Source organism: Carassius auratus, unplaced genomic scaffold (genome assembly GCF_003368295.1).
Source record: "Carassius auratus strain Wakin unplaced genomic scaffold, ASM336829v1 scaf_tig00216865, whole genome shotgun sequence".
In the NCBI taxonomy this organism is placed as follows: Eukaryota; Metazoa; Chordata; class Actinopteri; order Cypriniformes; family Cyprinidae; genus Carassius; species Carassius auratus.
Window position 1 is genome coordinate 273,732 of NW_020528776.1, and position 144,179 is coordinate 417,910.

At 38.1% G+C, this 144,179-nt stretch overlaps 8 protein-coding genes across 9 annotated transcripts in view; 5 read left to right on the top strand and 3 right to left on the bottom strand.

Moving 5' to 3' along the window:
- The first annotated feature begins 23,921 nt into the window (after positions 1-23,921).
- On the top strand, positions 23,922-55,204 carry LOC113099123 (uncharacterized). The gene is made up of 5 exons (XM_026264209.1): positions 23,922-24,126; positions 39,010-39,336; positions 43,929-44,246; positions 45,716-45,841; positions 54,662-55,204. Exons 1-5 carry the CDS (start codon positions 24,081-24,083, stop codon positions 54,721-54,723), a joined length of 879 nt encoding a protein of 292 aa, XP_026119994.1. The 5' UTR covers positions 23,922-24,080; the 3' UTR covers positions 54,724-55,204.
- A 1,805-nt stretch (positions 55,205-57,009) lies between these two features.
- LOC113099134 (natural killer cell receptor 2B4) lies at positions 57,010-60,797 on the top strand. Its single transcript, XM_026264224.1, has 4 exons — positions 57,010-57,176; positions 57,277-57,588; positions 60,177-60,482; positions 60,619-60,797. The coding sequence occupies exons 1-4, from the start codon at positions 57,143-57,145 to the stop codon at positions 60,771-60,773; spliced, it is 807 nt and encodes a 268-aa protein (XP_026120009.1). The 5' UTR covers positions 57,010-57,142; the 3' UTR covers positions 60,774-60,797.
- A 4,374-nt stretch (positions 60,798-65,171) lies between these two features.
- LOC113099148 (uncharacterized) lies at positions 65,172-93,463 on the top strand. The gene is made up of 5 exons (XM_026264236.1): positions 65,172-65,464; positions 65,806-65,933; positions 92,403-92,729; positions 93,132-93,196; positions 93,242-93,463. Exons 1-5 carry the CDS (start codon positions 65,172-65,174, stop codon positions 93,461-93,463), a joined length of 1,035 nt encoding a protein of 344 aa, XP_026120021.1.
- Positions 93,464-105,751: 12,288 nt separating this feature from the next.
- On the top strand, positions 105,752-106,753 carry LOC113099138 (CD48 antigen-like). Of its 2 annotated transcripts, XM_026264229.1 has the most exons (4): positions 105,752-106,054; positions 106,153-106,247; positions 106,344-106,446; positions 106,524-106,753. In XM_026264229.1, the coding sequence occupies exons 1-4, from the start codon at positions 105,784-105,786 to the stop codon at positions 106,700-106,702; spliced, it is 648 nt and encodes a 215-aa protein (XP_026120014.1). In that variant the 5' UTR covers positions 105,752-105,783; the 3' UTR covers positions 106,703-106,753. The 2 variants fall into 2 exon arrangements, with proteins under 2 accessions (XP_026120014.1, XP_026120013.1); XM_026264228.1 differs by having other exon boundaries at positions 106,153-106,446.
- A 2,087-nt stretch (positions 106,754-108,840) lies between these two features.
- LOC113099137 (uncharacterized) lies at positions 108,841-119,208 on the bottom strand. Its single transcript, XM_026264227.1, has 4 exons — positions 119,062-119,208; positions 117,735-118,073; positions 110,387-110,695; positions 108,841-110,200 (listed from the first exon to the last, which is right to left on the bottom strand). The coding sequence occupies exons 1-4, from the start codon at positions 119,105-119,107 to the stop codon at positions 110,097-110,099; spliced, it is 798 nt and encodes a 265-aa protein (XP_026120012.1). The 5' UTR covers positions 119,108-119,208; the 3' UTR covers positions 108,841-110,096.
- A 7,495-nt stretch (positions 119,209-126,703) lies between these two features.
- On the bottom strand, positions 126,704-132,357 carry LOC113099136 (uncharacterized). Its single transcript, XM_026264226.1, has 7 exons — positions 132,254-132,357; positions 130,614-130,943; positions 129,938-130,062; positions 128,850-129,009; positions 127,682-128,011; positions 127,434-127,540; positions 126,704-127,229 (listed from the first exon to the last, which is right to left on the bottom strand). The coding sequence occupies exons 1-7, from the start codon at positions 132,297-132,299 to the stop codon at positions 127,209-127,211; spliced, it is 1,119 nt and encodes a 372-aa protein (XP_026120011.1). The 5' UTR covers positions 132,300-132,357; the 3' UTR covers positions 126,704-127,208.
- Positions 132,358-135,906: 3,549 nt separating this feature from the next.
- On the top strand, positions 135,907-141,902 carry LOC113099149 (CD48 antigen-like). Its single transcript, XM_026264237.1, has 4 exons — positions 135,907-136,048; positions 136,161-136,472; positions 136,593-136,684; positions 141,849-141,902. The coding sequence occupies exons 1-4, from the start codon at positions 135,907-135,909 to the stop codon at positions 141,900-141,902; spliced, it is 600 nt and encodes a 199-aa protein (XP_026120022.1).
- Positions 141,903-143,073: 1,171 nt separating this feature from the next.
- Positions 143,074-144,179, bottom strand: part of LOC113099150 (uncharacterized) — a 3,864-nt gene continuing 2,758 nt past the window's right edge. The window contains exons 3-4 of the mRNA XM_026264238.1: positions 143,407-143,724; positions 143,074-143,216 (exon numbers count right to left, since the gene is read on the bottom strand). Of these exons, the coding sequence (XP_026120023.1) occupies positions 143,074-143,216; positions 143,407-143,724 (461 nt within the window). The remainder of the gene's footprint in view (positions 143,217-143,406; positions 143,725-144,179) is intronic.

The window sequence follows — 144,179 nt, forward strand, 5'->3', positions numbered from 1 at the left end:
TGAAGTTCATGGGCACTCCAGCTGACAATCATGACACCATAAAGGAGATGACTGCAACAGCAGGTTTCCCACTGAGGCTAAGCAGGGCTGAGCCTGGTCAGTACCTGGATGGGAGACCTCCTGTGAAAACTAGGTTGCTGCTGGAAGAGGTGCTAGTGAGGCCAGCAGGGGGTGCTCACCCTGTGGTCTGTGTGGGTCCTAGCGCCCCAGTGTAGTGATGGGGACACTATACTGTCAACAAGCACCGTCCTTCGGATGAGATGTTAAACCGAGGTCCTGACTCTCTGTGGTCGGTAAAAATCCCAGGATGTCTTTCGTAAAGAGTAGAGGTGTGACCCCGGCATCCTGGCTCAATTCGCCCATTGGCCTCTGATCATCACGGCCTCCTAACAATCCCCATATCTGCTGATTGGCTTCATCACTCTGTCTCCTCTCCAACAGTGAGCTGGTGTGTGGAGGGCGTTCTGGCGCACTATGGCTGCCGTCTGGTGGTGGATGAGGAGATACCCCCTGACTATGTAAGCGCTTTGAGTGCCTAGAAAAGCGCTATATAAATGTAAGGAATTATTATTATTATTATTAACAAAGCACAAAACACAGATCAAGTGCAGCCATCACATGGGGTTTTATTAACAAAGTTCGGGAGGAGCACGATCAGATAATCATCCAGTTTGGCACAGGTGCATCTTGTTTAGCTAATCATCTTAACTAGCACACAAGCGTGTATATATATATATATATATCCAGTCTTCTAAATATGCCTACTATTCGCCTTCAGATTAGATGTAAGGGTGAACTCGTGAAGTGGTTAAAGGGTGAAACCTGTTTTCTCTATTGCTGCCATTTTATTATTAATAATATAATTATTATTTAGTCATAAAAAAATAAAGTATTCAAAGTGTACATATATGTTTATAATCAATTCGACTATTTAAATGTTCATCTGAAAGCTTTCCAACCCTCATCACTGTTTTAAACAATGAGGTGTGGGTGCTGATATTGATTCGTTTTCATGCCTCAGATCTGTTTTGTTCTTCACTTCACTTGTCGTGGAAAAATTTAAATCAACTCTCATCAGCATAAGCGACAGACTCATTCTGAGGTATAATTAAAAAGAAAGCTTTTATTCTTTGCAAAGAAGGTCAGAGTGCAGTGAAACCGACCCAGGAAGAGGGCAGTCCTCCACCTTATATCCCTTTGCTGGGTCAAGGTTACAGAGTCTTAGCAGCTGTAAATTTCCACACATAGCAAGGAACACTCTCTATGGGCGGTTTCTCACACATTTAGGACTTAGGTGACCCCCTCAGGTCATCCTCGGGCCTTGTTCCCCCACTATATGGCCCAATGACCCTCTCAGGTCATTCTCAGACATCTGTTTTCCCCCCATGTGTCATCCTTCTGAACCACACAGCAATTCTAAGAAAACACATGCTTATATAGGCATACAGAAGCAATGTTCAATGAATTTTTCCACCGCACACTGTAAACCCTAATATTGTATTGACTTAAAAAAATCAAGCAAGAGAACATAAGCACTGATTGGTGGATTACAAAATTTAGTCAGTTTGGTCAGTTTGGTTGCTGAACTACATTTCAAGAGAACGTTTTTCTTCGTGTACTATGTTCGGTGAGTAAAATTATGTAGATATAAAGTTGTTTTGCATGATTTCTACTAGTGAAATATGTTAATTTAAATCCTTATGGTACGTGATTTTGAGATGGTATGATTATTGAAACGACAACTTAAGTATTTGATGAAGTGGCCCAATCGTTTTCCTTTGAGAGAAAGAACATGGCAGCTAACATTACTGCTTAACTCGTTAGACCCACTGAAAAAGCTAATAAGTTGACTGAACTAAATTGATTGAGTAAACTCGTTGCCTCAATTTAATTGAGTAATGGAGTCTCCCAAAACTTACATAATTTTATTTAACTTGACGGTTTTGTAGATTGTACTTAAATCACTCAGTTCACCAAACTTGGTGCTTATTTAATGTACTTAAACGATTACGTTCACTTAACTTGGTATTAATTTCAAGTGTACTTATATATTTAAGTTAACTCAACATGTAAATTTAACTGAAAATTATGTTCTTATTTTTGACCGTGTGTGTATGTGTGTGTGTGTCTGTGTGTGTGTGTGTATGTGTATGTTTTAGGCCTGTCCAAAAAAAAAAAAAAAAAAAAACACACCCAAATTGCAATGACCTTGACCACTCTGGTATTCAAGGCTAAGTGTATCCCATCATGCATCATGTTATGGAAATAAATCAAGACTTTTGGCTGAGATCTCACGAGAGGAAACCTTTGCAGTGTACGTTAAAATTATTAATAATTATATTACTTAGAATTTGGTAGCAAAACATTAAGTGTTGCACTTTTATTGGTGCAAAGATAAGTGTTTATTTTGGCCATTTGCAACTGTCATCACTTCATTAGAAGCACCACAAGTGTTTCATCTGAACAGACATTTAGAAGTTTATTTTAAAATGCAAAGTATAGAAAATCAAAATAAAGCTCTGTTAACACTTGCATTCTTACAACACTATAACGTGTCTCATCAGATATAGTGAAAAGACCACACACACTTGTGGTCTTCACCCCCACTTGAACACTTGGGCCAAATACAGGAAATACGTCATGTAAGTAGACAAGTGGTCAAGTGCAAGGACCACAAGTGTGAATGTTTAGACAAGCCCATTAATGTCAACATCAGTGAATCACAAAATAATAACATAAAAAATGATCAAGTTTTCTTGTAAAATGTCACACCAAAATGTTCAAAGTAAGTTACTAACAGGGAGTGTATACAGGATCTGAACATTAAAATCATGTGTGCAGAACATTGAGGGTCAATTTTCTAATACTCTCTACAGGATGTGGTGTACTGGAACTCAACAAAAAACAAAGTGCAGTCAGTATGATATGAGAAGAGAAATAACTATACAAACCTAGAAACAAAGAATTAATGTGTTCTGTCTAGTCAGTTCTTCAGTGTTCTCTATTCAGCTTCTTTTGAGAAGTTTGGAAATGAAAGAGAGGTTTTTGTTAATGCCACAGTGAGCAGAAGATACTGAAGATAAACCACAAGAACCAAGACGATCTGCAGACATTGAAGTTAGATCAGAAGAAGGACTAGCCTTATCTTAATGATCTCCTCAGGTAATTGGATTTCTAAGTAAAAAAAAAAGTGAGAAATGAGAAGCAAAATGAAGAACCAAAAAATACCAAACCACCATGGTATGGAATACGCTGGTAGATTTATTATGAAAGAAAGGCTTCTATACCTGTTAACATGACATTCTCCTCAAAACCCCTTTATCCTCTTAACACCCTGCATCCTCATATGAGGACATTATATTTTAGTTGATTATTAATTTTGTTGATTATTACTCCCATTATAACTTATTTTTTCATTACATGTTTCCCCCAAAATACATGCAAATTAGATTAAGTTTATAGAGACATTGTATATAATGAGGGAACCTGTTTGGTCAGTTTAAATGCATTTTAAATAAGTTACACGCACAAGCAGAAAGAAAAATGGTATGAATCATTCTGATATAACATAGTTGAGAATTATCTTAAAAAAAAAAAAACCTTTAATTTGATAATTAAAAATAATTGATTTAATAAAACTATTGTTTAAGCCTATGCATATGAAATTGAGTTCCGATGTCCTCCACCAAGGACATAAGATAATTTATGAATGAAATACAGGTGCTGGTCATGTAATTAGAATATCGTCAAAAAGGTGATTTATTTCACTAATTCCATTCAAAAAGTTAAACTTGTATACAGTATTATATTTATTCATTACACACAGACTGATATATTTCAAATGTTTCTTTCTTTTAACGGACAACTAAGGGAAATCACAAATTCAGTATCTCAGAAAATTAGAATAATGTGAAAAGGTTCAATATTGAAGACACCCGGTGCCACACTCTAATCAGTTAATTAACTCAGAACACCTGCAAAGGCCTTTAAATTATTTCTCAGTCTAGTTCTGTAGGCTACATAATCATGGGGAAGACTGCTGACTTGACAGTTGTCAAAAGACAAGAGGCAAGAGACAAAAAGTCATTGCAAAAGAGGCTGGCTGTTCACAGAGCTCTGTGTCCAAGCACATTAATAGAGAGACGAAGGACAGGGAATGATGGGGTAGAAAAAAAGTGTAAAAGCAATAGGGATAAATGAACCCTGGAGAGGATTTTGAAACAAAACACATTCAAAAATGTGGGGGAGATTCACAAAGTGTGGACTGCAGCGGGATTCCTGCTGCTGACCAACTTTATGGAGATGCAGATTTTATTTTCCAACAGGACTTGACCCCTGCACACAGTGCCAAAGCTGGCAGTACCTGGTTTAAAGGGGGGGTGAAATGCTCATTTTCACTCAATATCCTGTTAATCTTGAGTACATATAGAGTAGTACTGCATCCTTCATAAATCCAAAAAGTCTTTAGTTTTATTATATTAATAAGAGAAAGATAGTCTGTACCGATTTTTCCCGGAAAAACACGAGTGCCTGGAGGCGTGACGTGTGGGCGGAGCTAAAGAATCCCGAGCGCGAATAGGCTTTTGCGTTGAGAGCGTTTGGAAGCTGTGACATTTCCGTGAGGGAAAACCCATCATCCAAAACAAACCATGGCTAACAGTCAGATTCAGCGTATATTTATGATCCAGAATCAGATCCAGAGGCTGAAACTGAACGAGAGCAGCAGCAGCAACGACTCGCTCCGAGCGGGGCTCGAACCCGGGTCTCTGGCATGGGAGGGGACGCACTAACAAGGAGGCAGAGATATTTGAAGCAGTTTTACTCACTGCCTGCGGTTCCAACACACGATCGTGACCCTTTTTCCTTGGGATTGCATTATCCTTAAGAAATAAACGATACGCAAATCCGTCGTCAAACTGGGCTTTGTTTGTAAAACAAGCATCTTCGAAATGCAGGGAACAAACACAAACACTTGCACAACTCCGTTGATGCTCTGTAAAAATAAACTCCATCCACTGGTCCCTTAATGCTGTTTTTTTTGGTAATCTGTGCAGGGTTGTCTTGCCCTGGCAACCAAAAACACACTTCCTTTCGCGACACTCTCGCTCTGATCAGTGAATGCCTCTGCTCTCAGTGCTCTGCTATATGGGAGCGTGCTCTCTTCCGGCAGACGTGTCCTCAGGACCCATATAAGGAAATTCCGCTCCATTTAACGTCACACAGACCCATACTCGAAAAAAACTTTACGAAACTTGTGGCAAACCGGAAGGAGTATTTTGGGAACAAAAATACTCCTTCAAACGTACAACTTAATTTTTGAAACTTTGTCCATGTTTAGCATGGGAATCCAACTCTTTAACAGTGTAAAAAACTCAGTATGCATGAAATAGCATTTCACCCCCCCCTTTAAGGACCATGGTATCCCAGTTCTTAATTGGCCAGCAAACTTCCCTGACCTTAACCCTATAGAAAATCTGTGGGGTATTGTGAAGAGGAAGATGCGATATGCCAGACCCAACAATGCAGAAGAGCTGAAGGCCACTATCAGAGCAACCTGGGCTCTCATAACACCTGAGCAAGTGCCACAGACTGATCGACTCCATGCTACGCTGCATAGCTGCAGTAATTCAGGCAAAAGGAGCACCAACTAAATATCGAGTGCTGTACATGCTCAAACTTTTAATTTTTATACTTTTCAGTTGGCCAAGATTTCTAAAAATCCTTTCTATTGGTTTTAAGTAATATTCTAATTTTCTGAGATACTGAATTTTGGATTTTCCTTGTTATACTCATCAAAATTAAAAGAAATAAACATTTGAAATCACTCTGCGTGTAATGAACGAAATACATGTTTCACTGTTTGAATGGAATTAGTGAATACATCAACTTTTTGATGATATCCTAATTATATGACCAGCACCTGTATGTATTTTTTGTAATGCTCTAAACAATGTAAATACTTTTTTTTATCTGGTCTTAAGAAGTTAAAGTTTATGATACATAAGTCCTCACTGTAGCATTAGCAATATTGTAAATCATTTGACATAATCGTTATTACGCTTTGATTTCAGTGACATCATTAAAATAGGCTACAAGTAGTTGTTAACCAGATGAGAAAAACACACACACAAAAAAATAAATAAATAAAAAATAAGGAGTGGGTCATTTTCTTTAGCCTTTTGAAATAAATTGATTAGTATGCATCCGTTATGGCAGGGATATTTCATCGGTAATACAGTTTGGAGTTAAACAGCAGGACCTCCAGACAGTGCGCATTCATCAATGTGCACGCGACTTTGTCTGAGAACTCGCTTCTTTTAACAACAGCTCGACTGGTTTCATACTGTAGTTCAGTTTCACATCCTGGTTAATTCTATTTCTTATGATATTGTGCTAAATTATTCTGTGTCTCTCATTATGTCATATTGTATTTACCAAACAGTCTTACTATTTTAGGCTCCATTTTTGTGGTAGCCTATTGTGTTAGGCTGAATGTACAGCAGTTGTTTCAATCATTCATTTTTTTAAAAAGGAAAATAATGTCTTTGGCCATTCACCCATCATTCAACCACACACATGCAATAGTAAACACATTGTTAGCACCAAGAGACGTTTTTCCACTCAACAGTAACCACCTTCATGTGGCTCATTCCGCCACTAAACTGGCCTGAGTTAAACTCAGACAGCTGCAGGATTCAGTTTGATTTTAACATTTTGGTGTGACATTTTTTATGTTATTATTTTGTGACCCACTGATGTTGCCATTAATGGGCTTGTCTAAACACACACACTTGCGGTCTTTGCACTTGACCACTTGTCTACTTACATGACGTATTTCCTGTTTTTGGCCCAAGTGTTCAAGTGGGGGTGAGGACCACAAGTGTGTGTGGTCTTTTCACTATATCTGATGGGACACGTTATAGTGTTGGTAAAATACAAGAGCTTTCGCTGATTGCGTGGAGCTGACCGTCTCCGAGATTAGCGAAACACATTTTTAAATAGGCGCTGTCTTTATAAATAAACCATAGATTTGAGTTTTAAACAACTACATTCTCACCTGGAATACTTTTACAATTACATTTCATGACACAATAACAGTAATATTTTGAAAATGTTGATCCGAATAAATGGTGGTTGAACTCAACCAATGTTGCTAGAACTCAACCAATCAGGATGTTTAGCGTCCAAGTCCCACCCCCCGAAAGTTCGAAAAAGTACCACCTCGCCAGCAGGGACTTTCTGAGGGGCATTTTTTTAACCGGAACTTTATTTAGTTCCTGGTTCCTGCGGTGGAAACACACTGAGTACCAGGCCAAAGTCCCTAGTTCCTGGGTAAAGTTCCAGCGGTGGAAACGCGGCATAAGACTACCTTTTATTTTTTTATAATATTATCACACACTATTATTTACTTTATTTACTATTATTATAATTTTTTTAAATTATAAATAATTAAATATTTAATATTGAATTAATAAATAATAAATAATTATAATTTTTTTTTATAGTTATATTTAATGGGTCACGCTACTGTATATGCAGTGTGAGGACCAAACCAAATCTACAGGTTCTCTTATGAGAACCAGGCTGAAAACAATTATCTGCATACACGTTCACCAGAGCAGAGAGGACTAATCAGAACACAGTACAAAACAGGTCTGAGGCATAAAAAAACAGTTTATCATTTATTTTTTTTAAATCACTTAATAATAATAATAATAATAATAATAATAGCCTAATAAAGGCGTCCAATTTTACCATGTAGTAACTGAGCGCAAAGGGCGTATATTGAGAATTGGCAGTATAGAGCAAACAGATTTAATCCTTTAACCACGTGATGGAGGCACTTGATCTGTGTTTTGTGCTGTGTTTCAGCTCTGGTTTCAGTCATCTCGTTCATGGCTGCTGGCTTGAGTCGGGAGAACACGGCACATTCGGTAAGTGACCAATGCTCACTGGGTTTGGGGTGCATTCAGGGGCGGACTGGCCATCTGTGTGATCTGGAGAATCACAGAACGGCCGGTACTCCAGGACGGCCGGCGGGCCGACACACCACCAGCCACGCACGCAGTCATCACCTGTTTTTTTTCCCCCGCTAATCTGTTTTACACTCCAGTACTGTAGGTGGCAGTAATACACCTTTAAGTTGTAGGCCAGCTGCACTGGCCGTGGCCGCCAAGTAAGAATAAGAAGTGGAAGAGTAGGAAGAAATTGCGTTAACGTTAGATAGAAGAAGCATAGAAACAAACAAACAATATGCATAACGCGGCCGGAGGTAAAAAAAAAAAAAAAAAAAAAAAACAAACAACGGAAAGAAAAGGGTGGGGCTGAGAAGGCGAGAGAGAAAAAAAGCGGAATTTAGATACTGAAGCCACTAAATTTCCCAAACTAACTGAAATATATAGCAATATTTTCCAGCAGCAGCGCCTCGCAGTTAAATATTAGCAGCAGTGAAGAAGTGAGTCAGACAGCTATGCAGCAACATCCCACCAGTGATGATGATGGACAGAAAGATGAGCTGGTTCCACAGGCAGATCCAGATCCAAGTATGGAACATGAGAGGAGAAAGAGAGGTACTTGCTAGAAATTATGTTAAGAAGTGATATTCAGGTTGCTACATTTTTAATGATTATAGTTAAAACAGGTAAACTTCAACATTTTAGCTGTAAAATGTCACATGCAGTAGCTAATATTAAGAAATATGTTGTGCTTTTACTTTTAAAAATGTTGGTAACATTACAGTTACAGTGCTTACAAACTCTGAAGATTTTGAATACAGAAGTTAAATTTGTAATGGTGTATTTTCATTTAGATGTGGTATTATTACCTGTGCGGTAAGATTAATTAATTAATAACTGCATAAATTAAGATTATTAAGTAGCAAATTCATTTTAAGACAGCATGGAATATATTGTAAAATATAATGTTATAACAGCATATTATATAAACTATTCCTTGCCATCTTGGAATAAAACCTGTTTAAAAAAAAAAAAATCAATTCCGTCATTGTTTATTCAGGTTGAGCTTAGACCAAGAGCAGAGAAAGACACCCACTCCAGCTCAACATCTAGTCAACATCAGTGCTATTGCAATCATTTGGATGGTATGGTATCATGAGCCACAATTAAAGTCTTGTGACACTCATGCCAGGAGTTATTGTTGTTGTTGTCGAGTTTACGCGCGCCGATTGCTTTGGGCCGGGCCTAGTCAAAGTCCAGGGCCGTTTTTTAGTTCCAGTCCGTCCCTGGGTGCATTAGAGGAATTTTTATAAACTAGTGTACTAATGCAGTTTTTAACTTATGACTCATTACATACACTGATTTAGAAACGCCATCTGTGCATCAGGCAGGCTACTAATTACAAACTGCAATGGAACACAACAATTGCCTAATAAAACGTTTATTTATTTACTTATTCATTGTTCGTTCATACATAGACACAAACAGGGTCATTGGTTAAGTCCGAATTTCCATTCAGTGATTCAAAAGAGTCGGTTCGCTTTAGAGAATCACAACATACCATTGTAGTCCGACTCCGGAACGAATGAATTTCATGAGTCGGTTCTTTCTAATAAATCATATACAGCTCACTGTGGGACTCGGTGTACTGTAGTTACTAACTTGTTCAAATTGCAAAAAAATAAATAAATAAGACAATCTTTTAATATAAAATAGTTTATATATATATATATATATATATATATATATATATATATATATATATATATATATATATATATATATATATAAATATATATATATATTATAAAAGGAACAAAAAATACAAAATGCAATACAATTGCAAAGACTATGACTGACCTGTATGAAGATGGATATGAAAATGTTCAAGCAAGAGCCACAAAAAGATCCCTTTATATTAGAAAATAAGTTATCACATAGCCTAGTCATTTTACATGAATTGACATTTAGCAGACTCCCTGCTGAAAAAAACAGCTAAAACCAGCCAAAGCTGGTCAGGCTGGTTTTAGCTGGTCTCCCAGCCTGGTCATAGCTGGTTTATCAAGCTGGTTTTAGAGGGGTTTTGTCCACTTTTTTACCTGGTTTTAGCTGGTCAGGATGACTGATCTTAGGCTGGTTTAAGCTGTTTTTTTCAGCAGGGCTATTATAAATTATTTAACAGTATATTGTATATATTTTAAGGAATAAGGCATACAGACAAAAGGGTGTTACTCAGCGATCTGCTTTAAAAAAAAAAAAAAAAAAAAACTGCACCATTTTATCAGCAGGAACAATGTATGACATAGCCTACCCTACAGTAGGCTACTGTGGGAAAAAATACAAATAAATGACCTGTAGTTGATGTGTAGAGGCAAATTGGGATTTCTTTTTATTTATTTTTTTTATATAGCACCAAGGCAAATGGTGAACTTTAAACTGATTTCCACAAAGATAGTTTGACCTTTACTCTTAAAATAAGGGAGCAGTTCTAGACATGGTCAATATGTTTTCTGTTGCTTATGTTTGACCTTTTTACCTTTAGTGAACCTCGTCAAAAACCACACAACACAAATAAAAGCATAAAGGCATAGTTAACATTACCAGAACATCATTCAAAAAGAAATGTATCACAAAAAATATTCAACGTCTTGTGACGACACATGCGTACACTACATCGTCCTCCTCTTTCTGAAAGAAATACAAAAGATACAAAATTGTTTTAGTATAATAGCAAGATTTTTACATGATTTTTAAGACGTTTGGATGTTTACCATCAAAGAAAACCAAATAAATCCTCCTCTTGTACCACAACACTCATCACTTTAGTTTTCACACATGCATGCGTTCAAGAAAGACAGACAGGCTGTAAATTCCTCTGTAAATTCTCCTAAAATAAAGGAACTAAATATTCTTAAAATTTTCACACATTAAAAATGTATATCTTTGGCTACCCTGATTTAAAAAAAAAAAGAAAAACTTACATAAAGCTTAAAGTGGTTAACTGGTTAAACGCTGAACACAATCTTAACATGAAACACACATTAATTAATTGACAATCAGAAAAACATCATGATTATTATTTGTATTTATTTATTCATTTCCAGCAGGGTGTAGGTCATTAGTTTAACATTAGTTTACCATGAGTCAAAAGAATAACTAATAATAACTAATAACTTGTCTTGCAATTTTGGTTATGTTTTTAATTCTGTTTATGTAGACAGTAAGGCAGCTTACAGTGTTTGGAACAAAAGTCCTAGTTTTTTTTTTTTTTTTTTCCTGCTGGAAATAAGGAGAGATATGCATTTAAAAATATTATTATATAACCTCTATCTCAATTATACAATGAATGTTTTATTTGTACAGTGTCATATAAACTGACTTACAGCTTTTTGTTTATCTCGTTTGTAGAATGTTGGATCAGCATAGGTGATTTTTTCATCACGGGTCTGGACTGTTTCAATAAAAATGACAGAAGTATTAAAACAGAAGAACTGTAACTATTTCTACAGATGTAACAGCAGTAGGTAACGCTTGCCCTGTTTGTCAGTTTTTCTATGTTTCCTGCAGATGCAGAAGATCCCGACTGCAGCTAAAATCAACAGAGATCCAGCAGCAGAAATCAGCACTATCACAGAGACTGAAGGAGTTTGTGGGTGCAATTCTGGAAAGATAAAGAGAGACAATTAGTCAGTCGACTTTAATTTTGGACTGGAATTCTCGCACACTGACCATCTGAAGCTAGTCCGTCCATGTTTGTTAAATGGCGCTTTGGCTTTGTCTGGAACTCTTTTAAATGGAGCAAAAAAACAGACAAAATAACAGGCCTTGTTATTCATAACATGACCCAGTATCAATTCGATGTTTACTGAATTGATGTGTACAAGCAATACAACACAGTTGTGCAATGATCTGAATATCAGTGTTATTACCTGCAGTACTAACACTTTCAGATGATGAAGGACTTTGTGGAGTGATGGTAGAAATGGGCTTATTACCTGGATAATATTAGAGAATCACAGAAATGTGAATAAATCACACATAAAACACATTATGACTCTCAGTTGCCAGGTAACTTAAGCACTATAGCTTTTTTCATAAAGGATTTGCTTATTTTATATCTGCATTAAACTCTCCCTGACAGAGCCTATAAGAGCACAGTGATCAGACATGCACTGGAACTTTATTTTATAATAAACTATTTCTGTTCTATTAAAGGTGTGGTCCTTTTTCCCTTGTGTGGGAGGTGATATGATGTGGATTGAAGGTCGGTGTTTCATAATTTTGATTATTTTGCTTGATGAATACACTGTAAATGTCAGAATAAGGCAAAAGAAAAAATGCATCAGTAAGATTAAAAATAAATCATCTTGAAATATCATTATGGGTTATGACAATAATTTAGTACTGTTTAAATTTTGATTATGACAATGATACAATCAATCACACTAACACTCAATATTACTCACCATCAACAGTAACACTGAATCTCCTCTCTGACTCCTTATTCTGAATAATGGTGCTTAGTTTATAAAGTCCAGAGTCTGTGGTTCTGGTGTTTATGATGGTCAGAGATCCATTTCTGTACATCTTCAGTCTGTTTGTGAATGTATCACCATAATAATTAGTCATGTGCAAGAGCACTCTAGCAATGCGAACCCCTCCAAACCTCCACTCGATCTCGTCATCACTCTGTATGTCTGTAAGTTTTGGGTCTAGAGTGACAGATTCTCCCTCCATCACTGACACTGACTTCACTTCATCCAGATCACCAAGCACACCTGATCAACAAAACAACCATTTACTCAAACATAGAGGAAGGCTCTTGGCTTACAGACATACAACATTTTCTGTTGTTTAACAATTAAACCATTGTTTAACTTTCTGTTGTTTATGTATTTAATTATAGTTTTATTTACAGTCATCACCCTCTAGTCTTCAAAAGTCAATCAAACATTGACATATGAGTCTTGTTAGCGGAATATAGAAAGTACAGCAGTATTTGTTTTGGTGAAATTAATAGATTTAGTGGCAAATTAATGGAGAAAATTATCCAATTAATAAGAACGATGACATCAAAATAAACCAAATCTAAGCAAATAAAATTATTTTCTATGCAAAGGTCTAGACACAAGAAATGTTTCTTCCATCATGCCATGTGCCTCGTAAATGTTCTTCCAACTCTGCAATCATATGTGCAATACCCAACTATCTTTACTTATATTTGTTATACGTATGTTATTTAACATCATCATCATACATCTATTTACATTCCCTTGCATAATTTGTATATAGCATATATGTACATACTTATACTGTCAATTGTCTATTGTGTATTGTTTGTTGTTGTTGTTGTTTGGTATATTTGTTTTTAATTACTTATTTTTATTTTGTCTTCTGTCACCAGGATAAATTCATTTGTGTAAAAAAAAAAAAAAAAAAAAAAACTCTTTCTGCTTCTGATATTATAAAAACTAACCATGTATGTATGAAAATGTATGTATGCATATTTTCCATTTTACTACAACCACTGCTATACACTTGTTGAACCATGAAGGGAACTAAATTTGTCAATCAAGCATTGATCAGCGATCTGAAATCCAACTACTTGTCATGGTAATATCAAAAAGTGCAGATTTCAAATGAACCTAATATAACATTAAATTTGTTTATAAATATTGAAAATTTTTACTTACCAACCAGATGCCCTAAACATAAAAGCCATTGCATTATGCAAACCATTTCCACTTGAGCAGCCCTCTTAATAATCTTAAATGAATACACTACAGATCTCTTAGAACCCTCTTTATCTAAACTTAGTTTAACAGGAGACAAAGAGATGTGTGGTTAAGTATAGATGTTGTATGATTGGGTGTGTACGTTACTTGTCCAGTTAAAACCATTTACAGTTTTAATAAAACACACCCACAATTCTTGCTTGAATGAAATTTACCAGACCAATCAGATGTTGTTAATAATAATAATTAAACATTTTGTAAAAAATATACAATTTATTTCTCTCATACATACTCAACATAATTTATTTTTGCTTTTGTAAAATATACTCACGTTAAAGGGGTCATATGATGCAATTTCAAGTTTTTCTTTCTCTTTGGAGTGTTACAAGCTCTTGGCAAAAAAAAAAAAAAAGATCTGTAAAGTTGCAAAGACTAAAGTCTCAAATCCAAAGAGTTTCCTTTTGAAAGGAAAACTACTTTGTTTGGCCTTCCAAAAGAGAAAATGACTAGAAATCAGTGGTTAAGTTGTGTTTACAACACTGTTCCAGAAAGAACAGTTTAACCCAAATATTCAGATGTTTGCTGCACATTTGATGGAGGACTGTTTTCTGAACCAGTAGCCTGCAATGCATCTGTGGCACAACTGTTTCTGTAAAGTTGGGCAGTTCAAACTTTGTAAGGACAGTCTGGTGCTTCTGATTCACAGCCTGTATTTTTTTTTTTTTTTTTTTTTGCCAATCACGATTCAAACGTGAGTTTTGAGCAGTAGAGTAGGCATGTTGTTTGTTGTTTCTCCAATCACAAATGCAGACATGGTTTTATGTTCACGCTAGGGTTGTGCCGATAGACAGTAGTATTGTGTATAGATGATAGTCAGAGATATCAATGATAGTAGATTTCTCTTTTGATATTCAAGATGATATTAGGCCCATTCACCTAATGTATGGAATTATAATGATAATAATTATAATTATTTTATTATTATTTTGCAGCCTATTATTCCTATTATTCGGTCCGGAGCGCTGTATGACTGATGCATCAGTTCAATTCAACTTTACTCCAAATATATCAACTTATATGTGTTGGATACTGAATATATTTAACACGTTCGTTTATATCCAATATTATTGTTAAACTGTTGGACTTTAAATTAAATATACTATTGATTTTCACCATTGAATAATTTTGCTGAACATTTAGACTGATAACTTCCGTGCGCAGATGCAGCAATTTTTTCACAGGACGCGCAATGTGTCCGACTATATATGACATAGTTATTATTTTTTTTATTATTATATTTTTAGATATTTTTTGATTATTGGTGATTCCATTGGCTCTCTCTCGTGCACCTGCGCAGGTTAAAACACTAAATAGTTATGATATGACAAGAACACAGAGTCTTGCTCCACCCATGCACAATATTATAGTGGATCGGCGATCTCACGGGCTGACGATATGACGATTTGAAAAATGACCATATCGCCCAACACTAGTTTACGCGGCGTCATTATAAGTCATTATAATCAGTAATTACGTCCCCACTGAATGCAACAAATGCCTCATTTGTAATGGGTTTGATTTGTTTTCTCTCATAAGGGCCGTAACATTTCCATCACACACTTAATGCATTCGGTCAATCCAATGAACTGGATAGCTGGCCCATTAGAGCACACCTCACTTTTGATAACAATAAGCTTTTTAAAAACTGTCGCGTTTCAGAGGGCGGGGCATAGAGGAGAAAAAAAAATATTTACATTTTATGGATTTTTCAATTAATTATATATATATTTTTATTACCTTAAACCACATAATACACAAAATAATGTTCTTAACAGCATCATATGACCCCTTTTACACTATTAAACCGCCAGGTGGGTTAGAATGGTACTGCAGGCAAGAAACTTTATTATGAAATTATTAACACCAGTTTACTACCGAATTTATTAACAAATATTAAACCATTTTAACATTATTAACAGGCTAATGTATGATATAATGTGTAATATAATTTATGATGTTTATATTTATATCAAGTTTTATTTTTTTTCTTTGAAAATATGTCAAAAATCACAGTGGCGCTACTAACATATAGATTTTTTGGCAGCTGTTCCAGAAACATTTTTACCTTAAGACCTTAAGATTAGATAGCTTAGAGACGGCCATCTTAAATACACATTTTTCCCACTCTTAGAAATTGGATCATGCTATATAGATACATATATATAAATACGGACAGTGACACTGAACCGAGCTCTCTTCTGCAAAGTATTTATTTGTACTATTTACACAATGTTTAAGTTTTTTCAAGTTTGTAGGTGTCAAGGTACAGAAACAAAATAATTACATGTAAAATAGCAATGGGTGGTCTTCAATGTAAAAATGAAATATACAATCAAACCTACATTTATCCATACACATTTTTTCACATTATTACAGTTTTGCTATATATATCAAAAATTATATCTGGTGTCTGGATAATTTTTGGTTTGACTGTTAAAACTACAAAGTAATTCAGTCAAGAGCAGTGAGTGATTTTCATTTTCATTTTCTTGGATTAACATTACAGCAGCCAGTAGCTAAATTAGGCGCGGTCACTTTAAGAGACGATGAACACATCCAATATAATCACATCCCATTTTTCCTCAACTGTTTACTTTCACTTAAAAAATAACTGACAGTTTTTTTTAGCATAATTTCCGAGGTGGATATTTTGACATTTTTTGTATGTATTTGTCGGCACAAGAGCAAAAATAAGCAAATTCGATGTTCAAGTGTTTTGAGATGCCTTTCTCTGCGTGAGCCCTGAACACCAGAACACCGTGAGTACTGAATTGAGCTCTTTCACATCTTTTTTTTTTCAGTTTGTTCAAACTGTGATTTGTATTTGTTCGTTCAGGTGCAGGAGCTCGGGACTTTGAGGAGAACTTTGCAGAAGAGAGCTCGGTTCAGTGTCACTGTCCGTGATACGCGTCTCTCTCTCTCTCTCTCTCTTGTACACACCGAACACAGCGCGAGTGACCAGTTACTCTGTTCAGCTTTTCTGCATCTTGTTTTTGGATGCTTTAATGTTTAAATCGACAAGTGGTACGTCTTAAAAACACGTGAAATTATAAGCTTTCGTGATGATGCACAGCAGTGGCCCGTCAACTGTATATATATATATATTTCTGAAATATATACATGTGTGTGTAAACAAGGAATAATTTGTAGGGGGAGATTCCCACCTTCTGGTCAATGGTCTATCTTGCCTCTACTAAATTATTTTTATCCTCGGTGCAGGGACGCTACTCTACCAACCACCAACAAAGCATATAAAATACCAAAAATAACAATATATTTTTTTTTTAAACATCAGCAAGTAAAATACTGCAACATGACAATACACACAACAATAAAATCAGAAATGGACTGTAACTGTATTGTGAGACAGAACGCAGAGGTTCACAGTTACCATAATGTGGGAATTATGATCACAATGTAAGAAACTTATGTGGAATCTACAGTAATTTACTGTTTGTGCACAGGAAATTACTGTATACTAGGTCACAGTAGAATACCGTAGATTTAGTCAAAATTGCAGAATGTGAGTAGTACTGTGAGAGTCACCACCGCTATCTCACGACCAATTCGTACGTATTTTACAAGGTGGCTTATTCGTACAAATTTGTACGACCTCACTCGTATGATTTTATACGACCCCAGTGACGGTTAGGTTTAGGGGCGGGGTTAGGTGTAGGTCATTTGTACAAATTCATACGAATTGTGCAAATCATAAAATACATACGATTTGGCAACAATCGTAAGAATTTGTACGAGTGTGGTCGTACGAATTCGTATGAATAAGCCACCTTGTGAAAAATGTACGAATTGCCGTGAGATCGGGTTGGTGTCACAGTAATCAGCAATATCTTTTAGAAATCACAACAACAATTTTCAACAGCAATGTGCTGTAAAAAAAATAAAAAAAATAAAAATAAAAAAGAACTAGAGGAAGAGGAAGAAGAATCACAGTAACCTATTATGTCCAGCTTAGTTTTCACGAGAGAGTGGGCACGACCATTTGTTACTTGAATGTGTTTGACTTCTGGTGTCATTAGCTTTTGTTTTATTAAAACTTTTAATCTTTTTTATATTATTTTAAATTCAGTAGGCTATCATATATAAAAAGCGATTTCGCCATACTGCCATCAGTGTTGGGTATAGTTACTTTGGAAAGTAGTTAGTTAGGTTACAACGTTACCATCAATTAAAAGTAATCAGTTATGATACAGCGTTACCTATTCATAAAAGTAACGCGTTAGAGTACTCATGCGTTACCAAAAATTAAAAGAAGTTCGCAGCGGCTCACACATGACAGACACAGCCCCCGGCCCCTTTAAATGCACCTAAAAGTCGTGACTCCCGACAATGAATAACGTCAGTCATCCGACTAAATTAACACTGGATAACAATAACAGGAAAGACAGTCAGCAATAGGCTATTCCACATGGCGTTTTATTTATTTATTATCACAGAACATATTATTAATCAAAATTCGCACCTACCCAGCCCGGGTAGCCTAGGCTACTGTATATTATGAGCACCACAAGATAACTCCAGATTTTTCTTTAACTTTAAATAATGCAGTTATCAAAGTACAAGTATGCTTACTTGTAAACACAACCTTAAACAGGCTTGCAGATTTAAATCCATTTAGAAATGATGAACAACCAGCCAGCCAACGATCTAACAGAAATTAACAGCTGCCTGTCAAACAAAAATGATAACAAACCGACCGAATTAAATCCTTCACTGCCACACAGGCAAATGACAAATCGCTTAATAGCCGAACTAATTATTATAAAAAGTGTCACTCACAGAGTGTGCATTTTACCGTTATGTTCTTTTCTTTTTCGTTGACAAATTGAAAATAATGTGCGTACTTCCATAAACCAAACGCTGTCCTCTGCCATCTTGCCGGGAGTTCGAAAAAAAAGCCACACACACACAGGGTCAGGCGCAGGGCACAGACGTATCACAGCCACTGACTTTACGATCACAGAGCTTCAGCTCCGCTGATACATCCGCAGGTGGCACAGTAGACCTAGGCCTACTGTCTGACAAAAAGCAGGCTGCAGTCGGGATTTTCCTTTCCTTAAAATAACGGATTACTTTTTTAAAAAAATAACGAAGTTACTGATTACTTCCGCACGAAACTAACGCGTTAAGTTACACATTTCAGGAAAAAAGTAATTAGAGTACTCTAACGCGTTACTTTGTAACGCGTTACCCACAACACTGACTGCCATACACTAGGGTTTTCTGAAATACTGCCACTGGGATAAAGAAAAATGCAGTACACTTGCATCTGGGTTTCCTGCCAATGACTGCATTTAATTTGACCTCACTGTAATTTAATTACTAAACAATTACCAATCAATTAATTGTTTCCAACACATATAGGCTCTCGATGGCGCCGCACACTGCTGCTTCAGTGCTTGGCTCTCCAGTGTTTGTACTGTTTTTGTTCATTTTTCCTGTTTTTTGTTTAATTTGAATCTGGACATGCCCTTTTCAGCTCTATACCCCCCAAAAGGGGGGGGGGGGGGGGGGGGGTGTTGGGGGGGTGACACTTAAGGGATTAAATGGATATCTGTTTTTTTTTTTATCTAAAGTTAAAATTAACATGATTCTCAGTTCTTGCTTTTACGTTCTTGGCATCAATGGATTCAAGGCCACTGACCAAGACAGCGGCAGCAACAGCCTGCAATGACATCACAGCAGACCAGTGGAGGTTTTTTCCAAGATGTTTGGCTAATGAAAACATCCATTGTGATGAGACTGAACCTGGGGCCGAATCCACAACACAGAGTTGATGACAATGTAGAAGCACAGTAATCACTCCTGTTTTGTTTCTTACAATACAAGCAAGCAAGTTGAGGAACACTGCATTTGATGTTTTACAGTACTGTCTTTTCTTTTCTATTTCATAGATAATTATTTTTGCTTTGATTCAAATAAACCTATGTTGTAATTGTACTGTAGTGTTTTGCATCAATATATTACAAACTTTGTTCAATGATTCCACTGTGTCTGTAGTATTCTCTCTACTACTGCAGTACTTTTACAGAGGTGTATTTACTGTACATGTAGTACCATAATGAAATCTGTATCACCTATTTTGTTCTTCAATATTTAATGATTGTACGAACAATGACACAGTGAAACTATCGGTTGCTTGTGTGTGGGTGATCTATAGTTATGTTTCAATGGTATTTCACAGTAAATTTCTGTTTTGAACCAATGATTTTGCAAGTGCAAGATTTCTTTAAAGATGTGAATGCGCAAGGCAATGTTTTGAACATTAGACAGCCTGTCTTAAAAGTGATAACCGTTTTGAGTTTTGTGTCTAGAGTTTTGAAAAATGACATCAAGGTTCTGAAAATAGTAGCAAAGTGATTGTAAAAAAAAACTGTATTAGGTCAATTGTTGCCAATTTAACTAAGAATCAAGTCAGGAATCTTGGTGTGATTCTGGAGACAGACCTTAGTTTCAGTAGTCATGACAAAACAGTTACTAAATCAGCATACTATCATCTAAAAAAAACATTGCAATAATTAGATGTTTTGTTTCCAGTCAAGACTTGGAGAAACTTGTTTATGCCTTTATCACCAGCAGGGTGGACTATTGTAATGGGCTCCTCACTGGCCTTCCCAAAAAGACCATTGGACAGCTGCAGCTCATCCAGAACGCTGCTGCCAGGATTCTGACTAGAACTACACAGGCTTCCAGTTACATTTAGGATTGATTTTAAAGTACTTTTACCCATTTATAAATCACTCAATGACCTAGGACCAAAATATATTGCAGATATGCTCACTGAATATAAACCTAACCGACCACTCAGATCATCAGGATCGACTCAGTTAGAAATACCAAGGGTTCACACAAAACAATGGGAGTACGCTTCTATTTTCTATGCCACGCGCAGTTGGAATCAGCTTACAGAAAAGTTCAGATGTGTTAAGACAGTAGTCACATTTAAATCTAGATTCAAAACTCATCTGTTTAGCTGTGCATTTATTGAATGAATACTGTGCTATGTCCAAACTGATTGCAATGTATTTTTTACGTATTCACTGTATTTTTTGTAAAATCATTTTGTATTTTTAACTGTTTTATATTCATTTGAAATAAGTTAATAATAATAAATAAATTCCAAAGTTCAAAATTTCTTTTTTATTTTTGTTATTATTTTTCTTCATGATTATTTTACTTTTAATTTATGTAAACCACTTTGAATTACCATTGTGTACAAAACGTGCTATATAAATAAACTTGCCTTGCCTTGGTGATATGAGTTTGACGGATTGTAGTGTGGAAAATTGTGCACTGATGTTTTTAATTGTATTAATGAAAAACGTGGCAAAGTCGTCAGCTATTAGAGATGAAGCAGGAGGGAGAGGAGGAGGACAAAGGAGAAAGGAACATGTTTTAAAAAGCATGCAAGAGTTGTTGAGATTATTTTTTTTTTATTTTGTTATGGTAGTATGGATCAAAAAAGTTAATCAAAGTTGTTCTAAGACAATATCGCATTTTGGTTTTAGGACAACTTTAAAGGGGTTAAAGGATTTGATCCACTTCAAATGTTGTCTACTTTATACACAAACATACACACACAAATAAAACAAGTAGTTAGAATATAAATATATAGAGTATTGAAAACAAGTTTTTTTTTTATGAAAAATGAGTAGTAAAATGAACACAGAGCAAGTAGAGGGTCAAGTAAACAAACCTCTAAAAAATAATGTACAGAATTATGTGAAGTTACATATTTACATTATTTTTACAGTTACATTGTGTGGCATAGGTAAGATGTAGACCCATTGTTATAGACAATTCAATGACCAATTATTAAAGACAGACACTTCAATTTATTGCTGAATTAATCAGAATATAGTAAGAATAGATTGAATAAAAGGCTTATTTTTAACACAATGACTTACCGACGTCTAGTGGCGATATTACTTTCCTAAGTAAAATAAAGTAGGCCTATCATTTCATTTTGTAATTACATACATTATATATATTATGTTAAGGGACTGGTAACAGTTTGCTACACACACACACACACACACACACACACACACACATTTATTTATGTATTTATAATGTCAATATATAAATCAAAGTACATCTACTTAACCATATTTCACATCATATTACCGTGTCACTTACAAAAACCAGCGAGTAATTTACCAAATGTGAAAATGAACCCATGTTTTGATGCTGCAAACACACAGTTGTAAATGTGAACAGGTGGATCGACAAGAAAATCAATTATAAAAATAAATGAAGACAAGTTATATTTATATTGTTAATTAATGTAATATTTGATTAATAATAACTGTTTAAATTATTATCATAATTAACACACCTCGTCCATTTACTTAAATTATATAAAACTTTGTTTTGTGAAAACCTGTAAATCATGCTTTTTACCATATACAGTAGAGGTGTGCGATACCGCTAGATTTGGTATCGATCCGATACCAAGTAAATACAGGGCCAGTATTGCCGATACCGATACCAATACCGATACTTTTTAATAATTAAGGTGGATGCGTCTTCAACCTAAATCTAAATGAATTTTCATGACTTTTAATTTGTTTTTGTGATTTGCATTTTGGGTTATTAATCAGTACTACAAAAGCTTTTGTTCAGAAACAACTTTTGGTTACTTCTGTTTTATTTAAATAAACAAAGTTACAAAATGATTACTTCACAAATATAAAAAATGTAAAAACAAATTCTCTTTTCAAGTAACATGTTAAGAAAAAATGTTTCTCCTCTTTAGTGCACTTCTTTTAAGGATTTTTTCTTAAATAAACAAAGTCACAAAGTTTTACTTCACAATAAATATAAAAAATGTAAAACAAATTCTCCTTGTAAAGTAACAAATGACCAGTTATTAATTATTATTAACTAATGCTAAAGATGACTAAAATATGTCTTTCATCACTCTTATCTACCTGGATATTCTCTGCCAAACTGAAATGCCTCTGGCAGTTACTTCTGCCTCTGAGTCGCGGATCTGTCGGGGCCAGGGGGTGGGGTAGGGGGATTTTTCTCCTTCTCTCTCCGTTTCTGCATAGGTTTGTACAAATTAGTTGTATTGCCACTGTATTTTAAAGACTTTCTACAAATGGTACAAGTCGCTGTTGTCTCATTTTCGGCCTGAAAATACAGCCATACAACGCTCCTCTTTCTCTCTGCTGCCATTCTCCGCCTCTGACTGACTGCTGTTAGAAATGCGCGGCTGAGCGGTGCGCGCGCCTGACTGCTGGTGGTAGCGCTAGTGTTGAGTCACGTGACGGTAAAACACAGGAGAGGGAGAGGAGAGCAGTGTCGAGCACGAGCAGCACTCCTGAGAGCTTGCTCTGCTCTGTGACACCAGCAGCGTTTTGACAAACACGGCCAGGTCGCAAAACGAGAGAAACTGAAACTTAAGTATCGATATTTTCACGTTGGTATCGATCAATACCGATACCAACGTTGGTATCGATATTATCGATATTAGTATCGATCTGTCCACCTCTAATATACAGGTCCTTCTAAAAAAATTAGCATATTGTGATAAAAGTTCATTATTTTCCATAATGTAATGATAAAAATTAAACTTTCATATATTTTAGATTCATTGCACACCAACTGAAATATTTCAGGTCTTTTATTGTTTAAATATTGATGATTTTGGCATACAGCTCATGAAAACCCAAAATCCCTATCTCAAAAAATTACAATATTTCATCCAACCAATAAAAGAAAAGTGTTTTTATTACAAAAAAAAGTCAACCTTCAAATAATTATGTTCAGTTATGCACTCAATACTTGGTCGGGAATCCTTTTGCAGAAATGACTGCTTCAATGCGGCGTGTCATGGAGGCAATCAGCCTGTGGCACTGCTGAGGTGTTATGGAGGCCCAGGATGCTTCGCTAGCGACCTTAAGCTCATCCAGAGTGTTGGGTCTTGCGTCTCTCAACTTTCTCTTTACAATATCCCACAGATTCTCTATGGGGTTCAGGTATTAAGGTGATACTAAGGATTTTGAAGCAACACTTAAGGGGACATTTAAATAGACTTAAAGGGAATAATTTGCATCAGTTGACCTTTTTTTCTTGCAACCCAGGTTTCACTAAGGGCTCCCTCAACCTTATAACTATGATTTCTTAGCTTAAGTGCTTTTATGCAACCTGGCTCTGTCTACGAGAGACTATGGATTGCTTTGATAAAATATGACGTAATCCCTTCGTTCGCAGAAATCACGTGACCTGGACGGTTAAACTCGAACCATAAACAAAACTCTGGATTACATCATTCAATTCGGATGCTTGCAGAAGCGACATCGATATGAGGAACCGTTCTTTCTTTTGGGGGGTTTTATTGCTCATAGAGGGTGAGTCAACATTCTTTGTATTTTCTATTTTCCCCCATTAATTCAACACTTTCGGTTTCAATATAAACAGAAAAACGAGCACGCGCTTGTATCCTTTAGTTTACTTGTATCTCCAGACCAGTGACCAAATACTGTTTTACAACAACTGAAATACAACATAAATCACCATAAAAATCACAAGTAAATCTCTTTAGATATAAAAATCTCTTTGTTGTTTTTAAATCAAGTTTGTTGAGTTGTCCATGTCAGTCTTTTAGGGCGCGGCGAAAAATCTACCAAGAGACGTACTGGACATATGAATAATTTATCATAATGTATTTTTTTCCTGAACTGTATAGTCTACTGTCAGCTATCTTTACTTTTTTTTCCTTCTTAATTTGAGGATTATGTGTAATAGTTCTGTTTACTGCTTTAAAAAAAAAATGTTTCATTCATCCAATTAAAAACATTTGGGGCAATAAGGACTAGTTATTTTATTTTTTAAAAATATATATAAAATATATATATATAATATAGATGTGAATCATTACCCCATTTTTATTTTTTATTGGGTAAATTAAACATTTTTTTTTTTTTTTCGGTGCACTTTTCTGTGTCATGTCAATACGTCTACACTAGAAGTAGAAAATACTTGCTAATAATAATTATAGCCATTTGAAGAAACACACGCAGTTGTTACAGTCTGCTTTTGTAACAGTAGCCTAGGTGGGGTTGTTTATTTATTATTGTGGTAATTTAGTTATTTTGGTAATCAGTTTTACGTCATAACGTAATTTTCCATCTAGACATTTCCGTTAACTCTGAAACAAAATGTATTTCTGCGCAAAATACAAACTACAACATCCATGTGTTATGTATAAAAAACAATTCACATTGTACGCAGTGTAGCTAGATGATTTTTAATAATAATAATAATAATAATAATTAATTACATTTATATAGCGCTTTTCTAGGCACTCAAAGCACTTACATAGTCAGGGGGTATCTCCTCATCCACCACCAGTGTGCAGCATCCACTTGGATGATGCGACGGCAGCCATAGTGCACCAGAACGCCCACAACACACCAGCTTACTGATGGAGAGGAGACAGAGTGATGAAGCCAATCAGCGGATATGGGGATTGTTAGGAGGCCATGATGGTCAGAGACTAATGGGCGAATTTAGCCAGGATGCCGAGGTCACACCTCTACTCTTTACTCATCCTGGGATTTTTAATGACCACAGAGAGTCATTTTTAGCAGTCATCTTAACAGAGGCTTTGAAACTGAAATAATAGCAATGCAGATGGCACTCTAAAGAGGGGGTAGAGGAAGGAATGCCTAAAGTTCTGATTCAATGGCATCACTTATTAGTCTTCAAACGTTTCAATCAGTGAGAAATGATATTTTCATAGAAATGCTGAATATATTATATAGACTAAGACAAGCAGGACTAGTGAATTGTGTGTGGGTACCAGCACGTTGAAATACCAGGAAATTAAAAAAAAGATGATAAAATGGCAAAAGAAGCACTTAAAATGAACTCTCCAAATCACAGTGTCATTAAGATGGAAGGAAAAAGTATAGTTAAAGAAGAATGCAGTCAAAAGTGGCAAAGAAAGTGGAATATTTGTATAACAGGAAGGCATATTTATAAAACACAAAACAGTATTCCAAAAAGTCAATGGCTATATCAGTAGAGTAGATCAGAGGTGGCGATAAGCACCCTTAAAGCTAGTATGCAACTCGCAGACAAAAATGTTTGAAGAAGAGGCCCTTAATGCACTTCTCCACTCCTTAAAAGGTTAGTTTGGCCAAAAATAAAACGTAAGCCATAAATTACTCACCCTGAATGAATTAAAATTGTATTTGATCTTTCAAGCTGTTTTATGCCACTCAGCGGGTGTTCCACTTCATCGGTCCTTGAAAAGTTTAATAAAAAGCTCATCCATAGCTCTAAGTGGTGAACAAAGGCCTCCTGCAGCGAATCGATGCGTTTCTGTATGAAAAAATATCCATATTCAAAACATAATAATCACTTTAATCGCTTGCGCTCACCGTTGTAAACAAAGCGGTTCTGGAGGACTTATGTATAAGGTCAGCTTTGCCATGGTGAGTAATTTATCGCTTAATTTTCATTTTTGACTGAACTAACCCTTTAAAGGGGGGGTGAAATGCTCGTCTTCACTCAATATCCTGTTAATCTTGAGTACCTATAGAGTAGTACTGCATCCTTCATAAGTCCAAAAAGTCTTTAGTTTTATTATATTTAAAAGAGAAAGATAGTCTGTACCGATTTTTCCCGCACTGTAAAAACTGTTACTTAAATTCAACTCAAAAAAATTAAGGCAACATTTTCCAACTACTTTTTGTAAGTTTAGTGAACTTCTTGGTATTTTTAGTTGGTAAAAATCAGTATTATGTATTTTACTGTATGCTAAAAAATCAAGTAGAGTCTACAAGATTAAGCAAAACATTTGAGTTTAACCATTGTGACAAAGAGCAGCATATTAACCAAATCATACTTAGTTAAAATAAGTAACATTTAAAATAAAAAATTAAACTTTTTGATTTTAATTCATTTAGTCTCATTAATTTAGAAAAATTATTTCTTCAATCCACTTGAAATAATTAGTTAGCATTGCCATAACTTTAATAAATAAGGAAAGAGAGGTATTTGTTTCCAATTCCAACGTTTATTACAAACTAATTTTCTGTAATCAACTTTAATGTTAATGTAACAATAATGGTAATGTAAACATTTTAACATTAAAAATTACAGAAACTTCTGACCTCATCTTTAAGTGCAGAATGGAACACCTTCAAAGTGCAATCTGTGTACTATTAACACTGACATTAAAATACAGTGACTCTTGACCTGAGCAATTTACATAAAAGGACTGACTTTAGTGCACAGTACAGTACCTTTTCATATGTATTAAAACATAAACTAATACAAGAACATGTTTTAAGTACAATCTGTGCCATATTCTACTAAAACATTTGACAATGAAATAAAGGGCCTCTGACCTCAGCATTTGACATAACAGAACTGAGTCAAGGGCTCAAGTGCCCAGCAGCTGGAGGCTTATCCAGGAACTGAAAAAGTCTGTGCTTGACTACCACATTTTTCTCAGTTAAACTGCCCACCGAGCAAGAGTGGTGAAGCAAAGAAAACAAAAATTAAACAACAATCTTACATATATCCTTACAAGGACATTAAAATAAAACACAGGGAAGCCGGATCACGGCATCTGACACAAAATAACTGACTTCAGCTTCAATCCGTAAGTGCACAGTACATCTTAGTATGTATTAAAACATTTTACCATAAACTGGTTTATATAACAGAACTTCTGAACTGCAGCCAATTAACAAATAAACATTCAGAACAATCTTCTGAAAAGCTCTCTGAAAAACACAATGAGATTGCCATTTATGAGTGCGAGGCTGGCATTTGACCAACTAACTCAGAAGTTTGTTTTTTAGTGTCATGAATCGGGAGGAAGGTTTTGGGCGCAGTGTGTCAAGTCCCACAAAAAGTCTTTGGAACACCTCAAATGTTTTGCAGAGTTGTGGTGGATACTGCAGGTTCAGAGCATATGTCATCCCCAGAAGCAGGCAACATGCCCTGGCCAGATTTCCAAGATCAGTAAGCACTGGGATTCCCTCAATGATGATGCCCACTGCATCTGGTTCACGGCAGACGTATATCTGCATATTGCTCATTTTCAAGTCCTCGTGGACACTGCTCTCTGTTTCCCTGTACGAGACATAAACAGCACAATAAGTGGCAACAGAGAACGATCTTCAAAAGCCTTTAATAAAATCACACATAAAAAGTTCAGAAAAGGTTTTAAGTTTGGTCAAGCCAGCTCTTGCACAGAAAGCCTAGCCTGTTGAACTGGCTTCATAGTACAACTTTCAGTACAGTCTCACTTGACACAACAAACCTGCTAGACTACATCACATACACAAGTCACCTCCAAGGCCTAAATCCTTAAAGGGCAGAGGGGTTCAGCTGGTAACACATAGGTGTGGTTAAGTAAAAGTATCTGAAAATGCCACTCTTACAGTTATATCATCAGATGATTATGACTCCTGCATTAATGTAAAACAAGGATTTTACTTCTGTGAAGCTGCAGTTGAAAAATATGACAGTATTTTTTAAATCAAGTCTACTAGTCACTGGAAGACCAAAAGGTTAATTTTGGACACTGGTTCCTGCACATACATTTGGGTGTTTGTAGGTGTGTTTTTGAACCTTTGACAGATCCAGACTAGCCAACTCTACCCAATTATAGTATATGTTCTATGTCCCCAACTCCAGCTCCGTACTAAACTCAGACAGACATAAGATTGATATCGGAGGAATAAGTGCCCCCCCCCCCCCCCAAAAAAAAACGAACTATGCTTTTTAAACAATACTTACATAGTAGTCAGAGATGAGCTCTTGCCCACTCTCTCCCATGTATTCAACGAGGCATCTCAGAGTCACGTCTCTCTTCTTCACCACAGAGGTACTTGGATCCTATAGTTGGTGAGTGAATAATGAAAAACTGAATCTTGCAGGCAATATAACAACAAATATACAATGCCATTATCAGTGTGGGTCTGTACTACTACCTATTCAACAGAGCTCAATTTACTATATATATATATATATATATATATATATATATATATATATATATATATATATAAACTTAAAATTAATTAGGATTCACCCAATTAGGCAAGACAAGAGAAAGTACTTATTGTATTAATATGCCCCTGCATTGTTACACTTTTGCCTCACCTGTATCAGTTCCATTAACAAGTTCTTGATGCGTTGACCAACCGCTCCACCCTTCGCACTAAACAGGTCAAGAAGTTTTGGAGTGTACTTGTCCAGCTGGGACATAAACACTGATTCTAGTGGAACTGCAGCACACCTTCGGAATTCTTCATTTATCTGTAATACATCAATTGTTTGACTGTTATTTGGAACACTCAAGATGTGTAAAGAATTGGCAACCTTTCATTTTTATGCAATCCAATACTCCATAAAATATGTTAGGTGGGTCTTCAGTATGTGTTCAGCAAAAAGTGCGTCTAGCATCACATAAACTACTTTGTTCACTATTATTTGCCTTTTTTTTTTAAAATGAGTGAGCAGCATGTCAGTAATAAATCATTTACCTGGGATGGTTCAAAGAGGGCAGGCCATCTTTCTTTAAATTTTGCCACATCTGGGGACTGGACAACCACTTCCATTCTTCTCCAGCTATATGTCCTGGCCATCATGTCATTTATGCTTTTGACATCCCTTTTCTTGCTGGCTTCTATTAGGTCAAGCCTCACATTCTCAAGGCTGCTGTCTGTTTCACCAGAAGGGTGCTGAGGCAGGTAATTTACTTCTGCCCTCTTTGGTTTCTTGATGTTTTTAGCAGGTTTTCTGTCATCTCCCATCTTGTATTTCATTGAGTTTATCAGGAGTTCAGGGCTTCCCAATGCTTTACGTTTGGTACGATAGTTTCCACATTTGTATTTCAGGCTTTGTTGCCACCCATAAATTCCATTAAAAGAGCCAGGCTCCTTCAAACAGGGATGCTTTTCTATTAGTGCCTGTGCTACTGCAGACCTCTGGGCATCATTGGGGTACGCTGTGTAGCTAAACATGGCCTCTGCCAGGCGCTCCAAGATATCCGCTTTGACACTGGGTGATGTCAGTAGGGTGCCATCTCTTAAATAAATCTCATTACCTTGACTCAAAGCCAGCTCAGTGTTGTGTGAGAAAGTTGGAATGGGAAATAGAGCAGGCCATGGTTTTTGCCTTTCAGAGGGTGAAGGAGACAGAATCACAGTATCATCTGAGCCGTCAGAGTGTGTCACAGACTCGGATAAAGAGTACACACTGGAGGTATCAGGGGTGCTTTCCTGGGGAACAAGGGTCAGTGTTATGTTTAGCGGTACACACACTACTTTCAGTGTGTCTTTATCTTTGAGTTCCTTTGTGGTCGTTAGGGTGAAAAAGTCATCAAACTCTTCATCTTTGTACTGAAGACTGATTTCTGTGGTCATGGCAAATTGTTTTTTGATGGCTGCAACCAATTCATCCACAGTTGAGGGTATGCCACTGTTGAGTGTAAGTTTTTTGACCTCGTGATCAATGAGGACCCGGAATCTGACTGTTGGTTCCATGTCTAGAAAGACATAAGAAACAAATATGTTATACAAAGTCATACTCAACACTGGAGACAGATGTGGCGCTTTAATGTCACCATGAGCTTTCCTGCAACAATATAGGCTGACAGGGGACAAACATCACTAAGGTTTTGTTGTTCAACAAGAGTTATGTGATCGGTCTTCTCAAGATGAAATCCACGATAGTGTTCATCATACCAGGACATGAGTGTTTTCACAATAAAATGCACCTTTTCCCCAAAAAGGGCAATTTGAACAATCTCTGCAAAATCAGGAAGACCAGCAGTACAACCATAGGCCACGATCATGCCTTTTGAGTACCTTGTTCCATGGAAGGTGACTGTATCAGCCAGCTGTACTTGAGACTGACAAGGAAACAGATGCTTGATTGATTCCTGAACATTTACATGCAGGACATCTAAAGGCACTGATGTGACTCTTACAACACTCAGAGCAGGCACAACTGTTGTGGAATGCAGGTGGTGACTTATCAAAAGCTGATGCTTTGTGGCCAGAGAAAGGAGAATGTTCTTAAAGTTGCCAGTATGTCTCACAATCTGCTTAAATTGGCTGTGTTTCGCTTCAAACCTCATTGTCCAGAAAGCAATCACAGGTCCAAAAGCATTTATTAATGCAGGATAGTGTTCTAAGAAGTGGTGCTTTGGGATTAACCCTTCATTAGGAAATACTTCTTGGAATCTGTGTCGGTGTTCAGAAATTTTTGAGTCAAGATAAGCAACACTTTCTTTGTTGTGGACTGGGGCAACGACAAGTTCAATAATGTCTTTTAAAGACATGAGTAGAAGCCAGGCTGGATCATTCAAAGGTATTCTGTGTCCAATAATGAATGGCAGCAGTCGTATGAGGGCCCAATTTTCATGTGCGTTTCCTCCAATCTTCTTTTTTGAGGAAAAGGTTGTAGGCAATGGCTGAGGACAATCAGTTTTGTCAGCCCATTTATACGGAAATTGTGTGATGGCACTGTTAAGTTCACTGAAAGTGAAATATTTCTTTGAGATAAAAACACTGAAGCACAGACCCAATTCCAAGGGAACGATGCCTTCAAAAGTGTCGTGCAATATATCGGGTGGATAGCCAGTCACACAGTGGAAATAGCTCAGATTTTCAGTAAGTGGGCAAGCATTTTTTACACCGTAACAGTGTGTCAAAGCAGGATTTTCTTTAACAGTCAATAAATGAGTGGCATGATTCTCTTTGGTCCGAGCAGGAAATGCACCTGACCTCACCTCCTTTCTTTGAAATTCTGATCGCTCTCCAAGGCAAAATCTACAAATGAATGGTCCACAAAAATTTTCCACAAGTCCACAAATTGAATGTGCCCCAAGATTATCAGCGACTACAGAAAACACAGAGCCTTTAACATGTTGTCCAACACTGGAAATGTAGACACCGTCACGCTCCAAAATAGCAATGTCTTTTAACAAAGGAGCAAGCACTTCAGCGTAGCCAAATCTTTTGATGTCAACTGCTTTGCATAAAAGGGCCAAGTATATGGAGTTAAGAGTGGATCGCGATGAATGAGGGATGTTGCCAAAGACCCAGTATATAGCTGTGATTTTATGTTTTTTTCTTGATGTTCCCAGTGGGTTACAAATTTCAAAGTCATCTACATACAGCACAAGTGCAATTCTTAGCTCTTCAGAATAAAAGGGATTCTCTTTATAGACTGTACCATCACAATATGATCCATATTGAATATTTGACAACTGGTCCTGTTCTTTACTCAGAACTTTTTCTCTAAGATTGTCTTTACCTAAAATCTGAACTAAGGACTGGAGAATTGGGATATACTGGAAACTTCTCTTTTCATTTGGTTCAAGGATGTATTCAACGGGCTCAACAACTGCAAATTTTTCTTTATAATACTGTCGCCTTCTAAATGATGATGAAAGAGGACCACCAGCACTAAGTGCTGTGCTTAGTGGATTTGATTTGCACAATTCTTCCACTAGAGATGTTACAAACGTGTCAGCAATAGAACAATTATTTTTCTTTAAGTGTGAAACAACAATATCTCTTATTGCAGTTATGGATGCAGAACTTGCTATGAAGTGAAGATCATCTACCAGTTCATCAATGCACCGAATTGAAACATTATGAACACTTTCTAATTTCAAAAGGAGGGATGCTATGTACTCTACAACCACATTGCTTCCATCATCCTCTTCATAGTGAGCATGTGAGCGAGAGACTTGATAATTGGAATCATTGTGATCATCATCCTCTTCAGAGGCTTCAAAAACAAGTGACTCCTCCTGTTCAGTTAACTGCCTTTCACAAATAATGCCTGGTTTGAAATCTTGTGAAGCATGTGGCGTATGCTTCCTGTGTTTGTGTGTCGCGAAAGTCCCATACACATTTGTTTGGTGATCGCACCCTGCAAAAACACACTTTACAGTCTCATTATTCTTCAGATGATGACCAATGTGTTCAAAAAACTCCTTTTCGCTAGGGAATCCAGATTTTTTACATAATAGGCAGGTAAAGAAAAGAGTTACTTGAGGTGAGTTAAGTGAGTCAACTGCTGGATGTTGTCGTGATAAGTGACAGCGGAAGCTACTCCAATTTTTAAAAGAGCATGGGCAGTCCATATGTATACAAGGCAAGGCATGGCTATGTCCAAAGGTCCCATGATGCAGTCTATAATGTTTTAGAATATCAGTCTTTGCTGGTACAACAGCACTGCATAATTTACAAGGCCATCCCATCTGTCATTAAAAATTAGAAAGGGATGATAATTTAGTTATTTTTTTTCTTTTTTCCCCGACTCTCAATAACTGACTCTTGGTTACCTTAATTCCCCTAAATGACAGATAACAACAAACCTCTGAAACATTTACCTAAATTCCACCTACTAAAGAGCTTACCTACTCACGTGAACTCCTCCTCCCAGTTGATCTGATGGTCTTCTAAAGAAGCAACACAAATGAAAGTAGAGTTTATTTATGAAAATATCAGGATCATTGATGTTATTGCAATGCAAAAGAAATATTTAATCTTTTAAATATTAAAAGATTAATATTTAATTATTAATCTCAATGATTAATTATTAATCTTGGCTCAATTTTTTTGTGATTTTAATATGCAAATGACAATTTGCTGTTGGTGTATTAGCCTGAAACAACACGCTCGCCAGATTGTTTATCTAAATAGCCCTATGTTGTTAGAAATGCATCCCATGCAACAAGAGATTAACACAGTTGCCAAATTGCTTTATGTTACACTTACTCTCGCATCAGCTATTGTGTAAACAGTAGGGTTGGGTACCGTTCATATTTTAATCGGTATCGGTACCTGCAATTCGGTACCGGTACCCAATGGTACCTTTTTTCGGTACTTAAGAGATACATCAATAACTGTAAAGAAACTGTAAGTTATTTATAGAAGTGTTATTGACATTATGCCAGAGCTGCCCTGGTCTGCCATTGTCTGTGATGTTTGTTCACTGTAATATTTACCTGTAAATATAGGCTATAGCTACTTAATTAATTGAATGAATAAAAACAACCATATTTTTATTTTTCTATTTTTAATTCAATTTCTATAAAAAGATTTCCCACAAATTCTGTGTTGTGTATTTTCTGGTAATCAAATGAAGATAATATTAATTTATACCTGAAACTTTTTTGTCAAACAAAGCTGCACAACTGAGCTTTATACTGTTAAAATCAAAACATGGAAGAAAATTTTTGATATATTACTTAAAAAATAAAGTGTTGATAGTTTATAATTATTACATTAGTGTTAGTATCATTATTACATTGAGACATCTCTAAACTCTACTGTACAATAATGACATATTTCTCAAGTTAAACCGAACTTTTATTTTGATGGGTTGCCCTGTATACCATCTCTGTTTCTGTGTGTGTATGACATAACGGTAGTTTTTCTCAAATGAAACGGTAAAATGCTGATGAAGTGACTTAACTCTCAGAGCTGCTCTGGAGATGACGGACATGCGTTTATGTCCTCGTATGAGACGGAAACACACGATTTTCACGCGAAATGTGGTACCGATTGATTTAATGTGAACTGGTACTCGGTAGTACCGACGTAATTCGGTCGGTGCCCTTAAAGGACCGAGTTTGGTACCCAACCCTAGTAAACAGTCACATTTAACTTCTTACCCACATCATGAATGACTGCCTAAAGCCTTGTTTATACTTTCGCCTGGCACCGCAGTGCAACCTCCGCTGACTGCGCGCGCATATCTCCAAACGGACGAGCCATTTACTTCAGACTGAAAACCAGATCATAACACTGATTTAGAGGCGCAAATTGGTTGTCTGTGTGATGATGAGATGTACTAATATCCGTCTGCTCGGGCAGATTCGGCTCCAAGTCTTGCATCTTTGGATTGTAACGTAGATGTTTTTGCCGCGCAACCACACCCCCCACCAAAAAAAAAAAAAAAAAAAAAATCCCGGTTGTACGCGATTCACGTAACGTTAAATGACCCAATTAACCAAGAAAACGGCTATTGTCGCCGAAAAGCGACAAGTTTGCAGGTCTGACTACAAACCTAGCAGTTAACGTAACTTTTAATGTTAATGTCAAGACCTTCGGTGAGGCCTCATGCGGCGCCTGCAAAACTGACAAACAAACCAGGCGAAGCTTTTACATTTTATAGTTCAATAAATGCGTGCTCATTCGGCTAAAACCTAACTTTATGCGATGTAAATAGTTACTTACATCGGTTGCACGTTGTAAAAGACCCTCAAAAACTCCACAGAAATCTGAAACTGGTCCGGTACAGGTGACAACGGACAACGATCTCGTTGTTCTGCTGCAGCATGTGGGCGGGTCGTGACGTTTTACTTTGGATATAAACACTTAAATAGAGTTTTGTAGAAGCAATTTATTGTGAAGGTCAGTAAAATCATTTTTTTGATAGGTAATAATACAAAAACATTCACACTTTTTACTTATGTAAAACTTAAATTAATTCAAAAAGAAAAGGGAATCAATTTATTGGAATAAATATACTTTTAAAAATAAATTCCTACAGACAACACCCTTGAAGGACTTTTTACAGTGCGGAAAAACACGACCGGCTGGAGGTGTGACGTGTGGGCGGAGCTAAAGAATCACGAGCGCCAGTAGGCTTTTGCGTTGAGAGCGTTTGGAAGCTGTGACACCGTGAGGACAAAACCAACCAAAACAAACCATGGCTAACAGTCAGATTCAGCGTATATTTATGATCCAGAATCAGATCCAGAGGCTGAAATTTAACAAGAGCAGCATCAGCAACGACGATCGTGACCCTTTTTCGTTGGGACTGCATTATCCTTAAGAAATAAACGATGTGCAAATCCGGCGTCAAACTGGACCTTGTTTGTAAAACAAGCATCTTCGAAATGCAGGGAACAAACAAAAACACTTGCATAACTCCGTTGATGCTCTGTAAAAATAAACTCCATCCACTGGTCCCTTAATGCTGTTTTTTTTTTGGTAATCTGTGCAGGGTTGTCTTGCCCTGGCAACCAAAAACACACTTCTTTTGTGACATTTCGCGACGCTCTCGCTCTGATCAGTGAAGTCTGTTGTGCTCTCAGTGCTCTGCTATATGGGAGCGTGCGCTCTTCCGGCAGACGTGTCCTCAGGACCCATATAAGGAAATTCCGCTCCATCTAATGTCACACAGAGCCATACTCGAAAAAACTTTCCGAAACTTGTGGCAAATCGGAAGAGGTTTTTTGGAACAGAAATACTCCTTCAAACGTACAACTTAATTTTTGAAACTTTGTCCATGTTTAGCATGGGAATTCAACTCTTTAACAGTGTAAAAAACTCAGTATGCATGAAATAGCATTTCCCCCCCCTTTAAGGGTTCAGTGTGGAGGGTGGAGGAGCTGAATATGCATGCAACAGCACACAATACCTGGGCCCTGTTAGATGCAGAGTAGCAGGTAACAAATCAATGCAAATGTATTGAAGATAAAAATAAGAAATTATCTTAAAGGGCTTGTGACGTGGATTTTTTAAATTAATATTATTATTTGAATATGTTCCTAGAGGTTTAATTAAAATGTAAAAAAAAAAAAAAAAAAAAAAACTTGCACAAATATATAAATATGTGTGAAAAAATATTATTTTCAACCCTCATTAATGATGATGAGGACATTTTAAGTTAAACCTGCAGTGTGTGTTTGAGATCTCTTCTATCTCAAACTATCAAGGGAAATTTGGTTTCTCATGTCATTACTCCTTTAATCAACTCAGTACATTTAGATATGTTTAGATATGGCTTCTTTTTTGACCTATAGAGTTTTAGCCAGAAACGGGATGATATTTGGATGATATTATGCACTGTAGATGATGATAACTTCAAAATCTTAATTTTTTCTCTGAGAAACTCCTTTCTGATATTGCTCCACTATTTTTCACCGCAGCATTGGGGGAATTGGTGATCCTCTGCCCATCTTGAATTCTGAGAGACACTGCCATTCTGAGAGGCTCTTTTTACACCCAATCATGTTGCCAATTGACCTGATAACTGGTCCTCCAGCTGTTCCTAATATGTACATTTAACTTTTCCGGCCTTTATTTGCTACCTGTCCCAACTTTTTTGGAATGTGTAGCTCTCATGAAATCCAAAATGAGCCAATATTTGGCCTGACATTTCAAAATGTCTCACTTTCAACATTCGATATGTTATCTCTATTCTATTGTGAATACAATATAAGTTTATGAGATTTGTAAATTGTTCCATTCATTTTTTTTGGTCAAAATTTTTACAGTGTCCCAACTTTTTTGGAATTGGGTTTGTACATTGTGTATATAAAAAGTAGATTTTGCACCTGTTACTGTACAAAGTACATTGTGTATGAATATTAACTCAAGCTTAGTGCTTTACTGTCAAATCTGTATAAACAATAAACACAAGAAAAATAAACAAGAAATGAACATGAGACATTATTAGTAACTGCACTTATTGATTCAAAACAATAAACATTTTTTTTTATTAAATTATCTTTATTTTGAATACCCCCCACACCACCCCCAGCGCTACCAAATTTGCTCCTGGAACCACCATCTGTAGAACTTAGTGGCGCTGGTGCCACTGCTCTCAAATGTTAGTCTGGAGCCCTGATGTACTGCAGTCATTGTCATGCTGAAAAAATACCCAACAACCCTCAAACCTTCATTACTCATACATCCCTTTAAGAGCTTTACTTCCACTGAACTTCACTGTGGGAACCAGACACTTCTCACTGGATGCTGTTAGTTCTACAATTAGCTCTTACAATACACACACATTCTGCTGTGCTGGTGTGCATTAGACCCTTTAATTATCTTTCTGTATTAATGAGCTGCTTACTGACACACACACACATATCGGAAATCACGCAGATCACACATCCAGGAGAAAATAAACTTGTCAGTGCTGCCCCACAACTTTTATTAAATGCAGTTTAAATACTGAATTGCTACATTATAATTTCCAGTGACGAGAGGATACAATGGCTGTTTTTAAGTAAACTCACTCTAAAAAGATAAATGCACAGACGCCAATACACGTAACTTCCATTTCTCTTTCTCTCTCGAATAGGCAATATTTGAGAAAATGGTTTAGCGATTTTTAATTATTGGTGGGATTACAGTTTGTAATGATATGACGTTAGCAAATATTAGCAATTTGACAATTTCTGTGTTGTTTTTGAGGTTTGTGTTTGGGTTATTGTACAGTTGGAAGATCCAAACATGGTCCATTGTAAGATTTCTAACAGAGTCCGTCACTTACTGATTTTTTTATATGTTGGTATTTGATAGAATCCATGATGCCATGTGTCTAAACAAGATGTCCAGGACCTCCAGCAGAAATATAGGCCCAAAACATAAAAAATACAGCAGTATATTTAATTGTACATAATATGGGGTAGTTTTTTTTCTCTGTGTTCACCAAACCCATCTTGAGTGTTTACTGCTAAAAAGCTAACTTGTATGTTTCATCTGATCATAGAAGACAGTCCCATTTGAAGTTCCAGACTTGGCTGATAACTGAATATGCTTTCATTCGTTTTTGGATGAGCTAGGATCATTTTTCTTGTAACCCTCCCAAACAACATGTGTTGATGTGTTTTTAAACGTTTTCTGAACCAGAGACTCGACTATTTTCTGCAATTCTCCAGCTGTGACCCTTGGAGAGTCTTTACTCAAACCACCCTCCTCACCGCACATTAGGACGATATAGACACACCACCTTTTCCAGGCAGTTTTGTCACATTTTCTGTTGGTTGGAAATTCTTAATTATTGCCTTAATGGTGAAAATGGGAATTTTCACTGCTCTAGCTCTTTTCTTAAAGGGATAGTTCACCCAAAAATCGAGTTTTTTGTCATTAATAACTCACCCTCATGTTGTTCCAAACCAGTAAGACCTCCGTTTATCTTCGGAACAGAGTTTAAGATATTTAAGATTTAGTCTGAGAGCTCTCAGTCCCTCCATTGAAACTGTGTGTACAGTATACTGTCCTCGTTTAATTGCTCCCCGGGTCGCTGGATATAGCTGTCCACTGCTCCAGGTGTGTGTTCACGGTGTGTGTGTGTGTGTGTGTGTGTGTGCACATTGGATGGGTTAAATGCAGAGCATCAATTCTGAGTATGGGTAACCATACTTGGCAAATGTCAAAACTTTCACTTTGCAAAAATGCCAGGCTTTATTGAAAATTAACAAATTTTCATTTATTTTCCACTAGGTACTTTTGGTGTGGAGAAATATGACGTGACGATGACAGTGATGGAGGGAGATTCTGTCACTCTAAACCCTGGTGAAACTAAAATACCAGAAGATGATACAATTCAGTGGTGGTTTGGTAATAAAATCATAGCTCGTATGAATAAAGGAGCTAATATCATCTCTACATCTGAGGGTGATTATGCAGGATTCAAAGACAGACTGAAGCTGAATGATCAGACTGGATCTCTGACCATCACAGACACCAGAACCACAGACTCTGGCAATTATAAACTAATAATTAAGAGCACAGCTGAGACATTCGAGATATTCAAAGTTACTGTCCGTGGTGAGTAATGCAGATTATAAATTAGATTCATTTTCGGAAAATAATACTCTTCAAGACCAGTTGGTGTTTCCATAAATTGAAAAAGCAGTTAGGAGTATAATGAGTAAAATGTGAAATATATATTGAACTGTAACACTGTTGCAGAATCTAGTTATTTTTTACATTAAATTTAAAAAGAATGACCATATGACGTTTTATTGTGTTAGATTATTATTTTGTTTAATCTAATCATGTCTCTCCTTTATATTTCTGTATTTTTCTTCACATGATAACAAGGGGACATTTAAACAACAGCAACAAAGCTGCCAAATTTTTATACAAAGATATAAATATATACATGCATCATTCATTCATAGAGTTATTATTACGGAGACACTTAATTAGATCTGATGCAGATTAGTATGAGACACATTGATTAAGACTGATAATGGAAGAGGCTCCACAATGCAATAGATTTTATTCAGTAAGATATTTTGTTATTGGCTAAATCATAGATATCTGAATCTGAGTTAATTGATTCTCTGGCACAGATGTTTTACATCTTTTTAAATGTGTATTTGAAGAGCTGAAATGCCTTTACATAAGTTGACTGGAGCTACATGAACATAACCTGATGATTATGTTTTGCAGCGTGTTCTGACATGATCCAGTATCTTAAGCTTCAGACGTCGTCTGTACAAAATCACATGATCAATGACACTCATTTATTACATTTGATCAGTTACCTAGAAATAAAATGCAGTATCTGAAATATTCATTATCCATTTTAAATTTTCAGACTTCTAGACCTGTGTACTACAGTATTTACAGCATTATATGGTTGATCTCTGTTTTTGTCTGATTATGTTTATTCTCATGTGTTTGTTGTTGAGACAGATGATGTGAAGCAACTATTTGTGATTGAGGAAGATCAAGTGACTTTTAGACACTAACTTTACTAAAATACAGAGAGATGATCAGATAAAGTGGATATTTGAAGATAAAGTCATCCTCACTGGTCACTTAACCAGTTAACAGTCGCCCCCCTTTAGTCGGGTTTAAGACCATATATGACATACACTAACTAAAATGACCACAGTTCACGACCCCTATGGACTACAGGCACAACTGATGTCTCTTTAGAAAGGTTTTAGATGTGGGTTTATCATGCAAGTATAAGAAGTGGTTTTGTCATTATATACAAAAAGTGAGTGATGTCAAATATTATGTAAAGTAATGTTCGATTTATTTTATTAAAATATATTTATAGATAAATATTTTAAATGGTGCTGTAAACAACTCAAAATCAGTGAAGTCGAAGCCACAAATCTAAATAAGTTAAAATTTAAATTTGAGTGTGAAGTCCCCACAAAATGAGGTTCCCATAATGTGTTATCTTATAGAATGTAAATATATATATATATAAAAAAGCACTAGATATTCCGAAAATGCCTACGGGTAATCAACTTAAGGTAAAATGCAACATAACATTATACATTGTATATAACTAAACATAATTGTTGTATCTACATATTAGGAATATTTAAACAGTTAAAAATGGCCTGAAACAGTTATGCTTTAAGGGTAAATAGCAAAAGTTACAAACATGACTGGAAGTTGGTGGCAATGCTTTAGTTAATCCTTCCTGCTTTTCTGTTGTCACTTAATTCTTACACTTTACACCCAAATGTTCAAATCTGTGTTTTCAGACCATTGTGTCAACCACATCACAAGTTCTGTTGGCTGTCAAGCATGTGCATATTGGGCATGAAGCCATACATGCACACATTCGTGCTTTTTAGAACATACATTTTAACATTCAGATAGCAAGTTCTTAATAAAATGTAGAACCTACTGTGACAGTATTTCAGACAATGGAGTGTTTAGGAAACTTGAACACAGTCATTAATTTTGCATTTCTGCTGGTGATGCTAGTGGAGTGTTAATTACAGAATGCACATTTTGAAACGATACAAATATGACCCCCCCCCCAAAAAAAAAGAAATTGCATGCTTGAACACCTGCATATTTACCGAGGATAGTTTTGATTTTTAAATAAAAACTATCCATATAATTTTTGTAATGATCTCTTTGATGGCTACATATTTTCTTTCATCAAAAATTCTCATTGGTTGCATGTGTGCAGTGACTATTATAGGTTGCACATATTTGGGCTGCACAATGGTTGGTTGTACTATTAGAATGTTTTGAATTACTGAGCAGTCAGCGACGTACAAAAACGATGGAGGCGTGGCTATAATGTTCATAAAACTATAACACGTATTAGAATATAATGTTTTATATTTTAGAACGCCCTGAGAGCGAATCATTTTGTAAATTATGGACAAGAATTTGAATTCTCTCTGAAGAAATATTAGGCTACATAAGCAATGAAGAATCCATCGATATTTGTCCTAAATCATAACTTTTTGGACGTAAAAAGTCAACCTAATTTGGTTTACGGATAATTATCATGAATTGTACACTGATGTTTGCATGATTTGAGTTATCTGTCATCGTCAAGAGACAAAAACTATTCAGGATTCAAAGATCCGATGTTTACGTTCACTGTTGATAATCTCGATATGAATTAAAATAATGTTGTCTCAACGATGTAACAATCGTAAATCGTAATTCTTGGGCCTTTGAGCTTTCGAATGATGTGTCGTTTGTCAATAGTGATCTAAGCTTTAATGTTAAAAGCATGCAGTTAAATGTAAACAAACAAACGTTGGAACCATCGATGGTCTCGAGCAAGTTAATGGATTAAACAGCGCTGCTGCCTCGAGATGGAGTAACATTCATCTGAATTATGAGACCGGAGATCTCACCATCAGAAACATCCAAAGAAATCAATCTGGCGGTTATGAAGTGGAGATTAAAAATCGTGACAACAGTTTGATCTTACACAAGAAATTCCACATTACCATTAGCGGTGAGTAGATCAGAAGTTTTCAAATGCAATAATACATTGCAAAATGTTCTAGAATGCGCAAATTAACATGTAAATCGTTTACACTATTGAACAGAATTTTAATGGAATTTAATCATTTCAATTTAAATCTGTTACTAGACCTATAATTAGGTTACAAGTTAATGGAGCATTTTTCAACTTTTTTAAATAATATATTAAATCTTTTAAATGGGTAGCCAACAACTCATCCCCTTGGAATTATAAGGTTCTATCTGCATTCCGAGTAGTTTTTGAGATACTGAGCTTCAAAGTTTTTGCATTCCATTCGACTGTGTAGATAGAACCTTATTGTTTTTTAAATAAAAATCCTTTAAAAAATCACATAATTTAAATAAGTTGTCACAGAATAACAATATGGGAATAACTCAATTTCGACAAAATTTTTAGATAGAACCTTATAATTCCAAGGGGACGAACTGATGTTCATTAGTCTTGTGTGATGTGACTGCCTTACAGTGGTTTGAAAAGCTATGCTATGTGGATAGTGTGTTCCAAATGACCATTGTTTTCAACCCTCTTCATTAGTCATGGTAGGGTGCTATTTTATTGTCATGTGACAAGAAAATTATAAAGCAGGAAATGGCATTAAAGAGAGAGAAAGAAGAAAAAAGCCCTGTAGACTATTGTAACTGTGTCAAGATCAATAAATAATAAAAATCATACCTTTATTTTGTTGTGGTCAAATGATGTAACACTATAAAAACGTACAGATTTTTATAAATCCAAAATTCTCCAAAAGTGATGTTTCTAAGAAATGTATTTTATGTTTTATGTACACAATTGTATTAAACATGCAAAGGACTTTTTAAACCTAGGTCATATGACGGCTAAAGTTAACATTCATGTTACTCACATGTGCACAATGAACAGTTCTTTGGCCGTTTTGACCCAGGGAGTAAATGATTAGTGGTCCACGTTTTTAGCAGACAATCCAAATTTTTTTTTTTAAGAGCATCATTGTCAATGAATCAGAAGTATCGCAATTCACAGAAAACAGCTTATGTCCATGTTGAAAAAAAAAAGTGGCTACTCTGTTGCTTGTGTTTACTGGAATGACTTGCAGTGTTATGAAATCTTAACTTCTTAGAAACTTCTTAATTTCTCTAGAAACTAAGAAACTCTAAGAAACTTTAGGCAGATGATTACATTTTAAGTAATTATTATTCCAATAATATTGTGTATCAACATACAGATTATTTGCAGGATTATGTGCCTGATAAACAGTATGTTGAACCAATATGTATTTATTGTTTTACTTCTGTTTTTGGCACAGTGACAACAACAGCACTGAACTGAACAAACTGTTTTATTTACAACACTTGGCCAATGCTGTCATTTTTTTTTTTTTATGTCACTGCATCCTTAAAAAAACAACAACAACTCTTATTTCTGCATCTGTCCATAAAGTCTGAAAAAAACAAAATAAAAAAGAAAGTGACATTAATGTAAATTTAAAACAATATCCTTTATTTATAAATACCTGTATTTCTTAAAAACAAATGACTGCTGCAAAATGGTCTGTTTGGAGACTTGACATCAGCTTAGGTATAAAGTGTGGTTTTATGGTAATAAGTAATCTTCAAAAATGCCAGGAGGACTGTTCAAAAAATTAACACCTTTTAATTTTTTTTTTCATCAGGTGTGGTGAAATATGTGACAATAATGACAGTGATGGAGGGAGATTCTGTCACTCTAAACCCTGGTGATACTAAAATACCTGAAGATGATACAATTCAATGGTTGTATGGTAATAAAATCATAGCTTATATGAATAAAGGAGCTAATATCATCTCTACATCTGAGGGTGATTATGCAGGATTCAAAGACAGACTGAAGCTGAATGATCAGACTGGATCTCTGACCATCACAGACACCAGAACCACAGACTCTGGAGAATATAAACTACTAATTAAGAGCACAATTGAGACATACGTGACATTCAAAGTTACTGTCCGTGGTGAGTAGATCAAGTCTTACAACATGATAACTGGATTAAAATTCTAGATTCATTTTCTGAGATTTAGATGATGTGGAATAATCAGAGATTTACCCTTCAAGACCTACTGTTGTTTCTATAAATAGAAAAAGCAGCTAAGAGAATAAGTTAATAGAATGAGTAAAAGGTGAAATATTGACAGAACTGAAACATTGACACAGAATCTAGAGTAATTTTATCATCAAAGTAAAAAATTAAATGAGACGTATGAATGACTAAGTTTTATTGTATTAAATTACTCATTAAGCTAATCCTTTATTAGTCTGCATCATATTTTATCATGTGCTATATATATAAACTTGTCTTATATGTCTTATATATATATATATATATATATATATATATATATATATATATAAAGTCAATTCATAAATAGGCCTGTATCCATTGCAACATAATTTATTATGAGTCTTAAAAATAACATAAAATCATTGTTGAGCCACAACATTGTCAACATACCATAGTTTGACTTGTACTTCGCTGCACTGATTTCTAAAGACTGCTGTACAGTAGCGTTTTGAGCTCAAACAACGCTAAGAGAGAGCTTACGAATGGTCCAGACCAACCCTACGAAAGTATGACTTACAGAAGATATACTTAGCATACGAACGTGTCGGGAATCGTGCCATAATGTTAAGATAGAGGTTAAGGAATAGATTAAGAACTACATAGCGATAAGAACGTTTTGGGGAACCGGGCCCAATTCTCTTTCCGGCTCCGGCTTGAAATGCTTACATTGCAGAGAAAAGGCATCTGCAATCCATAGTTTTTCATTAATTTATTTAAACAAATGGCGAAAAATTCATATAAACCCCAGCTAGTAAATAAACAGCGGAAACGTGCATAGTGCTGGTCCATACAAATTCACACTTTATTTTGATTGTTAGCATAATAGTTTACAATCTTTGTTGTTAAAGATGAAGAACTTTAATATGGAATGAGTAATTGTAGTTCTTGAATATGATCAGTATAATTTTGATATTCTCAAATAGCCTAATTTTTTATTGAAAGTTTTCTTAAAGTAGGCCTATACCTTAAAAATATAATTTGTTAGTCAAATGCGCTACTTACTAATAACTTGAAAAAAAAAAAATGTTTTGCTTGAATAATAATCAGTGGTGTGCACTTGACTCAGAACATGGCTTATTAAAATGCACAGTTTTAACTGCATCAGTTTCCACTTGTGGTGTTGATAGGGCTTTATAAATAAAGTTGAGTTGAGTTGAGTTGAGTTCAGTGTCTGGCCTGTTCAGACAGATGAAATGACACAGACCTATTCTTGGCTGTTGGCAATCGTAATGACCATTAAATGTCTCTCTTTATCATCACAATATCAGATCTTGACTTGTTATTAAGTGCTGATGTTTCTAGTGTTTGTAATAGATCAGACACACGTTCACACTAATGACTGACTTTCTTTATCATTACAGAACAGGATACGACTGACCGAAAAACACTGATTGGGATTATTGTTGTTCTGGTGTTGCTGCTGCTGGTGGGAGCTATTGCAGGATTTGTGATTTACAGGAAGAAGGGTACACAACCAGGGTCATATCGTAAGTATTAAATATAGATGATACAACAAGAAAAAAAACAAAAAAAAAACAAAAACATGAACTTCATTTAACAAAATATGTCACACTTATAGGAAGTAAAAAAAAAAGTGTTTTGTATGATTTGAATTATGTGCTTTTTACAAAGAAAAAAACATTACAAATATTATATTATCTTGTGCTGTTTTACTTAAGACTGAAAAACAGTGTGCCATGGAGATGTCATGCAGTACTCAGAGCTAACTTAAAAAGAAACGTAGACGTGTAGCGAATCATTATTATTATTATTAAATTGTGAAATTGTGTGGCTGGTCTAGTAAGACTACACTGCAGCATCAGCAAAGAATAAAACACCTTAGCCATTTAGTAAAATCTATTCTGATTGGTTGGCTTTGTGGACCTTCTGAGCCACAGGTGTTTTGATCACTTTGCCTGTAACAAGGTACCAGGATGAGACCGTAATTGCTTTGGGGTTTTGCCATAATGGTGTTTTTAAAGCTCTTTAAGTGTCAACTAGACGAACTATAGAAGAACTATATTCTGTTTTATGTCTGAGATATAGTCTATATTATTTTTGTACTTTGAATTCTAGGCACATTTCTAGCACAGGAAACAAAATAAAAAACTGATCGGTCACTTTAGATCTCAGTTCTTTGTGTCTGAGAGCTTCTTGCCTGGCTGTGATAATTACAGATTTCAACAAATGAAAGTCTGTTTGCTTTCAGCAATGCACTGGGTGCCTTGGAATTGACAAACACTGTAAGATGTTTGATATGGATTCATTCAGACATGATTACAACATTAACAACAAAAACCTTCCCTTAATTTATTTTTGATTTAACTTACAAATAATATTCTCTTTGACACTGACCTTCATTCAGTTATTAACCCTGAGGCAACATTTCCTACTTTAGATTTCTGTATCTAAAATATAGAAATATAAGAATAAAAAAATTTATTAAGTTGTTTTTAAACATTTAATTTTATATATAAAGTTTCTTTTTAAAGATATATATTGTTATTGTTTGAAAAACTATGGTGGACCATGTTGTAGGGGGATTTACAGTTAAAACCCAAGGACCAGATATGTCGCAATGAAGACCAGGACTCAGAGATGAGTTCAATTAATAATAATAATTTTACTTGAAGAAAATAGTTTGCAATTTCATCAGCAGAAGTCAGCTTCAACACTCTCGAAGGAGTTCGCAGGCCGCCCCCAGTACAATACAAAATCAACCACAGTTATACCCTGACAGAGGATACTAATTGCGTCAATACATGAGTCAACAAAATTCTGATTGGTTCCAAAACCTAGATAAAACTCTCCAAAGACGTAGATCTGATATGCTGGACACTGGCAGTTGATTGTTTGTCCTGGGACTGTCTGAGCTTCTCCCTGTACAGACAGATACTAACACACATACACAGAGAACTTATCTAAAATTCAAGGCTTTCTAGCACTGGCGAGTGTCTTATCATTACGGTTGGATACACACACATAATATGTGGACATTAATCTTGAGGAAAAGAAATACAGCACACATAAGGTTACACATTTCACTCTTGCTATAACTTGATTAATAGTCAAACAAGAAATCATGTAATAAAATAATTAATATCAGTATGAAGGATATGGCAAATCGGCATCCACTCCTTCAGTCCCCCGTTTTAGATCAATGTGGGGTCTAATACCCCACATCTGGTCTAATAAATGAGGTCAGGTGTAGTTGTGATGCATGCTAAAATACAGGCTGTTTGTCAACTTAAGCAGGTGCATATACTTAAGATCTCTGGTACTGGCTGACATTTCTAGTAATAAACATATTATTTTGTACAAAATACTTCCCATAATCATTCTTACTTCCCATATACATTCATCTACTTACTTAATCCCACAATATCGGCACTTGCACTAGTCTTTCTTCACATAATGTCTTTTCCAGTGAATCATTCTGTGTGTCCCTCTACCTGGAAAAGTGTCCTCCATCCATATATACTTTCATCAACATATCTTTGTAAATACCTCTCTTCCTACTACAGATACTTCACACTTACCCTCTAAAACAAAACATTTATCCAACAGCCTTAAGACTAAATTTGCATATTCATTAACCAGATTTAACAAATCATTAAAGAAAACCGCATACACTATAACCAATTCATTTTTTTTTTTAACCCTTAAGAAGGATATTTGCCTTATTTGTTTTCTTTTAGCATGTTTTATACAACTATGATGAATTTTAGTTAATTTGGTCATATCTTAAAATAAACTCATTACAATAAACGTATATATATTATTCTCTGGAAGCCGGGCTAAATGAATAACCACTGTTATTGCATTCCTGACATATGTCAGACCCTCAGTCACCTCACAGATACCAAATATAGACATTGCTTATAACTTAAATCCCAGTAAAGATACCCTTATTTTATGAAAATCTATAATTTTCCCCATCAATGGTACAATTATAGAGATTGATTATCTATTTTAACCCTTTCATTCCAAACTTGGTGTTAAAAACACAAAAATAAACAAACCAAAAATAAGTAAGATCAATATTGAGCAATCTTAAAAAAATAAAAATAATCATAATCATAATCATTATTTCCTCGAAAACCTAGAGCAGTTCCTAGTTTATTACTTAATAGCCCTTTTATTAAGTTTTACTTTCACCACGAATCCATTTGCAGTCATCATAGTTCACATGCTGCTTACACATACATTAACCATTAACCCAAACTTGTCATTGTTAACAACATTTGATCAAAATTACATTTTAAGTATCGAAGTGTCTAACTTCAAAAATACAACTAACCTATCCACTTATTGTCATGCATGTATTTTATACCAGGACATTACTGTTAACCATACTCATTGCCTTATTATTACCCTTTTTTTTTTTTTTTTTTTTTTTAATATAAGTCTTGTCAATTATCATACCATATTACTGTACTCAGACTATATTAATGACACATTCAGAAGCAAATCCTCAATACCTCGTATTAAGTCAATTTAGTTCTCACTGTTTTGTCAGTTAGAAATGCTTACACATCAGCTACGTGATCAATGTCTTTAAAACCCTCGTTCATGTTTGTCATTTGGCAGTGATATTTATTTACTCAAAATTATTATAAACTGAAAAAGAGCACACAGATTTCCCAATACTATTACTAAATGAACAATACTATTACTTAGTTCTAAATGCCCAAATATTTATTAAAGAGACATCCTCAGTTTCTGTAAATCTGTATTGAAACAGTATACATTATCAAAAAGCCCTGTCAGTGTTCACAATATTAATTTGATTTGACCTGACAGGTGTTCATAAGCAGCTCCATAGAGCCTATTACAATTGTTTTGTTCAAACAAAATTTATTATTTATTTATTTTTTTTGCTGTGCTATTTCAATTAATTCAAACCTCTTGTTATGGATTTGCTCCATTAAGGGGCTATCCACACGTTTTTGTTCAACTTATCTCTGTTCTACATAAACCACTACATAAAGCTTTTGCACTATATTACACAAGCAGGATTCACTCCTTTGTTTTCCCACCAGGCTTCTTTATGTGAGGGTGCTCTCTGGATAATTTGGTTAGTGACGTAGCCAATCTGTCACTGTTTTTCTGCCGTCAAGTCTAAAATATTTACCTTCACCATTCAAACAACAAAGTGTTAACTTGTTAAAATTTAGACCCTCATTTAAATTTAGGCATGGATTTTAAACCCATTTTGGACGGCAAACTTAAATTTCACAAATCCAATCATATAAACACTCTTTAACATATTAATCCAGAGAGTGATTTAAATCAGTATTATAAAAGACAAAACAAGTCATTATTACCAGTAGCAGACAGAGCTGGATAACCCATCCACTTAAAGCTTGTCCCATGTTTGGCATTGTCTTTTCATTAGTTTCACTCAGAATTATCGACTTCTGTAAAGTAATTTCACTTAACACATCTGTAATGATAAAACACTCATTCCAGAGGTTAGTGACTCAATTGAAACAAAACAGGAACAGAATTGTCCCCCAATAATATATATATAGCCATCCTCATGCATGCACATACTTAACACATTTATATTTTAACAGCTCATATTTAAGGTTTTCCTTTTGGTATTAAATCGGAAGGATTTAAACTCAAACATTGTCTGTGCATTTTACCAAGTTTGTACCTAATCTCTTATCTAATCTCAAAGTTTGCCTGTTCATTAATGATTTTTATTTTGAGAAAAATCAGCTGGGTTGTTTTGGTCTTAACTCATTGCTCTGTTTTGGTTACTCTTACTTAGCAAGCCAATAATAGAAGAAGAGCACCATCCCTGCCTCCACTCAAGCACTCTCTCTCTCTCTCTCTCTTACTGTGCAAAATATTATTTATTTATTTATTTTGACAATTTTTGCCAAACTTTAACTTAGACTATAATATAAAATTCATTACAACATATAACCCTAAATTATTCAAATAAGTTAAAAATGTCAAAGTTTCTAGATCTAAAATCTCAGTTTAAACTGTTTAAAATACATAATGCTAGGAACATTTCTTTAAAATTATTTTTACCTTACATGCTTAATTCCCTTAACCTTTGTTATCTAAACCATCTCTTGATTAAGCAGAAGCAGTCTTCATTTTTAGCCACCACCATATCTTGTAATCATCTTGTGCCATGCCTAATGACCTGCATGAGTAAAGACTATGATATAGACATATTAGTTCAATATCATTTTAGCCTCATAAGAAATTTTTGTCTCAAAATAATGGCTGTCATCACATGGTCTCAGATGGTTCTTGAAAGCCCATTGCCATTAACTTTTTATAAATAAGCTCCTTGTCCTCAGGGTGTGATCCACTGGCATAGTTGCATCAAGTTGTGGACTCTTGTCACAACAATCAATCAAGGAATGCGGTTGCTGGTGATCAGGTCTGGAGGAGCTCACATTTTGAGGCAGATTGCTGTACTTCATACAGTTCCCCTCTTAATGATGCTCTAGGCCTATCAAGCATCCGCTCAACTCCACTACCATCTCACATATAACACCTCCCTTCTGGGCAGGTGCCCAGTGGCGGTGACCCCCTGCCTTAGGTTGTCCCCTATTGGCCAGAAGAGGATCTTACCCGTCATTGAGAAATCACCTCATGCACACTGGTAACCACTCTTTCCCATTGCAACATCCTCGACAGTCTTCTTCCAGAATCCAGTATTTCCTGCAGCTTAGGAAAGGTGCACTCAAGAACCATGAGAGCCATTGACAGCACCTACTAGTGTTAAAACATTGAAAAAGGTTAATCAAACTAATATTTAATCGCTAAACTCAATTGGATACCTCCAAACTATCATGCTGAGATTACTCAGTGAATTTATTTTTCACACCCGTCCATTCATTGTAATTTTCTGTTGCTTCTGTAGCTGCAGCCATCAGGCCCCGTATGATGGTGGAGACTAAAAAAATAAGACAGATAAGTTACTGGTCATAGAACAAATAGCAATACAACTGTTTAACTATTCAAAATTATTACATCTATAGCTCAGGGTCTGTATTATGATTTTAAAGACCTCATGTCTCTTCAACAATTGCTCCTAAATTGTTATTCATTATTTTTATAATCTCTTATTTCTTACATGCATTGGGCAGTTGAACATTTAACTACCAATTGCCCTCTTAATGCATTAAATCTGAACTCTTTTTATCATGTCCTTTAGCATCTCTGCCTATGATTTGACTGAAACACTGTGCTGTACTATAAATATCTTATCACTTAAACATAAGCTCAGATAACGGCATTTTAGCTTACTTTGAATGAGAGAGAGAGAACTCTGAGGGATTCAGGACTCGTAACAATGCATTTTCATTCATTTTTAACATAATTTCATCGTACTATCATTTTACTCTAGCCCAGTTTAAAACTTGTCAGAAATTATATGCATTTTAAAAATAAACATCTTTATATTTGTATTTTTACTTTATTTTCGCAACTCAAATGTTTCTCAAAGTTCTTTGCAGTCATTGTCATTACTTTTACATCAACTTGTATTTATCCATTCACTTAATTCTGGCCATGGCTTCTGAATTTCAACATTGGTTTTAAATCTGTCAGAGGTTATCTGACCCAGGTATATTACTTTGGGTCTTGCTAGCATGCTGTTTTCAAAGTTACTTTGAAACCCCCGTTTATGTTACTTGTTTACAACTTTATCATCTCATAAACAAAAAATAATTTTCTTTTCTCTTCTTTTTTCTTTTTTTATGATGCTGCGTGACTACAATTTTGCAATCCAACAATAAAATTACTCTTTTGGCCAAACATTAGTAAATATAGGAATTACATTTTTTTTTTTTTACTCAGAACATGTCTCTGGTACTTTCAAAGCTTAAGCCAGAGTCATGGTGGGGGCCAGCATGAGATAAAACAATGGCTTTATTGTAGTCAAAGTAATTTTATCTTTTTTAACAAAACATAAGCTTCTAAGTTTTTCCAAAATGCCACTGCCAATTTGTGTGCCTACAGTTTTTTTTTTTCACTAACCCAGAATTCTGTTCAGTATTCCTTGTCAGGACTTTCAACAATTATATAGGAACTGGAACAGGTCTTATGATATCATTCTTTGTCATTTAAACCTTCTATGCACAGAGAATCAGATTAAATCATCACTCAGTTACTTCTGGGATTATTTTTAACAAATCGGCACATACATTTATAAATGTTTATTTCTCAGGTTCTTTCTAAGTTTAAAGCCAATCAAGTTTTTGTTTTAACATTACAATCAGAATTAAAGCTCAGACTGATCATTCTTTAAATGAATTCAGAGAATATATATATTTTTTTTAAAGTCAGAGCTTCAGAGCCAAACTGTTTACAGCATTTGCTCTCTTCTGTTTCATTATTTCTATCAGGGCTGACCAGGTTACCTAATTTGTCAGTCATATTTCTATCATAAACCAAAAACATATTGAGGCGGCGATCTTACCAACAGCACTTGACTTCTGCGTGATGAAATTGCAAAGTATATTCCAGAATTTCCATATACTGGTCCAATCCAATCAGGGTCATGAAAACTACATTTTAGCTCTTTTGGGGTTGTTCCTGAGGCATCCCAGATCAATCAATACTTTCCCTTTGCATATATCCCTATATTTTTATAGGTGCACATATGAATTATCACTATTTATTTTTAAACACTAATTTTGGATACTCTTTTTCCTAACCACTGACCTGGCCTATTTCTAAGCTCGGGGCGCCCCTGTCTGTAATGGTGGGTAATCGAGAGTTGGAAGAGCGAGATACGACTAGAACCCCCGTCTAGCGTCTTACATTCTTCTCGGGATTTCCCATACCCCTACTTTGGCTTACCCGGCCGTAAATGCACTGCCCTTTATGGCCTCTCGTGCTTTTCGGCTCTCTGTGCTTTGACCCAGCACTGCCCTTTACGGGTTCACATGCCTGTTAAGAATGCGTTTTTGTCCCCCCCTGGACTGTGCACACCTAGAAACAAATTTTTACGTCTCTCTCTAAGACCTATAGGTGTGCACCTGTTCCCTCTGTAACTGTACACATCTCTAAATATCTTATATCAAGACCTACCGATGTGTACTTGTACCCCTTATACTCACAAAGTTACTTATTTACAGGTATATTGTGACACCAATTTACCTACTCCACCCCGGAGCTGGTGTCTACCCCCTCACGTCTGAGTGAGTCTATCGTTCCTCCTTCTCTCGACCCCCTCCACTTACAGACAGTCCCTAACCAATAATATTAAATCTAAAATCTTTCCTACCTTGGTTTGATGATTGATCAGGGATGTCAACAAAGAACTATTGCCCGCCGATCCTCCACCATTAACTGTAGGGGGATTTACAGTTAAAACCCAAGGACCAGATATGTCGCAATGAAGACCAGGACTCAGAGATGAGTTCAATTAATAATAATAATTTTACTTGAAGAAAATAGTTTGCAATTTCATCAGCAGAAGTCAGCTTCAACACTCTCGAAGGAGTTCGCAGGCCGCCCCCAGTACAATACAAAATCAACCACAGTTATACCCTGACAGAGGATACTAATTGCGTCAATACATGAGTCAACAAAATTCTGATTGGTTCCAAAACCTAGATAAAACTCTCCAAAGACGTATATCTGATATGCTGGACACTGGCAGTTGATCGTTTGTCCTGGGACTGTCCGAGCTTCACCCTGTACAGACAGATACTAACACACATACACAGAGAACTTATCTAAAATTCAAGGCTTTCTAGCACTGGCGAGTGTCTTATCATTACGGTTGGATACACACACAAAATATGTGGACATTAATCTTGAGGAAAAGAAATACAGCACACATAAGGTTACACATTTCACTCTTGCTATAACTTGATTAATAGTCAAACAAGAAATCATGTAATAAAATAATTAATATCAGTATGAAGGATATGGCAAATCGGCATCCACTCCTTCAATGTAATACAAAAACTTTTAAAAATTGTGATTTATTTATTTATTTATTTATTAATTAAAGTGATCTGTTATCAGTTTATTAAGTGGCACTAACCCTCTGTAAAACATAATTACTGTTGATGCATTGAGGGTAAATAAGAAGGTAATTTTAGAAATTAACCACAAAGAAAAAGTTGAATTGTTACAGCAGGAGCCCTGACTCGGTGTTGATAATATTCAGCAATTAATGTTTATGTCACTGTGGTTTTATTAATTACTGAATAAAACACTATTAATACAGTAATATGAAAGCAAGTCTGCATCAATGTTTTATTAAGAGATATGACTCTTTCTCTTTGAAACATCTGTGATTCTGTATTTTCTCACAGGTGCTACTGCTGGTGAACAGAATGGATCGGCAAAAGAATCGGGTGAAACAGAAGTCTTATAACAGTTTATATTTAGCTCAGTAATACAAACAAGAAGAATGTTTAAGATCCACTCATGTGTGCTTCTGAAATGTGAAACTAGTAACTAAAGGCTTTCATTTGATTTATCAGAAATAGTCAAATGTGCCTGTATATTTTGAGTTCACACCATTTGCACTGATGTTGATAATATTGTGTTCTTGTATTAAGAGGCAGTTTGACTGATGTTCTTCTGTAAATAATCTTAATGTGGAAAGGTTTTGATACTCATGCACTGTTATGTTACACTCTGTATCCTGGTAAGGTATGATTGTGATAGCTTGAATATGGTTTGGATTTAGAGTGACTCTGTTTCCATGAGGATTGCTACATTTAGCTCAATGTAAACTTTGTGTCACTCTGATACTGATGCTGTTACTTACTGAATATTACATTCATTCAGCTGTTGCATTTTTATTTTGCATTTTGCATGTGGATGGGTATTGAGAAAATAAAAACTTGTTTTGCCATTAATTGTAGTTTGATTGTGAATATATTTCCCAGCCAACAAAAATATGTTCTAAGATCGTTATAACGAGAAAACAAACTTTCGTTATGTCGAGATAACAAGAAAATTGAGTCATTATAATGAGAAGACAACTTTCGTTATGTCGAGATAACGAGAAAATTAAGTCATTATAACGAGAAAACAAGAAGGGAAAAAATTACAATGCATGGTCGCTTAGACCTTTGGTACGTGACAGCCCCATATGCTAAAGCCAATGCAGTCTTGAGCCGGAAAGAGAATTGATTAGTTCATAGTTCGGGTCTATCAGGTTTTTGACTCATTCCTTAATCACGTGACAGCCCCATACGCTAAACCAATTCAGTATTGAGCCGGAAAGAGAATTGGGCCCGGTTCCCCAAAACGTTCTTATCGCTATGTAGTTCTTAATCTATTCCTTAACCTCTATCTTAACATTATGGCACGATTCCCGACACGTTCGTATGCTAAGTAAGTCTTCTGTAAGTCATACTTTCGTAAGGTTGGTCTGGACCATTCGTAAGCTCTCTCTTAGCGTTGTTTGAGCTCAAAACGCTACTGTACAGCAGTCTTTAGAAATCAGTGCAGCGAAGTACAAGTCAAACTATGGTATGTTGACAATGTTGTGGCTCAACAATGATTTTATTTTTAAGACTCATAATAAATTATGTTCGCAATGGATACAGCATAACCAATAATTATAATAAAAAATAATAATACGTACTATGCACCCATTTGTAAGGAAGGTTTACTTGTTTAGGATTCAAAATGTTATTTGCTTTTAATTTATGTCATCTTCTTGTACATATATTAGACCAAAATGTCAAGTTTGCCTAGGAAAAGCAATTATTATACCAGTAAACTCAAAATTTGATTAAAAATGAACAAACTAGGCTATAAATACTTTGTATTGTAGGCTTGGATTATTATATTATTATATAGCCTAGAGTTTATTTACTGAGAGACCGTCAAAAAGACAAATTAATCAATATTTTATTTATAACAGGGTTTAATTTATAAAATAATAACACACCACAGATCCACAAATGTCTTTGACACAAAAACTACCCAAACACTGAAAAAATAACCCCCCAAAAATTACCCAAAAGGTTCAACCCGGCATTTGGGTTAAAAAAAATAACCCCAGATTGTTTAGAGTGTATATAAATAAAGGTGAATTGACTTGACTTGACATGCACATACCAATATGAATTTTAAATAGGATGTCTGAGTTTGGCTTCTTAACCTTAACCTCTAAAATTCTCATCTTGTTTCCACTGAATGCATGCAACACTCTAGCTGCTCAGTTTCCAAGTCAAATCGAAATCTGCTGCAGCCCTTAGTTCAATTTAGGTCAGTTTAGTGGCTGAGTGACCCAATTCACAAATGTATTTTAAAATGACTAGTTATATGACATATTTACTGTATTTTGCCCATTTTACTTTGCATTTTAAAATCAACTTCTAAATTTCTGTTTAGTAGTTCAGTTTCAGTTCACAACATGATGCATGATGGGATACACTAAGCGTTGAATACTGCTCCGGAGCAGTATTCAAGATAGTGTGGATTTAGTGTAAGGGCACTGCGCTTTGGCGTCTTGCGAACTAACTTCCTGTCGCACGAACGCGCTCTCAGTGGAACCCTGGATCATTGTAGTGAATGGAGTTCAGTCTTTCTACGGCTCTGAACCAGACGAGCCTCTCTACATTTTTCATTGGTTTAACAGATGCTTACGTCACCATAGGTTGCACTAGTTCACGCCCACAGGTACGCATCTGCACTCTCTGAAGGCTTTCTATGTTAGACGCTTATATCAGCTTAAAAACAAACAAATACAAACTATTCATTATTTTAAAATAATGTTACATGGATTTGAGTTTTCTTGGACTTTTAAAGTGACGAGCTGAGACTATACTAGTATGATTCGAACATTTATTTCGTTGTGTCTGGTTGGTAAGTTATCTATTTTATGACAGTATACAAATGCATAGTACACCCATTAGTACTGCGTTACATTATTTAAATGTTCAAGCCGTTTAATCATGTTTTGCAGGCTTTTTACAAGCTGAATCAGGTGAAGTTCAGTCAGTACGGGTGGGTGATCCTGTCACTCTTAACTCTAACACTTTCGAAATACAGCTAACGAATGAGATCGAGTGGAGGTTTAACAACATTCGCATTGCTAGAGCATTAAACGGCAATGATAAATATGATCAAAATGAGCGTTTCGAAGACAGACTGAAGCTGGAGAGAAATGGATCTCTTACCATCACCGACACCAGAACCACGGACACTGGAGTCTATAAATTTAGTACCATTATCAACGGCAAGGACTCAACCAAGACATTCAGTGTTACTGTTTATGGTAGGTGTATACATAATTATGATACTGTAAAATGGCACTAAATTATTGTTCTCATAATTATCAGTTTTCAGGATGTTTTATATAGGACACACATTTGTACTTTTTAGGCTGAACTAAAACAACCTGTTGATAGGCCTGCTTTGTTATAGGCTAGTCTTGAGTGCATTAACAAGACGAGCCTTAATTATATTTATTTATTTTTTTGTTGATCGCAGGTTTTATTTTATTAATGTTTTAAGTGGCCAGTCAGGATGGTGCTATCGTTGTTTTAGCACCAGATGGACACAACCTACACCGTATTGAAAAGCTTTGCTTAAATCCTTTTAAAGTGACGTGACATACAGCAAAGTATGGTGACCCATGCTCAGAATTTGTGCTCTGTAGACATGTTTTTAATATAAATCATGAATTTTGTTTTCAGGGAAGGCATTGAGGTCTTTCTGCATGAAAGCCATGATAAAGAGGGCTGAAAAATCAACAGTTTTTGTGACTAAGTTTAAGATGCTTGTTGGTTGAATAAAGTTTGCATGTTTTATAACACTTATAAACTATATTATACATAATTTTTAAATTATTAGACTAATTTTGCTATATTTTACTAGTTAAATGTCTTTAATACCTCTCGTATTCAAGGCTTTGTATTCTAAATATTTATTTTGAATATTGCATTAATAAATACAGTAGCTATATGTGACATTAAATGCTTATATATTTTGTCTTTTATTTGTTACAACATAAATATGAAGGAAATATTAACACATAGTACAGCCGAATGGGAAACAATTCACAATATAGGTTATTCATATTTTTAATTAAACAGTTTGTTATATAATAGGTATGTTCTCGTTAGTTCAGGTAATTTGCACTAACAGCGTTTTTTTGTGTTTGTACCCATTAACATTACAATATGAATAATATGTGTTAACACTCTCTGCACATTATACCCACTGCCTGTACAAATCAAAAAGTGACCTTATAAAAGTATCGTCATTAAATATCGTAGATGTCATTCCAATCAAAATGTAAAAAAAATTACACGTATTAGCACAACTTTATTGAGACTATTTAAAGGGGGGGGGTGAAATGCTAGTTTTCACTCAATATCCTGTTAATCTTGAGTACCTATAGAGTAGTACTGCATCCTTCATACCTCCAAAAAGTCTTTAGTTTTATTATATTCATAAGAGAAAGATAGTCTGTACCGATTTTTCCCAGAAAAACACGAGCGGCTGGAGGCGTGACGTGTGGGCGGAGCTAAAGAATCACGAGCGCCAGTAGGCTTTTGCGTTGAGAGCGTTTGGAAGCTGTGACATTACCGTGAGGAAAAAAACATCCAAAAAAACGTATATATATGATACAGAATCAGATCCAGAGGCTGAAATTTAACAAGAGCAGCACCAGCAACGACGTCTCTATGTGGTATGTACTGAAACTGTATATATTTGCTTAGCGGTTTTGGAAAATGACTAAGTTCCACTTTATGTCGTCTTTTTTTTTTTTTTTTTTTTAAGCTGTACATGTGGAAAGTGCAGTTTGATGACAACATCGCATGTTGTTTACTTGATGTGCTTACGCGCCGATAGCTAAGTTAACAACACAGAGATATTTGAAGCAGTTTTACTCACCGCCTGCGGTTCAAACACACGATCGTGTCCCTTTATCGTCGGGACTGCATTATCCTTAAGAAATAAACGATGTGCAAATCTGGCGTCAAACTGGGCCTTGTTTGTAAAACAAGCATCTTCGAAATGCAGGGAACAAACACAAACACGTGCACAACTCCGTTGATGCTCTGTAAAAATAAACTCCATCCACTGGTCCCTTAATGCTGGTTTTTTTTTTGGTAATCTGTGCAGGGTTGTCTTGCCCTGGCAACCAAAAACACACTCCTTTTGTGAAATTTCGCGACGCTCTCGCTCTGATCAGTGAATGCCTCTGCTCTCAGTGCTCTGCTATATGGGAGCGTGCGCTCTTCCGGCAGACGTGCCTTAGGACCCATATAAGGAAATTCCACTCCATCTAACGTCACACAGAGCCATACTCGAAAAAAACTTTCCGAAACTTGTGACAAACCGGAAGAGGTATTTTTGGAACAGAAATACTCCTTCAAACGTACAACTTAATTTTTGAAACGTTGTCCATGTTTAGCATGGGAATCCAACTCTTTAACAGTGTAAAAATCTCAGTATGCATGAAATAGCATATTTAACAAATATGTAAAAAATATATTTTTACAAAAGTTAACTACTGCAGCTTTAATCTTTGCCCCTCACCTCTGCCCTGCGTCTACTGGGCTAAAACTGGATACTTATTTGAAACACCAAATTCTGGTCATGGAGAGCTGTACTAAACTGCAGTTCTTGGGAGGTGCAAGGAATATTAAGTTACTCCTTTGAAACTTACATGACCACAGATAGCTGTTATTAAGTGGTCTGACACACTCCCTGACTGATTTTACATTCAACAAACTCACTGAATGATGTCATAAACCACAGTTTACTCATTATTTTAACACAATCACAAATAAAACATCCTTGTTGTGACTCTTAATGTACTCAAATTTCTTTTTGTTATCCCATGTTCTGCAGATCCAGTATCCAGTATTCCTGTCATTACCAGTGTCATTTCACAGTGTTCTTCATCACCAGAAAGTTCATCAAGCCCAAAATGTGTGCTGCTGTGTTCAGTGATGAATGTAAGCCACGTGACTCTCTCCTGGTTCAAAGGAAACAGTTTACTGTCCAGCATCAGTGTGTCTGATCTCAGCATCAGTCTCTCTCTACCTCTGGAGGTGGAGTATCAGGATAATAACACCTACAGTTGTGTAGTGAACAATCCCATTAGCCTCCAGACCAGACATGCCTGCATTACCGATCTCTGTCGTTTGTGTTCAGGTATGCTAGCAGTGATGTTATCATTTATTTATAGAACCAGTCTTGGTCAGGTGCATTATATATACATTAAATCTGATATTACTGTATGTGTACTAAATCAGAAAATTCATTCACTGTTCTTAATTTATGCCTTCAGAGGAAGACCGCTATTGTGAAAGCACTGAACCTGTGATCCGATTGGTCGTCACTGCTGTGGTGGGTCTGGCTGCTGTGGCTGCGTTCATTGTGCTGGTTTATGACATCAGATCCAGAAGAGATGAACAGGAGAGACATCAGACTCAGAGTGATTGATCCAATACTTTAAAACAACAGTAAACAGTATAGTTCTGGGTGCATTTTTGTGTTTTATATATATATATATATATATATATATATATATATATATATATATATATATATATATATAAATAAATCCTCACCTAAAGGATTATTAGGAACACCATACTAATACTGTGTTTGACCCCCTTTCGCCTTCAGAACTGTCTTAATTCTACGTGCCATTGATTCAACAAGGTGCTGAAAGCATTCTATAGAAATGTTAGCCCATATTGATAGGATAGCATCTTGCAGTTGATGCACCACATCCCAAAGATGCTCTATTGGGTTGAGATCTGGTGACTGTGGGGGCCATTTTAGTACAGTGAACTCATTGTCATGTTCAAGAAACCAATTTGAAATGATTCGAGCTTTGTGACATGGTCCATTATCTTGCTGGAAGTAGCCATCAGAGGATGGGTACATGGTGGTCATAAAGGGATGGACATGGTCAGAAATAATGCTCAGGTAGGCCGTGGCATTTAAACGATGCCCAATTGGCACTAAGGGGCCTAAAGTGTGCCAAGAAAACATCCCCCAACACCTTTACACCACCCCCACCAGCCTGCACAGTGGTAAAAAGGCATGATAGATCCATGTTCTCATTTTGTTTACGCCAAATTCTGACTTGACCATCTGATTGTCTCAATAGAAATCGAGACTATTTGTAGTGGAGATGAGTGGTACCCGGTGGGGTCTTCTGCTGTTGAAGCCCATCTGCCTCTAGGTTGTGTGTGTTGTGGCTTCACAAATGCTTTGCTGCATACCTCGGTTGTAACGAGTGGTTATTTCAGTCAAAGTTCACTTTTATCAGCTTGAATCAGTCGGCCCATTCTCCTCTGACCTCTAGCATCAACAAAGAATTTTTACCCACAGGACTGCCACATACTGGATGTTTTTCCCTTTTCACACCATCCTTTGTAAACCCTAAAAATGGTTGTGCATGCAAATCCCAGTAACTGAGCAGATTGTGAAATACTCAGACCATCCTGTCTGGCACCAATAACCATGCCACGCTCAAAATTGCTTAAATCACCTTTCTTTCCCATTCTGACATTCAGTTTGGAGTTCAGGAGATTGTTTTGACCAGGACCACACACTCTTAAATGCATTGAAGCAACTGCCATGTGATTGGTTGATTAGATAATTGCATTAATGAGAAATTGAACATGTGTTCCTAATAATCTTTTAGGTGAGTGTATATACACACATATGGTGAGAAAACTAAAATATGTGAATGTTGTAATTTTTAAATGCTATGTTGAATAAAATTGAAATCAGAACTGTAAACACATGCTGTGCATAAAATAAAATAATGACTTCAGATTATTGCTTCAGATATTTTATATATTACACACTTTAAATTTGAGCACTGTGATAATACTTGGTTACAATGACACTTATATTTCTTATTTCTGCCAGGAATGCAAAATCAATCGCCAGTTAATGATAGTTTGAATAGAATAACGAGACACAGACCTGTACATATTCAATCGCGTTTGCGTCCATTTATTTTTTTACGAGTGCTTCGCTAAACAATATAAAATCTTTTACTCCAAAAGTGCACATATTATGTATTCACACATTTACCTCATATTTATTTAAATGGAATAGAACCATAATTTATTTATGACTCACAGAAAGATGATTAGATACATCAGTCATTGCTTGAACTAAGAAACAGACTGTGGAATTCACAGTAATTAACTGGCAGCAAATGACTGTAATAATATTTTACATATTTTACTGTTCACATTTTTTAAAGTATGTTCAAAGTAACAACCATTTAAGATGTAACTATAAAGTAAAACTCACTTGACTTGCAAGTGCAACTTTAATTTTTTTATTTATTTATTTATTTTCTGATTATTACACAGGACAGTGTAGTGATTGTGGTTGGATGTGACTGACAAATGACCTCAAGCCAACACTTGAACACAGGTCTCCAGAGACGCAGTTGCACTACAGTATATTTCAGTGTGCTAACCGTTACAGTACTAACAGGTTCCATGTTGTTTAGTTAAATTGATTCAGCCCAAATGAATGAATTAATTCATGCATGTACTGTGTTTTCCTTCTCTATCCCAGTGGGGATAATGGAATAATGGGATGTTTCTGTACAGGTAAAATAACTGGAAGCTAATGACACGAGAAGCCAAAAACATTCAAGTTACAAAAGGTCGTGCCCACTCTCTCGTGAAAACTAAGCTGGACGTAATAGGTTACAGTGATTTTTTTTTCTTCTTCTTCTTCTTCCTCTTCCTCTTTTTTTTTTTTTTTTTTTTTTTTACAACACATTGTTGTTGGAAGTTACTGTGATTTTCTACAAGACATTGCTGGTTACTGTGACACTCACAGTACTTCTTACATAACTGCAATCTTTGACTGAATCTACAGTATTCTACTGTGAACTCATATACAGTCATTTCCTGTGCACTAACACAGTAAATTACTGTATATTTTACATATGTTTTTTACAGTGTGATCTGATTTTACATAATTCCCAAATTAAGGTAAAGGTGAACTTCTGCATCTGCCTCAAAATACATTGAACTGTAGTGACGAATGCTGAATGCTGTATATGAGCAGTAATTTATTCACTTTAAGAATAAATTACTGCTCATATACAGCATTCGTGTTGAACAAGAGTGAATGATTTGTCCAGTGTTTTTTTTTTTTTTTTCATGTTTTTGTAATGTCTGGGAAGCCAGAATGTGCATGCATCAACAGAAACGTTTTTTTTTTTTTTTTTTTAAGCGAACCGTGCAATCCCTTTTACCTCAATAATCAATCAATTACAGGCCTAAAACAATCATGCCCGAGCAGACGGATATTAGTACATCTCATCACACCGGCACCCGTGTCTAAATCAGTTGTATGGTCTGGTTTTCAGTCTAAAACAGTTGAGTCAAGTACAAAAATCTTCGCGATCGACTTAAAATGCTTCCAGGATCGACTTGTCGACCGCTGGGGTCATATGATGCTGCTAATAAGAACATTATTTTATAATTAAAACTATTATAAAAATAGTTTTAATTATATTTTATAATTAAAACTATTATTTTCCATATAATGTACATTATTGTTTCTCCTCTATGCCCAACCCTCTGAAACATGATAAAAAGCTTATCTTTCTGAAAAGCAAGGTATACTCTGATTGGTAAGCTATCCAGTGTGTTGTGATTTGTGGAGTGTCTCAAACGTGTGACGGAAATGTTATCTCCCTTAACATACTGTGAGGCCATCTCCCGGCAGGACGAGACTCAGTCCAGCTGCTCTACTCGTGCACATCCCATCATCAACTCTCTTTTAGCAGTTCAGTCAATGTTCAGTTAGGAGTATATTGGTTTATTTTGCATCAGAGGGAGTGTAAGGCACGTTTATAAACCAAATAATTTAAGTAATTTGTGAATTAATGCTTACTGGAAACGCAAACCGTTTCAAATGATTCGGTTCGATTTGGTGAATTTGTTCAACCAGTTCACTCAGAAGATCCAGTTAAATAGAAAGATTTTGTGACATGCGTCCCGAGCGCTCGTCAGCGTCGCCCTGGCAACGCACTGGAATCACCGGCACGAGCTCATCACGGGCTGAGCGGCCGCACCTGCAGCTCATCAAGCGGCGCCTACTTAGGCAGAGGAGGAAGACAGAGTGGTGAGGAATGTCTCCCAACAAAGACGCTAACCCTTACCTCCTCTGTTACAGAGAGCAGCGTGTGACCGTCAGCCCCACCAAGGAGAGCACAGCACGGGATCCACCACTCAGGACACAGCGAGCACGAGGGACTTGGAGCGCCACTGGAGATCACCGCCTTCACCCAGAGCACCTACCTTTAATAAATCCACCCTTCGGGGACTTTTTCTGTCAATCGGTTGTCGTGTAGTTCCTCACCCCGCCACACTGGTGGAGAATGCGGGCAATTGTGTGAGGTGGACACCGACAACCGACCCCTGAGGAGACCGTTAAAGCCACCCGTTTTTTTTTTTGTTTGTTTTCCTTTTTTTTTTTTTCCCGTTCATTTGTATCTGTTCTGTTTCCACAGGCGGCCGCTCCTCCCCCGGCATGGAAGAACTGCTAAAACACCTCACCGAGGTGAGCATCCGCCAGCAACAGATAGTGGAGCACATGGCCTCACGTCAAGGAGACGCCGAACGTGAGCTCGCCGCCCTCCGCGCCGCCGCCCACCGCACGCCGCTGCCTGACCCCCGTGTCCAAGCCGTCCAGCTGATGCCACGAATGACTTCGCATGACGACGTGGAGATGTACCTTCGGATGTTTGAGGCCACCGCAGTCCGGGAGGCGTGGCCAGAGGACGAGTGGGCCCGACTCCTCGCGCCGCTGCTGACCGGGGAAGCGCAGCGGGCGTATTTCACCATGACGGCCGAGAGAAGCCAGCACTATGGAGAGGTGAAAAAGGAGATCCTGAGCCGAGTAGGCCTTTCCCCAATCTGTGCGGCGCAGCAGTTCCATGACTGGGAATATCGAGCTCGACAGCCCGCTCGCGCCCAGGCGGCCGAACTATCCCGGTTGGCCCAACATTGGCTGTTGACCGGGGGTCCCTCCGCACACCAGGTAGCTGAGCGTGTGGTGATCGACCGGTTCCTCCGCGCCCTTCCCCGCGCGTTGAGGCAGGCGGCGGGCATGAGGAACCCCACCGATCTCGACGGGCTCGTGGAGGCCATTGAGCTGGCGGAGGCCGCCCAACACCGGGAGATAGGGGAGCGAGCGCCGCCTTTTCCCCGAAGGGTGGTCCAGGAGCGACGCTCGCCGGAGGGCACCCAGCGACCCGTGAGCAGGCCTGCGGTTCCCGGCCCCCAGGACGAGCCAATGCCCACCGAGCCGCCGCGTTCCCCAGGACGGACATGGCTAGCAGGCTGTTCAGTCCACGGTCCAGCGCCGAAGGCACCACGGGCCAAGGTGCGCATCAACGGCCGGCCATTCGTCGCCGTCCTTGACTCGGGCAGCGGGGTAAGCCTGATACAACCGACTGTCCTTCCACCCCGAACAGGTTCCAGAGCCCGGCTGGCGATAACGTGCGTGCACGGGGACACCAGGCGTGTGCCGGCCCGGCGAGTGACCATCACCGCGTCCCCTGGTTCCTGGCCCGTCGAAGTGGGAATCTTAAGGAACCTACCGGTACCAGTTCTCCTCGGCCGGGATTGGCCGGGGTTCGATCAGCTCCTCACCTCCAGCACACAGCCTGCTAGCCCGGCCGGGAACCGCCGACGCCGGAGTCCAGCAAGGCGCCCTCGACGAGGCCCCGCGCTGCTGACGTCGGACAGCCCTCGAGGAGGTGAGTCCCCCTCCCAAAACTCTAACCTGTTCTTCGATGTCTTCCAGCAGATAGCGGGAGGGGGGACGCTCGCCAAAGAGCAGCGTGGGGACGAGCGCCTCAAGCATTGCTGGGTCTCAAGTGCGGGTGGCGGAAGGAGAGGATCTACAACCAGCTCCCCACCCCACACCCCACTTCATCATCCAAAACGGCCTGCTCTATTATGTCAGCCAGCGGAGGGGGAGGAAAAGACGCTGTTGGTGGTACCGCGGAGCAAAGTCCCGGCGGTCTTGGAACTCGCCCACGCCCACCGATGGCTGGCCACCTCGGCGCCCAAAACACTGTGCAACGGATCCGGGACCGCTTCCACTGGCCAGGACTGGAGGCGGATGTCAAGCGGTACTGCCAAGCGTGCCCGACGTGCCAACGGACCTCGCCACATACTCCTCCCCCCAGCCCGCTGATCCCGCTGCCGATCATTGAGGTGCCCTTCGAGCGCATCGGGATGGACCTGGTGGGGCCACTGCCGAAGTCCGCCCGGGGGCATGAACATATCCTGGTTATCGTGGATTACGCCACCCGCTACCCAGAGGCCATTCCCCTCCGCAAGGCCACCGCCAAAAACATCGCACAGGAGCTCTTCCTACTGAGTAGTCGGGTTGGCCTACCAGCGGAGATCCTGACCGACCAGGGCACCCCTTTCATGTCCCGGATCATGGCTGACCTCAGCAAACTCCTCAAAGTCCGACAGATCCGGACCAGCGTATACCATCCGCAAACCGATGGGCTCGTGGAACGCTTTAACCAGACCCTCAAACAGATGCTGCGGCGTGTCGTGGCCGAGGACCGACGCGACTGGGACCAGATGATCCCGTATGTACTGTTCGGGGTCCGGGAGGTGCCCCAGGCCTCCACCGGCTTCACGCCCTTCGAGCTCCTCTTCGGCCGCCAACCCCGAGGGCTCCTAGATGTCGCCCGGGAAGCCTGGGAACAACAGCCTGCGGTATGTCGGACCACCGTCGAGCACGTCAAGGCCATGAGAGAGCGGATCGACAGGGTCATGCCATTGGTCCGGGAGCATCTGACCAAGGCCCAGCAAGACCAGCAGCGCCTCTTCAATCGGGCTGCCCAACCCCGGGAGTTCCAGCCGGGAGATCACGTCATGGTACTGGTCCCCACCTCAGCCTGTAAGTTCCTGGCCCGCTGGCAGGGCCCATATACGGTCACCGAACGGGTGGGACCCGTCACCTACAAAGTGCGCCAACCCGGTCGCCGAAGGGAAGAACAGCTCTATCATATAAACCTGTTGAAGCGCTGGGTGGGGACCGGGCCCCAGCTCTCGGCCCTCGCCGCCACCTCTCCCGTGGTTGTGGACATGGATCCCCATCTCTCCGCAGCCCAGAAGACGGAACTGCAGCACCTGGTCGGTCAGTTCTCGGATGTGTTCTCCCCTCTGCCAGGGCGGACGACTGTCATCCAGCACGAAGTCCGAACACCACCAGGAGTCATCGTCCGGCAGCGGCCCTATCGTGTCCCGGAGGCTCGGCGACACGCAATCGAGACAGAGGTGCAGGAGATGTTGAAGTTGGGGGTAATTGAGCCCTCGCGGAGTCCATGGTCCAGCCCCATCGTCATGGTCCCGAAGCCCGACGGCACCCTAAGGTTCTGCAACGACTTCCGCCGCCTAAATGAGGTCTCTGAATTCGATGGCTATCCCATGCCCCGCGTCGATGAGCTCCTGGATCGACTAGGAAGGGCCCGGTTCATATCAACTCTCGACCTCACCAAGGGGTATTGGCAAGTCCCCCTGTCTAAGGATGCCAAGCCTAAGACAGCCTTCTCGACCCCCAGTGGCCACTGGCAGTACCGGGTCCTTCCCTTCGGCCTGCACGGGGCCCCCCGCCACATTCCAGAGGCTCATGGATGTCCTGCTGAGGCCCCATATGGCCTACGCCGCGGCCTACATCGACGACGTAGTCATCCATTCAGAGACCTGGGGGGAACATTTAGAGCGGCTCCGGAGGGTGCTGCTGGACCTCCGCCGGGCGGGGCTCACCGCCAACCCCCGGAAATGTCACCTGGCTCTCTCCGAAGCCAAATACCTGGGCTTCTGCGTGGGACGTGGCCTCATCCGCCCCCAGGAAAAGAAGGTGACAGCTATCCTCTCGGCACCGCGGCCCTCTACCAAGACCCAGGTACGAGCCTTTTTGGGGTTGGCAGGATACTACCGATGTTTTATCCCTAACTTCTCCTCCTTAGCCTCTTCCCTGACAGATCTGACCAGGAAGGGGCAACCGGAGAAGATAGCCTGGAGTCCAGAAGCGGAAGAGGCGTTCCAGCAGGTGAAGTCAGCCCTCACCACGGAGCCAGTCCTGCGAGCCCCCGACTTCAACTGCCCTTTCCTGGTGCAAACCGACGCCTCGGACACCGGGTTGGGAGCCGTTCTCTCCCAGGTCCAGGACGGCGAGGAACACCCGGTGATCTTTATTAGCCGGAAGCTGACCCCGACCGAACAACGGTATGCCGCCGTGGAGAAGGAAGCACTGGCCGTCAAGTGGGCAGTCCTGGAGCTCCGCTATTACCTCCTCGGACGCCGGTTCACCCTGCTGACAGATCATGCGCCACTGCAGTGGATGGCCCGCGCAAAGGACACCAACCCCAGGGTAACCCGCTGGTTCCTTGCGCTCCAGGACTTCCACTTCACCATACAACATCGGGCGGGGACGGCCAACGCCAACGCGGACGGTCTCTCCAGGATAGGGGCAGCTTTCGCAGGTCTGTCAGGCTCCACTCCTCACCCTCCCCATATCTCCCCATTGTACCGCAGGCGCAGGTCGACGCTTAGGGGGGGGGGGGGGGGGGGGTGTGACATGCGTCCCGAGCGCTCGTCAGCGTCGCCCTGGCAACGCACTGGAATCACCGGCACGAGCTCATCACGGGCTGAGCGGCCGCACCTGCAGCTCATCAAGCGGCGCCTACTTAGGCAGAGGAGGAAGACAGAGTGGTGAGGAATGTCTCCCAACAAAGACGCTAACCCTTACCTCCTCTGTTACAGAGAGCAGCGTGTGACCGTCAGCCCCACCAAGGAGAGCACAGCACGGGATCCACCACTCAGGACACAGCGAGCACGAGGGACTTGGAGCGCCACTGGAGATCACCGCCTTCACCCAGAGCACCTACCTTTAATAAATCCACCCTTCGGGGACTTTTTCTGTCAATCGGTTGTCGTGTAGTTCCTCACCCCGCCACAATTTGTTCGCGATTCAGACATTACTAGACGAGAGAAAGCAAATAAAACCCATAACAAATTAGGCATTTGTTGCATCTAGTGGGGACATAATTACTGATTATAATGACTTGTACTGTCTTTTCACACGCTGCGTTGTGTATCACACTGCGTAACTAGTGTTGTGCGATGTGCTAATTATTTTCAATCGTCATATAGTCAGCCCGTGAAATCAAGGATACACTATTATCGTGCATGGGTGGAGCAAGAGAGAGACAATTTGTTCTTGTCATAGCATAACTATTTGGTGTTTTAAACTGCACAGATGCGCGAGAGAGAGCCTATGGAATCACCATTAATATATAAAATATACTTTCAAACACACTGATAAACTAACTTTAAATATATAATACTGTATTTAAAACCGCTAGTTCATATATAGTCGGATGCAGCTGTCATCGTGCATCCTGTGACAAATCTGCCGCACCTGTGCATGGAAGTTATCAGTCTAAATGTTCAGCAAAATCAGTCAACAGTGAAAATCAATAGTAGATTTCAGTTTTTTTCAGTTTTACAGTTTAACACTAATGTTGGACATTATGTGGCAGACAGAGACAAAAGTTTAGCATGACTGCGCCACCCTGGATCTAGCTCAGGGACATCTATCAAGTAAATTTCCTCTTTTTTATAAGTGAGGACTCGAAATTGTGGCCCTGGTCCGAGTGGATCCGACCAGAAACCCCAAACTTGCAAAACCACTCCACCACTAACACTTGGGCCACCATCTCTGCCCGCTGATCCCGTGTGGGAACCGCCAGAGTGTACTTTGTGAAGACATCTGTCATAACCAGCACATTCTCCAAACCCGAGCTGGATGGTTCTTATACTGTAAAGTCAATAGCCAAGATCTCATTTGGCCTAGATGCCAATAGAACTGGATGGAACAGGCTGCCCATCCTTAGCTGACTGGCAACACTCACACGACTTACACCACCGGACAACATCTTCCACCATACCAGGCTAATAGCAACGTTGCTGAACTAGCTTAGTCGTGTGTTCTATTCCTCTGGTGTCTGTGATCCTGGTGCAACCACCTCAAAACATCTAACTCTGAGGTAAAGGCAAGTGAAAAAATTCCTCCCTACCATCAGGGTGGAAAATTTGGTGGTACAACACCCCTTCACGTTCCACCAGACGGTCCGACTGGCGAAGTAAGGTCAAGCTGTTCTTAGAAAAAGAATGCCGATCCTCTAAGCTGGGAAAGCTCCTCTGCAGCCATAAGGATAAAACCCTCCAAATATCCAAGTCAGATTCTTGCAGCATCCTCAAATCAGCTGGAGAATGGCCAGGGAAAACCTTAGGGGCAGCTTGCTAGCCTGATATCTCTAGTCCCCTCCAGCTGCCTGTTGGACAGAAACCGGGATGACAGTCGCAGGTAAAATCTGTCAAAATGCCTCATTGTCAGCTGGAGCCTGTCTTGAAAGAGCATCAGCATTACCGTTACTCTTCCCAGGTCTATACTGAACTTCAAAGTCAAATACAGCAAGCTGGGCAGCCCAACGCTGCTCGGTGGCCCCCAGCTTTGCTGACGCTGGTTATTGTCGGTATAAACAATACATTTATGCCCCAACCAATACTCCCTGAATTTTTCTGCCATTGCTCACTTGAGTGCAAGAAACTCCAATTTCATGGAGCTATAATTTACATTATTATGCTCCTTGAGACCCCACAGTAGCAAACACCTCCTTTACCTTGGTCACCCCCGGAGATAAGCTAACAACACACAATGCCTTAATATAGCCTATCAAGGTATTAGGGTAAAGGATTGCATCAGTCATCCCCAGATTGACAACTGGGATGAAGACTGTACCTCGTGTCAATGGCACTAGGGCTTGTGAGGCCAGTGACCCAGCAGGGAGCCCAGAATCCAGTGGCTCAAACAACACAGTACCTCCTGAATACTGTTCAAATCATGTAGTGACTATCACTTTCATTGTGCCCCCCGGAACACGGCAGGGATAACGCCCACATACTCTTGCCTTACCTGACTGGCCAATTACTGGCTGGGATCTAACATTGTGACAATGCTGTAATGCTTACCTCACAAACCCAGAGACCTCCACCACTGGTAGAGAATTAAAGAGGGCTGGGCCGTGTTGGCCAAAAAGATCTTGGTAGCACCGACTCAGCAAATTCATCCCCAATACCCCGGGGACCTGAGCACACAACCCACCAGGAGGGTCCCTAACCACTAATACACCACACTCAGTCACCATTTTACCACACAGATCCACATCCAACTCCATGTAACCAATATAGGGAATGGCGAGTCTCATTAGCCACCCGTAGCTGTAGCCACTGACAATGTTTTAAGCGCTCTTGACCCCATGGTTTAAAATGTAAAAAAAAAAAAACTTTCATGAATTGTCGAGACCATAGAACCCGTATCAATCAAGCTCTGCATTGGAACGCCACCAATACCAACTATCAATATTGGGCAAGACGACATTAAGAGAGACATTGAGCTATCAGAAACGAACACAGAGTCCCTTATTTCGCCATCCGAGCTGTGGCTCAACAGCCCGGTGGGATCTAGTTTCCCAACAGCTGACTAGAACAAGGGTGCCCTTCCACAGTCTGCGATTAGGTAGTAGAAACTGCAGATGGAGGGCCCACCAATTGTACCTAACAGTCCCTGGCAAAATGGCCAGATTCGTGCCACCGCCTACAGATAACTGGCCCATAACGAGGAGAACTACTTTGGGAATGTGCACCTCGAAATTAAGTTGATATAACTGAATTTGTTGTGCTTTTAAGTCAAGTCAAGTCACCTTTATTTATATAGCGATTAAAATAAAAGGACTGCGTCAAAGCATCTGAACAACATTAATTAGGAAAACAGTGTGTCAATAATGCAAAATGACAGTTAAAGGCAGTTCAAGTTTAAATAGTATCTGTGCAATCATTTGTAATCAAGTCAACGATATCGCTGTAAATGAAGTGACCCCAACTAAGCAAGCCAGTGACGACAGCGGCAAGGAACCAAAACTCCATCGGCGACAGAATGGAGAAAAAAAAACTTGGGAGAAACCAGGCACAGTTGGGGGGCCAATTCTCCTCTGACCAGACGAAACCAGCAGTTCAATTGCAGGTTGCAGCAAAGTCAGATTGGCAGAAGAATCATCTGTTTCCTGTGGTCTTGTCCCGGTGGTCATCTGAGACAAGGTCTTTACAGGGGATCTGTATCTGGGGCTCTAGCTGTCCTGGTCTCCGCTGTCTTTCAGGGCTGTAGAGGTTCTTCTAGGTGCTGATCCACCATCTGGTCTGGATATGTACTGGATCCGGGTGGCTGCAGTGACCCTCTGACTTGGACACAGACTGGATTTGGTGGCTACGGTGACCTCGGAATAAGAGACAAACAGACTAATATTAGCATTGATCAGTGGCGTAGCCACGGGTGTGCCAGGGTGTGCCTGTGCCACCCACAGTTGCAGCTGGCACACCTAAAAATAGATGCAGAATAATTTTTTATAGTCTCAATAAAAAATGTTTACTAAACTTGGGTTATTGTTGTTTACTTAGAATATATATATTTTTTTTTTATTCGCGACTCGGTTGATTCAGATCAGCACTTCGGAGCCTGTTCGCGACCCGGTTGATTCAGATCGGCACTTCGGAGCCTTTTCGCAACTCAGTTGATTCAGATCGGCACTTTGGAGTATGTTCGCGACTCAGTTGATTCAGATCGGGACTTCGGAGCATGTTCGCGACTCGGTTGATTCAGATCGGCACTTCGGAGCCTGTTCGCGACTCGGTTGATTCAGATCGGGACTTCGGAGCATGTTCGCGACTCGGTTGATTCAGATCGGCACTTCGGAGCCTGTTCGCGACTCGGTTGATTCAGATCGGTACTTTGGAGCCTGTTCGCGACTCGGTTGATTCAGATCGGCACTTCGGAGCATGTTCGTGACTCGGTTGATTCAGATCGGCACTTCGGAGCCTGTTCGCGACTTGGTTGATTCAGATCGTGACTTCGGAGCCTGTTCGCGACTTGGTTGATTCAGATCGGGACTTCGTAGCATGTTTGAGATTTTTTTAAATTCAGATCTGGACATCGAAGCAGGAAGTGTTTGTCAAACAGTTAATTGGTGATAAATGAATATTTGGACTTGAGGCTTTTTTTTACCTGTCGATTCAGCATGTACATGGACCCACACACAAAGGTGGACACACTCTAGACGAGTGCCAGGTAGGGTGACCACCCGTCCCGCGTAGCGCGTGCACGCACAGCGTTTGAGCCCAATACATGCCTCCCACAAATTGAGACTGTCACGCATAATCAATGCTTGCTCAAAAAAAGTTGGTCGCTATATCTGCATTAGAGCAAAGGAGAATTCCAATTCCAACTCTCCCCTTCCAATTGCCATTGGAGAAAAAGGCTTCCTGAAGAGCCATGTGGGACTGAGAGCAACCAAAAACCTCAAACAATGCAAGAAAAATATTTTCCGGATCCCCACGTACTTCTTCCGAACAGTACCTAATCTCTTCTTGTGCTTTCCTCTCTAAATGGTCAATTAAAAAGAAAGCATGGTCAGATATGGAGAAATGACGAGCCTGAATGCAGGTCTGTGCCTCCTCAGTCCATTCATTAAGGCCAATACCTGACCTGCCATTAAACTTGGGACATTTACGGTCCCTAAGCACAAACACAAATCTCTCAGGTTGGCTAGCACCCGCATTGACTGGCCGAGGTGTAACAAGAAATGCCTGGACCTGCCTCAACAGGAACGGGCAAAGCAAGGGCACTCTCTTAGCATAGCCTTTCGTTTTCTGCCTTCAAATGAGCCACAAGCTCTCTAAGTTCCCTAAATTTGTCCTCCATTTTTAACCTAGCACTTACCACCACAGAAGAGCACAGAAGAGATCCAAGGGGAAAACTTCTCTACACAATCCAAGCAGATGCTGTTACTTACACACACAAAAACAAAGCCAACTGACAGAAGAAAACAAGTTCTAAATAACCACATCCCCACCCAACCACCGTGAAACCCTGCCAACTACGCCAAATGTAGCAGAAGTTTGAGAAGTCTGTTTGGCAGCCCGGAAATCTTGGACAAACCCTGTTTGGTTCAGTCATGGAGTACCCCTACAGGTAGTTTCCAGAAGGATGGTGCTCTCAACAGATGCGTCCAACTTGGGTTGGGGCTCTTTGTGCGAGGGCAGACCAGCCTTCGGCTCATGGTCACATGAGGAGAGCCATCACCACATCAACTGCCTTCACTCCTTTCAGGTAATCCTTTAGGGGTGCCACGTCCTAGTCCAATCTGACAGCATGACAGTGGTGTCCTACATAAATCACCAAGGTGGCCTTTCATTCAGCTGCCTCTGCCCACTGGCAAAGTGCCTCTTTGAATGGGTATTTCCCAGGCTGTGATCGCTCAAGGCGACACACATACCTGCCAGAAGGAATCTGGGAGCAGACATGCTATCTCGGAGCAATGTCCCTTCGGATGAGTGGATGCTCCACCCCCAGATGGTTCTCCGAATCTGGGAGAGGTCGACCTCTTCGCCTCAGAAGACAACTCTCAAAAAGGAGCTTTTCCCCATACGCAATACTCATTCAGTATCTCAGGGATCTGAGTTTACATTCGTAACTGAGTACGATTCAAGGCTAAGTGTATCCCATCATGCATCATGTTATGGAAATAAATCAAGACTTTTGGCTGAGATTTCACGAGAGTTCACAGAACCATTTTCAGTATACGTTAACAATTATTAATAATTATATATCATCACTTCATTAGAAGCACCACAAGTGTTTCATCTGAACAGACATTTAGAAGTTTATTTTAAAATGCAAAGTATAGAAAATCAAAATAAATCTCTAAACACTTGTATTTTTACAACACTATAATGTGTCCAATCTGACACACACTTGTGGTCTTCACCCCCACTTGAACACTTGAGCCAAATACAGGAAATACGTCATGTAAGTAGACAAGTGGTCAAGTGCAAGGACCACAAGAGTGTGTGTTTAGAAAAGCCCATTAATGTCAACATCAGTGAATCACAAAATAATAACATAAAAAATTATCAAGTTTTGTACAATTTCATGCCAAAAATGTTAAAATTTAGTATGTTACTATCAGGGAATGAATAGACAATCTAAACCTTAAAATCTCTCCCTGAATTCACATTAACACGTGTTGAGGAACATTAATGGTAAATTTGCAGATACTCTCTACAGGATGTGGTGTACTGAAACTCAACTAAAAACATAAAGTGCAGTCAGTATGACATGAGAAGTGAAATAAATACAAACCCAGACACAAAGAATTAATTTCTGTGGTCAAGTTAGTTCTTCAGTGTTCTCTATTCAGCTTCTTTTGAGAAGTTTGGAAACTAAGGAAAGGTTTTTGTTAATGCCACAGTGTAAAGAAAATACTGAAGATAAACCACAAGAACCAAGACGATCTGCAGACATTGCAGTTAGATCAGAAAAAAAGACTACCCTTATATTAATGATTTCTTCAGATTATGGCATTTCTAAGTTATTGAGAAGTGAGAAATGAGAAGCAAAATGAAGAACCGAAAAAATACCGTACCACAAAAAAATAGCCTAAGTTTTTTTTTTTTGTTTTTTTTTTAAATAAGCTTGAAGATTTACTATGGAAGAAAGGCTTCTTTACCTGCTAATATGACTGACTTCTCCTCAAAACCACTTTAATGTGAAATAAAAGATGGTAAACAAACACACAAAACAAAAAAAAAATCTCCTGCAGCTGTCTGAGTTTAACTCAGGCCAGTTTAGTGGCAGAATGAGCCACATGAATGTGGTTATTGTTGAGAAGACAAATGTCTCTTGCAGCTAACAATATGTTTACTATTACATGTGTGTGGTTGAATGATGGGTGAATGGTCAAAGATATTATTTTCCTTTGAGACAATGATTGGTTGAAACAAACAACTGCTGCAACATTCAGCCTAACACAATAGGCTACCACAAAAATTAAGCCTAAAAAAGTAAGACTGTTAGGTAAAGACAATATGACGTATGACATTTGTGTGTTTGTTTACTGTCTTTTATTTGACATTAACCTCTTAAGACTGGATAAAAATGTCTTTACACTGTTTAGAGCATTACATATATATCTATATATATATATATTAGGGATGCACCAAAATGAAAAAGAAAAAGAGGAAACCAAGGCTGAAAACCGAAATAAATTATGACAATTATTAGTACCATTGCATTTATGGCTATAATTGTGTACAAACTTTACTAAGATCAAGCACTGCAATTGCATAAATCAATATTAAAGTTTCAAAGAATAAATCAATTACATATTATGCAAATATTTATTTAGCACATTGCAACAATGCACAGTATAAAATAAAATTCAAACTAAAATGTTTAACTTGACCCCACTCATTGTCACAATAAATAATAATGTACAGGCCTACTGCCCAGCAGAAAGGTTTTAAAATTAAATGTTCTCTCATAAAAACAAAGTGCATTTAGGTCAAGTATATTTTACTCTTTTTTTCTGTAGGACTACTACAAAAAAGTGCATTCAGAACAACTGCAACTGCTTAAAGATGCAACAATGTTTTCTCTGTAGGCCTTCAACATAATAGTATATCAAAACAAAGACTGCCATAGCCCATATGTTAAGTGTATAACTTTAACAACAACAAGCTCCAAGAATTGCAGATGTGCAAACATATCAGATAACGAGGGTGCATGCCCCTCATCTGGTGCAAGTGTTTTTCCTGTGATCTGATCTCCTTCTCCTGCGCTGGGCGCTGCTCCGTCTCCGTCTCCACATGGGTTCTCTGCATCCATCACGGCCTGCATCATTTCTCCTGCGTGCTGCTTTATTTCCACATCCAAGTAATGGTCTTTATAACGTGAATCAAGTACAGCCGCAATGAAGTGCAGAGGGCTGATAGCAAAGCATACACTGGAATAGGGTGAGATTCATAGTGGGCCGAAGAAGAGAATTCTGTGCGTACTCGGCCCAGGCAATGAATCGGTTCCAAGAGTTTTGGTGGCTTTGGCAGAAGGTACGATGGTAGTGCCCTATCTCCTGGATCTTCCTCTACGTTTGGCCATTGCTCTGAGGATGGAATCTAGAAAATAGGCTTACAGTCACACCTCAGCCATCTCCATGGCAGTTGGAAGTCCCTTTAGAGGCACAAGGCGTCAGGCCTTCCAGAATCTATCCATTGCTACTAGGATACAAGTATTACCATCGGATGTGGGAAAGTCTGTAATGAGATCTACTCCTAGGTGTGACCAGTCTGATGTCCAGTGTGACGAGTTTGATGTCCAGAAGTTCTCTATTCTCGATGTCATAATTTTGCTCCAACGGGGACAACTTCCAGGAGAAGGAAGCACATGGATGAAGCAGAGGCATATGGCATGACAAGATACTCATAATAGCTAGTAGGTTTCACAAAAGCCATCTTCCACTCGTCATCAACACATCTCAAAAAAGTTGGAACAAGGCCTTGTTTACCACTGTGTGGCATCCCCTCTTCTTTTTATAACAGTCTGCAAACGTCTGGGGACTGAGGAGACAAGTTGCTCAAGTTTAGGAATAGGAATGTTGTCCCATTCTTGTTTTATCTTTGTCACATCTTCCTCTTTATGATGAGCCAAATGTTTCTATGGGTGAAAGATCTGGACTGCAGGCTGGCCATTTCAGTACCCGGATCCTTCTTCTACGCAGCCATGATGTTGTAAATGATGCAGTGTGTGGTCTGGCATTATCATGCTGGAAAATGCAAGGTCTTCCCTGAAAGAGATGACGTCTGGATGGGAGCATATGTTGTTCTAGAACTTGGATATATCTTTCAGCATCGATGGTGCCTTTCCAGATGTGTAAGCTGCTCATGCCACACACACTCATGCAACCCCATACCATCAGAGATGTTGGCTTCTAAACTGAGCGCTGATAACAACTTGGGTTTTCCTTGCCCTCTTTAGTACTTCAAATTAACTTCAATTTTGATTCGTCTGACCACAGAACAGTTTTCTACTTTGCCCCAGTCCATTTTAAATGAGCCTTGGCCTGAGAAAACGCCTGCTCTTCTGGATCATGTTTAGATATGGCTTCTTTTGACCTATAGAGTTTTAGCCGGCAACAGCGGATAGCACGGTGGATTGTGTTCACCGACAATGTTTTCTGGAAGTATTCCGGAGACCATGTTGTGATTTCCATTACAGTAGCATTCCTGTATGTGATGCAGTGCCGTCTAAGGGCCCGAAGATCACGGGCATCCAGTATGGTTTTCCGGCCTTGACCCTTACGCACAGAGATTGTTCCAGATTCCCTGAATCTTTGGACGATATTTATGCACTGCAGATGATGATAACTTCAAACTCTTTGCAGTTTTTCTCTGAGAAACTCCTTTCTGACATTGCTCCACTATTTTTCGCCGCAGCATTGGGGGAATTGGTGATCCTCTGACTTCTGAGAAACACTGCCACTCTGAGAGGCTCTTTTTATACCCAATCATGTTGCCAATTGACCTAATAAGTTACAAAATGGTCCTCCAGCTGTTCCTTATATGTACATTTAACTTTTCCAGCCTCTTATTGCTACCAGTCCCAACTTTTTTGGAATGTGTAGCTCTCATGAAATTCAAAATGAGCCAATATTTGGCATGACATTTTAAAATGTCTCACTATTATCATTTGATATGTTGTCTATATTATATTGTGAATAAAATATAAGTTTATGAGATTTGTAAACTATTCCATTCCTTTTTTACTCACAATTTGTACAGTGTCCCAACTTTTTTGGAATTGGGTTTGTATATTTTACCTCTGGGTACTGGTTCATCGGGGAAGAGGTCTATGGCACAGTCCCATAGTTGATAAGGTGGTAAATTGGAGGCTAATTTTGGTCTGAACACGTCACTGAAGTGGGCATATTCCTGGGAGATATTGACGGAACAGTTTTCCAAGGGGCGCTCTACAGAAGTGGGGTTGATCGGGATCGTTGGAACCATCTTGAGGGGTCTTGGAAGTTGAGGGAAACTTTCAGGGACATTCAGGACTTCTCCTGTTGCCCACGAGATGGTAGGGTTGTGGGAAATGAGCCAAGAGTGCCCTAGGACAATCCCAGCAATGGAATTCTCCACAACCAACAGACAAATATCTTCCACATTTAGCTGACCCACACAGAGCTGGATGGGACCCACAAAGTCCAGATGGGATTTCCAGTTGACCTTATTGATGGTCTTTCTTACTTTCTATTTACAGTCTGTCTTACATCTACCTTGAGATGCACATGGTGGGGGTGCTTTTTACAACTAAGTCAAAGGTTGATTAGTTTTCCCCATTAGTGAACTGTCCAGTAACATTTTTTAAGTTGTATTGATATAATATAATATATATATATGGTGAGTGCTATGTTGTGGTCTATTGTTTTTTATCTTTTGTATTTCTTTCTTTCAGAAAGAGGAGGATGATGTGGTGTCAGTTTAAAGTTCACCATTTGTCTTGATGCTATATTTAAAAAAAATGCCTGTACACATAAACTACTTGTCCTCATTTTCAAACAGTTCTTTTGCCTTTAAATTTTTACACAGTAGTCTACTGTAAGATCTTGTAGGGTAGGCTATGTCATACATTGTTCCTGCTGATAAAAATGGTGCAGTTTTTATTTTAAAGCAAATCGCTGAGTCCTTTCCTCTGTATAATATATATATATATATTACAACGAAATGGATTGAGTTTTATCTTACATCAAGGAAACAATGCACCTGGATTAAAACATGTATATCTTCAACAAGACACTGTTTAACAGGGGTACCTCAGGGGTCCATACTAGGACCTCTACTTTTTAGTTTTGTACCTGAATGATCTTCCAGATGTTTGTTCTGATGCATTTATTCAAATGTATGCAGACGATACTGGGATTTATGTACATGCTAAAACAAATGAACAGGTATCACAAAAACTATCTGCTGTTATGACCAAAATCTCAGACTGGTTAAATCAGTGTTGTTTATCGTTAAACGTCCAGAAAACTGCTTGTATGTATTTTGAGATTAGAAAGATGGAGGAGGTTATACCAGATATATTAGTAAATGGTGAAAGATTACAAACTGTATTGGATTTTAAATACCTTGGAGATGTTTTAGACACTCAATTAACATTTAAAAAACATGTTAAAAAAATAGTTTGTACAGTTACACCCCAACTTAGAAATTTTTAATTTATACTGAGTCAACTTTCAGGAGAAGCTGTAAGAATCTTTCTGCACTCTTTAATCTTTCCTCACTTCTCTTACTGTATCACTTCATGGTCCCAAGCAGGAAGGTCTACTTTTAGACCTTTACATCGTTTATACAAATGTGCTATAAAAGTGTTATAATATACACTTATTTCACAAATATTTCACGATTGTAGTTTAATGTATAAAATTGTTAATGATCTTGCACCTCCACCTTTAAAGCGCAATGACAGCATAAGACAGACAAGAGCCTCGTTAAGAGGTGACTGCAGCGCATTTTAGAAAAACTGATTTTGGATGATCATCTTTTTCTGTAAAAGCTGTTAACAATTGGAATAGTTTACCAACTGATATTAGACAGTGTACAAACTTTGTGCAGTTTAAATTACATTTGAAAATATTTTTCAAGGCAAGTCAGGTTTGTGATCATTGATTATACAAGGTAATGACTTTTGAATATGTTTTTATACTTCTTGTATTTTACCGTGTTTAATTTTTTATGTTATTGATAATTTGCTGTACTCCTGCCCAGGGACAGCAGATGAAATTTAGCTCTGTAGCTAATTCTGGGTTAATACTTTATTGTCCATTGTCCCTGTCAAATAAAGAATAAAAAATATATATATATATATATATATATATATATATATATATATATATATATATATATATATATATATATATATATATATATATATATACACACAATATAATCTTAAATGTAATTAATAAACATCTGCTAAATCTCAAAACATGTAAAATGACGAGGCTATATGAGAATGACTTATTTTCTAATATAAAGGTTGCTTTTTTGTGGCCCTTTCTAGATGATTTCCATATCCATCTGCATACAGGACTGTCTCTATGTTTTATTGGATTTTGATCCCCTTTATATATATCTTATATTTTTTTACAATTTTATTGCATTTTATATTGTTTATTCCTTTTCTAAAAATATTTTTTTATATATATTAAAAGATTATGTCTTTCTTTTGGTATTTGATCAACCTGTCAGTAACTACACTGAGTCCCACAGTGAGCTGTATATTGGAAATGATTCATTAGAAAGAACCGACTCATGAATTCTTTCGTTCTGGAGTCGGACTACAACGGCAGTATGTTTTGATTCACTAAAACGAACCGACTCATTATTAGAATCACTGATTGGAGATTCGGACTTTACCGATGACGCTGTTTGGTGCACACTAGATTCGGACCGTAGCGGTGGAACTGTATGTATGAACGAACAATGCATAAGTAAATAAATAAAAGTTTTCTTAAGTAGGCTTTTGTTGTGTTTCATTGAAGCTTGTAATTAGTAGCCTGCCTGATGCACAGATGGCGTTTCTCAATCAGTGTAGGCTAGTGTAGGCTAGAGTCGTAAGTTTAAAACTGCATTAGTACACTAGGTTATAAAAATTCCCCTAATGCCCACCCCAAACCCAGTGAGCATCGGTCACTTACCGAATGTGTCGTGTTCTCCTGGCTCAAGCCAGCAGCCATGAAATGAGGTGACTGAAACAGCACAAAACACAGATCAAGTGCTGCCATCACGTGGTTAAAAGATTAAATCTGTTTGCTTTATTACTGCCATTTCTCAATATACGCCCTTACAGTATTAGCTTTCAGTCACTGACTATAAAGGTAAAATAGACATTTGAACTATGACAACATAGACCTATTGGAAGCTTTTATTGTTATTATTTAATGATTAAAAAAAAAAATTAACTAATCAAATGTACATATTTTTATAATCATTTTTACTATTAAAATGTTAATCTGAAGACTTCGTCCAATCCTCGTCACTGTTTGTTTTTACTGTTTCATCTGAAACGACATTTAGAAGTTTTTTTTTTTAATTTTTTTATTCAATATAGAAAATCAAACTAAAGTTCTGTTAACACTTGCGATCCATCAGATATAGTGAAAAGACCACACACACTTGCGGTCTTCACCCCCACTTGAACGCTTGAGCCAAATACAGGAAATATGCCATGTAAATACTTTGGGGAAGTCGTGGCCTAATGGTTAGAGGGTTGGACTCCCAAACGAAGGGTTGTGAGTTCTAGTCTCGGGTCGGACGGAATTGTGGGTGGGGATAGTGCAAGAACAGCTCTCTCTCCAACTGCTCCCCGGGCGCCGCAGCATAAATGGCTGCCCACTGCTCTGGGTGTGTGCTCACAGTGTGTGTGTGTGTGTGTGTGTGTGTGTGTGTGTGTGTGTGTGTGTGTGTGTGTGTGTGTGTGTGTGTTCACTGCTCTGTGTGTGTGCACTTCGGATGGGTTAAATGCAGAGCACAAATTCTGAGTATGGGTCACCATACTTGGCTGAATGTCACTTCACTTAAGCAGACAAGTGGTCAAGAGCAAGGACCGCAAGTGTGAATGTTTAGACAAGCCCATTAATGTCAACATCAGTCACAAAATAATAACATAAACAATTATCAAGTTTTCTTGTAAAATGTCACATCAAAATGTTAAAATTAAGTAGGTTACTAACAGGGAGTGAATACACAATCTGAACATTAAAATCATGTTTGCAGAACATTGAGGGTCAGTTTGCTGATACTCTCTACAGGATGTGGTGTACTGAAACTCAACAGAAAACAAAGTGCGGTCAGTATGAAATGAGAAGAGAAATAACTATACAAACCTAGAAACAAAGAATTAATGTATGCAGTCAAGTCAGTTCTTCAATGTCCTCTATTCAGTTTCTTTTGAGAAGTTTTGAAATGAAGAAGAGGTTTTTGTTAATACCAAAGTGAACAGAAGATACTGAAGATAAACCAAGGTGATCTGCAGACACTGTAGTTAGATCAGAAAAAAGATGAATGACTTTTTTACCTGCTAACATGAATGACTTCTCCTCAAAACCCCTTTAACCTCTTAAGACCCTGCATCCTCATATGAGGACACTATATTTTAGTTTATTTCTCTGAGACTGAACATGCCAAAGTGTTAGTCTGGATATCCTGTTCAGAGCACATTCAGGGCTTTTCAGAGATATTCATGGTTTCACCATGACCACTCCCTCTCATTGGACACAAAAAATGTCTGAAATATGGAAATATGATATTTTGTAATTATCATTAAAATCGGTCTAATTTTTTAATTGTGTGTCATAAATCAGCATCTCAGGAAAATGTTATGGGATTTCAAATCAAAATATGACTTTCTGTTAAAAAGCAGGACGGTGATTTCATTATGTCCTCATATGAGGACACCGGAACTAAAAGCATGTTTATTACACATTTTGGGAGACATAACAAATGAACAGAGAAATAAATTATATTTCAATATTATATGAAATATTGTGTTATTATGAAAATCTTGTCGATTATTACACCCTTTATTACACTTTTTTCTCATCACATGTTGCCCCCAAAATGCATTAATATGCAAATTATATTTAGTGTATAGATACATTGTATATAAAGAGAAAACCTGTTTATGGGCATTTTACACACATTTTGCAGAAAGAAAAATGTTATACTGAATCATTCTGATATGACATAGTTGAGAATCATCTTTATACAAAGTTTGGTAAAAAAAAAAAAAAAATCTTGAAAACTAAAAATGTATTGATGATATTAAAAAATCACTTGTTTTTGCCTGTTCAGTCATGTCATTTTATTTTATTGTTTAAATAAATTGAGTCCAGATGTACTTTACTGAAGACATAGCATAACATTTTAATGCTCTAAACAATGTAAAGACTGGTTTTCTCCGGTCTTGAGAGGGTAATGTGAAATAAAAGACAGTAAACAAACACACAAAACATCTCATGCAAGAAGCACCTTTTTTCCACTGTACTCTAATGAGACTCTATGAATACTTACTAGTAATATTTTGCCCTCTACAAAAGTAATATTACTTATTTTGTTTAAAGGTTTTATTTAGAAATAATAACCATAATAATTATTAGTTATATATATATATATATATATATATATATATATATATATATATATATATATATATATATATATATGTATGTATGCATGTTTGGATGTAAATTAACATTAATGTGTCTGTAGCGCCAGTGTGCCCTATACAGGACATTAATGTAAAAACGTTCAGTTTCTGCAGCACCAGTGTGCCCTGTACAGAACATGAATGTGCCTGTAGCACCAGTGTGCCCTATACAGGATATTATTGTAAAAACATTCAGTGTCTCGAGCACCAGTGTTCCCTGTACAGAACATTAATGTGTCTGTAGCACCAATGTGCCCTGTACAGGGCATTAATGTAAAAACATTTGGTGTCTGTAGCACATGTGTGCACTGTGCTGGACATTAATGTGTCTGTAGCACCAGTATGCTCTGTACAGGATATTAATGCCAAAACATTCAGTGTCTGCTGCACCAGTGTGCCCTGTACAGGACATTGATGTAAAAACATTAGGTATCTATAGCACCAGTGTGCCCTGTACAGGGCATTAATGTAAACACATTTGGTGTCTGTAGCACAAGTGTGCACTGTGCTGGACATTAAGTGAAGTGACATTCAGCCAAGTATGGTGACCCATACTCAGAATTTGTGCTCTGCATTTAACCCATCCGAAGTGCACACACACAGAGCAGTGAACACACACACACACACTGTGAGCACACACCCGGAGCAGTGGGCAGCCATTTATGCTGCGGCGCCCGGGGAGCAGTTGGGGGTTCGATGCCTTGCTCAAGGGCACCTAAGTCGTGGTATTGAAGGTGGAGAGAGCTGTTCATGCACTCCCCCCACCCACAATTCCGTCCGGCCCGAGACTATAACCCACAACCCTTCGATTGGGAGTCCAACCCTCTAACCATTAGGCCACGACTTCCCCCGTTAATGTGTCTGTAGCACCAGTATGCTCTGTAGAGGTTATTAATGCCAAAACATTCAGTGTCTGCTGCACCAGTGTGTCCTGTACAGGACATTGATGTAAAAAACATTAGGTGTCTATAGCAACAGTGTGCCCTGTACAGGGCATTAATGTAAAAACATTTGGTGTATGTAGCACAAGTGTGCACTGTGCTGGACATTAATCTGTCTGTAGCACCAGTGTGCTCTGTACAGGATATTAATGCCAAAACATTCAGTGTCTGCAACACCAGTGTGCCCTGTACAAAAAATGAATGTGCCTTTAGCAGCAATGTGCCCTGTAAAGAACATTAATGTGTCTGTAGCAACAGTGTGTCCTCTACAGGACATTAATGTAAAAACATTACATGTCTGTCACACAAGTGTGCCCTGTGCAGGACATTAATGTCTATGTAGCACCAGTGTGCCCTGTACAGGATATTAATGCAATAAACATTCACTGTATGCAGCACCAGTGTACCTTGTAAAGAACATTAATGTGTCTGTAGCACCATTGTGTGCCCTCTACAGGACATTAATGTATGTGTCTGTAGCACCAATGTGCCCTCTATGGATCATTAATGTGCCTGTAGCACCAGTGTGCCCTATACAGGGCATTAATGTAAAAACTTGCAGTGTCTGCAGCACCTGTGTGCCCTGTACAGAACATTAATGTGCCTGTAGCACCAGTGTGCCCTCTACAGGACATTCATGTAAAAACATTCAATTTCTACAGCACCAATGTGCCCTGTACAGAACATTTTTGCATATAAAAAAAATAATGCTGGACATTAATGTGTCTGTAGCACCAATACGCCCTTTACAGGATATCAATGCTAAAACATTCAGTGTGTGCAGCACCAGTGTGCCCTGTACAGAAAATGCATGTGTATTTAGCACCAGTGTGCCCTGTACAGGATATTAATGTAAAAACATATTTTAACAGTGCTATATGCAAAAAAAAAAAAAAAAAAAAAGAAATAAAAAACTAATGATAATTATAATTAAAACATAAATAAATAAGTTAACATACAGCCCTGGTATGATCTTTATTGTTTTTACTGGAAGACAAAAAATCTGAAAATAACAGCTAATAAAATCGGTGTCTTATCTCCATCCTGCCACCAGAGGTCAGTCACAGACCAACAAACACATTAGGCTACTGTTTAGTAATTATAGTGTTTACAAAACTGATAAAAATATGTTTTCTATGTGCTTGTGTACAAATGATTGTTTCTTTTCTATTTTGTTTTCTCAAAAAAGTACATCCATCTCCTTGTTTCAGTTTCCTGTTTAATCTCTCTCCTAAATGTTGCTGGCTCATTAATATTCAACATACCATTACCATACTGGGCAGAAATGCAAATTTTAAAAAAGTACTAGTATCTATTAAGTTCAGGATATCTCTGGTCTAAAAAGTTACTAGTAACTAAAAAAAAATAAGTACTAGTTATATTTTTTTGTTAACAAGAAGAGTGTTATTAAATACTAGTCACGATTGGAATAAATACTAGTATCTAAGGATTAAGTACTAGTAGGCCTATCTAATGAATAAATAGTAACTTTACGAAAGACACTAGTAGCTAAAGATTAAACACTAGTACCTAATGAATAAGTACTTCTTAATGGAAAATATACTAGTATCTAAAAAAAAAGTAGTAGTAACATGAAAAAAGATACTAGTATGGTTTATAGATTAAATGTTAGAAAGACTTTCCATAGTTTATGAGCTTCTGAATGTAACTTTTTGCAAAGCCCATACTCAGATCTCTTTGAGAGTGTGTGTAAGCAGTGCATATTTATAGAACGGTGATTAAATTCAGTGTTGGGCAGTAGCGACGCTACTATTTTAACTACATTTCTCAGTAGCTTGGTCGTAGCTTCGCTACTTTCTGAATCAAATAGCTTTTCAGTAGCGAAGCTCTTTTTTTTTACCAAGTAGCGCGGTAGCTTCTAGCCTGACTACGTCAGACTACCTACTTCCACTCAATTTCATTTAGCTTCTGTACTCAGTCTGATACAGCGTCAGAGCTTTCTGTTTGCCACCGGTCTGGAAACAGCCGGGCCAATCAACGAGCAGAGGGCAGGCTGAGAGCCGTGACGTAGATGCTTAGCGCCGAGTTTTACATTGTAGGTTAGAGAAATCGAAAACCGAAAAGACCGCGGAAATGGGAAACGAGACACGGGATGCAATTCGCTCTGTTATGGAGAACATTCAACTCTTTTTCAAACTGCAAAAGTCGTTTACAGCCATGTTCACTCCGGTATTTCGCTCGCATCATCATGTGTTAACAACAGGTTTACAGTGGAAGTTCAATCATAGATTTGAGTTCGATGCATGATGTCTGTGCTTCGATGCGGCTGTACAGGCGCATAACATACGTCATAACTAAACGTATCTGATTGGCTACGGGTAACCAATGATTTTAAACTTCAGACAAGCGCCCCCTAGCGAGAGAGAAAACACTTCTCTATTATGCCATTCCAGACTCTGTCTACGAAGCAAAGTGAAGTAGCAGAGTCTGGTATTACCAGGCTAGGTAGCTTCCACACAAGCTACATTTTCGCAAGCATTTCTGAAGCTCAAACTCAAATCGGGAAATACAACTGCTAAGATCGCTGATCCTGGATCAGTAGTGACGTGACGGCGCTACTTCATCTTGTTCGTGTTCACGGTGGATAGCAACCAACCATCTTTATGATGCTTTACCGCCACCTTCTGCTCCGGATGGTACCACTCCTTGGCCAGTCAGGCAAAAAATTATTTGATGAAAGATGGCATAGGATGAGGTCGGAGAACAGTTAATCCCGAGGAGTGAGTCGCCGTGGCCGTACCTCGACAAGTACATGGCACTGACCGAGATAACAGAGAGAAAATATGTTTTCAGATGCTGCTTATAAAAATTATCAGGGTCCGCCCTTACGAAAGGAAAATATGTTTACCAATATATTTCTTAAAATATATTGTGATATATTGTAATATATTATTTTCCCTTTTTATTTCTAATATTTTATATATTTAAATACATTTAATAATTTATTGATGACACATATATTATATAATATATTGCAAAATATACAAATGATTGCCGCTTTCAATATATTGCAATATATTGGAAAAAATAAATATATATATAAGAATATATGCCTAATATATTACATGATATTTTCCAGTATACTGCAATATATTTTTGTTTCATAAGGCCCAGCCTGGCCATTTTTTTTTGTACTGTTTGGAGGTCTTGCATTTTGTTCTGCAAAGTCCTACAGTATATTAAGCATGCCCATGCAACAGGTGCATACACTTACTTGTGCGCACAATAAGTTAATAAGAAAAAAGTTTAAAAATCTATTTATGAAAAAATCCTCAGTAAAGATTTGCATGAATATCAAATAGGCCTACTGTACAGAACAGGGTGTTGGCACAGTGGTTAACCAGAAAAACTCAAAATGGCACGTCATGCCAAGTCATGCCAAAAAGATTGTCGACCCTTTCACTAGCAGTTCGTTTCTGAGTCAAACTGAAACCTTCCGTGGTCTGAGTTTAACTCATGCCAGTTTAGTGCTGGGCCGGTTCTTGACACGGCTCTTGGTTCTTTCTGTGGGCTTGCAGATATCCTGGGTGGGCATTTTTTATGTTGTGAATAGCCTAGAATAGCTTGCACTTTCACAACAATTTTTTTTTCCTAATTTAATAATAATAAATAATAATACTAATAATAATAATACACCTCTTTGTTCTCTTGTCATTGTTTCTATACAGGTAATTTTTTTCAACTAACTTTTTTTATTTTAATTTAGCCCATATCAAACAAGGCCATATTTTTTTTTTATCAATCTGAACTGCAAATCATATTTTTAACCATTTTAAAATATGCATCCATTCAATTTTTGTTGTATAAAAGCGCCAAACAGAAAAATGATACTGTCCTCACTATAATTATGAATTAAATGAATGTAAATGATAGCCAAACATTCAGCTCAAAACGTCGGAATTTTACCATAAAAATAAAGTAAACAAACAAATAAATAAACAAAATAATAATAATACAGTCGAGTCATTCTTACATTCAACTTTAACAGCAAGTAAAAATGTATAGCCTATGCATTCTAGATGCTTATTTATGCTCGAGCCCCATCCATGAACGCACGTTATTGAATTATGTGTTTGTTTGTTTTTTAGAACATTAAAACTGCTCAGGTAATTTCAGTGGTACGATACATATACATGACCCCTCATAACTCGCCGACTCCCCGCGATATAGCAGAAATATTTTTTGCCCATTTTCGCTCCTCGTCAGCCTCCGCGTTTCTACAAGCTCCGCGTGAATCCATCGCCTTACATTCAGCTAATAAAAAAAAACATGCTGAAATTTCCTGGAGTTATTTTATGATTGTTTGGGCGGTACAACTGAACACACTGGAGTTTATCATCTAAGTATGAAGATTAAAAGTGCAGAGATACCCAAGAGTTACAGAGTTAGCTACTGTGTATGGTGAGTAGATTAACCTATGACATGGAGAATAGTCAATTGTCAAAATTATGATTCAGGATGCACCTTTATAAAGCATGTTGTGTTTTCCAGCTCCTCTGCATTCCAGTAATCTTCATTTACACTTTACAATCTTCTTTATCATCTGAAAGATCATTGAGAATCTTCCTGTGTTCAGTGGTGAATGTGAGAGCTGTGACTCTCTCCTGGAAACAGTTTATTGTCCAGCATCAGTGAGTCTGATCTCAGGATCAGTCTCTCAGACATTAACTTAATTAATTGTCATATTTATTTATTTATATAAATTAATGTAATCACTGACAATATTATTTTACCTTTTGCAATGACACTTGTAATGGTGCAATAACCTCCTAAGTGCTTTTTTTCAAGAAGGTCCATAATCGGGCCAGTATTTCAAAGTATTTGTCAATTATTTAAGTATAATACAGTTTTTCAATTAAGCAAGAGCATCGTGTCATCTGGTGGACACTTTTTATACTGTAAAGCAACAAGAAGATCATTCGGTACAGGTCCTTGATAATCAAGTTTGATTTGTTGTTTAATTTGTTGACTGCTTCTCTAGAAATACCTTCCACTGTTAAGCAAATGATGTACAAATGTATTTGCCTGTCAAAACAAATGACAAAGTTTAATTTCTGCAATTACTTAATTGCCTGAGAGATTAAAAAAATACGGCTGGATCAGATCTTTCTTTGTCTTAATGAAAATAAGACTGAGATTGTTGTGTTTGGTCATCCAAGGGATCTAAGTGCTTGTGTAGATGAACTTGGTAATTTAGGCTTGTATGTTCGTCCATTTACCAAGAATCTCTGTGTTATCTTTGACAATGCTTTTAAATTTGAATAACAGTTTAATTCTGGTGTAAAAGCCTGAGTCATGCCCTACCTGCCACGTAAGGGCCACGTAAGAAGTTTGAAAGTGTCATTCATGCTTTTATAACATCTAGACTAGACTACTGTAACTCTTTATTTATTGGTTCGGATTAGTCATCTCTTCAACGCTGACAATTAGTCCAAAATGCAGCAGCTCGGTTTTTAAATGGGATTAAAAAGTATGAGCACATTACCCCTGTCCTGGCTTCCTGTCCGCTTCAGGATTGATTTCAAGATTTTATTGTTTGTTTTTAAGATTTTAAATGGGTTGGCGCCTGCGTATTTATCTGAGCTTTTACATTCCACGCTCCTGTTAAAGCATTGAGGTCATCCAATCAGGTGCTCCTCAATGTTCCGCGAACCAGGTTAAAAAATAAAAGTGACCGAGCTTTTTCATTGATGGCACCTAATTTGTGGAATAGTTTACCTGTACACATAAGAACTGCTCAGACTGATGGAATTGTTAAGTCATTAATTAAGACACACCTGTATTCCTTGGCTTTTATATCAAGCTGAGCTGAGACATTGTGATGTTTTTACTGTATTTGTCTTATTTGTGTGTGACTTTTTTTTTTGTTAAGCACTCTGGTCAACCATGGTTGTCTTTACCTGCGCTATATAAATAAATTGAACTCAAATACGCCCTCTCTACACATTCAGTTAACTTTAAAAAAAGCTATACAGTCATAAGATTCTGAGAGATGTGTCACCACAGCACTACTATATTTCCACTGTGTCTAGTTCAAACCTGTGCAGTGTTAATATTTCAAAGTGCACTGGGAGGTGTTCGACAGAAAATGGTTCACACAATGATTTTGTTCTGTTTGTACTTGTGGCATCTGGTTGGTAAGTTAAGTGTGTTTATTTATTGAAAATGTTAGCCTAATTAAGCTAATATATATTTATATATTATTTTATTTGTGTGCTATTACTACGGAGCCCCGCACATGACACACAGGAAAAAATATAAGGCTAAATCGTGTGCACGATTTACTAATTCGTTCCCTCAATGTACTAAAACGGGCACACAATTACTATTTCGTTCACTCAATTTCTAAATTGTGCGCACGATTTACTAATTCGTTCCCTCGATTTGCTAAATCGCATCTTTTAGTAAATTGAGGGAAGGAATTAGTAAATCGTGCGCACAATTTATTATTTTTTCTTGCATGTCATGTGTGGGGCTCTGTATATTACTAATAAAAAAAAATGTTTCATAATTTACACCGAAACCACATATGTGATATTACCGTGAGATCTTTTAGTTTGGAACTGTTATCATGAAAAAAGGATTGTTATTAAACACTTTAGATCTATCGGTTAATTATTTCTTTTTGATGAAATGTTCTCTTAACTAACATTATCATCTAAGATACCCAGCAGGCTTTGATTTTACAATACTGTTTCAATGCCGTCATTTCAAGTAAATTTCTTTGTCAATTTCTGTAACTTAGCAAGTAATGCTTAAATTATGGTGCTGCTATATGTGATGTATGTCTTTCAATAATCTAAAAAACAATATTTATATATATATTTCAAGTCAAAATACAATGAAGCTTTGAATTGCATTTACATTTTAATGTTTAAAAAATTGGTTAAACAACATTAAATGTTAACATTAAATTCTCCAGGTGTGTTTGGTGTTGAGACGAATAAGGTGAAGTCTGTTTCAGTGAAGAAGGGAGATTCTATAATTCTAAACAATGATTTTGACGGTATACACACATATGATAAGATTGAGTGGCGTTTTGTACAACTACGTATAGCTGTAATAAAGAAAGCAATCGGGAACAATCCTCAATATGATGATGATGAGAGATTCAGAGACAGACTGAAGCTGGATCAGACCGGATCTCTGACCATCACAGACACCAGAACCACTGACTCTGGACTTTATAAACTAAGTATCACTATTAAGAATCATGAGACTATCAAGAAATTTAATGTTACTGTTTATGGTAAGTAGAGTATTAATGCAATTTGTTATTTTCATATTCATATTGTAAATACTACTAAATTATATTTATGGCCTGCTGTAGTTGATGTTTTTATGTTTAAAATGAGAATAGGTAATAAATCAGTTTTCAATGCACTTTTTGTATTGATGTTTGTTTGAATTAATAAACATACTAATGTGCATTATTATTTCATGTAAGTTTATAATAGGGCTGCAGAATTCATCAAACTGATATCACCTAATGTGTCTAATCAGTTCATTCAGTGACACCCAAAACCGACCCCCAGATCACTGCTTCACATCCTTCAGATTCAGTGTCTCTAATAGTGCTGATAACTACTGCTGAAAATCAGTTCTGTATAATTATTTCACTTTATTTCTGTTTATTTTTTCATGTTTTAAGCTCATCTTCCAGTTCCTGTTATCTCCAGAAACTCTTCACATTGCTCATCATCATCATCATCATCATCATCATTATCATCATCATCATCACAGCAGAATTGTTCACTGCTGTGTTCAGTGGTGAATGTGAGTCAATTGACCTTCTCCTGGTTCAAAGGAAACAGTTTATTGTCCAGCATCAGTGTGTCTGATCTCAGCATCAGTCTCTCTCTTCCTCTGGAGGTGGAATATCAGGATAATAACACCTACAGCTGTGTGATCAACAATTCCTTCACTAAACAAAGCACACATCTCAACATAAGCAAACTATGTCAAACATGTTCAGGTATGTAACTTGTGTTTTTGTACACTATTTAGGCCTACACATGTAAATACACACACTATGACTGTCTCTCCTAATCATTAGTGTGTCAGACATGCATTACATGTATATAGTGCTGATGCTTCAAAGTTTTGTTATTGTTCTTTCATGTTGTCCATTACAGAACCATTTATACACTTACTGATCTCTACTGCTGCTGCTGCTGGATTTCTCTTGATTGTAGCTGTAGTCTGGTTCTTCTGGATCTGCCAGAAACAAAAAGAAACAGATCAACAGGGTAAGTGTTTCCCATAAACCTATTGATATCAGCACAATATGTATGAGCTTTACTGTTTTAACATGTCTGCCATTATTATTCAAACAGTTCATACCCATGATGATGATGTATCTTATGCTCATCCAACGTTCTTCGAAAGAAATACACATAAAGTGGTAGGTACATTGTTAGACATTTCTGTAATTTCTACAGTTATTTACTGTATATCACCCAGTAAAATACTGCAAATTCTCTTTACAATAAGTAACTGTAATACCCTTGGCATCACAGGAAGTTTCTGTGATGTCGAGCTCCACATAAAGTGACTTGCTGTATTTGTTTTAATTCCTGTATTATACTGTATTTGCTGTAGCGGCCTCTGTGGTGCCATTCCATTGAGGCTCTTTTATTTTCCTTATTTCTTACATTTGGATTGACAAGATTTTTCCTGCACCATTTCACAATGCCACAACAGCTTGGGAGAGACTATACTGGGCGTGTTAACGTTATGTTACATCACTTGTGATGATTGGCAAATAAGTTTGCCCTTCGTGTCAGAAACAGCGGTAGAGCTTGGAGTACTACTATACGTCAGAAATATACCAGGGCATCAGTTAACTGTCTGCATCCATTATAGATAGTATTGTGGATTATAATGGGTTCTATAATATCTTTTGTCGCACTGTATTTTCATGTGTTATATGATCCCGCGAGAGTGAAAGAGTTCCGGAGAACATCCGTGTTGTGTATCGATGTAACTTACAAGAGAATAAGTCCAGCAAGCATGGTTAAAGCTGGCGAGGAGTGTGCCGCCATGGACGCTCGCGGCAGTGGGCTGGAGCGAGTTGTCGGGGACGGGCGAGCTCGCTGCCGCCCGCCCGTGATGTGGAGGGGCGGTTGCCATCCGTGAGGGAGCGGAGGAGTTGGGGGGCCGGAGCCTGCTGCCATCTGCCGGGACGGGGAGGAGCAGGGAACGGGGGACTCCTGCCGGCTGCCCAAAACAGGAGGAGCCGTCGCCGTCCACCGGGCGCAGTCTCCCCATTTGGCCATTGCTCTGAGGGTGGTATCCAGAAGATATGTTTACTGTCACACCTCAGGCGTCTCTATGTCAGTTGGAAGTCCCTTTAGAGGCACCAGGCATCAGGCCTTGGAGAATCTATCTATTGCTACCAGGATACAAGTATTACCATAGGATGCAGGTAATTCTGTAACAAAATATACTCCTAGATGTGACCAGGGACAATGTGGAATGGGGTGAGGAAGGATCTTTCTAGCTGCATTTCTAGCATGGAACATTCCCGGTGTCCTCTCATGTACCTTCTGATGTTGTTGGCCATTCCCAGCCACCAGAAGCAATCTTGTAGCAGCAAGAGAGTTTGATCTGTTCTAGGATGACCAGTGCCCAGGGAAGTATGCGTTGCATGGATAAAGGGGGTTCTTTGGCTGTGAGGAACATACAGTAGGTGTGATGTGGGGGGCACTCAAGCAGAGCAGGATCGGAGACATTAGTGGCCGTGATATCCTTGTCCAAGGTCCAATGAATGGGGCTGATGATTTGGCTTGGTGGTAGGATGGGTCTGTGGTTCTCTGACAGATCATCTGGAGTGTGGAGTCTTGAAAGGGCGTCTACCTTGGCTACCTGGGTATGGGTGGACAGGGGGTGGGGCCGAATTAAAGGCCTGTTGAAGGGTTTCCATGGCGGTGGGGGCTTCGGGTTGCCAAGACAGATTCTTGGGCTTACCCTTCAAAAGGTTAGTGAGCTGGGCTGTGATGGAGCTGTAGTTGAGGATGGAGCGATTATAGAAATTTGAGAAACCTAGGAATCGCTGGAGCTCTTTAATGGCTGTGGGTCGGGGCCAGGTTCAGATTGCTTCAAACTTCCCCTTGTCCATTTTGATTCCCCAGGAGCTGATTTGGTACCCAAGGAACTGGATTGAGGTTTGGTGGAAAGTGCACTTCTCGGCCTCGAGGAACAGTTGGTGTTCTTTGAGCTTCTGGAGGACCTCAAAGACGTGCTGGTGATGTTCGGCCTCATTCCGGGAGTACACCAGAATGTCGTGGATGTAGACCTGTATGAACTGGTGGAGGTACTCCCTGAATACCTCATTAATATAACCTTGGAATACTGAGGGGGCATTGACTAATCCATACGGCATGACAAGATAGTCATAATGGCCAGTAGGTGTCACAAAAGCAGTCTTCCATTTGTCCCCCTCATATATCTAAATGAGGTTATACACACTCCTGAGGTCCAGCTTTGTGAAGGTCCTGGCTCCACGCATTTGCTCTAGTGCAGATGGGACAAGGGGAAGTGGGTAACAGTAGTTTATGGTGGTTGTGTTTAGAGCTTGGTAGTCAATACAAGGCCGCAGGCCTCTTTCCTTCCTACTCTTCCAAGGCCTTCTGTTCGGGATGGAAAGTGAGTATTTTCCCTCTGGGTACTGATTAGTCTTTTCCACTTTGGAAACCAGACTGTGTGTGTGTGCTCGGTGCTGTTTTATACTGTGATGCAGGTGCAGGTGATTAGAACTCTGGTGATTGGGATTGCTGGCAAATGGAAGAGCGTGGTGTTTCTATGACAGGAAGATTACTTAACGGATTTTTACCAGCAATTCACTTTTCACAAATAAACATTACAACTGCTACTTTGACTCTTACAAGCAATAGTAGTGCAAAAAATTATCTTAAAAGTTGTTAGATGAACAAAATACCAGAGAGAAAGATTAGTTTAGATTTTTACTCAAAGATAACTGTAAACAACTCATGTATTGGGGCCCAGAGAATGTTTTTGCTAAAACGAACACAGTTAAACTACCTGCTAAATGCTTGTGTTTCCTGTGACACTGAAAGTTGAAGAGAAAGCTGCTAATCTGATTGTGAGAAAATATGGAAGAAACACTTCAGTCATTATTAGAAGAATTGCCTTTAAATGTTAAATCACTTTGATCTCATTTGACTAAAGTAACAAAAACATTAATAATATTGCCCCTGTACTTTTGTAATTATTATGTAATTATTAATTCATTTTCATTTGTCATAGTAATTATTATAGCTTGCCATTTTAAAACAATGCCTTAGAAGAGATCCATCGCTGATTTTAACACATTCCATGTTAAGGCAGCTTATTAAGACAGCTTCTCTTGTATATCGTGACATTAGCTACAGTTTTAACTGCAGGTAACACATCTAAGTTGTTGTATTATTAATGTTATTTAAGTCTCAAAAAAAGTAATAATAAAAGTAGTAATAATAAAAGTAAAAAAAAGTAGTAATAATAAAAGTAATAATATAAAAAAAAACACTTACATCTACCTTGAGATACACAAAATATTTTATTTTCAAAGCCATTTGAAAATAAAATGTTATTTATTGTTAAACAGCATAAATATAGTGTAATTTCTACAAAATAAATGTTCATACTCTTTACTGTTAAAAACTTTATAGCTCAAGGTGTTTCTGCATAAAACAGACACAGTTAAACAGTTCCACAGGAAACTGAGGACTTCCTGAACAAAACACCCTGTAGGTGTTAGTGTGTCTGTATAAGAAATGGTCTGTGAGAAAAAAAAAAAAGTGTGAATAAGAGTGTGACTATTTCAGAATTCATTACAAAATATTACTTCAGTCCAATTTTCAATACAACATTAATACGTTATATTAACCTAAAATGTGTAATATTGGGCTGATGTCGAAACAGGGATATGAGAGAAACATAACATTTTGTCTGCATTACAACGCCAACTTTTGTTTTTTTCTTTTACTGAGATCTAATTCCAGCATGGTATATTTGTGTTCTATTTGAAATAGATGCTTAAAATTTTCAATTTCAATTTATTTATAAAGCACAACTAAACACAACTACTGTTGACCAGTGTACTGTACAAAGTAACCAACCACAAACAGAATTAAATACATAGACAAGGATAACAAATAATTTACAATTTATTTTATTTATTTATTAATTTTTTACTTTGATGTTAACGTCTTTTGTAAAAAAAAAAAAAAAAAAAAAAAAAATATCTCTAAACACCTTGCTATTATACTAAAAGATTTTGTATCTTTTCTATTTCTTTCAGAAAGAGGAGGATGATGTGCTGTACACATGTGTTTTGACACAACGTTAAATTTGTATGATATATATATATATATATTTTTAATGATGTTCTGGTCATGGTAGCTATGCCTTTATGCTTTTATTTGTGTTGTGTGGTTTTTGACGAGGTTCACGAAAGGTAGTAAAAAGCTCAAACATCATAATCAACAGAAAGCATCTATCATCTACCATGCTTAGAACTACCATCTAACATCTACCATGCTTAAAGGTCAAACCCTCTGTGTGGATATCAGTTTAAAGTTCACCATTCATCTTGATGCTATATTTAAAAAAAAAAAAAATCCATTACTGTAAGCTAATGCCAATTTGCCTGTACACATCAACTACCTGCCCTCATTTTCAAACGGTCCTTTTGCCTATAAGGTGTTTTATTATTTTTTTTTTCACAGTAGTCTACTGTAAGATCGTGTAAGCTATGTCATATATTGTTCCTGCTGATGAAAATGGTGCAGTTTTTTATTTTAAAGCAGATCGCTGAGTAACACCCTTTCCCCCATATTCCTTAAAATATATACAATATAGTGTTGTATATAATTAGTAATCATCTGCTAAATGGCAATACATGTCAAATGACTAGGCTATATGAAAATAGCTTATTTTCTAATATACAAGTCACTTTTTCTTTGTGGCCCTTTCTTGAACATTTCCATATCTATTTGCATACAGGTCAGTCATAGTCTACATTTTATTGGATTTTGATCCCCTTTCATATATATCTTACGATTTTTAAAATTTTATTGCATTTTGTATTGTTTGTTCTTTTTCTAATAAAAAATACCATTTTTATATTAAAAGATTACGTCTTTCTTTTGCTACTGGAACAACCTGTCAGTAACTACACTGAGTCCCACAGTGAGCTGTATATTGGAAATGATTCATTAGAAAGAACCGACTCGTGAATTTGTTTTGGAGTCGAAACTACAATGGTAGTATGTTTTGATTCACTAAAACGAACCGACTCATTGGAATCACTGATTGGAGATTCGGACTTTATGATGACACTGTTTGGTGCACACTATAGATTCAGATCGTAGCGGTGGAACTATATGTATGAATAATGAATAAGTAAGTAAATAAATAAAATTTTAAAGTTTAAGTAGGCTATTGCGTTCCATTGCAGCTTCTAATTAGTAGTCTGTCTGATGCACAGATGGCGTTTCTCAATCAGTGTAGGCTACTTCTCCGGAGAGTCGTAAATTTAAACTACTTATTGCATTAGGTTATGAAAAATCGCCTAATGCCCCCCAAAAATTCGGTCACTAACCAAATGTGACTCGTGTTCTCTCGGCTCAAGTCAACAACCATGAAGAAGATGAATGAAAAACAGCACAAAACACAGATCAAGTGCCGCCATCACGTGGTTAAAGGATGAATGTTTGCTCTATTAGTGCCATTTCTCAATATACGCTCTTTTTAGCTCTTAGTTAATGTAATGGTAAAATAGACCATTCTAATGAATGTTCATGTGAACGCTTTCCAATCCTCGTCACAGCTTTAAAGAATGAGGTGTGGGTGCTGATACTGATTAATGTTTTTATGCCTCAGATCGGTTTTGTCCTGTGTTCTGATTGGTCCTCTCTGCTCTGGTGAATGTGTGTGTGTGTGTATATATATATATATATATATATATATATATATATATATATACCTTGACCACTCTGGTATTCAAGGCTAAGTGTATCCCATCATGCATCATGTTATGGAAATAATTCAAGACTTTTGGCGGAGATCTCACAAAGAGGAATCCTTTGCAATGTACGTAAAATTATGAATAATTAAATATTACTTAGAATTTGGAAGTATTTCATCTGAACATATATTTAGAAGTTTATTTTAAAATGCAAAGTATAGAAAATCAAAATAAAGCTCTGAAAACATGCATTTTACAACACTATAATGTGTCCAATCTGACACACACTTGTGGTCTTCACCCACACTTGAACACTTGAGCCCATTAATGTCAACATCAGTGAGTCACAAAATATTTGCATACAAATTATTATGAAAAAAAGTTTTCTTACATTAAGGGTCAATTTGCTGATACTCTCTACAGGATGTGGAACTCAACTAAAAACACAAAAGTGCAGTCAGTATGATATGCAAAGTGAAATAAATACAAACCCAGACAAAAATAATTAATGTGTGCTATCAAGTCAGTTCTTCAGTGTTCTCTATTCAGTTTCTTTTGAGAAGTTTGGGAATGAAGGAAAGGTTTTTGGTAATGCCAAAGTGTAAAGAAGATACTGAAGATAAACCACAAGAACCAAGACGATCTGCAGACATTGCAGTTAGATAAAAAAAAAAGACAACCCTTACCTTAATGATCTCCTCAGGTCATTGGATTTCTAAGTAAAAAAACTGGGAAATGAGAAGCAAAATGAAGAACCGAAAAATATCATATCACCAAAAAATAGCCTATTATTTATTTAATTTTTTTTCTGATTTACTATGGAACAAAGGCGTCTTTACCCATGGACATGACTGACTTCTCCTCAAAACCACTTTAATGTGAAATAAAAGACAGAAAACAAACACACAAAAAATCGCATGCAAGAAGCATCTTGTAGTATGCTTTCGAAACTCTAGCAGCTCGGTTTCTGAGTCAAACTGAATCCTGCAGCTGTCTGAGTTTAACTCAGGCCAGTTTAGTTGCAGAAAGAGCCACATGAATGTGGTTATTGTTGAGTAGACAAATGTCTCTTGCAGCTGACAATGTGTTTACTATTGCATGTGTGTGGTTGAATGATGGGTGAATGGGCAAATACATTATTTTCCTTTTTAGACAATGACTGATTGAAACAAACAACTGCTGTACATTCAGCCTAAAAAAGTATATACAATATGACATAATGAGAGACACAGAATAATTTAGCACAATATCATAATAAATAGTATTAACCAGGATGTGAAACTGAACTAGAGTACGAAACCAGCCAAGCTGTTGTTATAAGAAGTGCGTTCTCATTCACAATCGCGTGCACGTTGACGGAAGTGCGCTGTCTGGAGGTCCTGCAGAGTTCAACTCTAACCCTTATTTACCGATTGTATTAATTACATATCCCTGTCAAAAACGGATGCAAAACAAAGCGATTTATCTCAGTCGGCTAAAGAAAATGACCCACGCTTTTATTTTGTTTTGTTTGTGTTTTTCTCATCTTGTTGGTAAGTAGACTACTTGTATCGTAACTCTTGTGCATTATTCAAATTCAATACCCTTTCCTTATGTTCTGGATGAAAACATCCACTACATTAAACTGCTGTAAAAATGTATCAGATAAATATTTTTCCATTTTCTTGCATGAATCTATTAATTGACCTCTGCCTTTTACAGAACTACCAAATATTTGTTAAAAATCCAAGATTTTAACTATTTAATTGCCAAGTTCATAAATGATGTCACTGATTTTTGGGGAAAAAAAAACAGACAAAATGACTTATTTTCAATATAAAAGTAATTGTGGCTGGATATTTCTTTTTTACTTTTTATCACAGTCTTGGGCATGTCAAAGATTAGTAGCAACATTGGCTTTGATGCATTTTTAGTTTTAGTGCAGCATTAGATTTTTTTTTTCACCCTCATTTGTTGTTCCTGGCTGTTTTTTGCCCCATTGACTTCCATTATAACCACATTTTTTGATTGCAGAGCCATGACACCATAAAATCATGCATTCTTGATTGTTTGTGGTTTTCCCTTTTGGGAAGAGGTCAAATTTGTAATTTGTATGGTTGATCACGAGGTGGGACCAATAACCCTTTAGATAGGCCTGTGCAAAAAAAGGCTTAATTTCTGGCCTGTATGGAGTTATATGGAGTATAACAGCATATTATATTGTGTGTGTGTGTGTGTGTGTGTGTGTGTGTGTGAGAGAGAGAGAGAGAGAGAATGTGTGTGAGAGACCTTTGAGCATTACCCTTGATGTATTTTAGAAAATCAAAATGTACACCCCAGCTCTCAGAACTACATGAAGTAAACAAAAACAAAGTAAGTGTATTTATTCACCTGTTGCATTTTAATGGTGGTGACAAGTACAGACTAAAAAAAAACAAGGTACGTGGATTTAAACACTTGCATGCCATCCTGCTGGTCATTTGATGGTGACAAGAGCAGCAAGCAACGCGAGAAAGGGCTTGACTTGTACCAGAGTTTTAGAAATTATTAAGCAGCTTGACCCCTCCAGCGAGCTGCAGCTAATTTGAAGTTGTTATTGCATTTTGGTTTATAATAAATTATGTTCATAAATATGATGCAAAGTATTTTTTTTTTTTTACAGAAAAATAAAAAAGTGCATCATTGAAGGATTTTAAGGTTTTAAACTTGCTTTACCATCAAGAAAAGACAAGCATTTCACATGCAGGCCTTCCATACTTATCACCATCAAAAGGCAGCAGGTGCATAAATACACTTACTTGGTTTTTGTTTACTCCATGTAGTTCTGGGAGCTGAGGTTCATATTTAGATTTTTTTCAGATACATCAAAGTAAGTGCACAAAGGTCTCTCTTTCGCTCGCTCTCTCTCTCTCTCTCTCTCTCTCTCTCTCTCTCTCTCTCACACACACACAGACATAGACATAGACATAGACATAGACACTTCTCGACCCTTGCGATGGCATAACGTGTCATCCCTGGAGTAACACTTCTGACAGGCTGAAGGAAGTGAGTTGTCTCCACGTTAGTGGAAAACCACACTTTACCGTTTTTCCTAATCCATCCAGATACAGGATCCTCTGAATCCTCCTAGCCTTCAGTAGAAGCTCGAGAGGATGATGAGGGTGCCACAACAACACAGACTCTCCTGAGTCTGTGTTGTGAGAAGGAGAAGACAATACATCCTGCAGCTCGCTGGAGGGGTCAAGCTGCAAAATCCTTTCTAAAACTTCGGTACAAGTCAAGCCCTTTCTCATGTTGCTTGCTGTTCTTCTCACCATCAAATGACCAGCAGGGTGGCATGCAAATGTTTAAATTCACTTGTTTTTTTATTTTTTTATTTTTTTTATTTTTTGGCTGTACTTTTCACCATCAAAAGGCAGCATGTGCATAAATGCACTTGTTTATTCCATGTAGTTCTGAGAGCTGAGGTGCTTATTTAGATTTTTTTCAGATACACCAAGGTAAGTGTGCAAATGTCTCTCTCACACACAAACACTATAATTTGCTGTTATACTCCATATAACTCCATATACAAGCCAGAACATTTTTTTTTTGCACAGGCCTATGTAAAGGGTTAATTGTCCCACCTAGTGATCAACTGTAAAAAATAAAAAAAAATCTTCCCAACGGGGAAAATCACCAACAATCAATAATCTCTCTCTCTCACACACACAAACAGTATAATTTGCTGTCATACTCCATATAACGCCATATACAAAAGAGAAACTAAGCTTTTTTTTTGGCACAGGCCTATCTAAAGGGTTAATGGTCCCACATAGTGATCAACCATAAAAATTACAAATTTTACCTCTTCCCAACAGGGAAAACCACAAACAGTCAAGAATGCATGATTATATGGTGTCATTACTTTGCAATCAATAAATGTAATTATAATAGAAGTCAATGGGGAAAAAACAGCCAACAACAACAAATGAGGGAGAGAAAATTAAAATCAAATGCTGCACAAAAACTAACAATGCAACTGTCAGGATTCCACCATCAACACCATCATCATCACTCCCTCCATCCACTCGCTTGTCATCCCCTGAATATTAATTGTCATCACCTGCATCTCTTCATCCTCATCACCGTCACTTGCTATCCTTCATCACTGCTCACCCTTATATACCCACTCTCAACCTTCAGTCTCCGTCTGATCTCGTCATTACATGGCTTACAGACTCTATTTCGATACTCACCTGAGAATCCGCAAATCTTCTGAGAACCCTCAAAGATCGGCCAGTCTTCTTCTGCCTTTAGTCCTCCTTCGGTGATCCCACTTCCACTTCCTGTGATCAGACATCGTTCAGTTAAGTCGACATTGGTCCATACTCGCTCTCACTCTGGTATTCCCCGTCTGGTTCGGAGCATTCTGTGAATAAAACTATCAAACTGACCATCCTGTCTGCCTCCTGTCTCATCTGTAAAAGCATCAAAGCCAATGTTGTTACTAGTCTTTGACATGCCCAAGACTATGATAAAAGGTAAAAAAATATCCAGTCCACAATCAATTTTTATATTGAAAAGTCATTTTGTGTGTGTTTTTTTTCTCCCAAATCAGTGTCTTCATTTATGAACTTTAATTTAATTTAATTTAATTTAATTTAATTTAATAGTTAAAATCTTGGATTTTTTTTTTTTTTTTTTACATTTGGTAGTTTTGATCAGGACTGAGGTTGATTAATAGATTTATGCAAAAGAATGTGAAAAAAAAATCTGATAGATTTTTACAGCAGTTTAATTTAGTGGATGTTTTCATCCACGAACATAACAAAAGGGTAGTGAATTTGCCTACAGTGTACTGTTGAGTTTTTGAAAAATTTCAATTTTCCCAAAATATGTGTCAAAATAAGATTTGTCTCCAAAAATCATTCCATTTGCTGAAACACAGAGAAAGCTGTGGCCAAATTGGGGGTGGGGGACTGCCCACTTGACGGCCAACGACTCCCTCTCCACGGTGGTGTAGCATTGTTCCGCGGGGGTCAGCTTTTGGCTGATATAGATCACTGGATGTTCCTCGCCATCCTTTACCTGGGAGAGGACGGCTCCCAATCCAGTGTCCGAGGTGTCCATCTGTAACAGAAATGGGCAGTTAAAGTCGGGGGCCCATAGGATTGGCTCTGATTTGAGTGTGGCCTTGATCCGTCGAAATGCCTCCTCCTCGGCGGGGCTTCATGGTGGCTTCTCCGGCTGCCCCTGTCTGGTCAAGTCTGTCAGGGGGGCTGCTAAGGAGAAGAAGTTAGGGATAATACAATGGTAGTACCCTGCCAACCTCAGAAAAGCCTGTACCTGCATCTTGGAGGTGGGACGTGGAGTGGAGAGGATCGCCATCACCTTCTTCTCACAGGGTTTAATCAGGCCGCGTCCCACCTGAAACTCCAGATACTTGGCCTCGGTATGGGCGAGGTGATACTTCCGGTGGTTGGCAGTGAGTCCAGCCTTCCGGAGCTCTCCCAGCAGCCTCCGGAGACGTACCAGATGGTCCTCCCACCATTCGAGTGGATGATGACGTCATCCAGGTAGGCAGCGGCGCAGGCTTGATGGGGCTGCAGGAGGATGTCCATCATGCGATGGAAGGTAGCAGGAGTCCTATGCAAGCCACTTGGGGTGGAGAAGGCTGTCTTGGGCTTGGCCTCCTCAGTGAGTCCAACTTGCCAGGACCCCTTGGTCAGGTCCAGGGTGAAAATATACTGGGCCCTCCTGAGCCTGTCGAGGACTTTGTCCATGCTGGGCATGGGATAGCCGTTGAACTCCGAGATTGCAGAACCGAGGGTGCCATCTGGCTTCGGAACCAAGACGATGGGTTAGGACCAGGGGCTCTGGGATGGTTCAATTATCCCTAACCTCAGCATCTCCTTGACTTCTTCCCTGATGGCCTGTTGCCGAGCCTCCGGGACACTGCCTTATGATGAGCCCTGGTGGTGTTCGGATGTCGTGTTGCAAGACGTTGGTCCACCCAGGCAGGGGGAGAACATATCAGAGAACTGACTGACCAGGTGCTGCAGCTCCCTCTTCTGGGCGGCCGACAGTTAGGGTTCCATGTCAACAACCACGGGAGAGGAGGCAGTGAGGACGGAGAGTTGGGTCCTGGACCCAATCCACTTTTTTAACAAGTTTATATGGTATAGTTGGGTTTCCCATTTTCGGCTGGGCTGACGCACACTTCAAAAGAGTGGACGTTCACTTTCACCCTAGATGTAAACTGCTGTTCAGTGGTTCATGACATGGCGACAAAATGAACGTTATTGTGAAGTGTTATAAAACTTTTCAATGTTCTCCAGGTGTGTTTATTGCGGAGACAAATGTATCAGTGATGGAGGGAGATTCTGTCACTCTAAAGACTGATGATAAACAGAGATATGACAAGATAGAGTGGAGGTTTGGAGAGGAGCGAATCGCCGGAATCAAGGGAGTGAATGGTACATATTATGATGAGGTTTGGAGATTCAGAGGCCGACTGCAGCTGGATCACACCGGCTCTCTTACCATTAGAAACACCACAACTGAACACACTGGAGTTTATCGTCTGAATATGAAAATTGAAAATGCAGAGATACCCAAGAATTACAGAGTTACTGTGTATGGTGAGTACATTATTACGTAACCTATTACAGAACAGGCTACATCATTATCAAAATGATGATTCCGGATGCACATTTTTAAAGCATGTTGTGTTTTCCAGCTCCTCTGCCCATTCCAGTAATCTTCATTTACACTTTACAATCTTCTTTATCATCTGAAAGATCATCGAGGATCTTCCTGTGTTCAGTGGTGAATGTGAGTAATGTGACTCTTTCCTGGTACAAAGGAAACAGTTTATTGTCCAGCATCAGTGAGTCTGATCGCAATATCAGTCTCTCTCTACCTCTGGAGGTGGAATATCAAGATAAAAACATCTACAGTTGTGTAGTGAACAATCCTGTCAGCACCCAGACCAGACATCTCAACAACACTGAACTCTACTGGTTAGGTTCAGGTATGTGATTTTAAAGTTTTTTCATCATAGCGGTTTTTACTGACATGATCTGATCTGGATTTCTTTTCTTTCGTCAGACTCTGTCCACTGTTGTGGCACCGCTGAAGCTGTGATCCGATTGGTTATCTCTGCTCTGATGGGCGTGGCTTCCATGGCTGCCATTGTTGTTCTGGTTTATGACATCAAATCCAGAACAGAAGAGAAGAGAACAAGCATCAAATTAAGACAACGATCAATCAGATATAAAAAATGTTAAACTGTCTTTTTGTTTTTTACTTCTGAGTACTTTTATGTTTAGATTAAATTGTGTTGTGACATAATTCTTCATCTGTATTCCTAATGATCATGATGCATGTAATATGACATCCAGAAAGCTAAGAACATGAACAGTCTACTTGCTGTCTATGCTCAAATTTCTATTATTATTATTTTTTTTTTTTTTTTGCCAACATTAGAATGAGTTATAAGGTTACATTGATAGACCTGCATTTAGCTTGCAGATAGGAAAAGTAGGTAAATGTAATCAGCCACTACTAATAATAAGCCAACATATTTTCTCCATGTGTTCATAAATTCAATGACTCCCATTCAGAACTGTAAACAGTGTAAAATTGTGTAAACACTTTGTGTTTAAATGTAGCTCTGATAGCTGATAATAAATCAGGTTGGCTGGTGAAAATAACAATTAATATAAATTGTTAGCTCAAATATACAGAAAAACCTTCAGGCAGTCAGAAGGTCATTTGAAGGTTCATTGTCAGAAGATTTAGGCTATAAGGCCCTCCTGGTTTACTAGTGTCAAGACTTATAGCATTTGGGTATTTACTTTAGATAACTGTATAAAATAGACATGTTCACATTAGAAATAGCAACTTTATAAATGATGATAGAACATTTCCTGACTTGTTCGTGTTCTGTTGAAAAAAAGATGGATTCTTTGTTCAAAATAAAATATGCAAAATATCCAAAAGTCAATTAGAATATTAAAGCAATTTTATTGTCCTTTTTTTTATTATTACATGCATTCAAGAACATGCTTATTCATATGAACTGGCTGCAACAATTATTACATTTTCCTAACTGAACAAAGAATCCTAGTCCACATTAGTCCACTATGGGGCAGACATCAAGCTCCAAACAAAACTTTTAAACAATCAGATCCACTCTACTTGCAAAGAAACTCAGAAAATGTTGACAGGTAGCCTCAATGGGCTTTCACTTGCATTTCATTTATAACATGCATGACTGAATGATTCACTAAAATTTCACTTTTGGAAATGGCACTTATTTTTGGCCTTTACAGGGTAATGTATAAAGGTAAGGATGAGCGGATTAGACAAGTCACTTTTTTCTGTTGGAGATTACAGAATGAAGGTATAATTAAAATCTACTGTAAACATCAAAGATCCTTTTTCACCTGGTTTACTTAAGCACACATGCAAAATTTACATTCAGTTTCAATATTCTCAAATTCATGTTAATATTTCACCTGATAACACAATTTGCAATGAAAAAAAATCTATTAAAAATTTCTAATCAAAATAATTTTAATAGTAGACAGTAAAATATATAGTATAAATGCATATACTCTTTGGTTTAATATGGTACAAAATTTAGTAGCAATATACAAAATAACAATGAAGGCAAACAAACACAATTAAAGTAAAAAATTAAAAGTTAAATTAAATGCCTTTTAAGACCCTTTTTAAGACTCTTTCCATACATTTTAAGACCACATTGCCACTCGTTTTAACCGGTTACACAAGCGACACTATACATTTACTCTATATTAATTGTAAGATACCACAACTAAACAGACTTAGTTTGTGATAAAAGCAGCCAAATTGCGTGGAAAAAACAACAACAACAACAACCCTGCATCCAACACAGGCTGCAGAAGTCAGATTGACTGATCACGGGTCAAAAGTAAGCATACAGTAGATGACTTACAAGATGCTGGAGGATGTACTCCTCAACAGATAAGCGAGCTCATTGACAAATATAGATGTGCTACCTTTACATCAGGGGTCGGCAACCGTTTCAGCATGACATGCCATTTTGAATTTTTCTGGTTAACCACTGTGCCAACCCCCTGTTGTATACATTACACACATTGATATGATAAAAGAAGGCCTAATTGATTTTCATGCAAATAGTTTCTGAGGATTTTTCCACAAATTCTTTTTTAAACTTTTCAAAAGTTTCTTGAACAATACAGATATACAGTGTTACCGTACTGAACACCACTGTAACCATAATCACCATTCTATATTAATGCACTGCTTTAATTGATGTGTGCGCGTGCAAAAAGTTACATTCAGAAGCTTATAAACTTCTTGTCTTATTTAACGTTTCTATCGTAAAACGTATTGTTAAAAGCTGACTAATCTTCATCTTACCTCGTTCTCTTTAATATTAAACTGTACGCTTCGCGCACTGCTTCTGTGAACGGTAAACCCCGCCTACTTTGATTTTATGGGCCATCTCAGTCATTTTGACTTAATTCTCACACTTTAATAATATTTATAGCTGCTGTGTGACTAAGAGAAGCGATTACCTCAAAATGTACATCAGTTTTCCCAACTTTCCCAACAATCTGCGTGCCACTGTTGGCACTCGTGCCTTTGCTGACCCCTGCTTTACACAGTACGCTCACGCTCGCGAAATTGAAAGTGAACTTACTGCGCTTATTTCAAAGGGATTTAAATACCCCTCATATTGATAAGGGCGCCCTGATGCGTGAAAATTAAATACAATATTAGAATGTTTGCGAGAGCGGACTGAAAAATCTAAATCGCAGGAACGGATGCGAGCATGTGGTAATAATCACACATTCAGCGAGAGCGGGATCAACCCCGCGCTATCACGCAGCAGCGCATTCAGTCAGTGGGCTGTAACAGATCAGAATACATCAAATATTGCGGGATTCCACAAATAAACTACACAGAACCCCACTATGCGCTTTGGATAAAATACTTTTTAAATACTTTATGTATTATGTAATATGTTTTAAATACTTTAAGTACATTTTCTCTAAATTGATTTATCAACTTTTAATACTTTTTAAGACCATGCCGACACCCTGAAAATACATCTTACACGATATGTAGAATATCAAATTACACTGGACCAGACAAATACTACGTTTAAGAACTGTAATATTTAAATTCAGATTAAGTAGGCTATACCATGATCACGTGCAATGCAAACTGTTCCATCAGCTGTAAATTAAACTAAACAATGCACCGTATTATTATTATTTTTTTTTTTTTTTTTACAATTACACAGCTCATCCGCTGCACAGATCTTATTCTAAACAGTTGATAAAGTGGTTATTTACTTGCAAAGACAGGCTTCTCCATATGTTTGTGTTCCATTCCGTTGACCATTCCGGTCAACTGTAAGACAACAGAAAGAATCACATTATCTAGAGCTACACAAAAACAAAGTCATAACTTTCCAAAACTTGAGAAAATTAAGTTAAATGGGAAAACAGAACTGAACTTTTCACTTGTGATCAGATATTACAGAAAACATCACAAAAGCAAAATGTTTAGCTTGAAGGATTGATATTGCAGCTTTGTAGTCTTCTGTACTATACTATACTTTTTTGTGGTTTAGCAGAGTTTCTGACTTTTTTCTTACAGTGTTTATTTCTTGCTTTTACAGCAGCAGTAGCAACCAATCAGAATCACCAGCCCAACAACAACAGCAGCACATATTCCTGCTATAACACCCGGAGACAGTCCTGAATCTGTAACAACAATTAAAGGCAATCATTAGTGTGTATGATCTTTCTGATCGTAACTCACAAATCTATGTAAAAAGAAGGGTTTTGACAAATAACATTATCAAAATAATCATTGTTTCAGTTATGTCAGATCTTGCTTCTTCGATTAAATGCTCACATATGTAAATACAATATACTTAATCTACTCACCAGTGACAGTAACTCTGATGGTCCTCTGTAAGGTGAATGTGCTGCAGCTCATGTGTAGATGATAATCTCCAGTGTCTGTGATTCTGGAGTCACTGATGATGAGAGATCCACTTCGATCCACTCGCTGTAGTCTGCCTTCAAATTTCCCTTCAACACTGAATAATGAAAACTGATTGGTAGCTCTGTTTATTTTAGCTATGAGATGGTTTTCAAATGTCCACAATATCAGATCATAATCCTTTATTTCAATTAGACCAGTGTGAAGAGAGACGGGTTCTCCCTCCTTCACGGACACTGTCTTCATTTCATCTGTCACAGCAACAAACACATAGAAAGAACAAGCCAGTTACCAGAGATTAAGTTTGTCAAAGAATAATTACTTTTTAATCACACAAGTGTTAAGTTCAAAGAATATGTGTCAAGATCCGGTCACTTTGGTCTTGCTTTTAGTGACACTCAGATTCTAAGTTTTGTTTCTGTTGTAACCAAAATATAAATGTAATATATAAATATATAGTGTCTGTTGGTTCTGAATTTTGGGAGTTTAAAGCGTAATCCCGATGGCAACATCTGAAATTCAGCCTGTAAGGGATAATTATCTAGCAGGATAGATTCAACCCTTCTTAACATCTGCTTATGATAAAGTTCCTCCAGACCTTTCTGCGTAGAACCTGTGATACTGCTGCTCACCTTAATCAACCTGGAAAGGGAGTTTTTTTATTTATTTTTTTTATTTTACAGTAATGGACCCAACATGACTCAACAAAAGACCTATAAAAAAGGGTCAACAGGGTCGTCTTATCCAAATTAACCTTTGCCAGCTTCCTCAAGCAATACAGGTGCTGCTGGCCTTTCTTGCAAAGCAAACTGGTATTTGGGTCAAAGCACAACTTATCATCAATAATGGATCCGGAACACTTCTGAGGAATGCTGGTGCCTGGTCTAGAAAATGAGGGAGGGAAAAAATAGAAAACAAAACAAAACCAGTAGCAGCAAACAATGGCACGACAGAACAAGACTTGACTGGATCAGACAGAAAGGCTACACATGGACTATAGTCGAACAACGATCTGGCACCGATTGGTGCAACAGACGGGAATAAATAGAGCAAGAGATGAACAGACATTGAATTCAGGTGAGCGGAGTCAGACAATTATAAGCGGAAAATGTAGTAACGAGGGGGAGGGAGGAGCGCCACAGATAGGTGCAAGACGAACGATCAAAACCAAAACAAAACACCATGTGCACACGAAATGCAGACATAAACAAAAACACCCACACACACCGAAGAACGGGGTGATCAGACAGCGGACATGACAGTAAGGGCGACTGTTAAAAGGTTAAGTCAGCAATGATGGTGCCTTGATTTCCGAACTTCCACACACTCTGATCATCTCTTCGTATATTACCAAACAGCGTTGCGTATAGTACGGTGGCCGAGAGAGCTCAACGTGCTGCAACTTAAGGGAAAACATTCAAATTGAAAAAACACCAGCAATTGAAAAAACATATTTATCAGTTTGACAACACAAGTTGCAAATCCTCACAACACATGCAAAATAAGAAACCCACTGCAAATCCTCTCCTCACATACACATTAAGAAACGATTAATGAAGCATTGCAAATTTATTTTCATTAACTTTAAAATTATATTTTGTTGAGGATATTAAAGCCATCTTATATAGTAACGTTTTACAGTTAATCATGTAATTCTTCAGCTTACTTAGGCTAATAATATCCAAAAGATAAAGGAATCATGCAATCAGGGTGTTTAACAAAAACACACCACACCTTTCAGTTAACCAACATCTCCACTGACCCCTTAAGTCCCCTTGACACATTTCCATTGTGGTCAATGCTATTTGCAGCATGTTTATTAATCTGCATGTGTTGTGAGGATTTGCAGCACATTTCTTAATCTGCATGTGTTGTGAGGATTTGCAGCGAATTTCTTAATCTGCATGTGTTCTGAGGATTTGCAGCGCATTTCTTAATTTGCATGTGTTGTGAGAATTTGCAACACTTGTGTTGTCAAACTGATGAATATTTTCTTCATTTGCTGGTGTTTTTTCAATTTGCATGTGTTTTCTTAAATTGCAGCTCGTTAATCTCTCTTGACCACCGTAGTATAGTGACAGAATCTCCCTCTCCCTCCCTATTTTTCACATACATGGTTATATGGAGAGCATATGACCAGCAGTGAAATGTAAGTCAGGTCCGCTCCATGGACAGTGCACTTATAAAAGAATACAAACAAAAGCAAATTATACAATATATATATATATATATATATATATATATATATAAAATAATAAAATAAAAAGCTTATAAAATAACTCTGGGTTCCCCCGGAAGAGCTGGAGGAAGTGGCTAGGGAGAGGGAAGTCTGGGCGTCTCTGCTTAGACTGTTGCCCCCGCGACCCAGCCCCAGATAAGTGGAAGATGATGGATGGATGGCTTATAAAATAAAATGTGCAGGACAGTAATGGTGCTGGTCATATAATTAGAATATCATCATATAGTTGATTTATTTTTCTAATTTCATTCAAAAAGCGAAACTTGTATATTATATTCATTCATTTCACACAGACTGACATATTTCAAATGTTTATTTCTTTTAATTTTGATGATTATAACTGACAACTTATAAAATAAATAAGGAAAATCCCAAATTCCGTATCTCAGAAAATTAGAATATAACTTAAGACCAATACACAGAAAGGATTTTTAGAAATCTTGGCCAACTGAAAAGTATGAACATGACAAGTATGAGCATGTACAGCACTCAATACTTAGTTGGGGCTCCTTTTGCCTGAATTAATGCAGCAATGTGGCTTGGTATTTAGTCGATCAGTCTGTGGCACTGCTCAGGTGTTATGAGAGCCCAGGTTGCTCTGATAGTGGCCTTCAGCTCTTCTTCATTGTTGGGTCTGGCATATCGCATCTTCCTCTTTACAATACCCCATAGATTTTCTATGAGGTTAAGGTCAGGCGAGTTTGCTGGCCAATTAAGAACAGGGATACCATGGTCCTTAAACCAGGTACTGGTAGCTTTGGCACTGTGCCAAGTCCTGTTGGAAAATGAGATCGGCATCTTCATAAAGTTGGTTAGCAGCAGGATGCATGAAGTGCTCTAAAACTTCCTGGTATACGGCTGTGTTGACCTTGGACCTCAGAAAACACAGTGGACCAACACCAGCAGATGACATGGCACCCCAAACCATCACTGACTGTGGAACTTTACACTGGACCTCAATCAACGTGGATTGTGTGCCTCTCCTGTCTTCCTCCAGACTCTGGGACCCTTATATCAAAAGGAAATGGAAAATGTACTTTCATCAGAGAACATAACTTTGGACCACCCAGCAGCAGTCCAGTCCTTTTTGAAGCGAGATGCTTCTGATGCTGTCTGTTGTTCAAGAGTGGCTTGACACAAGGAATGCAACAGCTGAAACCCATGTCTTGCATATGTCTGTGCGCAGTGTTTCTTGAAGCACTGACTCCAGCTGCAGTCCACTCTTTGTGAATCTCCCCCACATTTTTGAATGGGTTTTGTTTCACAATCCACTCCAGGATGCGGTTATCCCTATTGCTTTTACACTTTTTTCTACCACATCTTTTCCTTCCCTTCGCCTGTCTATTAATGTGCTTGGACACAGAGCTCTGTGAACAGCCAGCCTCTTTTGCAGTGACCTTTTGTGTCTTGCCCTCTTTGTGCAAGGTGTCAATAGTCGTCTTTTGGACAACTGTCAAGTCAGCAGTCTTTCCTATGATTGTGGACTGAGAGACCATTAATAGGCCTTTGCAGGTGTTTTCAGTTAATTAACTGATTAGAGTGTGGCACCGGGTGTCTTCAATATTGAACCTTTTCACAATATTCTAATTTTCTTAGAAATATATCAGTCTGTGTGCAATTAATAAATATAATATAAAAGTTTCAAATAAATTAACTTTTTGATGATATTCTAATTATATGACCAGCACCTGTATACTGTAGACTTAATAAATATTATTATTAAATAAGATGAGCAAAAATGTACAAGAGGATAATGTACAGTGTATTTAAATAGCAGCAATAGAGGTAAAAAGTAAGTATTTTACTGATAATTAAGTGAAGTCATGTAGAAGTTAAGAGACTGAGTTTGAGTGTAACAATTTAAAAACTTCACAATCATGGGAAGAAGGAGGCGGAAACGGCGAACACTTAAATGAAACTTTAATAATTAAATAAACACAAAACAGCGCAACAGCCCCTCACGGACGACTGCCACACACAAACAAAGCCAAAACAGAAAAAAAAGCCAAGGCCTGGTCCTCTGTCATTCTTCACTGTCGTCACTCCTCTTTTGTATCCTTCTGATCTCCTTCGTGGGACTCGAGACCAGTGAATGGAGCTGGTGTCACTCATTTCCAAATCACTCCACATTGAGTTTAGAAGCCTGATGGCTAGGGGAAAGAAGCTCCTTCTAAGTCTCTCAGTTTTATCCATAAGGCTATGGAAGCTCTTAACAGATGGCAGCAAAATGAAAAGAGAGTTACCAGGGTGGTTAGAGTACTTAATGATTTTTACAGCTCTGCTTTTGCAGCATTTGAGGTAGATGTCCTGCAGAGAGGGGAAAGCAGACCCGGAGATGCGCTCAGCTAAGCGCATAACTATCTGCAGGGCTTTGCAGTCTGAACTGAAGCTGTTCCCATACCACACTAAGATACACACTCAATACATGTTCTATGGCCCCTGAATAGAACGTTTTCAGGATTGTTGGTGAGACCCTGAATTTTCTCAGCTGATGCAGATGGTACAGTCTTTGCCTGGCTTTTTTAACCTGAGTTTGAATGTGGGTAGTCCAAGCCAGGTCCTCTGAGATGTTTAAACCAAGGTACTTGAAGCTCCTCACCCTCTCCACAGGGGTCTCTCTGATCATAAGAGGAGTATAGGGCTGCTGCTGTCTCTTCCTGAAGTCAACAATCAGCTCTTTAGTTTTGATCACATTCAGAGAGAGACAGTTGTCCTGGCACCATGATGTGAGTTTCTCTACCTCATCCAAGTATGTGGCTTCACTGTTGTTGGAAATGAGGCCCAGGACCACAATATCATCAGCAAATTTGATTATAGATGTGGAGCTGTGGGAACACACACAGTCATGTGTATAGAGAGAGTAGCACAGGTGACTCAGGACACAGCCCTGTGGGGCTCCTACGTTCAAGGTGATGGAGCTGGAGGTGTACTGGCCTACTTTCACCACCTAGGGTCTGCCGGTAAGGAAGTCAAGAATCCAGTCGCAGAGTGAAGAATTCAGGCCGAGGTCCATGAGTTTAGAAGCCAGCTTGATGGGGACTACTGTATTGAAAGCTGAGCTGTAGTCGATGAATAGCAGCCTTACATAGTTCCCATTGCTGCTGTCAATGTGCTTGAGGGAAGAATGTAGGGTGTGAGAGATGGCATCATCAGTGGATCTGTTGGGGCAATAGGCAAACTGAAGATGGTCCAGAGTATCAGGGATCGAGGAGCAGATGTTGTTTTTATGTAAGTTTCTCAAAGACCTTCATGACTGTTGACGTGAGGGCAACCGGATAGTCATTCAGGCAAGAGGGGCTATTGTTCTTAGGCACAGGGATGATGACTGATTTTTAGAAGGAGGTGGGAACCACTGAGGTAGCAAGGGACTCATTAAAAATAGATGTAAATAAACCAGCGAGCTGATCAGCACAGGTCCTCAGAACACGGCCAGAAATCCTATCAGGACCTGCTGCTTTCATGACTTTCACTCACTTTGGAACCATCTGAACCTCGTCCTCAGACACGGTGATCACATGATGATCGCTGCTCTGATGGCTGCTTCCTGAAGTTCTGATCAGCAGACTAGCGTTGCCGCGGTTGAATTCAAAGCGGCCTTAGAAAGGGTTTAACTCGTTAGCCAGTGATGGATCTGCTCTCACCTCTGCAGAGGATTTGTTTCCTAAGGCAAAGATGGTTCTTAGTCCTTGCCTCATGCATCGGGAGTCATTGAGCTGGAAATGTGACACTATGCGTTCCCTGTATCTGTGTTTGGCCTCTCTTACTGCGCTTCGGAGAGCATAGCACAATGTTTTGTACTCACTCATGTTCCCCGACAAGAGACCGATGTTGTATACAGCAGTGTGTTTGTTTATTGCTGCATGGATTGTTCTGTCCATCCAAGGTTTCTGATTTGAGAATGTCCTTATAATTATTGCATCCGTAGCTTGTGCGGTTAGTGTGTTTACAAAGCTTAATGCTACATCCGTGAACTCACTGAAGTCAGAGGAACTCGTTCGGAACATGTCCCAGTCTACGTCATCCAGAGCCGCCTGTAGCATGCCTTCAGAGTGGGTGGACCATCGTGTCACCACCCTCTGCACTGGGGGATCTTGAACGAGCCTTTGTTTATATTCCAGTGTGAGGAAAATGGCGGCATGGTCCGATTTGCTGAAAGCTGGTAGTGAACGAGCTTTGTAGGCATTCTTTAACTTAGAGTAGCAATGATCCAGTGTATATCGGTCCTCTGGCTGGACAGGATACATTTTGGTATAAGTTGGAAATGACCTGCCTAAGGTTTGCATTGTTAAAGTCCCCAGCGATGATAATAGCAGCGTCAGGATGTTTGTTGATGTTGTTGCTGGGAGCGCATCGTGAAGCTCAGACAAAGCCAAGCCAGTGTCAGTTTATGGTGGGATGTAAACAGCAGTAACAATGAAAACTCCCGGGGCACATATAATGGGCGGCAAATAATGGATATATATTCCATATATGTTTGTGTTTTTATGTATTACTTTTTTATTATTATTATTATTTATCTTTTTTATGAAGATGATGCTTGCTTGATATAATCTCTCTTCATATATTGTGTAAAATCTTTTTAACTATATTTGAAAATGAATATGCCATCTCTAGAGTAAAGCAACTCCTTCATCCTGCACACCAAAATTATGATGAAAGGTTAATACCACGGTTTCGCTCTTCAGCATGGATCAGTTAGACCCTGCTGGTAGATGCAGTAACTACACCATTCTGCAAGATCATTCTTCCTTGATATTGCATTCTGGCAAAATATTTTTTCATTAAATGCATTTGGGGAGTTTTCTGTATTTAATCATTCTATGTTCTATATCCATTAAATTAAAAATATTTTTAGGGGAAAATAAAATAATTGTGTTAACTCTACTAAAGGGTCACTGTTACAGTTCCTCTGAAAATATTTACATCCTTTACGAATGCTCTAAACATCTTGAGTGTTTATTAGCATACTGAAATTTATTCATAAAGGATTCTTGTGATTATATCAAAGGATATTGTTCACAGATAGTTAATAATCACATTGAGTTACTCACCACTGACATCAACATTGAATATCTTGGATTTGGTCTCTTTTGTGGTCTTGATCTGTAGTTCATAAACTCTAGAGTCTGCTGTTTTGAGGTTTGTGATGGTCAAAGAATCTGTCAGATTGTCCAGCTTCAGTCTGCCTCTGAATGGTTCCTCCTCATTCCCTGGTACTGATAGTTTATTTATTTCTTTATCAATCTCTGCCATGAATTTATTTTCGCCTTGAATCTTCCACACCAGTTCCAGAACTCTCTGTGTTTTAGTATCACCAGTGTGTAGAGTGACAGAATCTCCCACCATCACTGACACTGACACTGACTTCACTCCATCAGCACCGAACACACCTGGACAGCAAACAGAAACCATTTCTAGACAGAGATTATGCTATTAATGCAATCTGTAATTTTCATATATATAATTTCATTTTACAGTATAAAACATAAATGAGTACACCTCTGAACATAAAGATATTTTCCTTTTCTGAAAGATCACTGTTGTAATTCATCAAAAGCTGACACAACTCTACTTTGTTAATAGAGAAAAACAATAAGTAGACCTACACCCTAGATTTAATTCAACAAGCTTGTAATATTCTAGTTTGTAGTTTGTCACTGTCAACTGTCATGTGAAAAACAGGAGTCCAACATTGAGGAAAAGGTATCTTCTTCTTCAAGATTTTTTATTTTTGCATTAGTCCAAGATCTCATATAGGCGATGGGCCACACCCAACACAGCAGTCTTGTGTATTTGTCTTATTGCTTTCATATTGCTGTTTTGATAAAATGTTTACTTTAATGAATGAAAATCTCTCGAATTAAATAGGGCTGGGGGTTGTGGGTGACATAATTATTTTGAAGAAGTAAAATGTATTAACATTAATTCAAACCAACCCCACATACTGTCAAAAGAGCAGGCTGTGACAACTGCTCTACTCTACAGCGATAATTAAGAGTTTGATGGCGGTTTACTTCAAATACGTGTTTTATGTTTCCACCTGAATAAAAAACAATAGCAACAAAGATTTTTTTTTTTTTTTTGTGATGTCAGTGTTCATGATAAATATAGATGCGCAGAATATTAATACATGCCGTCAACGCCATCTATTGTTTCCTACAAAAACAAACGTGCAACCATCTTAGCCCCCAAATACCCACCAGTCATTATTTATAATGTGATTTATCACATCATCTATTTACAGAGAATAAAAGTCTGTACGTTAAGAAACACTGGATGTAAGTAAATACAATAACAGCAAATGGATATTTTCAGTTCACGTTTTATAGTGAAACCGAAAGTATTAATAAAAGATTTAAAGAAGTAAATCTGACCCACCATACGCGAACAACAAAAGCCCAAAAGGGAAGGGATTGTTCCTCATATTGATGTCACGTCTGGCCGCATCCAACGCGAATTAAAGCAGTGATTCAGCGCAGTTATCATGGGCATGTCAAGCTGACCAATCACGTGACCACTTCGAAAGAGGAGGTGCTCTGTCCGCATCCCAAAGGCAACCTAGACCAAAACAACAAACATCTTCACTCAGGGAGACAGGTATACCTGCCTAATGACTGTAGACATTTGCATTAACACATGCAACCTTCGGTTTATATGTAAATATTAAGTTATTTATGTAGAAATCAGTTCAAAGCCCACCTACCGCTGGTCTTGCCTACATTGTTTATGTTTATGTATAGGCCTATATATATATATATAACAGAAACCTTCACATAAGTGTGAATGATTTCCACTACAAATACCACAAACCATCAAGATTTAACCATTAAAACCATTAAATAATGGTTTCCTGTAGTGTGTTTTGGGGCGTAAGGATTTAGTGGCTTTAACAAAAGCCACCAACAGAAGGTGACTATTAACAGTAGAGACCAAAAGGCGCCATTGTAGTTTAATTATTATAACCAGTAAAACTATTACAAATTATATGATTTTTCAAAAATAATAATAATAATAATAATTCAACAGGATTGAAATTATTGTATGAACTAAAATACTTGAAATCTACAAAAAGAGCAGAATGCAAAAAGTATAAACAGACCTAGATTCTAGAAACCTGAAACAACAGAATTCTTTAACTTGAGGATTCATGTCTGTCTCTCTCTTTCCCTCTCTGTTTTTGTGTGTCATATCATACTAATCACCTTATATCTAATTCATTTACATTTTTTTTTTCTAACTCAATAGCTCTCAAATGTAACCCACTGTAAAACCGCTGCTGTCTCTTTATGAATGATTGGAATAATCATGTCAGACCCTGCAAGCTATAGTGCTATAGGCTACATGATATGTATAGTGAGTGGCGGCCAAAGATAAAATGTAACTGTTAGCCTTTTTTTTTTCTTGTTAGCTTTCTCCCAACCGCCTTTATCTTTACGTCGTTGCTTGCCATCACGAGCCCACACTCGCCTTTGCGAGGGTTGCCAGGTTTTTATAAAAAAATCCCGCTAAAATGCTACTCAAAACTAGCCCACTCGCATTTTTTACATGGTAAATTCGCATTCCAGGGGCTAAATATCACGTTTGTTAATTACGGCAACAGTTTTAAACTATCCCAATTCACTTGGCAACAACTGGGCACCGATTCCGAGTATGGGTTACGAAATGTCACGACTTTCACTTTCACTTTCACAACAGTTCCTTCGCAGTTTTGGTGTCCTATAAACAAACATAGCTTGCATGCGCCCCCTTTTGTCGGCCGTCAACGTCACTTAATCTGAAAAGTTTTTTTTTTTTTTTTGGTGAACCAGTCAGACTTCTCACGCACAGTGTGTTGTGTATGTATGTATGTATGTATGTATGTATGTATGTATATGTATGTATGTATGTATGTATGTATATATATATATATATATATATATATATATATATATATATATATATATATATATATATATATATATATATATATACACACACACACACACACACACACAAAGACACATAATATATAATGTACATTATACATTATAGTTTAGAAGCAAATCTAAGATACTCACCAGAGAGAGAAGTTTCTTGTATAACGATTCTCGTCTATTGTTGGCAATCTGAGGTTAATAAGATCCAACATTTTTCAGTTAACGCTCAACCATCACTTCAACATCATTATCAGAGGAATTTATCAATGACTTGTGCAATGGGTCTAGTTATACAATGAAATTTACAGTTTCATTATTAAATTCTGTACTGACACCCAGCATTGCACACTGCATAAACAATTACATACAAGATGTACACGTGCTATTTGCTGATGATGACACAGATATTTCTGACGCTAGGGAACAGATTAAAACTTTTTTTACATTTCATTTTATGCAGTGCAGTATATAAAACTGAAGATCCACTGTTTGTATTAAATCTGTTTTTCAATGTACTTAATTTAGCTTCATTTGTCAGTTTGGAAATGAGGGATTGGTTCCATTTATCCCGTTCAGACAGGCCTATAAAACCAGTGAACACAAGATGTTGAAAATAAACCACAGGAACTGAGAACAAAGATTTTATCCTTATGACTTGCAACCAGTGAGCACAGAATCTTTATGTTAAAACACTTGATCCACATTTAACCATTGCAATTCAAAGTGAATGAAATTAAAAACTAAATAAAGGAACAAAAAAAACTAAACAAAAATGTCACGGTTCGTGAATGCACCGTCTCCAGCTGTAGTCATGTTACGTCATGTTGATTGTTTCATGTGGGTGTGGTCGCTGATCACTGATCAGCGGCAGGTGCGGCTAGTTCCCACAGACTATTTAACACCCTGTCTTTCGTTTCCTGTTTGTCTGATCGTTGTTTGTAGATCCTGGTGTTTGATGTCGTGTTCGTGTTGTTCCTGCCTTGCCTTGTCGCCGTTCTGTTCGGATCCTGTTGTCACGCTTGGAATACACTCACCTCTATTGGATTATCACCGCTGTCATCGTCGTTCAACGCACCCCACGTCTCAACTCACCAGTCTGTGCTGCCACCGTGGTTCCTGCGTTACTCTCCGACCTTTCATCATCATCATACTTCTAATAAACTTACTCGTACTTGCATTTGTCTCCTGTCCTCCATTAGCGCCGTTACAGAACGATCAGACCATCATGGAGGCAGCGAGTACTCAAGCTTCATCTCTGGAGGAATTTCTCAGCGCCAGTGTTCGGAGGATGGACTCCCAGGAGAGGACTCTTAATGACACTGGTCGCGCGGTCCAAGCCTTGGTGACGCAGGTGTCCGAGCTCACCCAGCAGTTCCATCTTCTTCGAGCGCCCACTGCGCCACCCACACCGCCCGCTCTCCCGGTACCACCAGTGACCACCTCCCAGCCGGAACCGCGTCTTCCTATCCCGGAAGCATACTCGGGTGAGCCCAGCTTTTGTAGAGCATTTCTAACCCGCTGTGATATGCATTTTGCCCTGCAACCCAGGACATTCGCCAACGAGAGGGCGAAAGTGGCGTTTGTGCTCACCTTACTCTCTGGGAGGGCGGCACTATGGGGGACGGCGGTGTGGGAGAACCAGGACCCATGCTGCGACTCGTTCCTGGCGCTCTCCGAAGAGATGAGGCTGGTCTTCGATCGGGCCGTCGCAGGACGGGAGGCGGCCAGGAGGCTGGCGGAGTTACGCCAGAGGGAGAGGTCCGTCTCAGACTTCTCCATCGAATTCAGAACCCTGGCGGCGGAGTGCCATTGGAACGAGGAGGCGCAGTGGGACATGTTCCTGCATGGGCTGGCTGACCGCGTCCAGAGGGAGATCTACGCCCTGGATCTGCCCCCCTCTCTTAATGGACTCATTGATCTAGTGTTACGGGTGGATGCCCGCCTCACTCGGATGGAGAGGAGGGGGCTGTTCAACACCCCATCCAGGGGCCCGGCAGACGGGCGATTCAGCGGCGGAGACGTGGTCAGCCCCACCTACGATCACGAGCCCATGCAGGTAGGGTGAGCTCGGCTTTCCCGGGAGGAGAAGGAGAGGCGGAGATCCCTGGGCCTTTGCATGTACTGCGGGGGAGCCGGACATCAAGCCCATACCTGTCCAGTAAAAGGCCAAGCCCGGTAGTATGCATGAGGCTACTATCGGGTGGGATCTCTGCCGAGAAGACCTCATCACCACCATCATCTACGCTCCTTCCGGTTAGACTGCGGTGGTCAGCACAGACACACCACTGTCAGGCACTGCTGGACTCTGGGGCAGAAGGTAACTTTATGGATCGTCACCTTGCACACAAGCTCCACATTCCCCTCAAAGCCCTGCCGCACCACATCACGGTCCATGCCCTCACTGGACAGCAACTCCCCACTATCTCTCACAGCACTGAGGAGATCACACTCATCACCTCTGGCAACCACTCCGAAACTATCTCATTTCACATCCTTGACTCTCCCCTGGCACCCATTGTCCTCGGGCACCCTTGGCTCCTTCTCCATAACCCCAAAGTAGACTGGTCCTCTAATTCCATCTTTTCTTGGTCTCGAAGGTGTCATGAGTCTTGTTTAGTGTCTGCTTGTCCGTCTGTGTCTGTGTTACAGGAGGAGGCGGTGGATTTATCTAACGTGCCCGCTGAGTACCTCCACCTGAAGGAAGTGTTCAGTAAGTCTCAAGCTGCTTCTCTTCCTCCGCATCGTCCTTACGACTGTGCCATAGAGTTATTGTCAGGTAAGTCTCCGCCTAAAGGCAAACTTTATTCACTTTCTGTGCCAGAGAGGGAGGCTATGGAGAAATATATTTCTGATTCTCTAGCTTCCAAATTCATCCGCCCTTCCTCTTCTCCTGCGGGGGCGGGGTTCTTTTTTGTGGGAAAGAAGGACGGATCACTGCGACCTTGTATTGATTACCGAGAGCTGAACAACATCACGGTAAAGAATACTTATCCTTTGCCGTTGATGTCTTCAGCCTTCGAGAGGTTGCAGGGAGCGTCTATTTTCACAAAACTGGACTTACACAATGCGTATCATTTGGTTCGGATCAGGGAGGGGGATGAATGGAAGACCGCGTTTAACACCCCCAGAGGGCACTTTGAATATTTGGTCATGCCCTTCGGGCTCTCCAACTCCCCAGGGGTCTTCCAGGCACTCGTCAACGACGTGCTGCGAGATATGATTGATCAGTTCATTTATGTCTACCTGGACGACATATTGATTTTTTCTTCTTCTCTCCAGGAACATGTGCAGCACGTCCGACGAGTGCTTCAGAGGTTGCTAGAGAATGGGCTTTTTGTCAAGGCGGAGAAATGCGAGTTTCATGCACAGTCTATTCCATTTTTGGGGTTTATCGTGTCGACTGAGGGAATACGCATGGATCCCGAGAAGGTTAGGGCTGTGGTAGAATGGCCAAGTCCAGATTCCCGTAAGGCCCTACAGAGGTTTCTGGGGTTCGCTAACTTCTACCGGCGTTTCATTCGCAATTTCAGCCAACTAGCCGCGCCTCTGACCGCCTTGACCTCCGCCAGGACTGCTTTCAGGTGGTCAAACACAGCAGAAGCTGCGTTTGCGAAACTGAAGAGCCGTTTCATTTCAGCTCCAATTCTCATTACCCCTGACGCCACACGGCAGTTCGTGGTGGAGGTCGATGCGTCAGAGGTGGGGGTAGGAGCGGTGTTATCCCAACGTTCTCCCTTAGACGACAAGGTCCACCCTTGCGCGTATTTTTCTTATCGTTTATCTCCTGCAGAGAGTAATTACGATATTGGTAACAGAGAATTGTTGGCAGTCAAGATGGCATTGGAGGAATGGCGACACTGGTTAGAAGGATCGGGGGTTCCTTTTATAGTATGGACTGACCACAAGAACTTAGAGTACATTAGCACCGCCAAAAGGTTGAACTCCAGGCAGGCTCGATGGGCACTTTTTTTCGGACGTTTTGATTTTACCATTTCGTACCGCCCGGGTTCCAAAAATATCAAACCCGATTCCTTGTCTCGTATTTTTGACCATTCCGAACGCCCGTCCACTCCCGAGTGTATTTTTCCTGAGACATTAGTGGTCTCCACTCTCACATGGGAGATCGAATCGAAGGTCAGAACGGCCTTAGAAGGGGTAACGCCTCCGCCTGGGTGCCCACCGAACCGCTTATTTGTGCCGGAGGGATTAAGGTCCAACGTTATCCAGTGGGGACATTGCTCTAATGTGGCTTGCCATCCAGGGGTTAACCGTACTAGATTTTTAGTCAAGCAACGATTCTGGTGGCCACTTATGGCTCGCGACATTCACGATTTTGTTTTGGCTTGCTCGGTATGTGCCACTGGTAAGGCTTCCAATCGGTCTCCGGATGGGTTACTCCAACCGCTGCCGGTACCTTCGAGACCCTGGTCCCATATCGCACTAGATTTTATTACCGCCCTCCCGCCCTCCCAGGGCAACACGGTTGTTTTAACCGTGGTGGACCGGTTCTCGAAGGCCGCCCATTTTATTCCTTTGGCCAAGTTGCCCTCAGCCAAGGAGACAGCGTTGACCGTCATAGACCACGTCTTTCGTTTACATGGCCTCCCGATAGACGTGGTTTCTGACAGGGGACCCCAATTTGTGTCTAAATTTTGGCGAGAATTCTGTAAATTACTAGGAGCGACTGTAAGTCTGTCCTCAGGGTTTCACCCCCAGAGCAATGGCCAGACCGAGAGAGCCAACCAAGATTTGGAAAGGGTGTTGCGATGTTTGGTCTCCAAGAATCCTTCCTCCTGGAGCCAACAATTGTCTATGGTGGAGTACGCCCACAATACCTTACCAGTATCGGCTACGGGCCTATCTCCTTTTGAGTGTAGTGTAGGGTACCAGCCACCAATTTTTCCCAGTATGGAATCCGAGGTTGCGGTCCCCTCCGTTCACGCCTTCGTCCAGAGGTGCCACCGCACTTGGACCAGAGCCCGCGAGACTCTACTCCAAGTGGGGGCGCGCACCAAGGCCAAAGCCGATCGCCACCGGTCTAGGCCTCCCGTATACGTCGTGGGTCAAAAGGTGTGGCTTTCTACTAAGAACATTCCTCTCCGTTCCGTTTCTAATAAACTGGCTCCCAAATTTATCGGCCCGTTTACTGTCACCAAGATCATTAGTCCGGTGACAGTCCGCCTCAAACTCCCTCCGACGTACAGGAGAATTCACCCCGCCTTTCATGTATCCAAAATAAAGCCTGTATTTCATTCTCCCATTAATCCGCCTACCCCGGTCCCTCCCCCGCCGCGTCTCGTAGATGGGGAGACCACTTATTTGGTTAATCGTATTCTGGACTCTAGAAGGAGGGGACGCGGATTTCAGTACTTGGTGGACTGGGAGGGTTACGGTCCGGAGGAGAGAAGTTGGGTACCTGCTAGGGACATCCTGGATCATTCCCTTATCGATGATTACAATCGACAGGTAAGAGATTCTGGGGACGCCAGGAGGCGTTCTTAGGAGGAGGGGTACTGTCACGGTTCGTGAATGCACCGTCTCCAGCTGTAGTCATGTTACGTCATGTTGATTGTTTCATGTGGGTGTGGTCGCTGATCACTGATCAGCGGCAGGTGCGGCTAGTTCCCACAGACTATTTAACACCCTGTCTTTCGTTTCCTGTTTGTCTGATCGTTGTTTGTAGATCCTGGTGTTTGATGTCGTGTTCGTGTTGTTCCTGCCTTGCCTTGTCGCCGTTCTGTTCGGATCCTGTTGTCACGCTTGGAATACACTCACCTCTATTGGATTATCACCGCTGTCATCGTCGTTCAACGCACCCCACGTCTCAACTCACCAGTCTGTGCTGCCACCGTGGTTCCTGCGTTACTCTCCGACCTTTCATCATCATCATACTTCTAATAAACTTACTCGTACTTGCATTTGTCTCCTGTCCTCCATTAGCGCCGTTACAAAAAATCCCTACAACATGAAAAAACACCCCACTGCAGAAAATATCTCACAGAATGTCACAGATTTACTGCCATAATTTCCATAAAACAGCTTCACTGTAGTGAGTCCATCATCAACAGCAATATTTGACAGAACATGCAGCACGCCATCCACACAGTTCTCTCTGACACCATAAAATAGTCTCAGTTTTGTCAGGTTTGATTTGGCTTTATTGTGTTTTTGTACATAGATCTATATGTATGAGCACCACATGCACATAAACTTTCATAAGAATGGAACAGAATTGATACTTTTCACCTTTCACAAATCCCCATGCAAATAAGATTAACAAATCCCCATGCAAATAAGATAAGAATTTTAAACTATGAAGAGAAAACATTTCCAAGCAACCAAACCCTGCTGGTTTACAATGAGAATATTTTTAACCTATTTAATCAGACAAAGTCTTGAACAGTTCTGCAACTTAAACATTTTAGACTACAGTGTTCCCTTTTTTTTCTAGTAGTCAAACATGAGGGGAAAATATGTGATATGTCAAAAATATAATCATATAAAAACTAATTAAAAGCTGATTATTATGTCATGCAAAGCCTAAGTTTTATACTGTTCCAGTGTTTACGAACTGTTGCTTCTCATCTTCATGCTGATCCTGTGAGTGATTCACTTTATATTCACTGAAACCTGTTATAAAAGTCAAAAGTATAACAATATTAAAACAACTATAAATAATAAGAAAATAGCAATTAATAAATAATAGTTATAATAGTCCTTTCAACAATTATCATACTTAAATTACACACAAAAAAAAATTAAACTTTTATTTATCACTTCTTTCAAAGACTAAATAATTTTTAGCTTGCTGTATGATTTGCATGAAATACTTACACCTTTGCCTTCGTTGCTTATAGTTCTTGCAGCAAAAAACACAGTTAAAGCCCAAACTACCAGACCGACACCAGCCCCATATATCCCTGAAGGAGCACCTGACTGAGCTGTAATGATAAAGAGAGACAGTCATTAATGAGAATGTATCTGATCTATAACAAACACTAGAAACATCAACACTATATAACCCATCTCACAAAGCACAAATCTAAATGAGACTTTCCATTTGAAAGGCTTGAAGTACTCACCACTGACAGTAACACTGAAGCTCTTCTCTATGGCATACGTGCTTTTGATGATCTTTATGTGATAAACTCCTGCGACATCAGTATCGAAGTTGCTGATTTTGAGATCTCCAGTTTTAATATCCAATTGCAGTTTGTTTGTAAATCTCACATCATGTTCATTATATATTATTCGTCCATTTTCTCTGTCAGTTTTTACTACAGAAGTGTTTTGGGGTCCGAACGTCCACTCGATCACATCGTCCCCTGTTATATTAGTAATGCGAGTCTGTAGAGTGACAGTATCTCCATCCCTCTCTGACATTTCCTTCACCCCGTTAGCACTAAACACACCTGGAAACAACCAAGAAAATCTTTTCAAATCTCTATTCTAATTCTATTCTTCAAAAAGTGTAGCTAGCTATATTGGTTTTCTATTCTATCGGTTTTCTTTTTTATTTATTATATAGTTAAAAATTATACATTTGCATATCATTGATCACTGCTCTTTTGTTGATTTTGATTGCTTCCATTGCTTTTATTTGCAAGTAGCTTTGGGTCAAAGTGTGTTTAAAATGTAAATGTAAAATTCTATTTAAATTAATTTTTGCTAGATTAAATTATTATTTTTTCTGTAAACATCAATTATATATATATATATATATATATATATATATATATATATATATATATATATATATATATATATATATATATAAGGCAGCAGTATTTCAAAAGCATCCACTTTATTGTAGCACAGATTGGTAATGTATTCATCCTCTAGGGGGCGCTTCAGGCTCAGAAATCCCTTCCAGTAGATTCTGAGAAAAATACACACTCAAACAGCACTGTTCTCTCTAAAGTTGGTAGATGGCCAGGTGTTTTATTTGGGTTGTTTTTATTTTAATACTGTTTAGATCTTTGAAAGTGTATAATATATAAGTGTTTAAAATATTTGTAAGTGTAAACATTTTAATGACTGGCACCAGAGAAACTACCCCACCCTACCTAAAAAAAAGCCTAAATAAATAATAATAATAATAATAATAATAATAATAATAATAATAATAATAATAATAATAAAGTCTTACCCTGTCTATATTCAATGTTGCTTAGCGTAGGTTTACTAGTAGTCTTTACAGAATTACATGACTCTAAAATTTAACATTTATAGAAAGTATAATCTACTCACCACTTATTTTAATACGTAATTTCCTGTGTAAAATCATGCTGATGGTGTTGGCCTCCACCTTATAAACTCCAGACTGATCTCTTCGAATGTTTCTGATGGTGAGATCTCGGGTCTTATCGTTCACATGAATGTTACTCCATCTCGAGTCAGCGCTGTTTAATCCATTAACTTGCTCGAGACCATCGATGGTTCCAACGTTTGTTTGTTAACGTTTACTGCATTCTTTTACTATTAAAACCCTAATCAACGCTGACAAGCATATGACATTAAGAAAGTCTGAAGTCTCAAGCTTCAATATTTATGGCCACAATTTCACAGCCCAAACCTCATTTTAATTCATACCAAGATATCGCAACAATACAGGTAACATTGAATCTGAGAGTTCTTAAGCATTTTAGTCCAATGACGATGACGGACAACATAATTATTCAAATATATGTGTAGTTTTAACCGCAAAATTAATAAATAACTTTGGTCCAAAAAGTGTTATTATAAGAGCAATATCGACTATAGACTAAATCAGCATTGTTTGTGTAGCATATTCCGAAATTAATTATAATTCCTGTCATTTCTACACAAAAGTATGCACTCTATGAGGTATAACAGAGGCATTATCTTGTTTGCTGGTCTCACATACAGATTACCCCGCCCTCTGCATTCTTTCTGCAGCGCTGATTGGTCAGTCATTCAGACCATTCTCAGAGTCAGAGTCACTCTGGATGCTCATAGTTGTACCTCATATTTAGTGGGGCCTCTTCAAATTCACATTATAGTCTGTTCACACTTGTGCCTTAAACGTGAACGCTTTTTAAGATGCTCTTGCACATTTTCATACATTAATTCCCAAATATATTTTATTTGAAAATTATGGATGATTGTGTTCTAGAAGGTTGAGTCTCTCTTACTCTTTTTCTGTATGAATATATTTAATTCTGACTACTTTACAACAAACGGACAACAATCATCTTTCTAGGGAGACTTCAGTTATGCCTGTAGTATAAAGAGTTCATGAAGTGTGACTGTTTTAGTTTGTGTAGGTCAGGTTTGTGTTTGAACTCAACCAGTGGGGGCGACAGTTAAAAGGTTAAGTTAGTGATACGGATGACTTGATCTTCAAACTTCCACACAATCTGATCAGATCCCTGTATTTCAGTAACACCAGTGTGTAGAGTGAGAGAATCTCCCTCCATCAGTGGCACTGACTTCACAACATCTGTCTCAACAAAAAACAAGTGGAGAACAGAACTGAATACTGCTAAACGATCATTTTCATACAATAACACTTGAAATATACATGTGCAAAGGACTCTGGGAAGGTTGGTATAACTACAGTTTTTTTTTTTCCTTTTTTTTTTTCTTTTTATTGCTTGTAAAATACAAAATTCCAGAAAGTGGTAAAACACACCTAATCTGTCTTTATTTTCTCTTAGAGTTAGAACGTACTTAAGAGTAACTTGTCATGTAGTTAAAAAAAGGTAACATAAATGCATTTAAAAAATAAATGAATTCAGTAAAATAAATTTATTAACACATGGAAACAGAGGCTTCTCTCTTTATAATGTTAACAAAAATAACAGACCTCACTGGATAATGTGAAGTATTTTTAAAGACTTATATTTTGCGATGAATTACCATTAGCACACTACACTCATTTTAGCCAGTTAATGCTGTTGTTTTTATCTCTTCACTTAATAAATAAGTGGATAAAAATAACCATTCCGCAGCATCTAAACTGTCCTCAGGTGACTGAAATGAGTTACTCACCATGAACAGTTACTTGAAATGTCTTCAATTTTGCATTCATGCTCTTTACGTCTACACTATAATGTCCAATGTGTTCAGTTCTGATGTTTGTGATGGTCAGAGATCCAGTCTGTTTGTCCAGCTTCAGTCTGTCTTTAAATATTGCACCGGGGCCATCATATGTAGAGGGATTTCCATCTGCTTCATTCATTCTAGCTATGATTTCATTACCAAACTTCCATATTATGTCAGTATCCTTCGGTACTTCAGTAACATCAGTGTGTAGAGTGACTGAATCTCCCTCCATCACTGATACGGACAACACTTCATCTGCTTCAACACCATACACACCTGAAGAACAAACAGAAACAAACAAATATATACAAACATACACAATTGTATTGTAATATTTGTGCTCTAAATACAGTATATTAATGACAGCAAGCTCTCAGGCAATATATTGTTTGTTAACAGCTCTATTCCTGTACTTGTACTTGGAAATGACAACATTACACTAGATATGTGACAATATAGTTTCACGAGTTTGAGCAGTTATCGACCCTTTTCATGGGATGGGATATTACGAGCTCATTTAAGGTCAGTCTCTGAACTAACTATATTCTTGCAGAATGTTACATGCTCTTGTGCAATGATAAATTACATTTTGTGTCTCAGTAAAATAAACACTAATCACTATAACAAATACAGCAAAAGAGATCCGTGTATTTGTTTATAATCTATTTATAATCTTATAATTCTCTATTTATAATAATCATAATCTAATCACCATAAAACTCTCAAAAAATCATTTTACTGAGCTTAACTCAGTCCCTTAATACACTTTTTTCTTTCTTTGTTCCTTTTTTTTTATTTCACATGGACACACTAAGACTGAAGAAGTGGCACTGGCACAATGATGCATTCATTTTATTCATTTTAAAATATTTCATATTTTACATTATGAAATAAACACTGGGGTTTGGGATGGCATAACATATTCTTCACAAGTAAAACTTGCAAAAACTGCCCAACCTAAACTGGCCTAATGTTGCAAATACAGGTTGCAACAGCAACAATTGCCATAATTATAAGCTTGATGGTAGTTTATGGAAAATATGCATACTTTTATAGGCCGTGCCCTGAATGAGAGAGACAGTAACTCAACCGGGCTCAAGTCCAAAAAAAAACTGACTTACTGATTGAGAGAGTGACTAATTTTTGTTTTTCTGTTCTCTTTCGTTTAAATAGCACACGCGTTCGAGTTGCAGACAGTTTTCATGTAAAATAGTAACACTCAGAATATTACATACCGCCAGCGCCCTCTAGTGTTCACTACTAAACACGCACACGTGCACAAACAGCTTACTCCAAAAACACCCTTAAAGCAGGGAGAGGCAGCGTGGGTCCTGGAGTGCAGCTGTCCTGCAGAGTTTAGCTCTAACCCTAATCAAACACATGCTAATCAATCAAGGTCTCCAGGATTACTAAGGCTACAGAGAAGTGTTTTATTATTATTATTATTATTATTATTATTATTATTATTATTATTATTATTATTATAACTGGAGCTAAATCCTGCAAGACATAGGCAGTAGTAGTAACAGGATTTATATTGAAAACGAAAATGTTAAATTAATATAACAAATACATTTTTTACTCACCGTTCACGAGTAATAAAACCCAAAAAATGAAGGTATTATTCATCATACTGATGTCGCTTCTGATCGCGTCTGAACTACAACAGCATTGATTCAGTGAACTGATGATGGACTTATCAAACCTTCCAAGTCACGTGGTTTCTCCAGAAAGCGGGTGTGTCGCGTCATTGCTATTTCGAAATATTCCAAAGAGAATCTTGACTAGACCGACATTATGAAATCCTTTTTTATGCGAGGTTTGTGATCTGCTGCATATTATTAGCCACTAGATGGTGGTAAATGTGGAAAGTTTTGTCGAAATAAAATATATATATATATATATATATATATATATATATATATATATATATATATATATATAGGCTATATATACATATATATATATATATATATATATATATATATATATATATATATATATATATATATATATATATAATAAGACAACACATTACATTCAAATTTGTTCATGAAATGTTTTTATTTCTACTATATTGGTTTAACAGAAAGTTCCATATAGATTCAATTCCCCACCCATTCCCACAAAAGAGAAAGTAGCCTGTCACCGTCTGATTGTTTTAAGTGAGAGAAAAAAAAGAAGAGATAAGCACAACAGTAAAATTTTAAAATTAAACAACATTAAGGTTCACTTTGCATCTGGCAAGTGAGAAACTCTGCAGGATATGGCCGTAGGTGTTCACTCACAGAATAGTGCGTGTAATTAAAAGCAAAGAGAAGCCAGAGGAAGAGAGGACAATCAAGAGAAAAAGAAAGTGTGAACTATTTGTTTGAGCGTGTAGTGTTTATGAAGGCCTTCTTACATGAATCTCATCCCCTCAAAACAGCTGTACTTTAGGAATAAAAACACTTACTACAGTTTGCATTGAATGCTTTTGAGGCTCTAGCAGCTCAGTTTCTGAGTCAAAGTGAAACCTGCTGTGGTTTAATTCACATCAGTTAAGTGGAAAACTGAATCAGATGAATGTGGCTTCTGTTGAGTGGACAAACGTCTTGCTCCTTTTGCATGTGTGCGGTTGATTTACGTGCAAAAACAAGAGATTATTTTCCTTCAAGACAAACACTTTCCTTCCACTCAAAACAGAAAGGCTACATTATAAGTGAATGCATAAACAGTTAGATTAGATATCCATCAAACAAAATTCATGCATTGGTATGCATTTGTGGTTCTAAAAGGTTAAGGGGTATAAAGCCAGACTTCACAGAAGTTGGCTGAAGATTTTTTTTTTAGGATCTGCTTGTCTCATCGCAGGTAGTCTCAGCCTCAGACATCACGCCCACCGATTGCATGATGGCACACAAAAGTGGAAACGCTTCAGGAGTGTCGAAGTCCTCATCAGATTTGTTGAATTCTACAGGATTTCCGCGAGACGTGTGTGTCGTGTTCTTTAAAGTTCTGCCTGGAAACAAAGATAACGTGGCACCAAACCCCCTCACGAAAGAAGAAATACTAGTGTTTACAACTGTGTCAACGAGCGCTTATCAGGATCAACTAAATGCAGGATTTTCAAAAGTATGTGAAATATTTAAAGTTGGCGGCATAGAATCTTTAAAATATGTCCAAGAGTTTACACACCGGACTGTTATTGTGGCGACATTTCCATGCCTCGAAATGTGATGATGAATGAAACAAACTGATTGGATGTTTGAAATGTCGAAAGCTACCTTAGATTCCAAACCTTCAGTCTGATGACTTCACCGCAGGTTATCTAGGCCACACACCCTATTTAAAGGGGGCATAACACACACGGTGTCACCCAATCTCATGTTAATCTTTTGTACCTTTATCCTTCACATCTTCAAAATATCTTTAGTTTTATCATATTTATGAAAGAAAGACACAGCTTTGTGATTCTCTCTGGAAAAAGCTGAGCTCCTGGAGGTGCGCCATGGGCAAAGCATGTTGATGGGCACAGTCTGCTCTTGCTCTGGTCAACGCATGCGCAGCCGTGTTTTTCCGGGAGAAATGCCCATATTAGGAGTTCCACCCTTGTCTACGTCATGAAGCACCGTGATTGAAACTTGTCATACATTCAAATAGTTTTATGAAACTTTGTACATGCTTAACTTGAGAATCCAACTCTTTAACGGTGCAAACAACTCTGAATGCATGGAACAGCATTGTACACCCCCCCCCCCCCCAAAGATAATGAAACAGTGTTAAAAGCCCTTGCTATGTGTACCACGTTTTAGCTAACTGAGACTTGTAATAGCACTTATATATCAGTGCTTTTTTTGTTGTTTTGATTGCTTCCATTGTCCTCATTTGTACGTTTTTTTTTTTTTTTTTTTGGATAAAAGCGTCTACTAAATGACTAAATGTAAATGTAAACATGTCATTCTGTCTTGAAATTGACATCAGTTTTTTTTTTTTTTTTTTTTTCAGAGCTCATCAGCCACTAAATGACCTCAAACGAAGATCTTTTTTTTTTGGTTCTGTTGTTTATTTCCTCTGATTTTGTTCTGTTGTTTTTTTCCTCCTCTGATTGGTGAGTAATAAATGTAGGCTATTCATGGCCTTAGTGTTAGCACATAAGCCAAAATGGTTGAAATAATTAAATTAGCTAAATATTTAGGTTTACTTTTACATATACATATAATTCTGATCTCCAGCCTCTGAGACCAAAAAAATAAAGAAATAATATTCCCGTTTAGCGATGCAGGGAGATTCTTTCACTCTCCGTACTGGTCTCACTGAAATACAGAACAATACGATCGAGTGGCGGCGGTGCTTTAGATCGAGCAGAACTCGTATAATCAAAATAGAGGTGGTTTCTTAGACAAGATCACGATATTCAGAGACAGACTGCTGATCAAAACACAGATTTTGGTAATGACAGATCTCCAATGTGCACACAATAAATAGCCTACATTGAAACAAAGTAGTGAATGCATAAACAGTCAGATTTGATTTTAAACAAACTAAATGCGCTTAGTTTGTCCATTAAGATACTTAGCCTACTGCTAGCTGTGTGTAACAAATCTCTACTCTTTAAATCGCTATTAAATATATATATCAGGAACAAAGCTTGTTACTGTGGAAACAATTTTATGGTGGCTAGAGATATGAAGCAAGATGTGAAACTGAACCACAAACCCAGTTGTTGCTGACATGTTAATGCCTAATCACACGCGCTTGAGGTTTTTTGTCTCTCTCTCTGTGAGTGGGTGGAGTTTTTATCTCCATGTCTCACTGCAAGTTATCTACACACAGTACTATTTAAGATCAAGAAACATTGCGATTCTGTTGTATTTCATGCAGTGTTTTTTTTTTTCTTACGTTAACGGATCTGCCACTGAAAAGATCTTAAACTCCTTGAGAAAATGATTCACAAGCTTGTTTTGTTCTGTTTATGTATTCTACCTCTGATTGGTGTGTTATAAATGTATTTATGGACAGATGAGCTAATAATATATATAAACGTTTAAACATTTAACATTACACGTTTAACATTAACATTTAATTTTGATCTCTAGGCGCTGCAGATGAGATCGTTTCAGCGATGGAGGGAGAGTCGTTCACTCTCCGAACTGGTTTTACTGAAAGACAGGCCAATCAAGACATCGAGTGGAGGTTTGGATCGAACAGAACTCGTTTTACCAGAATAAAGTCAGGAAACATCCCATCCACGAGTAATATGGTATTCAGAGACAGACTGCTGCTCGACAGACAGACTGGAGATCTCACCATCACAAACATCAATAATGAACACACTGGAGTTTATGAACTAAATGATAATGTTGCAAATAAGGTCTTAAAATTCATTGTCACTGTTTATGGTGAGTATTACAGATGCAAACAGTATTTCATTTTATATTAACTACTGTCAGTTGTGCTTATTCTTGGATTTATATATTTTTGTATTTGTATATTTGTATATTTACTCTCCAGCTCCTGTGCCTGTTCCTGTCATCACCAGATACTCTCCTCAGTGTTCATCATCATCATCATCACCATCATCATCATCAGAGTTGAAAAGTGTGCTGTTGTGTTCAGTGGTGAATGTGAGTCACGTGACTCTCTCCTGGTACAAAGGAAACAGTTTATTGTCCAGCATCAATGAGTCTGATTTCAGGATCAGTCTCTCTCTTCCTCTGGAGGTGGAATATCAGGATATAAACACCTACAGCTGTGTGATTAACAATCCTGTCAGCAACCAGACCACACATCTGGACATCGATCAACTCTGTCAGACATGTTCAGGTAACAGTGGTGATATCAGTGAAACTTTTTTTCGCAGTGTTCACTGTAAGAGGAGACATGTCAAAGTCCATTTGAAAGAAATTAATGCAGTTTTAAAAGAAGTATCTATTCTTTCTACAGACTGTGACTACTACTGGAGTCTAACGGCTGAAGCTGTGATCCGATTGGTCGTCTCTGCTGTGGTGGGAGTGGCTGCTGTTGCTGCTGTTGTTGTACTAGTTTATGACATCAGATCCAGAAGAGCTGGACTAGAGTGGAAATTCACTAAACAGTAAGGTACCTTGTATTATAAAACAAGAATAAACAATATGTTTATTTCGGTCACTTCCATTGGTTCAAAACATTATATATCAGTCTATTCCATGATCTCCAGTCTGGTATAGAAAATGAAATCCTGATCTTGACCAACTCCTATTATCAGTTTGATTGATTGTTTTAAATTTTTGATTGATTGTTTTTAATGTTAAATTGTTTGAAAATAAGATTTTAGTTATTTTTTTCTGTCCTGTTTTTTTTTAAGCTTGTCTGGTCAAGAAAACTGGCAATAAAATGTTTTATTTGGAAGATGATTTTTTGTAAATTTTTTGCTATTGACTGTTTAAATGTGGAGTTTTGTGTATTTTGTGTGTGTGAGAGATAGGGTCACACAGTGGAGTCAGCTTTCTTAACTGTTTGTGGCTTGTATATACTGCAATACTGCATATGAGCTTCATCACAGGGTCTGTCACGCTCCTTTCGGGCTTTAAAGGATGATAAAACTAAGGATATTATACTGTCTTTACATTTATTTTGAAAGATGAAGTTCGCGATTATGTAAAGGTGCGTTACATTTCTGATGAGTGCTTGCAGTGTTCAGCCAATCACAATACACTGGGTCAGCTGGCCAATCAGAGCAGACTGCGCTTTTCAGAAGAAGGGACTTTGTAGAAAATGGTGTGTTTGAGAGGGGGGGGGGCATAGACGACCTACTATAATGTACAGTATTAGAAAAATAATATATTTTTTGAACATTAAAGCATGTCAACATATTGTTACTCCAAATACACAAAACAATGATCTTTAAAAAAGCATCATATGACCCCTTTAAATAATCAACATTCAAATTAATTTATTTAAATAAAGAGACATAAGTACATTAAATAAGTTCACACAATCACACATTACATCTCTCTCTCTCTCTCTCTCTCTATTTCTCTATCTCTTCCTCTCTCTCCATCACATAAAAACCTCAAACTTTTTTTTTTATTTCAACATATTGTCATATTTTGTCTTTTGAAATCCATTTCAAAAGATTATGTAAGCTGTTTAGAAATAGTTAAACTTTCACCTTTATTGAGTTTATGGCGTCCGTTTGGTAAGTAAAAACTGTACACATTATTCAAGTTTAATCATTGTAAGCTTCAAATACCTATTTGATTGTGTTTTATTAATGACCAGTCACTGGTCGCGATCTCATGGAGAAATTATGTACACTGCAGAAATTAACCTTGAGCAAAATAATAATAATAATAATAATAATAATAATAATAATAATAATAATAATAATAATAATTAGCTTACAGACTAAAATCTTTCAGCGGTTTAAGAGGGAAGAAGCTCTTCTCCCTGTGGGAAGAAGCTGTTCCTCTGCCTAAATGCTCTAGCAAAAAAATAAAAATAACTAAAAATAAAACAACAACAACAACAACAAAAGCTTTGTGATAAAGAAGTAATAATATTTTGAGTTTTATCAGTGGAGTGTAGTTTTATTAATCGAGCATCACAAGCTTTCAATACCACTGATCACAACATGAAATGATTTGCACTTGGCACCGTGTTTTTCCTCCAGAGGGCACATGGAGGCTCAGAAATAAAAATTATGTCGGCCACATTCAAATAATAATTTTTTTTTTTTTTTTTTTTGCAATAACTGCTGAAGCTTTTGTCACAGTACATGCTATTATCACAATATTGAAATAAGTTGCAAAAAGTCTTATCATAACTTTTTTTTCTAACCACAAAAAGAACTGAACATTTAAATACAATAAAACAATACAAAACATGTATAAAGTAAACACATTTTTCAAACAGATTAACACTTTACAAATGGTCTCATATTAGTTAACCTTAGCTCGGGTTCATAAAATAATACAGTTAATAACTATAAGATTACTTAATGCTTTGGAAGAACTTTTCATTGACAGTTTATTTGAACTAATGAATGAACTAATACTAACTAATGGAGACTTGAAGTGTGACTGAACAATAAAGAATCAAAACATTTTCAAACATTATCTAGGTCATGATGTAGTCAGATTAAAATATAAAAAAAGTTTGAAAATAAATAATCTATTAAAGGGTTAGTTCACCCAAAAATGAAAATTATGTCATTAACCCTCTGGAGTCGATTAACGGGTATACGCGTTATGAGTACTTTTCTCCTGATAACCCCAAAAATAAACTTAAAGGTCCCCTTCTTCGTGATTCCATGTTTTAAACTTTAGTTAGTGTGTAATGTTGTTGTTAGAGTATAAATAATATCTGTACAATTCTAAAGCTCAAAATTTAATGCCAAGCGAGATATTTTATTTAACAGAATTCACCTACAAAAAACGACCCGTTTGGACTACATCCCTCTAATTCCTGCAGTAATGACGTCACTAAAACAGTTTTTTGACTAACCTCCGCCCACATGAATTCACAAAAAGGTGGGCGTGGCCTTGTTGCACTCCGACGGAGAAGAAGGAAGAGCTGTGTTTGTGTTTGTCGCCATTGAAACGCTGTTATTTTCATCTCAGAGTCCAATCATCTTTGTTTGGGCTTCCCAGGGACGCTGTACTTGGAGATTAATGGTTACAATTTATGTTTAACTCGGTTCCCGAAAATTATAATCCACATGTAAAACTATGTGCAGCACATTTTGCTGAGGACAACTTCCTCAATCTCAATCAGTTTAATGCCGGATTCGCACAAAGATTATTCTTGAAAGATGGAGCAGTTCCCTCTTTGTCTGGAGAAGGCGTTGTTTATGGACCACAACCGGTAAGTGTATTTTATTATTTAAATTGGTGTGTTTAACAGTTTCTGTAATTTATTACACAAAGGGCAACACTGTTTAGCTTTGTTAACTAGATGTAAGGGCTGTGCAAAAAAAAAAAAACGAATGTGATTTTCATGCGCATCTCGTCAATAAAAACGCTCCTGTGATTATAAGTTACCAGGAGGGCCGCGTTCGCTCAGCTGCTGTCGAATCACAGCACAGGTACCGCTGGCCCAATCAGAACTCGTTACGTATTTCTGAAGGAGGGACTTTATAGAAGAGGGAAGTCATCAGCCCGTTTTTATGACAGTGAAAACAGCGGTATACAGATAGGTGAATTGTGTGAAAAACACTGTGTTTTTTACATGCGAAACATGAACATATGTTATATTGCACACCGTAAACACAATCAAAGCTTCAAAAAAGCGCGAAAAACGGGACCTTTAAATTACACTTTCAGTTTTAATCGTACAGATAAGAGCAATACATCAATCGAATCTGTAAAGAGTTTACTTATTTTTTTGGATACAGACATAATAACAACAAAACTTTGTGCATTTATAAAATAAAGATAACAACCAAGGTGTGCTGTCTGCAGCCTTGGTCTGCGGTGATCTTCATTTACAAACACGTCATTAAAATGAACTGTAACTCTGTGAATACTCAACGAAGATACATGAGAGATATCTAGAAAGCCTGACATGTCTACTTTTAAACTAAATAAGTGCTGCTGAAAACAGATATTCTGTGATAAAGTAATCCATATGAAAACAACGCGATGTCCGTTTTCACGTCGCTCTTCATTATCTTCTAATCCGACCACGCCCCGCGCTGAACGCTCTATTCAGATTCTAATGTTTCAAACTGAAGCGCACAGCTTGAATATGCCCACACAAAAGAAAAAGCAGCAAGACTATTCTTCAAGTTTTTTTATTTTACTGTTTGCTTCGCGATGAGAGGAATAAGACATAATTCACCCCAAAAAGATGTGATATGGTTGAGGATTTGAGAAATGGATTTCCTCTGAAAAAAAAGAATGAAGCACTTTATTCAGCAGAGATCATAAACATTATATACTTGTACTAGTTTTCGCATAACGTGTAAACATTTTACTAGTTAGACTTTTTCCAAAGACTTTTTCCAAACTATAATTCCTGACTAAATGTATAATCAAGTGAAATATTATGAAGTTTCAATAACAATATACAATACTACCATTCAAAAGCTTGATGTAAATAATATAAATGTAACAAATTTAGGGTGTTGCCTAGTGGCTACATTTATGCTGTTCATTTAGCGTAATTTGCTGTCAGAGAGTGAATGTGCACTTTCATTCAGTTCGTCTCCTTTTACTTGTTCCACCATGTGCTTCTCAGCAGAATTTGTCGTCGTACCAAAAGTGAGCATGCTAGTGCATGCCAGGGCCAGTAGTATTTCCACTGTCACTTCCTTTGGGCCAACTTCCAAGGTTTTCTTTTTTGGCTCAGAAAATACTTTGGGACAAAGCACAGGGGCTTAAATTTTGTCTCACAGTTAGGAGGGACAATAAACATAAAATGTTTGTTTACATCCACTTACATCTGCATTTGGTCCTCTTTCTGATGTTTGCTGAGGGATGCTCTGGCATTTGGTCTTTATATTGACGTTCGCTGGTGGACATTCGGAGGACTTTCGTCCGAGCCAGTTTGCGAGTGTCGCTATTTCGTTCCTCAACCTCCATAACTTTCCATAACACCCTAGCAAACATTTAGACATTTAAAAACAGTTGGAAAGACATTCCACCGACACTTCCTGTCATGAAAATTAAACCAAGGTCTTTGACATTTTGGATGTGTAACTATTTAACAAATCTACCCCAATTGCTTTTCTCAGTGGGTTCCTCTGTAAAAATAAATAAATAAATAAATAAATAGTAACAAAAAATAATGTACTGGCAGGTAAAATAAGCATTTTTTTCAGCGGGGGTCACTTAAAACTGCAGACATGAAAAACAACCCAGAATTTCCATATATGCCAAAGTGGGCCAACTGAGTCTTGAGTAGGGTAACCATACATCTTCTTTTCCCAGGACATATCCTCTTTTTGGACCTAAAAAAATGTGTCCAGTCGGGATTTGTTAAATTGCCCAAAATGTTTGGGTTTCCGGTTTTGAAAGTGAAAGTAAAAGTTATGTGACATACAGCCAAGTATGGTGACCCAAAATTGGAAGTTGTGCTCTGCATTTAACCCAACCAAAGTGCAAACACACAGCAGTAAACACACCTGGAGCAGTGGGCAGCCAATTTATGCTGAGGTGCCCAGGGAGCAGTTGGGTGTTTGGTGCCTTTCTCATGGGCTCCTCATTTGTGGTTTTGAAGGTGGAGAAAGTGCTGTACAGTTACTCCCCCCATCTAAAATTCCTGCTGGCCTGAGACTCGAACTCACAACTTTTGGATTACAAATTTGGAGTCCAAATCTGTAACCATTAGGCCACAACTTCCCCTTCTGCTTTCTACAGTCACCATTATGTGTGCATTTTTGCCCTGCACAGGACTGTTTTCTTAAACCCGCTCCCAATTTCTGACCATCATCAACTTTCTAATGTTAAATATAATTTTTGCACATCAGGGAGCCGCTATCAATATGCGGTGTCAATATATTTTGGATGCCAGGTTGCCAAATCTGCATTTTTTTTGGCAGGTTGATTTTCCCCCGTAGGTTGAAGGTTTAAAATATTGCATTTGATCAAAAATTCAAGTTTTGTGAAAAAACGTTGAATGTGAAATAGGCCCTATAGTATTTTAGTTATGTAAATGTTTTGAGTTTCAATATTTGATACTGTCATTGCACTACTTTGGGGGCTACTTCAGCCCCCCTCAAACACAACAACACAATCCATCCACACTGTTCACTCTGGCACCATAAACATAGTCTCAATTTTATCAAGTTTGATTGGCTTTATTCTGTATTTGTACATAGATCTGTATAAGCACTGGATAAACAATCTTTCACATGAATGGCATCCCAAGAACCCTTACAATTAAACTAAAACACATATTTCAAGAAAGTGAAAATTTTTGAAATATGTTGATTTATTTCAAATTTTCTTTTTTTTTGTTCTGGTAGTCAAGCATGAGACAAAAAAATCAAAATATGTCAAAATTTATCCATAAAACAAACAAATTAAAACTGATTGGCATGTCATGCAAGGCCGAAGTTTATCTTGTTACAGTGATTATGAACTGTTGTTTCTCTTCATTTTTTCCATGCTGATTCTGAGAGTGATTCACTTTATTTTCACTGAAATCTGTTATAAAACAGAAAGAATCACAGTAAAAAAACAATAAACAATAAGAAAATAGCAATGAATAAATAATAGTTTTAATAATAATAATAATAATAATAATAATAAGTTCCCCTGCACTTATGTTCTTCTTCACTACACTTACAATAGGGAAATAAATCATCTGTTATCCTTTCAACAGTAATTATACTTAAATTAAAAACAGAAAACTTTCTCAGCTACAGTGTGTAGAAACAAACAAATGGAAAGAAGAATCTCAACTTTGCATTTTCTTTTAAATACATTAATATATTTTAGCTCTAACTGTATGAGTTGACTGTAATACTTACACCTTTGATTTCGTTGTCCACAAATCTTTCAGCAAAAAACACAGTTACAGCCCAAACTACCAGACCAACACCAGCACCATATATCCCTGAAGGAGCACCTGACTGAGGTCGAGCTGTAATGATAAAGAGAGACAGTCATTAATGAGAATGTGTCTGATCTATAACAAACACTAGAAACATCAGCACTATAAACATATAACAAAAATGCATAGCTTTCGCAGAGTTCAAAGTTAACCAAGGCATTTATTTTTTTTATTTACAACATAAACAGAATTTCTGCACAAAAATATTTTATGTACTCACTCTTGACAGTAACTCTGATGGACCTCTGTAAGGTGTATTCACTGTTGCTCATGTGTAGATGATAATCTCCAGAGTCTGTGGTTTTGGAGTCACCAATAGTGAGATCTCCAGTCTTACGATGAAGATATAGTCTGCCACCGTATCTCAGATCATCTTCATCTCTAGGTCCAAATATATTGTCACCTTTATTGATTTCAGCCACAATATTACCTCCAGTCTTCCACAGTATCAGATCATATCCCTGTATTTCAAGAACACCAGTATCTAGATTGACAGGATCTCTCTCCATCACTGATACTGTCTTCCCACCAACTGTCACAGAAACAAACACATATGAATAGTTTTTCTTTAGAGATAACAAAAGAACAGATGGCTCTCTAGGAAAAAAAATAACCCTGACACTCTTTTTTTCAGACTCTAATTAATGTGTGGTAGAGGCACTGAATTACAAAATTAGTAATGCAACTAAATTAGCATATTTGTTTATAGTGGTCATTGGCTACTGAAAGTAGCAATTTAACATGTACCAAATTACATGTTAAAAAAATTAATAATAATAAAAAAAATTCATAAGACATCAGACCTCATCCTTTCAGATGATATATAGAAGGTTTTTTTTTTTTAAAAACTTGAATTGTCATGGTTTGGTGCACGAGAGAACGAGCATGAACGAAGATGAAGATGACATACAAAGTCTTTAATAATCCACAGAGAGGGTAATCCACAGAGAGAAGGCATGAACGCACGTACACATACACTCAATACCGGACAAC

Coding starts and splice junctions, on each gene's coding strand:
- LOC113099123 (XM_026264209.1), top strand. CDS start 24,081: ATGAGGAACCGTTCTTTCTTTTGGGGGGTTTTATTGCTCATAGAGG. Junction 24,127..39,009: donor GGTTTTATTGCTCATAGAGG/GTGAGTCAACAT, acceptor ATTTTCCACTAG/GTACTTTTGGTGTGGAGAAA. Junction 39,337..43,928: donor ATTCAAAGTTACTGTCCGTG/GTGAGTAATGCA, acceptor TTTTTTCATCAG/GTGTGGTGAAATATGTGACA.
- LOC113099134 (XM_026264224.1), top strand. CDS start 57,143: ATGATTCGAACATTTATTTCGTTGTGTCTGGTTG. Junction 57,589..60,176: donor ATTCAGTGTTACTGTTTATG/GTAGGTGTATAC, acceptor CATGTTCTGCAG/ATCCAGTATCCAGTATTCCT. Junction 60,483..60,618: donor TCTCTGTCGTTTGTGTTCAG/GTATGCTAGCAG, acceptor TTATGCCTTCAG/AGGAAGACCGCTATTGTGAA.
- LOC113099148 (XM_026264236.1), top strand. CDS start 65,172: ATGACGGCCGAGAGAAGCCAGCACTATGGAGAGGTGAAAAAGGAGATC. Junction 65,934..92,402: donor GAATCTTAAGGAACCTACCG/GTACCAGTTCTC, acceptor TAAATTCTCCAG/GTGTGTTTGGTGTTGAGACG. Junction 93,197..93,241: donor CATCATCATCATCATCATCA/TCATCATTATCA, acceptor TGTTCACTGCTG/TGTTCAGTGGTGAATGTGAG.
- LOC113099138 (XM_026264228.1), top strand. CDS start 105,784: ATGGAGGGAGATTCTGTCACTCTAAAGACTGATGATAAACAGAGATAT. Junction 106,055..106,152: donor TTACAGAGTTACTGTGTATG/GTGAGTACATTA, acceptor TGTGTTTTCCAG/CTCCTCTGCCCATTCCAGTA. Junction 106,447..106,523: donor ACTCTACTGGTTAGGTTCAG/GTATGTGATTTT, acceptor TTCTTTCGTCAG/ACTCTGTCCACTGTTGTGGC.
- LOC113099137 (XM_026264227.1), bottom strand. CDS start 119,107: ATGAGGAACAATCCCTTCCCTTTTGGGCTTTTGTTGTTCGCGTATG. Junction 118,074..119,061: donor GCTTTTGTTGTTCGCGTATG/GTGGGTCAGATT, acceptor TTTGCTGTCCAG/GTGTGTTCGGTGCTGATGGA. Junction 110,201..110,386: donor CATCAGAGTTACTGTCACTG/GTGAGTAGATTA, acceptor TTGTTGTTACAG/ATTCAGGACTGTCTCCGGGT.
- LOC113099136 (XM_026264226.1), bottom strand. CDS start 132,299: ATGATGAATAATACCTTCATTTTTTGGGTTTTATTACTCGTGAACG. Junction 130,944..132,253: donor GGTTTTATTACTCGTGAACG/GTGAGTAAAAAA, acceptor TTTGTTCTTCAG/GTGTGTATGGTGTTGAAGCA. Junction 127,541..127,681: donor CTTCAGTGTTACTGTCAGTG/GTGAGTACTTCA, acceptor TTATCATTACAG/CTCAGTCAGGTGCTCCTTCA.
- LOC113099149 (XM_026264237.1), top strand. CDS start 135,907: ATGGTATTCAGAGACAGACTGCTGCTCGACAGACAGACTGGAGATCTC. Junction 136,049..136,160: donor ATTCATTGTCACTGTTTATG/GTGAGTATTACA, acceptor TTTACTCTCCAG/CTCCTGTGCCTGTTCCTGTC. Junction 136,473..136,592: donor ACTCTGTCAGACATGTTCAG/GTAACAGTGGTG, acceptor TTCTTTCTACAG/ACTGTGACTACTACTGGAGT.